Here is a 144,179-nt window from a genome sequence, read left to right as displayed (position 1 = left end):
AATCTGGGGCAAGTCTCTGGGCTTCTCTGAGACTCAGTTTCTACATATTTAAAATGAGGTTATAGTTCCTACTCATACATCTGTAGTAAGATAGCCATCTCTGTTACATACTATTACAAACATATATGCATATATAAAAACAGTGCCTGACTTATGTATTATGAACTTACTAAGGGTTAGCCCCTTGTCTTAGATTCTGGAAATAGTCTTTGAGATAAAGATGTACCTGCTGGAAGTTTACTGGAGGTGTTCTTGGCATCGTTACTAGTGGGGGAGTAAGGGAAGCAGGAGTAGCACAGGGAGGAGTTGACCAGTGATGCAGTGATAACCAGGAGCTCTGGAGCTGGGATGGTCCTGCAGTTATCTTACCTTGAGGCTTGAGGGAGCGCCTTAAAAGGCTTCTTCACTTCCATTGACTGGTCATGTGGACATGTGCTGTCCAAAGGAAGAGGGAATGGCCCAGGGGGTGGCACCTCTTAGCTGGAGAGCCCCTGTGGAGAGGAACCCAGCTGAGAGCCTTCAGCTCAGAGTGAAGGAAAGTCTTATTCCCCTAACACTGGTTTCTTCACTTAGACCATGAGTGCCATTAACCTAAAATGCAGGTGTGGGATAAATAGTTCTAAATCTTCATGGACCAGGCTGGGAGTTAATTAACCTTAATTATATAGTAACATTGTTTTGATGGAAAATGTGATCTGAATTTCATACATCTGCTTACAAATAGGTTTTTGGAGTGCCACCTCTTCCCCATAAACATGAATTGTATTTTTCATGTATTTAGGCCACCAAACTTTTTTTTTTTTTTTTTTTTTTGCTTTTTAGGGCCACACCTGAGATATATGAAAGTTCCCAGGGTAGGGGTTGAATTGGAGCTATAGCTGCTGGCTTACACCACAGCCACAGCAGTGTGGTATCTGAGCTGTGTCTGCAACCTACACCACAGCTCATGGCGATGCTGGATCCTTAACCCACTGGACAAGGCCAGGGATTGAACCTGCAAACTCGTGGTTCCTAGTCGGATTTGTTTCTGCTGCTCCACAATGGAAACTCCTCCAAACACTTTTTATGACCCCAGGTTTGTAGTATACTATAAATAGTTTTTTTTTTTAGGTGTTTACTTGAATGCTTACTACATTTAAATTACCTATATCCATCAGAAGGAAAATGAAGAATGTTTGCCTGCTGTTTATTTTCCAAACCAAGGAATATTTATTGAGGGTCTAAGGTATGTGGAGCATTGTTGTCATCTTGTAATTTTCTTGCCATATCTAGAAGTTACTTTTGTCATGTCTTGAAAAATATCTGCTACTTTTGGATCTTGTCTTTTGAAATCCACTTTTGTAATGGGGATTGATGGAAAGTATCGCCTAGTCCATTGAAGAATCATCTTTTGTACTTTGTATATTATAGTAAGAATTATTCCAAGCTCTGCTAATGGTGTTTTATGCACAGTGCTTACTGGTCTTTTTACTTGTTATAGGACCTTTTACTTGTTAACTTCTAGAAACCAAATCTTCAATGTCAGGTTTCCCATAAGTCAGAGAATATATATCATTCCATAGCGGATTGAAAACAGGAGATAAAGTGGGAAATAGCTTACAGCTTAATCCTTCTGTGAATTTACCTCCGGCTTTTTGATATACCAATTTAAAGTGTTTGAAGGCATAAAAATGAAATTTCTAGGGGAAAAAATCTGTCATGATTGATTTTGATCACCAGCTCTTTAACATTTTTAAGGGATTGATTTAATAAGAAATTTTTGTTACTTCATTATTTTACCAATAATAAAATGGGAAATGTGAAAAAAAATTTAAAGTAGGTAGGCAGAGTTCTCTTTGACATTCTAGTTAAGCACATAATTCTGCCACTTAGATCACCATTGTTAACTTTTTTTTTTTTCTTTTTATGGCCGCACCTGTGGCATATGGAAGTTCCCAAGCTAGGTGTCTAATTGGAGCTGCAACTGCAGGCCTACACCACAGCCACAACAATGCCAAATCTGAGCCAAATCTGCAGCCTACGTTGCAGCTTGTGGCAACGCAAGATCCTAACCCACTGAGTGAGGCCAAGGATTGAACCTGGATCCTCACGGACACTATGTTGAGTTCTTAACCCACAGAGCCATAATGGGAACTCCACCATTATTAATATTTTGATGTATATTCTTATAGCCTTTTAAGTTTTTTTCTTACAGACTTTTAAAAGTATATATACAGTTTTTGGAAAAAAGGGGGGATCAGATTATATATTTTATAATCTGCTTTTTACATGTATAATGTTTTGATGACATTTTAGTAGAGCAGTAGATACAGGTGCATCACTTTTTTATTAAAGTATAGTTGATTTACAGTGTTGTTCATCACTGTTTTTTGTTTTTTTGTTTTTTGCTTTTTAGGGCATATGGAGGTTCTCGGACTAGGGGTCTAATTGGAGCTACAGCTGACAGCCTATACCACAGCCATAGCAATCGGGATCCGAGCCACTTCTGTGACCTACATCATAGCTCACGGCAACGCCAGATCTTTAAGCCACTGAGTGAGGGCAAGGATTGAACCTGCAACCTCATGGTTCCTAGTCAGATTCATTTCTGCTGCACCACAACGGGAACTCCTTCATCACTGTTTTTTTTTTTTTTTGCATCCCCCCACCCCCCAAACTGTCTCCTTTTGGAAACCATACGTTTTTCAAAGTCTGTGAGTCAATATCTATGCTGCAAAGAAGTTCATTGTGTCCTTTTTTCAGATTCCACATGTCAGTGAAAGCATTTGATGTTGGTGTCTCATTGCATGGCTGACTTCACTTAGCATGAGAATTTCTAGGTGCATCCATGTTGCTAAAAATGCTGGTATTTCGTTCCTTTTAATGGCTGAGTAATATTCCTTTGTGTATATATACCACATCTTTTGATCCACTCCTCTGTCGATGGACATTTAGGTTGTTTCCATGTCTTGGCCATTGAAAAGAGTGTGGCAGTGAACATCGGAGTACATGTGTCTTTGTGAGTCATGGTTTTCTCTGGATAGATGCTTGGGAGTGGGATTGCTGGATCAAAATGTAATCCTACTTTTAGTTTTCTGAGGAATCTCCATACTGTTTTTCAGAGTGGTTGCACCAATTTACAATCCCACCAACAGTGTACTAGGGTTCCTTTTTCTCCACACCCTCTCCAGCACTTACTGTTTATAGATTTTTTGGATGGTGGCCATTCTGGCTGGTGTAAGGTGGTACCTCATAGTGGTTTTGATTTGCATTTCTCTAATGATGACTGATGTTGAACATCTCTTCATGTGTTTTTTGGCCATCTGTATTTTTTTTCCCTTCATCACTGTTTTTAATGATTGCATAATATGCCATCATACATCTGCATTTTGGATAAGTTCATCATTCTGCAGTTGTTTGATTTTTAGGTTCTTATTTGTACATCTCTGGGCGTTACTCATTTACTTCCTTAGGATAAATTCTTACTTGTGGACTTGCTATGTCAAAGGATGTGACTTTGAATACATGATGACAGGTTGCCCTATGGAAAGGTTATACCATTTTGACTTCACTGTGGTCAGTGCATTTTACCCACAGCTTCTCCAGTCCCTAGTTCTTGTTATTTTAAAGATATGCTGGAGAATTGTTGATACCCCCAAATGCATCTACAGTAGGAGGGCCCATTTGGATCAAGAGCCCAGAGTAGTTGCTGCCACTCTTAGGGTGATTTTCTAAGGCAGCATTTATTTCTCCTAGGGACTTCTGTGCTCTTTAGTGATTTAGTGGTTAGCAAGGGTTAAACAAAATACTTAATAGTGGTGAATGATATTTTTGCAGCTGGTGATAGTGAAGATGAAGGCACAGGCCTTTGGAATTCTGTCTGTGCCATTATTCTAATCTTCAGAAGTAAGTCCTGGAATGTTTAAAGTTTTGGTTAAAGACCAAACTTATTAGTAAAGTGATTTTGGGGCAAGTAATTTAAACTCTCTCAGACTCCGTTTTCTAAATGCAACTCTTGGAGTGTTTTTGAAGATTAACAAAAACAGGGAGTTCCCATTGTGACTCAGTGGTAATGAACTTGACTTGTATCCCTAAGAACATGCGTTCAATCCCTGGTCTTGTTCAGTGAGTTAAGGATCTGGCACTTCTGTAAGCTGTGGTGTAGGTCGCAGACATGGCTCGGATCTGGCATTTTGCTGTGGCATAGGCCAGTGGCTACAGCTCACATTCAACCCCTAGACTGGGAACTTCCATATGCCTCAGGTGTGGTCCTATGGGGGGGAAAAAAAAAGACAAAAGATTAAGAAAAACAATATATGTGAAAGATCTTGGCATGGGCCTGGCAGATATGGGCACTGTCAACAATATCTTTTATAAGTTTTGTGATTTGCTCAATTGTATCCAGTAACAAAACTTGTTAAATTATTATGCTGTTGAGAACAGACACTGAGAGACAGTATGATGATGGTGAAGGGTCTGTAGATAAGAATATCAAAAAAGACTGTGGTATCATACAATGTTTTATTCAAGCATTGATTTAACTAAACATGACTTCCTATTCTTCCCGCATCATCCCTCTCTGTTCATAATTTACCTAGAAAATGCTGATGATTTAACCAAAAGAAAAAAGAAAAAAGTGAAGTGTGAAAATGGTTTCCTCTTCCTTTCTTCATTGATTTATTTATCCCTTGCACATGTATTGAGCTCCTGCTATTTGTCAGGCACTGTCTTGGACTCTGGGATTACAAGGACAGAAGAATTAGGCCCAGGAAGCGTATGGTCTAGTTGGGAGTCTTTATAGAAATAAATGCAAGTACGTTATTACTACACAAGGACGGCTATGGAATAAAGAGGAGCTTGTGAAGTGGTCAAATGCTGGGTTAGATAGATGAGGATTGTATCTGAGGAGATGGGGAAATGAACTGAACACATGGAAGTGAGGAATAGCTGAAAAGGACGGTGGACACTCAGGGTGTTCTTGAGAGATCAGCCAGGATTTAATATTATTGAGAATTAAATGAAAGACCTGTCCTCTCTCCAGGCAACAACTAGAAATTTAATTCATTAGCTTTGTGTTCATTTGTTTGTTCTTTCACTCCTTTGTCCATCTATGTACTCATGCATTTACTAAACATTTATTATGTGCCTACTGTCTTCTGTGACTAGAAGTGTGACACTGAATTATGTGTGGAGGCCTCCGAATCCACATCCCTGCACACTGAGGTGCAGCTGGGACAGAGACCTGTAAACACTGGGAACCCTGGTAATGTGCTGTGGGTGCCCAGCGGGGAAGAAAAAAACAGTTTGTTTCCTGGAAGAGGGGACATTTGAGCTGAGTCTTGGCAGGAAGAGAAGCAGTTAGCTCTGAAAGCAGAGGCAGGATGTGTCAAACAGAAGGAGGTGGGAAAGTGCCTTGAGTTGGGGTTGCTGCCAGGAGTTTGTGGCTGGTTTGAGGTATGGTGGTAGGACATGAGACTGGAAAGGGAGTGGGCCCAGACAGTCAAATCTAGATGCATTGTAGCCAGTGTAGAACATCTCTAAGATTTGTAAGCAAAGACATGGTCAGCTGAGCCTGCAGAGGGGGAGAGTCATAGGTTGTGGGCAAGCTTGAGAAGTTAGTTATTGTATACTTTAGCAGAATGGGTATCTTCTGGCAATCTTGATACAGCTATTCAAGGTTTGGTGGTCCAACCTGCCACAGACCACTGAGTGTATTTTTTCAGTAAAACAGTGGGCACACTGTACACACTGCTTTCCTGCACAGCAGGATGAGAGTGTCACAGCACCCAAGGATGCTGTATAGAAAGTCTGTCTTAATTGTGGGCACTAGCCTCTTGGTGCTTTGCGAGCCACAGGAGGTTAGCTAAGTGTCAAGGGAGGGCTTGGGGCCATCTGAGTAGGACTTTCTCTGGAGGGAGAGACCCTATAATTTCTTTTTCGTATCTTAGTAGAAAGTATATATATATCTGTGTCACATTGGACTAATCATCTTGGTTTGTCATTTTATTTTTATCATCATCGAATCAGTTTTAAGACAATGAACTCTAGTGAAGGAGGGATGTCATTGTTTTGTACAAAGTCACTGTGTGTGTTTTAAATCTCTGTTTCAGAAAGCTTTCAGTTCTCAGTGGTTAATGAAATAGTAACTTGCTTTATTTAATAGGATGTTTTAGCTTGATTGTACTTGAGAGGTTTTCATAAACTGGCAAAAAATGGGTGGTGTTTCTAATACTTAATAATTATATGTTCTAATTTGTCAGAAATAGAAAGGGAAAACAAATTATTTCTGCTAAATTATGCTTAGAGGATAATACTTGAAAATAATCTAAGAATTAGAAACAAGAAAGATATAAAGAGGAGGTTTAAATTGAGGGAAGAAGAAAACTTTAAAAAGAGTATTAAATTGTTAATTATATAATTGTTTAGATTGTAATTAATAAGAATGTTAGCATGGTTCTCAGATGCACTCATAATGCAGTGTATTTCTTGATTTAAATTTTCAGGGAAGAAAACTTTCCCTCTACTCTCAGGTTCATCAATTTGGGGTTTGCACATTAAACTGATAAAAGTCAGATAAGCAAGAGAAAAGACGGATTTACTCACAGAAAAAAAAAAAATGACCTAAAGGGGTGGTTAGAATTTGTGCCTTATACACTGTCTTAATAGGAGACGGGGAGAAGGAGAAAGGGCACCTATAGGGAAACAAATAACTTTTTGAAAAGATAAATGGACCCTTAGAGAATAGATGGGTGATATGACAGTTTTGTGACAATATCTGTTTAGGTATAGTTGGAGAATTATCCCTGGTGGTAAAAATCAGTCTTCCCTAGCTTGTTTTCTGGGAGGGAATTTATGACAATTGACTTTTTTTTGAGAGGCTCTGCTAAGAGATTTCAGGAACTCAAATGCTCTCAGCTGAAAATCATTTTTAGGCCACAGTGGCGTATTCTGGACCCTTCAAATTATGTTGTAGTTCAGCTTACCCCCATAATAGTACTTAACAGATAGATGGCAAAAGATAGTGTCATAATTTGATATTTCTATTTTTATTTTTCCTTTTTATTTTAATTTAATTTATTATTATCTTTTTTCTTTTTATGGCCATACCTGTGGCATATGGAGTTCCCAGGCCAGGGGCTGAATTGGAGCTGCAGCTACAGGCCTACCCCACAGCCATAGCAACTCTAGATCTGAGCTGCATCTGTGACCTATACTGCAACTTGTGGCAATGCTGGATCCTTAACCCAGAGAGTAAGGCCAGAGATTGAACCCGAATCTTCATAGAGACAACATTGGGTCTTTAACCTACTGAGCCACAATGGAATCTCCTATTTTTTGTTTTATTGGAAATTTGTTGGAAATAGATGGTCTTAAGGCATATGCGTTTATAAAACTGATAGGATGAATTCAGGCAAAAGTTTCGAGTTGCTCCTATAAGTAAGGGAGGTGTTTGTCAAATTTAAAGTGGACGTTTTTCCCAGTGGTAAGCATATATTTGATACTTTAGATCATGTCTCTTCAAATTATAAAAGCATCTTAGAGACTTTTGACACTAATACTGAAACTAAATCACAGACTCTGTTTTAAATTTCTAAACAAGTGCTCCTAAATGTGGTGATTACTTCAATATAGTATTTAGTAGAACTGTATTACAACATAACTTATTAAAGTAACACATTACCAGTTATGCCCAACAGTGTCTGAGCACAAATGGAGACTGGGGAACAGACAGAATCAAGGTCTGGCTATTTTTGATTGGCAGCAGGTGTAGTCTGTAATCTGAGAGGCTGAGCCTGGATGGTTGGTGACAGTCGGTAACGAATAGACACAGCAGAAGCCACCGAGGGAACCCGGCATTGAGAAGCGTCCTTTCGTGGTAGAGGCAGAAACGTGCACATCTAATTAATACACATGGTGGCTCCAAGAATTCTTCCAGATGGCTTCTACTTCCTCATATCTGTTCGTATTGGGCAGTACTTAAAATTTAGAGTAGCATTAACCCTGTAAGGATATGGTTCCTCCATATTAGGCCTTTAGTTTAAGAAGTGCCAATGATGTGTTGCGGTTCAGGAGCAAATTAGGTTATGATTCCTGGGTGGTAGGTGTCTTGAGGCTGCAGAACCCGTAGAATCCACAGAAAGGAGAAGCAGCCATTGCCAGTGACAGGAACAATGGATACAACTCCCTTTATGGACTGTTGATTGGCAGCCGGTGAGACACTTGCAGTCTGCAGCCCACATTGGAGGACAGGACACTATGCTCCAGGGATGGCCTCCTTCCCTTCTTGCAAAAAAGCCGCACATGTGTTGGAGAGATATCCCTGACCCTGATGCTGCAGTTGGATCCCACATGATCCTGGGTCCATCTTGACTGATAACACGCACATGGGCATGAATGAAGAACAAGTTTTTAAGTAGGGATCTTAAATTTAGTATGAAACATTAAGGAAGCACTAGGGCCATTTAAATTACCTTGAAAAGGCCTCAAGCTGATCATCCTGATGCTTGAATTGAAATTAAATTTGTTAAACAAGAAAACACTTGACCAAGGAAACACTTAGCTTACACATTGTACACTTGTGTTGGTCTGATCCTTCTCATTATGACAGAAGGACTTCCTGGTCTTGGGATTGTAGAGATGCTGAAAATTTGAACTGACAATTCCTATTCTTATTGGATCACGGATCCTAGCGAGGATGATCTTCTTTAGACTAAGGTTCTAGAAGTGGGATCACTGATCAGCAGGCATGTGATTTTCAAAGCTTTAAAATATGTTGCCAAACCACTCTGAAGAAAGAGTTTACCTATTTGCACTAACGCTGGCCCTGCATGGAGTTCTCCTTCCTACATACTTCTCCACATGGTTTTTTTTGTTTGTTTGTTTGTTCGTTTGTTTTAGGGCTGCACCCACAACATATGGAAGTTCCCAGGCTGGGGGTCAAATTGTAGCTGCAACTGTCAGCCTCCATCACAGCCACAGCAATGCCAGATCCAAGCCATGTCTGTGACCTACATCACAGCTCACGGCAATGCCGGATCCTTCACCCACTGATCAAGGCCATGATCGAACCCATGTCCTCATGAATATTACTTGGGTTTGTACTGCTGAGCCACAATGGGAACTCCTCGACTAGGATTTTGATAACTATTTTCATCTTTGCCAGTCAGATAGATGAGAAATCATATCTGACTGTAATTTTTATTTCCATTTGCTGGATTATGAGCTAAGTGAATGTCTTTTAATATGTGTACTGCGCACATGTGTTTTTTCCCTGTTTGTACTTTTTGTCCATTTTATTAATGGCATATTTGTATCCTCATTGATTTGCACAAAGTCTTTGTATATTCAGGATAGTTATTTTTGGCTGCACCTGCAGCATGTGGAAGTTCCTGGGCCACGGATTGAATCTGAGCTGCAGCTGTGACCGATGCCGCAGCTATGGCAATGCCAGATTCCTTAACCTGCTGTACCAGGCCAGGGATCAAATCCACACGGCAACAGGAACAATGCCAGATCTTAACTTGCTGTGCCACAGAGGGAACTCTGTCAGGATTCTTTTTGACAATGTTTTTCCCCTGGCTAATTGTTTATCTTTTTGCCTTATTTAAGGTGTTCTCCCCGCTTAGAAATATTACAGTTTTGTATGATCACAGAACATCCATATAGAGATAGAACTTCTGGATAAAGGTGGAGGAGAGTGGGACAAATTGTTGGTGAACTATTTGTGGGAAAAGTGGCCTGGGCTAGGCCACTAGGCTGAGTTCCTTTGGATATCTGCCCACAGTAAGGGTCTTACATTTGTGAGGTTCTGTTTCCTTTTTGTGTTTAATTTGCAAGGCTCTGTTTCACAGAATTTGTTGCAGCTCCAGCCGCCTTCCCTGACCTCCTCCTCCTGGGCACGCCTGTCCAGTTGACAGCTGAGCTCCTGTGGGCAACACCTGTCATTTCTTGTACATTCCTGAAATCCCCTGCAGTTTTTATTCCAGCCAGTTCCAAGGATTTGAAACTTGTAGATAAGGGCTTATTATTTACTTACTGCTTCTCAAGAATCAAGCTACAAACTGGGCCTCTTAAGGCTAAATTGCGCATAACTTCCTTGTGTTAATAAACTTAAATGCTGAATCATAGGAAAGTTGTCATTTTTCTCATTCTGGCACTTGCACTGAAATTACATTTATATGTTAATAAAATGAGACCGTGGTACTCAATTGAGCAGAGTTTATTTGCACCCTGTGCCACACGCTGATCAGTCGGCCCTGTGCTTCTCAAATGTCTGTGACTTAGAATAGGTTCCCAAACGCATTTGCTTGTTTTAAAGAATGTGAGATTTGAGAGACACAGGTCATAGCCTGAGGTCTACCATTTTGCGATGCCAGTGAACCATTCTGAGCTCAACTATTCTTATTTGTGGAAAGCCTGGATAGCATGATATTGTTTGTGGCTTTTTGCAAACAAACTGTAGAGTGGATTGAAAAAACAAATGGTTCTGTCATGATTTGGGGTTTTTAGTGTTTTCTAGTTGAATTTTTTGTTGATTGTCATGTGGTTGTGTGGCTACTTCCCCTAGTGATGAACTCATGCTCCAGTTTGTTGGAAGAACCCAGGGCCAACCTGGGCTTTGCTTCACAGAGTTTCTAGCTGATGTTACTCTTTGAAAATCCTTATTCTGTTTCCTTGGAGGAGCCTTTAGTTCTTCTAAGGTTCAGGTCTGGGAGCTCTTGCCGTGTGGATTTTACCCAGAGAATCTGCGGTGCTCATCTGCTGGTCTCAGGGCAAGCCCAACCTCTTGAGTGAGCTCTTCTAGAATTTCTGACCCGACAGTGAGGAAGAACTGTGGAGGCTGAAGCCTGGAGGAGGGTTCTGTCACCAGCCTGAGCATAGCTGATTTGTGGATTTTTTGTTGTGATCTCTCCCTAGGTTCCAGTAGAAGTGCAGACTAGACTGTGATTTTAACCATTTGATTAACAGAGCCTTGCTTTTGACCCGTTGTACTGCGTGATTTACACTGGTGTGCCTGTGTTTGTAATCACACCTTCTTTAGTTTGTATCTCTATTCACTTCAGACCTTTCTGCTCTCTGCTCTTTACCTGCCTCTAGGGTCCTATGGAGTGGGCGTTTGTGTTGTAAAAGCTTTTGCAATGCCTAAGTATGACTTTCAGTTGTTTCTTTACTTCCCTTTCAGATTTTTCTTTTTTTCTTTTTATGGCTGCAGCATGTGGAAATTCTGAGACCAGGGATTGAATTCAAGTCACAGCTGCGACCGGAGTCACAGCTGTGGCAATAATGCTGCATCCTTTTACCCACTGCCCTGGGCGGGAGCGAACCTCCACCTCTGTAGTTGAATTCTTCACCCACTGTGCCACAGCAGGAACTCTAGATTTTGCATTTTAAATGAAGTTAAAGAATTGTGAATGTACCAACTGTATTAGGGATTTTATCAAGATGATTTCTATAGGCATGTGATACTTGTTTTGTGTCTGTTTCTGTGTGTTTATGTAAATGCATTGATATTTTATTAAATCATTGATTTTCTTGGATTTGGTTGATTAAAGAGGCCTCTGCTTTGACATATTCAGATTAGAAAATTTTGACTTTGGAATAAATCAGTTTTCATCATAATTTATTTATTTGTTTATTTTATTAAGGTATAGTTGATTTACAATGTGCCAATTTCTGCTGATTATTTATTTTTTGTCTTTTTTGCCTTTTTTTAGGGCCGCACCTGTGGTATATGGAGGTTCTCAGGCTAGGGATCTAATTGGAGCTATAGCTGCTGGCCTGTGCCAGAGCCACAGCAATGCCAGATTTGAGCTACATCTGCAGCCTACACCACAGCTCACAGCAACACCGGATCCTTAACCCGCTGAGCGAGGCCAGGGATCGAACCTGCAACCTCATGGTTCCTAATAGATTTGTTTCTGCTACGCTATGATGGGAACTCCCTGGTAATTTATTTTTTAATGTTCCACGAGATATGTCATCTAAAGATGACTTCAGAAATATTTTAAAGAATTAATTTGAAATGTTTTTCTCTTGACAGATTTGGAGATACTGTTTAGAATTCATATGGAATATAATCATATGTACATTTGTATATATTTATATATTTTAATAGAATTATATTTAATTTGACAAATTCTCTTATGACAAAAGAGAAGTTTATAGATATTTTTACAACTGGTAACTTTTACAAATGGTATTTTTTCCTCTAGTTTAGAAATAAATACTTTTGAGTCTTTGAAAATAGTTATACTATAAAATTATATCTGTGTTCCACAAAAGTTAGTAATTGGAAAAGGAATGAATGTCTAGTTATAATGTCATCATTGGCTTGATGTATTGTTGGGGTCTAAACTTTGAGCTTCCTATGGAGTACAAGTACTGTTCTTGTAATAGTACAAGTCATATTATAGCAGCTGTGTTGAGTGTGTATATGTGGTGAACTATTGGGTTTGGACGTAGGCATGATTTATTTTTGAGTCGAGTTTTCATTTTTCCTGAAATATGTGTAAGACTTAGACACACCCTCTCCTTTGACAAGTCTTTCCTTGTTGCAACAGATTCTATAACTTGCTAGTTGGTTGCTGATGCAGCATTTCAGAAATAGGCTGAGCAGGATGGCCCCCGGGGCAAGGGCTTTGTCTTTTCTCCCTGGATTGCCTCAGAGTGGGATTGCACCACAGTGGAGGGATTGCTATAAAGCATTTTGTCAGGTTATTCTGAAGGGAAGATGGAGAGCTGAAAGAGTATATTGTTCAGGAGTTAAGGATTAGTTTGGGGTATGGACAAAGTAGAGGAGTGAATTTAACTACATTGCGCTGGGGGGGGGGTTATTGATTTAAATACAATTGTAGCATTAAAATCATCTTGGGAGTTGGCACGTTGACCCAAACATGGTTGAGGCAAGGTAGGTTGAGCTTCTGTTTCTCAGTGTCAGTGCTTTTTCTGGTACCTGATTCTATAGTCTCCATACTGATAGAAGGCTGCTGCTTTACATTCTTTGCAAGAAAATTGCTTTATTCTCATTAAATGACAAGTAAGCTTTCTCTCATGGCTTTTTTTTTTTCCTTCTCTTTTTAAGATTAACAGTTCTATTAGCTAGAGTAGATTTACCTCATTGCCTATCTTTGTTTTTAAGGAGTGCAAATATTGGAATGCTTTATGTTGTGATTGAATTTAAGAACTTGAATTTTTTTTTTTTAAGAACTTGAATTTTTTAACTTGACTTTGCGTAGACCTAGTTTTGAGTAATTCTGAGGATTAACGTGGGCATTGACCATTGTGAATAAGCTTTTGTATAACCAGATCATAGTAAGTAGTTTTATAATTCTGAATGAGACACTCTTCCAAATTATACAACTGCTTATTTACTATGATCTTAGTTACGCAAAGCATTGGTCACTACCTCTCCTTATAAACTACCTACGTGCTTGGTATTGATCGGTGTGCAGTATGTGTGGGAATGGAGCAGGAAAGGCCTCTTGCTGGCTGAATGACTTTGGGCAGTTCACTCCTGCAGGCTTAGGAAGTGTTTGTAGAATCTGAACTAAGGGATATTTGTATTCTGTTCTTTGGTATTTGTAAGAAACATTCAGGGAAAACTATGAAACCATTATTTTCATCCTGATATTCATTCTAAACTAGGTGTATTTTGGGTCCATTGTCCTTTGAGGTCTTGACCTCTGTTAGACAAGGAAAATAATGAATTTTCTACTTTATACTCATTATTGGTACAAATTTACTACTGATATCAGTGTTGGAGATAGAATGGAAATAAAAAATAGTTAAGAAAGAAGCCTGTAGCTTTGCATTTAGTTTGAACTTGAGGCTGATTAGGCTTGTGAGTTTTGATTAAAGGTATGAAAAGAGAGTCTGGGAGAGTAAACTGTGAATATATTGAGAGAATGTTAAACACCCAAGTTGTTAAATATAATTGAAGAGCACATTGTTTTTGTTTGTTTGGTTTTTCCTCTTTTGGTTGAGGGGAACATGAGGCTTCCATGTTTATTTGGATAGAGTGGTTTGCCTGAGTAAAAGCCTTGAGTTTAAACCCTACTTAAAGCATTAAAAAACATGTTTAACTGAGTGTAATCTCTTTGTAGTCACCTTGCTGCCTTCTTTGGAACAGTCTCACACACTAAAATAACAAAAGGGAGGGTAAACAAAACAGAGATTAAGACAGATATGCTTATGTGAGCTTTACTATAGCTCCTAGATTAATTAAAACAAGTTGACAAAATATTTTTTAAGTATTAGCTTCCCTTTATGAACAGACTTAGTGTCTTTTAAAATTTTTTAGTGGAGAAATTTCTCAAAATATTTGAGAAACTTTATTTAAAAACCTTTTAAGTTTTCACTTAAAAATACCAGTCAAGAAATTTTTTTTAAATGATTTTATTTTTTCCATTATAGTTGGTTTACAGTGTTCTGTCAGTTTTCTGCTGTACATTAAAGTGACCCAGTCATACATATATATATATATATATATATATATGTTATTTTTCTCACATTATCCTCCATCAAGCTTCATCATAAGTGACTAGATATAATTCCCAGTAAAGAAATGGTTTTAAACCCCTAGTGAGTTTGAGGTCTGGTATGAGCATCAGTGGTCCACATTCACTCCTTTCTTTCTTTCTTTTGTTTTATTTTTTTCTTTTTACGGCCGCACCTGTGACATATGGAAGTTCCCAGGTTAGGGGTTGAATCAGAGCTGCAGCTGCCAGCCTACACCACAGCCACACCGGATCCAAGCTACATCTATGACCTATACCGCAGCTTGTGGCAACATCAAATCCTTAACCCACTGAACAAGGACAGGGATCGAACGCGCATCCTCACAGAAACTATGTCAGGTTCTTAACCTGCTGAGCCCCAATGGGAACTCCCACTCCTTCTCTTCTAATCTACTCTCTGTGCTGCCCCACAGGGAGGGATCACGGGTAAAGCAGAGGCTTCGCACACGCACACGGGCCGGTGGGTGATCAAGTGGATGATCCAGCCTGGGGCCTAATTGTGGAGCTCCTTGAACATGTACAAAGGACTTAGAGCCTCACTTTGGGAGTTTCTGAGATTCCTAAATGTGTGTATGATGTCATCATAGTGTAATTTTCAGAAGGCCGATTTGAAGGTGGTGATAAAACTTTTTGACTTGTTTATCCCCTAAAAGAATATGAAAATACTAAGTCCCTCTTGTAGATTAATGTAGTCACACCCAGTTTTTTTAAAAAAAGGTTTAAATAAATGCAGAGAATACAGTTTCCAGTTTATTTTAAATGTCGTCTAGGTGTATTTAAACAGAATCTAGGAGTTCCCTTGTGGCACAGTGGGTTAAGGATCTGGCACTGTCACTGCAGTGGCTCTGGTTGTTGCTGTGGCACAGTTCAGTCCCTACCCTGGGAATTTCCACATGCTGAGGGCATAGTCAAAAACAAACAAACAAAACAAAACCAGAATCCAAATATCATGTCAACTTGATAACTATTATCAGCCATTTAAAAGATAACAGTCAGAAATCTTACATTTTTTTATTTTTAAAATCTTACCCAGAAGCTGTATGAGCTGATGATATCGTCCTGTTTGAAAGTCTCTTATTGATTATGCTATCATTTTTCTATAAAAAAATATGTATATATACTTACATTTATATTAAGCATTTCTGGAATTTCAGAAGAAGACCCTCTAGAAGTCTCCTTCTCCATGAAAGCAGTGAGAACACTGGCCAAAATTATCAAAATCAGGTTTTCAGAATTCTAGAAATTAGCCAAAGTCTTGCAATAATTCAAGGAAAATGAATTAAAATAAGAACAGTGAATTTTGTCATTTTTAACTCGCTCTATTCGCACTCCCCCTCTGTAGCTCTCTGGTAACTTTAAAACATGCAGCCTAATAATCACTTGGGTGGGGGTGGGGGGAACAGGTTTGGAGTTTCCTCAAAGCCCTGGCCTCTGAGAATTGTCACCATTTGACCTGTCTGGAAGGTCCCTGGTAAAGGCTCACTGACAGGACTGGTCTTTATCTGACCTGGCTCAGAGATAACCCAGTATTAAAAGCCTCTTCTTAGGATGTTTGCTGAAAACACTCAGTAGCAATTGTTTACCACTGCAGCTGCCTGTAGCAGTGATACCAGTCTGAGCAAACAAGGAATGGGCCAAAAAACTTTAAAAGACTGTGTTGGAAGTGGCATATCCATAAGGGGCTTTGAGAAGCTGTGATACATTCCTGGTGCTCTAGAAGACTGAGCACATGGGCATGGCTCTGAGCATACCTGCAAAAGACCTTGGGAGGCCCTCATTCTCCCCTTTGGCTGACCGGGAGGCTCTACACAAGCAGAAAGTAAAGGCTAAGTAGAGTCATAAACTGTTGAAGCATAGAAGCCTTGCCTAACACACACACACAGAGTCCCTTGACAAAGGATGGAACATTTACTGGTTCAGGGCATTTAAGGAAGTCTCTGTCCAGTTATTAGCTCATCACTAAGCTATGTGAGTAGAAACTTTAGTGGCTATACATGATGAAAAAATAGAGACTTTACAGAATTAGTCCAGGAGAGTCAGTAAATAAACATCCAGCAGCAACAATAACAGCAGCATATCCTGCAAGGAGAAAGAATCTGATTATCAGAATTGTTGCTCTATGTTATTTAAAGTGTCCAGTTTTCAACAGCGAAAAGCATAAGATACTCAAAGACCTAGAAAAATGTGGTTTATGATCTTATTCACCACTTGTAGCTCCTGGGCATGTACTGGGCATGTTAACAGGTGTTTAAACACATTTGAATTGACCATAATTAGCTGATTTTTTTCAGAGACCCCATCTATTTTTTTTCTCTCCCGTAGTGAGTGTTTGATCCCAAGACAAATGCTGATATCTTTATTATGTCTCCTAGGAGAGGGTCTTTATTAAAAGAAGCCACATATTTGCCCAAATGAGTTAGTGTCTTGGAAAATTTGAAGGATTTTTCTTTAGGCAGCTATTTATAATAAACCTGCTAAGAAAACTGCCTTATTTGAAGACCAGATTACTTTGAAATGTTTCCTATATGAAGTTTATATCTATAGTTTGTGTTTTAGGGAAGTTAGTGCTACAGTTTGAGTTATATTTGAGACTATAACTATTGTACCATTTAGCAGATATCCAGATATCTAATAAACTGTAGTCAGATACTCACATTATCCTATATTTGACTTATTTATTTATTTATTTATATTTATTTATTTATTTAGTCTTTTTGTCTTTTTCTAGGGCCGCACCCACGGCATATGGAGGTTCCCAGGCTAGGGGTTCAATCTGAGCTGTAGCCGCCAGCCTACGCCAGAGCCACAGCAATGCCAGATCTGAGCCTCGTCTGCGACCTACACTGCAGCTCACGGCAACACTGGATCCTTAACCCACTGAGTAAGGCCAGGGATCAAACCCGCAACCTCATGGTTCCTAGTCAGATTCGTTAACCACTGAGCCACGACGAGAACTCCCTATATTTGACTTCTTTATTGTAGATTCAGAAGATTTTAGTGTGTCAGACCTAGTCACCTGGGGTTAAGTCTGCTTAACAGGACATGCTGATTAAAAAAAATCTGTCCTCAAAACCATAATATTTGCAGATGACAGACTTTTACTGTTTTCATGATCAGTTGTGGTGATGGAAGAAATTCAGAGTTGCTGTGTACTGTATTGATGTTCCCTGATTCATTCTAGGAGCAGGAGTAAACTGGAAATGCTGATGTCATCACATCTGCGCACAGAGTGTTATCAGTATATCCTGGTTCCAAATACTCATTTGTGTCTATTTTTCCTCATTATTTTTTACCACAGTATCTATAAAAGAGATGAAGCAGACCTGCTGGACCCGCAAGCTTCAAAACCTCGTGTCACTGCAAGGAAAGGATTCTAACAGAGTTTGCATTGATGCCAAGCAGGGAGGCAAGGGCTGATTAGTATCTTAGAGAATGTGGTCAGAATTCCAGAAGCTGATGACAGATTCCTGCCATGGCTGATGCTGAGCTGGCCAGTATTCAGAGTGACACAAGATAGGGCAACCCATAAAGCAAACAGTTGTTTGCTGGCAATTGTAATTGTCGAAATGACTGGTGTTCACAATGGATACTAAGGTTGTAATTTAACTGTTAAAGGACTTGGTTAGCAAAAGCTTAATTCCCTTTTAAGGTCTAGGTTGGGTTTATAATAAATTGAAGGCCCTTGTTTTCTACTTTTTGTTTCATAGTTTTCTGTTTGCAAATCTATAAGAACATAAAAAGCAGTTTTCCTGTAAAAGAGCAATGTGGGTTTTCTGTACTAGAGCAAGTGAAAGTAAAATGTAAGGGTCTTTTGCTGTTGTTCACTGTGGAAATATTATTGCATCTAGAGTAGACATATGTGTATATACGTGTGCATGTGTATGAAATTGTATTGATAAGGTGACATCTCTTTATTCATAGATATGCTCAGTGCACGTGTATATGAGTATATGTGTTATTTCAATTGGCACCAGTTATGTACTTATTTTCTTATAATTCCTATATGAGTACATGATTGCTTTACCAATGAATATGACTTTTTCTCATTATTAAAATGAGTTGTGATAATTGATAATGCTAGGTGACTACAATACTCTGTTATTCTTGTTATTAAGTTTTCACGTTGGCATTTTTAAGTAGCCATCCTAAGAAGACGGAATTGGTTGGATTCTTGTAGCTGTCAGTAGTGATGTGATCCTGCAGCAGGTTCAGATTGTGTGGCCACACCTGTAACACTTGCCATTTGTCAGTTCATTGCTCTTTTCCTCTGCCTCTCCCCTTAGAGCTTGTCTCTGCAGTGAACATGGGACTGTCCTTTTCATATTTGTCAGAAATGAATTCCTGGCTTTGCTAAGTGAGGGAAGAGAAGGGGAGGGGAGGTAAAGAGGTTGCTGTTGAGTAGAACTAAGTGGAGATAAGACTGGGCCCACATGAGGACGTGGGCGCCTGGAGGAGTCTAGGCTTTGTTGGGTTAGAGCCTGGAAGAGTGGACCGACCCCTCAAGCCCTGGAAGAAGACAAGGCAGGATGGAGCTGGAAGGAGTCTGAGCCCACTTACACTGTGCCTCAGTTTCACCAGTGAGGTTGGGAGCGGGTAATGGGGGGGGGGCACCTATGTGGACCAGGTGGGACAAAGAGGACGGAGGGGTGGGGTTGGTTTGCAGAGCTTTGAGTGGCAGGAGCCAACCCCAGGTGTGCCTGAGAGAAGAGCTGAGAGAGAAGCCAGGAGGGATGGGAGCATGTAGAGGCCTGGGCATAAATAGCAGAGGGTGAAGCTGAGGGCACTGAGCCCAGAGGAACTGGGTGAGAGGCATGGGCTGAATGAGCAGAGTGGCCCCAGGACTGAGCGCTTGTGCTGTGTGTGCTTCCCAGGAGTGGGGCACAGGCAGGGTGGAGAGGGCAGCCTTCCTGAAGGTGCTGTGCTTGTGGGGCTCCTCAGGCCAGTGGGTGAGAGGCCTCCCCTCTCACTTTGCACCCTTCTCTGGCCGACTTTAGAAAGTAAAGAAGGAGGGGAGTACCTGTGACCCCTGTCAAGTCCAACTTTGATATAGGTTAGTCAAAACTTTTTTGAACATTATGAGACAAGGTGGTGAATGGGTTTTTGTTTTAATCATTTATAGCCTCCTTTTTCCAAAAATAAAGTGGCTTTTACAAATATGTGCAATACTGTAAGAAGTAATAAATGAAAATATTAGTAATAGGGATGATGCTTTAGGAAAAATAGTGAACATCTTGAGACATTATAAGAGGTAGGTCACAGACGTGGCTCTCAGATTTCTAGCACACAGAGGGAAGAGGCAAGAAGCAGTGGTCTCCCCTACAGTGTCCATCAGATTAAAAAATAAAACCAGCTACTTAGAAGATATTATAAAGTACTGAGCAAGGTCCATGACAATATCCTTTCATAAAATTAGAGTTCCCATTGTGGCTCAGCAGTAAGAAACCCAGTAGTATCCATGAGGATGCAGGTTCGATCCCTGGCCCTGCTCAGTTGGTTAAGGATCTGGCGTTGCCATGAGCTGTGGTGTAGGTTGAAGATGTGGCTCGGATCTAGTGTTGTGCTGGCTGTGGCGTAAGCCAGCGGCTGCAGCTCCAATTCCACCCCTAGCCTGGGAACTTCCACATGCCGCACATGCAGCCCTACAAGTAAATAAATAGAAAATGATAGAATAGGGTATTTATTAGGCTTGCTCATGTCATTAAATGCAGTCTGTCTAGGGGATGAAACAGTGGGGTCCAGGTAACCAGCTCAGTGACGCCTGGCTTAACTAAGGGATCACTTTTATCTAGCACAGGGATCACCATCCAAAGGTCTCCCGGGTCCTGGCATGTGGATTAGTATACGAGTGGGGCTGGAGTGGAGGCCTGGATGACCTAAAAGGTATTTACACTTCATAACAAAACCCCTTGTACTGGTTTGATAAGACACTGCAGTCCAGACCACCTCACTGAAGCTCTGATCCAGAGGAATGTGTGGACATCATCTGTGAAATCTTTCTTCTTCTTATTGATTTATTTTTTATTAAAGTTTAATTGATTTACAATGTTGTGCCAATTTCTGCTGTGCAGCAAAGTGACTCGGTCATAAGTATATAAACATTCTTTTTTTGTTAAGATTTTTATTTTTTCTGTTATAGTTGATTTATGTTCTGTCAATTTCTTCTGTGCAGCAAAGTGACCCAGTCATTCATATATATATGTATATATATGCATATATATACATGCATTCTTTTTTATATTATTTTCCATCATGATCTATCCCAGGAGTATCATCTATGAAATTTTTTCTTAAAAATTGTTTCTCTCAGCTTCGTTTTTGGAAGATGTTGAGCAGCGGTGAGCTGTGGATTATATTCTCTGACAGGTCCCTGGTCTGCAGATGTCCCTTGTTGCCAGTCACCATGCAGCCATGTGTTTTACCTGTTGGACAGACTAGTGGGGACATGAAGGCATTGTCTTTTCACCTGAGGCCACTGGGGACCCACAGGCAAGGGGAGAGGCCAAGTTCACTGTGGCCTTTGGTCTCTAGGTACTGTTGTAGGTGCCCCAAGAGAGAAGTAGGACAACATTTTGGGGATGCTGTACTTATGACTTAGATGGTAAATGGCAATTACATATAAAAATATCATTTAGGAGTTTTGATCCTGGCCTTATTTTGAATATTTGTTCAGTCAGAGGGGAAGCCATTGGTAAAGATAGTCAAATCAGATCCTGTAGTGTTTCAGGGAAGCAAGGAAAATGCTTTAAAATTGGATTATAGTGCTGGATGATGGCATGAGTCTTTTCTGGGGTCTAACTGTGGGAGATTTTAATAGCTGGGTGGGGAGTTCCCGTCGTGGCGCAGTGGTTAACGAATCGACTAGGAACCATGAGGTTGCGGGTTTGGTCCCTGCCCTTGCTAAGTGGGTTAAGGATCCGGTGTTGCCGTGAGCTGTGGTGTAGGTCGCAGACACGGCTCGGATCCCGCGTGCTGTGGCTCTGGCGTAGGCTGGCAGCTACAGCTCCGATTAGACCCCTATCCTGGGAAACTCCATATGCCTCGAGAGCGGCCCAAGAAATGGCAAAAAGACAAAAAAAAAAAAAAAAAGCTGGGTGGTTTCTATGTAGTTATACGTATGCACGCATGCACACACATGCACTTGTGCATGTACTTTACCTGATATTCTCATCCTATGGTATTGTGGTTTGGTTCCAAGAGCTCCTGGACCAACCTTTCCTTCAGGGTGAGTACTCACAGCACATGAAATGCTTGGGTGCTGGGTAGTTTTCTGCGATCTAGCACTCCCAAGATCCAAATCTCCAAGTAGGAGGAAAGGCAGCCTGCTAATTTATTTCCTGGTACAGTGTGATCCCATTATATGCAAATTGAATTATGCAAATTTCAACTAATGACACATAAATAATAATAAAATCTTCATATTATGTGCAGAATTTCAACGGACACATTCGCCCAGATTATGCATCAAGCGTTCTCATATTTTCAAAGCCAGCAGATCAGCTGAATTATAAAAATGCTTTGTTACCCAATGTCATTATCTCTTTTTCGAAAGAGAAATACCTGCTAACCTTTGGCAATATTATGTGAACTCTTGTTTGTTATAGAACTTATTCACAGATTTTGGTGACACTTGTGTTATTATTTTAAAATCAACTTTTTTTTTTTTGTCTTTTTGCCATTTCTTGGGCCGCTCCCGCAGCATATGGAGGATCCCAGGCTAGGGGTCGAATCGGAGCTGTAGCTGCCAGCCTACGCCAGAGCCACAGCAACGCAGGATCCGAGCCGCGTCTGCGACCTACACCACCGCTCACGGCAATGCTGGATCGTTAACCCACTGAGCAAGGGCAGGGATCGAACCCGCAACCTCATGGTTCCTAGTCGGATTTGTTAACCACTGCGCCACGACGGGAACTCCTAAAATCAACTTTTAATTTAAATCTTTATTATAGCTTTCACCAATGCTAATGCTGGTGCTGGAAAAACATCCTGAAAATCTGTAGCTTTGGAACAGAAATGTGATAAAACACTGATATGCTGTACTGTCAATTTATGAGGTACAGCTGAGAAATATTAGAGATAATACTGATAGTAAAAGGCATCGGTAAAGCAAAAATATGGCACAACTACTGCAGATTTATGTGTTCTGAGGATGTTTTCTCCATACTGTACCCCTAGACTGTGGGGTAATCAGTCTTGAATTATGTAAGTTCTTCAGGAACACATCCCATGAATCAAATGCAGCCATGGTTTCTAAATCCCTGTTACCTAGGCTTGGAAAAGCTCACTTAGGTTAAAAAATATATATAGCAAGGTACTTATTTATCTGACACTGAGTAGAAGTTTTTTGTTGTTGTTCATTTTGTTTTGTTTTGTCTTTTTAGGGCTACACCCGTGGTATAGGGAGATTCCCAGGCTAGGGGTTGAATTAGAGCTATAGCTGTTGGCCTACACCACAGCCACAGCAACATCAGACCCGAGCCTCATCTGTGACCTGCACCACAGCTCACAGCAATGCCGGATCCTTAACCCACTGAGCAAGGCCAGGGATTAAACCCGTGTCCTCATGGATACCAGTCAGGCTCATTAGCCACTGAGCCACAACGGGAACTCCCTGAGTAGAAGATCTTTAAGGGATTAGAAGAAGTACATTTTCCTGCTATTTCTTTAAAGTTTGTCTGTAAATATTCAGTGAAGTATTTTATTCATTCTACCCTACTTGTTTGCTCTGGGGAAATAGTACATTTCTTGCCCTTATTTACATGTAGAGAAAGAAGGATGGCACTTCCTGGTTGCAGCTTTGCTCAAACGCATTCAAGGTCCTTTGATTTTTACATCAAGTAACATAAAGTGATAGGGCTTTTAATAATAATTGCTTATATTTAAATGGTGCTCATTATATGCCAGGCACTGTTCAAACACCTTAATGTCTCCTTTGATTCTCATGGGAACGCTTTGAGGGTAGGTACTTTCTCTTATTTTTCCATTTTGCACGTAAGAAGATAGAAGTACAGGCAGTTTACGTGTCTAGTCACAGATCTTAAAACTAGTGAGTTTTTGAGCTGAGAGTCAATCCAGGCTGGCTGGCTAACTTGCGTCCAAATCCTCAACCCCATGCTCTGTGGCCTCAGAAAGCTTGGAGATGAGGATCCTCTGGTCAGAAGGGTTTAAGCTAAGGGGAACTTGCTCAGTAAACAAGGGGATGTGTTCCCATGTATGAGGAATTACTGTGTGGAACAGATCCATATCACATAATAGTTGTTCAGAAACCCTAAAGTTTGCATTTGGTACCTGGAGAGTGAAGGAGGGTGGAATAGATTATGGTTGGAGGAAGTGAGGGTGAGGGCCAGGCTCTGCCCCAGGAGAGAACCCTGGGCTGAGTCTAGAACGGCTGTGGAGGCTCAGTGGAGCTGAGTCCTCCCCTTTCCCTCCTCCAGAAGGCAGTCACTGCAGAGTCCTAAATCGGATTGGGCCATCCTTGCCTTCAACCAGACATTTATTAGAAATACGATACGATTTTCCCAGCAGTGGGTTTATAAGGATGACTGTGACAAAGTCCCCACCTTAGTCTCTGCTAGAAAGCATCGGATAACTTCAAAATACCCTCCTCACTTGTCCGCCCCACCAATCTCCCCACGTGCTTGTGGTACTTGAATCTATTTTAAGAGCAATGAAAACATTAAATTTAACAGTTAAGGGAGTTCCCGTCGTGGCGCAGTGGTTAACGAATCCGACTAGGAACCATGAGGTTGCGGGTTTGGTCCCTGCCCTTGCTCAGTGGGTTAACGATCCGGCGTTGCCGTGAGCTGTGGCGTAGGTCGCAGACGCGGCTCGGATCCAGCGTTGCTGTGGCTCTGGCGTGGGCTGGCAGCTACAGCTCCGATTCGACCCCTATCCTGGGAACCTCCATATGCCGCGGGAGCGGCCCAAGAAATAGCTAAAAAAAAAAAAAAAAAAAATTTAACAGTTAAGAAGATGAAAATGCCTGTGTTGGGTTTGAGGGGTTCAGGAGCTTTCGGTTTGTTGGGCAGCGGGTGTAAATGATGACTGTCAGATCCTTCCCTTTTAATAGGTGAGGGAGCACTAAGGCCTGAGGGGAAGGAGGGTCATGGGATGAGAAGGCGGGGCAGAGTATAGGCTGCCCAAACGACATCACTCAACCTCATTATCTCATTGTCCAGACTTGAAACTACTTAAGATTTTTGCCCAGAATGAGGTGAGCCCTGGTTATTTTCGCTTGGGCAGGGAGAAATAGAAGCTGAGTACTGAATATTTGATGATGAAGCTATAGAAACAGGTACTGGAGGATTCATAGACATTTTTTTTTTTAAACCATGCTGATTTTGTATTTTCTCATTTTGCTTGCTAGTCAAGCTATTACAGCTCAGACTAATGTCCCAAGGTGTGTGTATAACACACACCCTCACTGAAAGTAGGATTCCCTACTCCCCACTTCCCTGTAAAGCTTCAGTTGTATCAGATCAGTCTGTATGCCATTTATACCTTTGTGGAACTGTTTTGTTTTGTCTTTTTGCCATTTCTGGGCCGCTCCCGTGGCATATGGGAGGTTCCCAGGCTAGGGGTCCAATCGGAGCTGCAGCCACCAGCCTACGCCAGAGCCACAGCAACGCGGGATCCAAGCCGCGTCTGCGACCTACACCACAACTCACGGCAACGGTGGATCATTAACCCACTGAGCAAGGCCAGGGATTGAACCCCCAACCTCATGGTTCCTAGTCAGATTCGTTAACCACTGCGCCACTACGGGAACTCCTTGTTTTTGTTTTTGTTTGCTTTTTAGGGCTATATCCACTTCATATGGACATTCCCAGGCTAGGGGTCGAATCAGAGCTATAGTTGCCGGCCTACGCCACAGCCGCAGCAACAGTAACGCCAGATCCAAGCCGTGCCTGCTACCTATACCACAGCTCATGGCAACGCTGGATCCTTAACACCCTGAGCAAGGCCAGGGATCAAACCGGAAACCTCATGGTTCCTAGTTGGATTCGTTTCCACTGCACCACAATGGGAACCCTGGGATGGTTATTCTTAAGAACTAGGAATTTTATAATAAATAGAGGCAGTTTTCAGGAAACAATCAAATACATTTCTGTAATATGGCTAATTTGTTGTGTGTGTGATTTTGAGTTGCCACCAGCACTGTTTCTTAGAGTTAAAAAACCACTTCCTGTTCGTTTTAGTTAATTGTGAAACCTAGGAAATTGAAAAAGAGGTGTGACACTATTCATTTCTTTACTTTCTAAATACCTGTCATACATCAAAAAACATTAGAAAAAGTAGGAAGTATACTGAAGCAGTTTGCATTTAGTTGGGAAGCCAGATACACAGGTATAAAGTATGGTAGAGGCAGCATAAAAGAGTTTCTGTGGAACTTTACAGTTTACAAAGTGCTTCCACATATATTTGAGGTGAGTGAGTGCAAGCATTTTTATCTTCACTTTACAGAAAAGGAAACTGCTGCATGTCAAACAGCTAGTAGCAGAACTTGCACCCAAACCCCTCTCAGCTGCCTTTCCAATCAGATCTTGAAGGAAATCATGTCTTTGGGTGTAGAGGCATACCCTCCACAGCTGGAGGCCTCAGGCTGGAGGCCTGTAACAGAGTGAGATGTCTTTTGCACATGGTATTTGGTATTAAACAAGCCCTCGACTTTGTGTTTGTCTTTGAGGCCTAACCACAAGGCTGCATCAAAGTGGCTGCCATGTGAACTAGCAGGGCTGGCAGGTTGGACTGCAGACTCTTGTCTTGCAGGGGAGCAGGTGGGAACGGTTGTGATGATGATGGGCAGTGTTAAAGGGACAGGGGCTTGGAGCTCTGCTACCTCCTCTGCATGTGTGATCCAGGCATATGCTTCTGTTAGTGCTCTTAGCAATACTTGCCAGTCTTCCAGCTCCAAAGACCTGATACGTAGGAATGATACATTGGAGGTTTTGTGAAAAGCTAAAGATAGGATTTTTTTCCTTCTTAGTCTACCTTTCTTTAATGTGAAAATACTTTTAAAAGAAGTGTGATGTCAATCTCAGCATTTAAAACTTAAATTTTTGGCTATTATGAATGCCAAGGTACTGCTAGGTCATTTTTAAAATTTGATTTCCTTAGACTTGGGTTAATACCACTTTGGTTATTGCCATTCATTACATTTCAGAGTTCAAGGCTGTCCTCGGAGGGACTGAAGATAAAAGCAACTGAACTTTGTTTAATTGACTAATTAACATTTTAAAGGCATTAAAGGTCACAGCCCAGGTGGTTGCAGTTAATTTACCGAGTTTCCAGGCTACTCTTCTACTTTTCAGAGTGCATCCCTACATTTAGGTCTTTCTGCCTAGCATTACAGCCCTCTCTCTTTTCCTTCTGCTCTGCTTGTCCTGTGTGGGTTTCATGTGCTAGCGTTATTTTTTAATGCAACTTGATTCACCACTGGATGTGTGCAAGGCCTGAGCCCAGTGGTGCCAGGAATACAAAGATGAGTAATGGGCATCCTCTCCTGAGTCGTCACCTGGTGGGGACCCCAGTGGGGATGCAGGTAAGGTTCAGAACCTTCCTGGGGGTGGGGAGGCCAGGATGCAAGGGAAGAGGAGAGTCCTAGGGAAACTGGTGTCTAGAGGTGGGCCTTGGAGAATGGGAGGAAGGGGAGGAGGTTTACTATGTACTCGCAGGCCCTGCTCTAAGCACCTTCTGTGTATTAGTATATTTCATCCTTATAAGAACCAAGTAAGGGAGTCCCGTCGTGGCGCAGTGGTTAACGAATCCGACTAGGAACCATGAGGTTGCGGGTTCGATCCCTGCCCTTGCTCAGTGGGTTAAGGATCCGGCATTGCCGCGAGCTGTGGTGTAGGTTGGTGGCTACAGCTCCGATTCGACCCCTAGCCTGGGAACCTCCATATGCCGCGGGAGCGGCCCAAGAAATAGCAAAAAGACAAAAAAAAAAAAAAGAACCAAGTAAGGAACATTCAGTTGTTATCTGCATTTTATACAGAAGAGGCTGACACAAAGAGAAGTGGAGCAACTTGTCCAAGAGCACACGGCTTACCAGTGGTATTGCTGGGATTCTAACTCGGCCAGTCTGGTTGCAGAGTCCATGCTGTGAATTGCTTTACTGGGCGGTTGGGGTTTGGACAAATGAAGATGAAGGGTCGTTGCTCCCAGGAGGTAGATGGGGAAGCCATGATCACGGAGGTGGACGAGTTGGTTCAGGCTGCTGCGGGGCTCAGGCCCTGGGTCTCTCTCCCCTGCATCACTGCAGCTTCCCTCCCACCCCCAGTCTCCTTGCTGCCAGCTGGGGCCTGGGGCGGGGGGCAGGGGCGTGTGTGTGAGGGTGGCGATTCTAAAACACAACTCCGACTGAGGGGCTCTGTGGCTCACAGTCTTCATCTAGCTTCTCAGCTATGACAGTTCAAGTCTGACGTGAGCTTGGGGTGTGGAACCTTCATGATCAAGCCCAGTGTTTTTCACTGGGAGTAATACTGCCCTCCAAAGGGGCCTTCTGAAAATGGTCTAGATGTCAAAGTAACCAGAATCCAGTGGAATCCCAAATCTTCATACCTCCTATTCTTAAGAAATGGTTCTTTCCTGTGTCACCAAGTTTTACTTCCTTCTGAGAACTTGTGTGGCCTCTTAGATGCCCTATGGGGCATGTGGTTAAATAGCGTGGAGATATCTTGGTGTTCCTGCTTTCTGTCCTCATAGCTTAAGGAGAATTGTTCCTTCATTTTTCTTCATGGCCTGGCAGTGTAATTCTGTGGGTATCAACAATTAGTTTGAGCAAATACCTCACCCTTAGGTATCAGACTGTTCTAGAAGAGCACTAGGGATGGGGAAAGTGTGTTTTCTCTGTGGTATTCAGGATAACCTAAGCCCTGTGATAAAGAGTTTTGAGGGCCCTTTTGGAGCTACCACCTGAACTGGTTGGTTAAGTAACTCCATCATAGTTCCTAGCTCACTGGAGTGATTCATTTTTAAGAGTCTTGAAACCGCCTGTCGTTACACCCATGGCTCAGGAAGACCTCATACTACACTGAAGTACAGCTAATTGTACTGTGAAGGATTTGGACTTTTTGAAGCTTATCGGTATTTTTTTGTTTAGCAGATTAAAAAAAATAATAATAATAAATAAATTTCCTTGTCCCAACGTTGCACCAGAAGAAAACCATAAATTTTTTTAAATCCTGTCTGGGGTTATTCCAGTAGTGGAAATCTCCACACCAGAAAAGTCCTTCTTTTGGTGTGCATGAGCTAAGATGGGATGGTAGCTTTGACCTCACACTTGGTGTGGGCTGGAATCACACATCCTGCCTGCTGAATCCTCTCTCTCTCTGTGCTTCTCCCCAGAAGCCCCTTGTGCCACGCCCCTGATCTGCAGCTTTGGGAGGCCGGTTGACCTGGAGAAGGACGACTACCAGAAGGTGGTGTGCAACAACGAGCATTGCCCCTACAGCACCTGGATGCACCTGCAGTGTTTCTATGAGTGGGAGAGCAGCATCCTGGTGCAGTTCAACTGCATCGGCCGGGCCCGCAGCTGGAATGAGAAGCAGTGCCGCCAGAACATGTGGACCAAGAAGGGCTATGACCTGGCCTTCCGCTTCTGCTCCTGCCGCTGCGGCCAGGGCCACTTGAAGAAGGACACGGACTGGTACCAGGTGAAGCGGATGCAGGATGAGAAAAAGAAGAAGTCGGGCTCAGAGAAGAACACGGGGAGGCCCCCTGGCGAGCCAGTGGAGGAGGCCAAAAAGTGCCGGCCACCCGCCAAGCCTCAGAAGGGCTTGACCCACGACCTCCCGCGCCGGCACTCCATGGACCGGCAGAACTCGCAGGAGAAGGGCGGCGGGGCGGCCTACGGGGCGCGCTCCCCCTGTGGCTCCCCGGGCCAGTCCCCACCCACCGGCTACTCCATCCTCTCCCCTGCGCACTTCAGCGGCCCCCGATCGTCCAGGTACCTTGGGGAGTTCCTGAAGAACGCCATCCACCTGGAGCCTCACAAAAAGGCCCTGGCGGGCGGCCACGTGTTCAGAAACGCGCACTTTGATTACAGTCCAGCAGGGTTGTCAGTGCACAGGGGGGGCCACTTCGACGCGCCCGTGCAGTTCCTGCGGCGCCTGGACCTGTCCGAGCTCCTCACTCACATCCCCCGCCATAAGCTAAACACTTTCCACGTGCGGATGGAGGACGATGCCCAGATGGGCCAGGGCGAGGATCTGCGGAAGTTCATCCTCGCAGCCCTCAGCGCCAGCCACAGAAACATGGTGAACTGTGCCCTGTGCCACCGGGCGCTCCCGGTGTTCGAGCAGTTCCCGCTGGTGGATGGAACTCTGTTCTTAAGCCCCTCGAGACACGATGAGATCGAATACGATGTTCCCTGTCACCTTCAAGGTACAGGTGTTCATTCACCTTGCCTGTTTTCTGTTTGTGAGAAGTGAGAAGCGAACAAGAAGGGATGGCTCTGTTGGGGCTTAATTGTAACTGGCGGTGTGTTTTTGTCCTAGTTAAGAGTAGCTAACATTTGAATATTTCAGCTGTGGCCAGTAAGGTGGTGGAGGTGGTGGCCTTTACTCTGATGTCACTGTATCAAGTACAGTTGTTCTGGTGGGTAATTTTATGTTTTTGTCTTGATGTAATTTGAAGAGAGAATTCCTGATGTATAGTTTTTCATGATTGGGAGGAAATTTAGAGAAGGAATTGCCTTGAAATGTTTTACTTGGTGTAAAATATTTGCCTTTGAAACCTGTGTTAATGTGCCCAGCCAGCTGTGTATTCTCTGATCTTTGTAAATATAATACAGTGAGGAAAAGGAGGGTTAGTGGTGGTTTAAGATTAGTCGAATTAATCTTGAAATTTCTGAAAGAGGAGCCTTTCTTGATAGCAGCAAAAAGAAAATGAAGGGTTATCGAAAGCTCAGATATTACCCTGGTGATGAGGGGTGTGAAGCTTATTAATGCTGTGAATGACACACAAAGACTTGGGCATTTCAGCCATAAATTGAGTAACAGGGAAATCTGTCAGTTCATGTAAAGCTTTTGAATTTATGCAAAGATGGGATGCATGACATGTAACTTGTTTATAACTTTGAAAGTGTGCTAAAGAAGCCTGTAGTAAAAGTGATACATCCCATATATCTCCTTCCCACCAACCTCTGCTGGCTCATTTCCCGGGCACTTTATTCTCCAATTTTAGATATTCCTATTGATTTAAAGTGGTTGACTATGCTTTGTTTCATCTTCCCCTTTCCCTCAGGATAATATATCACAATTCTTAGTTAAATCCTTAATGATTTTGCTATGATGATTATGTAAATATTGTTGAGCCAAGAACTATAGATATATTCCCTAGACAGAGTACCATATAGTCTAGGACACCTTTTGTTTTTATCAAAGTTAATAATTGCTTCACATTTTCATTTGCATAGCCTTTTTTGAAGCTTTGGCTGATGGTTCTAACACTTCAGCAGCTCTACAAACCACCTTTCAAAAATATTTCCATATGCCTATCAGATGTTTTATGAACTTTTCTTTTTGAAATTTCTCTCATGGAGCCTTTCATCTTCCTGTTCCTTTGCATCCTGGTGCACTCAGTACCTCCTGTGCCTACATATTGGTTTTTCTAGGAATTCCTGTATCTCTTTCCTATTTTTACCTTCTGTTTCTGGATACCATACTTCCTTTTTTCTTGGTTGATTTTCTTAATTTATTAAGAAGCATCCCCTAGGAGCTTTCTGAGAAAGGGAACATGGGAGTAGATGTTTTGAGATTTTGGAAGTCTGATAATATCTTGATTCTGTTTTCACACTTGATTGCTAGTTGGCTGGCTTAGTCTTCCAGGTTATAAATATTTTCCCCTTGGAATTTCGAATGCATTTTCTTCACTGTCTCCTGTCTTCCAATGTTGCTATTGGGAAATTTAATATTATTCTTATTCCTGTAGTATTATTCCCCCTTGCCGTCCTCTGAAGGGTTTTAGATTTTTCTCTCTATTGCTAGCATTGTGAAGTTTCACCATGATGTGAGTCTTTTTTTTTCCCCCACTCATCGGGCAAGGTGCTTTCTTGGCTTTTTGATTTTGTAAACTTATAGTCCTCAGTTTGGGGAAATTTTCTTTGGACTTATTTCTTTGATGATTTCCTTCCATTTTCATTTTCAATTTTTTTTAATTCTGTAGAACTTCTAATCAGATGTTGGACCTCTTAGATTGATCTTTCTCTTATTTTTGAGGTAGGGGGAGATCCTTTATTATATTTTTGGCCCTGTTGTTTGTTTGTTTGTTTGTTTCCTTTTTTGGTTTTTTTTGGCAGGAGGAAGTTTCAGGGCCAGGGATTGAACCCAAGCCACAGCAGTGACAGGCTGGATCCTTTAACCACTAGGCTACCAGGGAAACTCCTCATCCCTGTATCTTTATTCTGCTTTCTGGAAGATTTCCTAGACTTTACATTCCAATATTTTATTTTTATTTTTCTGCTATCATATTTATAATTTCTGAAAGCTCTTTGTAATAGTGTCCTATTCTTGTTTCCTGGACGCAATTTTTTTTCTGTTTTATCTTTCTCAGCAGGGAAAGGGAGCTGAATTTGCAAGGAGTAGTCTCATTCATTTTTGAGAATTTCACCTAATCCCTGGTATCTTTTAGCTCTTGTTATATAGAGCAGCCACTCTAAAACTTAGTGGTTTGAAACAGTAATGATTTATAACGTCTCGGAATTCTCTGGGTTGGTTTGGTTAGGATGGCCTCTCACATACGTCTAGCACTTTGCAGATTGGTTGGCACTGGGAATCTTCAGCTAGAATGGCTTATCCCTGCTTCTATATTCTTTCATCTGCCAGTAGACTAGGCTGAGCTTTCCACATGGTGTTCTCAGGGTGACATTAAAGACGGTGCGAACAGGAGCTGCATGGCCTCTCTATCAAGGCTAAAGCTCGGGACTGAGTAACATCACTTCTGTCACATTCTGTTCTTCAAAGTAAGTTGTTAGACTAGCCCAGATTCAGGGGATAATTTGACAGACTCTCGATGGAAAAAGTTGCATAGAATGTATGGTTATTAAGTAATTTCTTATACTCCACTCTTTCTCTTTCAGCACCTCATCTCACCCTCCCCTGTTCTTTTGTCTAGTTTCAGAGTTAAACCATTTACTATTTCTCTGTCTAATTTCTGACCTTATAGTTTGGTGCAGGGTTGCAGGTACCTCATAGTTTCATGGAAGATGGAATTTGTGTGTTTTATTACTTACCATTTATATTGTATGGGGATAATTCTAGAGGGAGGTAGATGGAAACATCTTTACTTCACCATTTTAAGACTGGAAATATTCTTTATGAAGATGAATGGGGGTACAAGGGTATTGGTGCATGAGAGTAGAGCTGTTCCTTTCCTATTCATATCAAACAAATTCTTTCCATTTAATCCTATCACCAGCCAGTCAAACATATAAATCGTGTGCTTGTCCTGGGTACTGTCACTTTTTACCACTCATCAATTTATGTTAGGGTGTAAGATACTTTTACAAAAATGTAGCTAGCTTTACTAGGTCTAAGGCACTGGTACCACTTGTAGAGCTGGTGTCACCTGGACGGAATGTTCATGAAGCATCCTAAAATTTCCAGGGAGGAAGGGGCCACTTTGGCCTCGGCAGTTAAAGGAGGTAATGTGAGGCAGATGTCAAGCGACAGACTGGATTTGGGTAAGTAGACGGTCTGACTCCGTCAGGGGGTTGTTGATGGGACTAATGTGAGCAAAGGAGTGGTGGTTCAAAGAAAAAGGTCAGGAGACAGCGAGAGAACCGAAGAGAACCATCTGGTCAGAGCAGAGGTTCTAGAGTAGAAAATGAGTAATGTGGGTGGAGAACAGATTGTAGGTGTCCTTTCAAGCCATGGCAAAGAACTTTGCCATGTTTATGAATTGAAGGGTTTAACTTTTTTAAAGCCAGTGATTGCTTGGGGGAAATGTTTGAAAGGGGCAGAACTTGTACAGTTGTAATTTAAATCTCTATTCCAGGAGTTCCCGTCGTGGCGCAGTGGTTAACGAACCGACTAGGAACCATGAGGTTGTGGGTTCGGTCCCTGCCCTTGCTCAGTGGGTTAACGTTCCGGTGTTGCTGTGAGCTGTGCTGTAGGTTGCAGACGCGGCTCGGATCCTGCGTTGCTGTGGCTCTGGCGTAGGCTGGCGGCCACAGCTCCGATTAGACCCCTAGCCTGGGACCCTCCATATGCTGCAGGAGCGGCCCAAGAAATAGCAAAAAGACAAAAAAAAAATCTCTATTCCAGATACAAGGAGAAAAGAGACAGCTGGGTTGTGATGGTGGGAATTGAAAGGTGGGAATATCTGTAAGAGATTATTTTAAAGGAAAAATTACACCTTTGGAGTCTGCTTGACTGGAGGGGATGAAGATGTGTTCTTAATTGGCTCACTTTGGCTCTGGACCAGGTAAATAGCATTGTTACAAACAGGAGTGAGAAAGTTGCGGGAAGGACCTGATCTTAGAGGAAAAAGGATGAGATGCTGGGGCTTGAAGGGATATATTGGGTTTCCAGAGACGCTGGGACTTTTGTGTGGAAATGTCTCTTACAAGAGCTTTTAGAAATAAACATTAGGATGAACACTGGAGCTGATTTTATAATGCTAGTGGTTAGTAGAATGGAAGAGCTCTTGAATGGAGAGAAAAGAGAAAGAAAACAAGAGTATATGACAGAGCCCAGGACCAGATCTTGAGGGTACCCATCAGTGAGTGGATGGAGAAAGGTGAAAATCAGGTTGGCCTGAGAACCATGTGTGTATATGCGTGTGTACTTGTGTACATCTAAGTGCATGCACAGCCACAGATAAAATAATAGATGTGTTAGGAGTGCATTACAAAGGTCTTGAGAAGTTTAACTGTTGATGATAACATCTGAGGATCTGAGTGTTTTATCAGTACTAGACCAGTCAGTGTCACAAGTGGGGCCTTGACATGTGTCCTGTGTTTTTATTACTACATCTTGAAGAACTCCATGCAGCTTTTTTTTTTTTTTTTTTTTAAATAGCAAGCCAGTGTCAATCATTTCTTCCATCACAGAGTTTCAACCATGTGTTCCTTAAGGTATTTTAAAGTACAGTAGTAAGGCCGTGTTCCAGGCCACAGGATTCCAGGGTGTTGATTACACGCTGCTGAAATAATATGTTATTTCCAGTGGTGGACTATGTGGATTGTCACTCCCTTGCCCTGCCCTTTCCCCTCACTGACTTCTCCAGCCTCCAGCTCTAGCCTCTTCTCTTCCTCTCTTTTCCATAAGATGTGTTTGGTTTTAATAACTTTTTAAGATTGATCAAATTAGGAATTTGTTTTGGTGCTTCTTTACCACTTAGAACCACAGGTGACTGTTCTCTCAGGAGTCTACTCTTTGTTTAAATCCACAACCCTAGAATTTTTAATTCTCTGTATTTAGGACAATATATAACGATAACAGAAACAAATCTAGAGATTCAATCCAGGCCAGGAATTCCCAGGATATAGCCTAGAGGTTAAGAGTCAGACATATAAATTTAAGTCTGGACTTTGATACTTATTATCTTTTTTAACTTGGGCAAGCTACTCCAGCTGTCTGAGTTTCAGTTCCTTCTATCTGAAGTGGGAAAAGCAATAATGCCTATGTTACAGGGTTGTTGTGAGGGATTCACCTAGCCTCCCAGCACACTGCCAGACCCTTGGTAAGCACTCAGTAAAAGCTCCCTGTCAGCTTCATCATCATGGTCATTACTACTAACCTTTTTTGACTTCTTTGTCTGTCCCTGACCCCACCCTTCCTAGCAGCCACCTGGGTGTCTTTGATTGTTTGGGAATTGCTGTAAGTAAGTCTGGGAGTGAAATTGAAAATGAAGCATTTTCCAGTGGCTCCTATGTATTGAATTGACATCCTGAAATGCCTCAGGGCATGACGTGTGAGATCTTTTTATCTTTAGTGCCCTATAGCAGAGGTGGGCCTTAATGCAAGAAGCTCTTGTCACCCTTCTCATTTTTGGCTTAGGTCCCCAAGGTTATAATGTCTTTGGCTGTTAACATATTACATCCATTCATACAACATACAATCATGGAGTGCTTTCCACATTCCAGATACTGTGCTAGACCCTGAGCCCTCAAGGATGAATAAGACATAGTTCCTACCCTCAGGGAGGGAGAGTCTTGTAAGCACAAGGAATGAAAGTTTTCCCTTTAAGTACCATATACCCCTTTCCAATGTATAAGGAGCAGGCTGGTCCTTAACCACTGAAAAGATAAAGAGCAGGGTCTGGCTGAGGACAGTGAGCAGCACATTCTGAGTAAGAAGCCACGTAGGAGGATGTGTTCTCCGGATGGTAATTTTGAGCACAGTGGAGCACCCTGATGCCCACAAAGAGAGCAGCATTGTTGCTATTATATATTGTCCAGGCAGATCCTGGACTTTCCAATACTTTTCCAATTTGGACCTGAACTCTTCTGTATAAAGTAGGATGACATCTTTCTTTCACAAGCATTACATATTGATAAATGATGGAGGAATGGGCTTGTGACTTTTAAGAGCCCAGCAAATAACGTGACATTGAAGTCCTTTGGGAAAAAAAAAAAAAAAAAACACACACACAAGATATAATTCTGGTTCCTAAATTGGATGTGGTGATGACTGAGCAATTTTGGAGACAAGAACAGTTAACATAGTAATTTTGGCTGTGGTATAATTCTGGGCAACTGATACCAAGACAGACTTTGGATTTTTTTATGAAAGGACTTGTCAATGGACAAGAGCTCATAAGTACAGACCAACATGGCTGGTTCATATGCTGCATTAGACTTGAAAGCAGGCTGGTTTTGAGCATCTGTGGTTGGTCATTTGAGTTTGGATGTCTGTGTCATAAACCTGGCAGCACTTTTCAGAAAAGTGAATTGAAGCAAGTATTTAACAAGATTAAACTTAAAGTACCTGTCCCATTGACAGTAGTTAGTAATTCATCATTATTCTAAAAGGACAAATTGGGGACATATGATATCTATTTTGCTCTTTATGTTTATTCAGCTGATAAAGTGTTCGCTTATAACTAATAAATGAGTCATTGTGTTAATCCCCTTTAAAGACAGAAGGTGATTTCTTTGACAGCCACTCTCAGCATCGTGTCTTCTGTGCACAGGGAGGCTCATGCACCTGTATGCGGTGTGTGTGGACTGCCTGGAAGGGGTTCACAAGATCATCTGCATCAAGTGTAAGTCACGGTGGGACGGCAGCTGGCACCAGCTGGGCACCATGTACACCTATGACATCCTGGCCGCCTCTCCATGCTGTCAGGTTGGTATTGACCCCACAGAACGAGCAGCGGGTGATGTTAGGCTTCTTCCCCCCAGTGAAGATAGAGGAGTTAGAGGCACCACTGCAGTTAGGCCAGAGGAGGTGTGAGGGTGTGTGTGGAGTGAGCAGCCCCAAAGCTCCCCAAAGTGCAGCAGTGACGGTTGATTTACTATAGGTGGTATAGCTGTGGGTAATACTATGCAGTCATTAAAAGCGATATTATAGAGTAATATATAATTATATGGGAACAATTTTCAATATTTTAAGTCAAAAAAGTAGGTTTTAGGAGTTCCCGTTGTGGCTCAGTGGTTAACGAATCTGACAAGGAACCATGAGGTTGAAGGTTCAATCCCTGGCCAGTGGGTTAAGGATCCAGCGTTGCCATGAGCTGTGGTGTAAGTTGCAGACACAGATCGGATCCCTCATTGCTGTGTCTGTGGTATAGGCTGGCAGCTACAGCTCGGATTAGACCACTAGCCTGGGAACCTCCATGTGCTATGGGTATGGCCCTAGAAAAGCCAAAAAAAAAAAAGACAAAAAAGGTTTTAAATGGCAGAATAGTATCCTTCCATTTGTAAAAATAAAAAAAAAAAAAAGTGAACATGAAAAAGAATCTGCTAGCCTCGGAGTTCCTGTCATGGCTCAGTGGTTAACGAATCCGACTCGGAACCATGGGGTTGCAGGTTTGATCCCTGGCCTTGCTCAGTGGGTTAAGGAACTGGCGTTGCCATGAGCTGTGGTGTAGGTCACAGACGCAGCTCGGGTCTCGCGTTGCTGTGGCTCCTATTCGACCCCTAGCCTGGGAACCTCTAAATGCGGCAGGAGCAGCCCAAGAAATGGCAAAAAACAAAACAAAAAAAAACAAAAAAAAAACAAAAACAAAAAAAAGAATCTGCTAGCCTCTTATCAGAAGTTGTCTCTGGATGGTGGGGTATTGAATGGTTCCTTTAGTTTTCTTTTTGCTTACTTATGTTTTCTAGTGTTTTGTATGATTAGCATATAATAATTTCTAGTAAAAAAATTATTTAAAAGGAAAGAGAAAATTTCACTTTAACAGACAGGATTTTCTTTTTGTTTCCTTTCTGTGGGACAGTGCAGTTTCCCAGGAACTGCCTGTCTTGTAAGATGTTTGAGGTTGACATGAAAGATTTGTAATCCTTAAAGCTCTGCTAAGGGGAGGCATTTTCTTATGCTAAGAGAGCATCTGAAAGTTAGCTGTCATGAGGAAAACGTATTTAATAAGTTCATAGAAACACAGGGGACAAAACAAAATCCTTAGAAGTATCTTGTTTTATTTCCAGGTGCTTGGGAAAGGAAAACACTTGTCATGTAATTCTTTGATATTCATGAATAGGAGAGAGGTTTTCCTTCCTTGTTCAGTGACTAATCCTTTACTTCATTAGTTTATTACTTAGTTTTGTATCTTTAGCAATATGGTTTGATTTTTGTAATGAGAATATCCTTACTCTTAGCAGTTTATTCAGAAGATAAGCCGTGTTGGTTGAATTAAAAGGTTGGCAGAGTCAGTATTTCAGCTATGCTGTGTCTGTACTAGTAATCTTAGAAGAGAAATATGGTCACGGGAGATCTAAATAGCCATCCATAGCCTGTTGTTTGATTCCAGATAGGATTGACTCCTTTTATGCTATTCTAATACACAGACCACATTTCCATTTTAAAACTTAGTCTTGGAAATGAGATATCAGTCTTTTAGTTATTCACCATAACATTTTATAATACCTTAGCGGGTTAAGAACACGACATAGTGTCCACGAGGATGTGGGTTCGATCCCTGGCCTCACTGCAAGTTTTGGCTCAGACCCCATGTTACTATGGCTGTGGTATAGTAATTCTGATTTGAGCCCCAGCCTGGGAACCTCCATAGGCTGCAGGTGTGGCCCTAAAAAAAAAAGAAAAACAATTCACGTACTGTTACCTACCTCATAGGAGTGTTTTGAGGACAACATGAAACTATTCTTTTACCTTTTCAGAATCTAAATCGAGAGTCTGTAGTATTATAATTTCTGGTTATTCACTAAAGTCCTTCAACCTGTTGCCGGAAACCTGTGCTGTAAGAGGAAGGGCATGAAGGATGATACAGTGTGCTCCTAAAGGAGTTCAAGGAGCTGCAGGATAAACATGGCCCTTCTTCTTGGAACCTTAATTTTACTAGAATATTTCAGGGAAATTTTATTTTTACTTCAAAATAAACAGAAGTGTAGTAAGGCATAGAATGAAATATGTATATGAATTTTAAAAATAAACGCAAAAAATCTTTAAAGAAATTTCGTGCAGGTTTGGATGAGGAAAGTCAGCCTTAGCCACTTTTTAAAACGGGGTGGGCGGAGATTTCCGATTGGTAGGGGAACTTTAATGGAGAAATTCCAGCAGTACGAGCTGAGAATTTTCTTCTACCAGTAGGTGTAACTACTAGCGATGCCTCACGTTGGGAGAGAAATGAGAAGACGGTAATTTTTCAGACTGGTGGGAGAACATCTGGGTCTTTATCTCATGCTTATCTGATGCCCTGCCTACTCCGTTTGGGGTAATGAAAGAGATGCTTTACTCACCTCTCAATGGGTTTCCAGGCGTGGCAGTCCGCGATCTGTTGGTGTGACTCTGGCGGTGCTGTGGGGAGGGCGTTGCTGCTCACTGCATCTTGTGCTTCCACCCCAGGCCCGCCTGAACTGCAAGCACTGCGGGAAGCCGGTGATCGACGTGCGGATCGGGATGCAGTACTTCTCCGAGTACAGCAACGTCCAGCAGTGTCCACACTGTGGCAACCTGGACTACCATTTCGTGAAGCCATTTTCCTCCTTCAAAGTTCTTGAAGCTTATTGATGAAAGCTTTGCTTTAGTAATAATAGCTATTTTATTGATATTATTACTTTATTACATATCTTTTCTAGGGAAGCCTTCTGTGACATTAATTTCTTTTCTAATTTAAAGGAGAGTTCCTTTGTGTGTGTGTGCCACCAAAAGGGGGCTGCCCCTTGCCCCCCCTTGACTCCCAAGTGTTAGTCTGTGGTCATGACCAGAGCCCAGCTGGGTGCTCCTTGAGCTTGGGGGAGCGGTTCACTATCAGTAAGAGTTTCTCAGGCAGCTTTTAAAGTGGTGGGGAGGATGGGGCGAATTTAGGAAAGGGATTATGTGGTCATAAACTGAGAGCACTGTAGGAGTTGGGAAGAAACTCTTACTAAAATGTTAACTATCTAAAGACCCACTTTTAGATCTTCTCTGGGCCTTGGGAGAAACGTGACAAGTGAATGTATGTCTGTGCCTGGAGAGCTGATGGTGTAATAGTTTACCTTGGCTTAGCGTTCGTTCGGCAGCACACACTGACCTGCAGTTTCCCTTCACTGACAGATTACTGCAAAGTGGACATGAGCCCTGATTCTCTCCCTGTTGTATTTTAGCAGCCAGTTTTCATACTGAAAATAATATCCAAATTATAAGACATGTGAAAGCTGTTGGTATTGTGCATATTTTTAGGTAAGCTGACCTTTAACAAAAAGAATCTGCTAAATGAATTTGGAAATGATGCATACCAACTCAAGAGGGCAGAAAGGCAGAATCCTGTCATTTGAATTGTGTCTTTGAAGTTGGTCAAACAGGCTCTTAAGGGAAATCCATGAATGACATGATTTGGGTGGTACTGGTTTTTATATATAGGTCATGCTGTCTAAGTGCCACTTGATGCCAGATCCTTCTCACAGATAAATCTCACAGCTACAGACCCTGACTGGTAAGTTTCAAAACCAATCGTTGTCACACTTAATCTTCCCCCCAAAGTGCTTATGGCTGCTTTTTACCCATTTAATGCTGAGTTTCCAAAATCAAAGATTTGACCCTAAGAAGGAAACAAAAAAATTATTTTTGAGGCTATGAGGAAAATAATAATTTTGATGTTTCTTTTTAAAGTCTTTTTCTTATTTTGAAAAATCATTGATTATAATATGTAACAGTATGTTTGAAAATAGATTATTCTGAAAATCTCCATGATACCTTTCCACTGGTTTTTGAAAAAGGTGATAATTTATAGAACTTGATTAATTACAACATTGAGCTTTCCAAAGTACAGCCTCTGTTCATTAGTTCATTTTAGACGGACACCCCCATACCTTACAGATCTGAAATTGAAATATGATTTCTTAAAAATGAATTTGATAATTTCAAGTGTGACATGCATATATGCTAAAAGAATGCTAAAAATATTATCCTTTTATGGGAAGCTAAATTTGGGAGTATGTGAGCATTTTAATGTACACCATTTTTTTCCCCTCAGAAAACAGTTGTTTTTTTCCTCTCAGAAATGTGTAGGTATTATTGCAAGTGAGTTTCAGTTCTGCTACATGGAGTATTTGATGTTTTATTTGAAAGAATACAGCACTAAAGAACTGATAGATTGACCAATTATTCATCTTTTGGTTTGGATGATTATAATTCAGCTGACCACATCTAGTTTGATGTTTGATGATCTGAAAAATATTTCACAGTGGTGAGAAATGCTCAAAGGCTGTACGACGCAGAAAATTGTTATTGGTCTGACAGTACTTGATGCAACAAGAAGGGGCCTATAGTACGTAGCCCTTGAAAACCTGTCTTTAATACGCAAAGCTGTAACTGAATTAGCTGTTTCCCTATTGATTCTCTTTTGTATCCAGGTATAAAAATTGGTGAATTTCTCTTCAGAGTACCATTGGATTTTATTTCTGAGTTTAAAATGAATAGTAAAATATTTGTAATGCTGTTCTTAAACCCACCTAAATTTCTAAAGAGAAACCTGCTTATATTGTTGCTCTGAAGCTTCACATTTACGTCCAGATCACATTCCGCAAGCTCCTCAGCCTAAAACTGCTGCAAGTGTAGTGTCTGATGCATTCAATATTTTCTTCTTATGTCATTTTCTACTGAGAAATAAGTATGATGATATTTCAGTGTAATTGAGAAAAAAAATTTGCTTTTGGCTTTTATTTTGAGGATTAAGTTAGGAATCTATGGAGGTTATATAAAAGGAGAAGCATAGGTATCCTATCTGAGACTGTCTGTTGCTGTTAAGGTATTTCATTCTTGTCTAAAATGGAAAATTTGGCTGATTTGAGAATAAAATATAGTTGAGTATACAACCATGTGAAGAATAAATCTTATTTTGGAATCTGCTGGCCTTAATGTTTCTCTACACTTTCTCAAAGTACTTTGCTCTGAGTACCTGGATGGGAATTGGAATATATCAAAAAAGATGATTAGTTTTGTTGTGGGTTAGATATTAAAGGATATTTTGTTGTCCCAGAGATACATTTTCTGGTTCTGTGATAGTGCTCAAAAACATGAACCCACTCACGATGACTAATAAGTAATTTTTATCTACTTTAACTTGTTTTATCATTTATTTTTAAGAGTTATGCCTTGAACAAATAAATCACCTGCTTTAGTTTATTGGGAAGACTCTTTCTGATCATCTCATCATCTTGTCTTCAGGTCATCTCAGTTCTTCACTCTCTTCTGGTTGCAGCTGAAGCAGTTGATATACTGGACTTACACCTTAAAAGAGAGGACATTGGCTGTGAAGTTAGGGAATGGGGGGAATTAATCCTATAAAGAACTTTCCCAAACAGTCTTTAATTTCTAATTTTTGTAAAAGAAGCTCATTCATTTTCAGATGTATTTTCATACATTTTTTGGGGGGGAGGAATTAACTCATCAGAAAATAATATCATTAAGTTTTTTAATCCTAAAAGCTAACAGATAAACTGACACATAACTTATTGGATCACCCAAACTAATTTGCAGAAATCTTTTGTTTTGTCCTGTAAGACCAATGCTTAACATGCAGTCTTTCCTCCTGTGCCCAGATCAGTAACTCCACTTTGCTTTTCTCTTTAGTCTCCTGATAGCAGCTATTGGGTAATTTCATTTGGAGATTGGGGAGGAGGTGAGGAGAAAGTGCTCTTGTTCAGTGGTTTGGTTCCTATAAAAAATGCTGCCTAACCCAGCTCATCTCTATGTCCTGTTGACTTTATTATTATTCCAGGTAATTGAAAGAAAATATAATGGATGGGCATCATTAACACCAGCTCAAAAGTATATTCTTGTCTGTAAAGATTTCTTGTCAAAATGTCTTGGATTGCACTTTTGTTGAGGGAAGACTGTGTAAATAGTTAAAGAATGTTGATAAAATTGAAACATTTGGTTATGGAATTGTGTGGTGTTAGAAGGTTTCTGTTTGTGAAAATGTATGTATTAAAAATAATAAAATTTCAGAAACTAACCTTGTGTTCTCTCTTAGTGTGTCACTTCATTTTTTGTTGGGACTCCAGTATTATGAGCTTGGGATTATTCAATCAGAAAAGACATTAGAGGAAACTTTCAGAGGGTTTGATCACTATTCAGGTAGTCATTTCAAAGTTGCTATTGCAGCAAATAAAAGCTATGGACCTTTTACGCTGTTTGAAAATGATGTGTCACATGTAAATTCCCATTGCAACAAAATAAGCATTCTGTATAACAGTCCTTTCTGTGTGGCTAGTCCACCATTATTGTTTTGGTGATAAGAAAGTCTATTGACTAGATAGATAATTCTACTCTATAGTTTTTTGTGGTTGCTTTTTCTAGGCCTATAACAATTTTCATAATGATTATATAAGAGAGAGTAGCTTCTCTTTAAATATCCTTGTCCTCTTCATTTCAGATATCATTCTCCACCAATGAATTGAAATCCATAAAATCTTTAGAACACAGGATAAGATGTAGAAACGTGGGTGAGGAAAGGGTCTCCAGTGGACTCAAACCCTGTCTTACCACTATTTACTACAGACATCTGAGGCATAAGTTTTATTTAAAGCCTTAAGGACTTGGGATATTGTGATTTCTACTAGTGTAATTTGTGCCAATGAAATTCCTTTGTGGTTGTAAGGAAAATGCAGTTCTCGCTATGGTAGAAAGAAAAAAACCAAAGTTAAACAATGATTATTAAGAATTAAGTTTAATGAAAGAAAATTCTCTTTTGTTCTTAGTAGTTTCCATTTCTTTAAATCTTGCTTATACTGTTTTGACTTAAATTCAGCCGCAATTAGGTTGCTAATTACATAGGCTGTTTCTCAAGTAAAGAGTTAAATTTTGGGAGAAAAAAAGCTTTTCTTGAGCTTTTGTTATTTTCATGTTCTTCCAGCTATCTACACCAGGGATAAACCTTATGTAATGAAAGTGAAATATCTTTGAAAATAGTAAAGTGTTGTACAAATGTATTAGGAATAATGTATTTTTTTTTGGCTGCACCTGCAGCATGTGGAAGTTCCCAGGCCAGGAATAGAACCCATGCCACAGCAATGACCTGAGCCTCAGCAGTGACAATGCCAGATCCTTAACCCATTGAGCAACCAGGGAACTCTGAAATGATGTATTTTTAGAGAATACTTTTCTTCCAATGGCAACCTTTAGCATTGTGTTAATTTATATAAGCTGGATTTGGAAATAAAAATAAAGCACTATGTTTTATGGCATTCTGTAAAAACACTGATTACATTTGTCAGTGTCCAAATAGAATCTGCCCCCTTAGCACCATTTCCTGGTAATGGACACCATGCCAAGTAGTTCTCATATGCTTGTTTGAAAATTTAGATCATATCTTCAAGTTTGGAGCTGTCTAATAACATTCCTCATAAGCTTAAAAGTAGAAAACTCGTAACCTTCACAGTCATAGCGATACCAGAATTTACAGCAAGGACTGTTTTTCACTGCATTCACAATGTGTGTATGTGTGTGTGTATTTTAATTGCAATACATTTGATTTACAGAACTACATTAGTTTCAAATATACAACATGATAATTCTGTGTTTTTAATAGATTACCCTCCATTTAAAATTACTGTAAAATATGGGCTATATTCCCTGTGCTATACAATATATTCTTGTAGCTTATTTATTTTATACCATAGTGATTTGTACTTCTTAATCCCTTCCCCCATCGTGTCCCTTCCCCCTTCCCTGGTAACCACTAGTTTATGCTCTGTTTTGCTATGTTCATTCATTTGCTTAAATCATATTGACTACTGTACTCATTTTAGAGATAAACCAAGGCCCAGATAACTTAAATCTACATAAATAAGTTCATGTAGTTGATGGTTAACTTGGAATTAAGACTAGATTCCCTCCCCAGTCCTCAAAATGACCTCAATGCATGCGTACTTTATTTTCAGTTGAGAGAGAACTTTGGAATTGTTCTGACAAAGTGCAGGATTTGAAATGTACAGTAGCCCTCATTTCAGCAGCACTGGTGCTAAAACGGAAGTAATTCTGAGAGGCCTTGCTTGCTAGGCCTCCTGCATAAGGGTGACGGGCACATTTGAAAACATCCCCTGTTTTAGAAAGAAGAAAACAGAGGGTAACACTTTTGATTTCAGAAAGGAAGAAATAATGTTTGAAATCAGTAACTGTACCTTTTATCTAATTTTTTGTGCATTCATTTGTTGATGTCTGTTCCCTTTTGTTAACATCAGTCATGGCTTGAGGAGAACTGAGTCTGAGTGTAAGGTGACATTTTAACAGTCTACACTAAGAATCCATTTTATTCAGTTTGGGATTTGACTTTGAGATGCTTCTGGATTCAAAATGTCAAGCTGTTGGATTTGATAGCTTTGGTCTATCCAATGGGGGCGGAGTTTTCCTTTTTGACTGAATTTTCAAACAGTTGCTCTTGGTGGGTTTCATTTTCAATTTCTGTTTTATCTGAAGCTCTGGTATTTCAACCTTTTTGGAGTTGCTGCCTGATCACTATTTATTTGTATTCCACACGACTTTAGGGGGGAAAAGTGCCAGCTACATGTTTGAGAGAATTAACAATTATCATGTTGTAGAGATTATCTCTTGAGCTATTTCATGAGAGAGATTCCTAGTTATTGCAAAACCATGGGTTGGGAACCGGTGCCTTACACTTTCTTGTTATTTTCTCTGCATTAACAAATCACATATTTTTCTGAAGCTCTGATGACCACAGCAAGAGGCTGACGAAGAAAGTAAAGCCAGGCGAAGCCCCTAGACTAATTTGTCTGAAGCTCCAGAACTCCATGGCTTTGAGAGTGGTTTGGGCAGAGGGTAAAATGGTCGCAGTCCTGGGGGCTACTGTGAATATTTCAAATAGCTTAATGGAGATCATAATGTTGCCCACCACAGGATGGCACAGGACATCTAAAAGATCAGTTTATTTTTGGCAAGAGTTATAGCAACCTTAGTTATCTCACATTGCTCAGAAACACTGGCAGTAGCTTATGCCTTCGATGTATAATATATGAGAATATGAATTAATTAATACTTTCTAATGCTATTTATTTTACAGACATAACCTTTCAAAACAAGATAGGCTCGTATTAGGTGGGGTGCTATCTTTGGTGATGGCAGAGTTGGGAAATGCCATTTTTTTAAAAAAAGTCTGCTTTTCTTAATCCTTTTCCTTTCACCTGTTGTGATGCCTTTGATTTATTTTTTTTTATACCTGCCCATCTCTTTCCTACCTTGTCCTTTTTCCTGTTGCATCAAATTTCTTAACCATTGGAATATGGTATTAAAAAAAAAAAAAAACGGACAAACCTAGACATGAGTTGGTTGGTAAATCAAAAAAGTTATTAAAAAAAAAATGGATTCCTACAACTGGCACAGAGATAGACAAGCTGATCAATGGAAGGATAGAGCCCAGAAGTAAACCACACTTAACATGCATGATTAGTTTTTGACAAAGGTGTAAAAAGAATTCAGTGAAGAGAGGATAATATAACGAATGGAGCTGGACATTTTGATAATCATATGTGAAAAATAAAAGAGCCAACCAAACCTGGATCTATACTCATACCTTATTCAAAAAATCAATTGCAGACTGTTACCTTTGGAATGGATTAGCAATAGATCCTACTGTGTAGCACTGGGAACTATGTCTGGTCACTTACGGTGGAGCATGATAATGTGAGAAAAAAGAATGTATACATGTACGTGTGGGTCACCATGCTGTACAGTAGAAAATTGACAGAACACTGCAAACCAACTATAATGGAACAAAATAAAAATCATTATATAAAAAAAAGAAAGTGGATCATAGCTATAAGTGTAAAATCTAAAAATGGACAAATTGGATTTTATTAAAATTAAGAACTCTGCAAAAGACATTGTTAAGCAAATGAAAAGATAAGCTTTCAAAGACTAGAAGAAAAGGACTTGTATCCAGAAAATTATGAAGAACTCGTAAATGTAGTAGTAAGGAAACAAATGATCCACTTTTAAAAAGTGCAAAATACCTGAACACTTCGCCAAAAAAATAAAATAAAAATGACAAACACAAGATAACATTATTAGTCATTAGGGAAATGAAAGCTAAAACCACAATGAGATACCACTCTACACACGGAATGAATTAAAAAAAGGACTGAGAATACAATTGCTGGCAAAGATGTGAGGAAACACTCATGTTGCTGATGGGAAACAGTTTGGCACTTTCTTAAAAAGTTAAACATATGCCTGTTCTGTGTTCTAGCCATTCCACTTCTATGTGCTTGCCTGAAAGAAATGAAAGCCTTTCCACACGAAGACTTGTTTATGAATGCTTATGGCAGCTTTATTTGTAATAGCTCCAAACGTAAACAACACAACTGTCCATCAACAGCAGGAAGGATGAACAAAATGTGGGATATCTATATGATAGAATACTACACAGCCATAAAAAAGAACCAACTATTGATACATGCAGTGTGGATGAGCCTCAAAATAATTATACTAAAAAGAAAGAAGGTGGGACAGGAGTATATACTATATGATTCCATTTATGTGAAACTTTAGAAAATGCAAATGAATCTAATTAACAGATCAATTGCCTGGGGATGGGTGAAGGAATATTAATTGGGGAAGGAGAAAAAAATGATTACAAAGGAGCATGAGGAAACTTTTTGGGATGACAGATATGTTCATAATCTGGATTATGATGATGGTTTCACATATATGCCAAAATTTACTATATAATTTAAATATGTGTAGTTTATTATGTTAATTATATGTCCATAAAGCTGAAAAATCCCCATCCCATGATTTACATACCATAAACGTTTTATTTACATTTAAATAAGGAATATGCATTCATTGAACAGATTTGGTTCCTTTCTTTTTGTGTGTGATTTCTGCAGTTGTAGGACCATGCTGCCTTTTTTGCAAATTCTCCTTTTGTGATGCATTCTCTATGAGAAACAATACAAGTACACCATCTTGCTAGACTTCAGGGGTTTGTCCCCTAATCTTTCACTGTATTATTTCTTATGTTTAACTCAGCAGTGTTTTGTGTGTATATTTTGTCCTATCATTCCAAAGCATCCTACTTACTGGAATAGTATTTTCTTTATGTAATTATTTGTCATTGGTTTATGTACTAGTTTTATTAAATTACATAATGGCATTGCCAAGTATAAGGTAAAAACAAGTTTGAGAGCAAAAAGGACAAACTTTTGGTAAGCACACAGCTTTGCTGGGGGAAATTGTATGTGCCCTGCCTTACAGAAGCTACAGCCATTAGCATCCATAGTACTGAAGTCATTCATTGCAAAATTTTATTTGGCTACAACCATGCATGTGGAAGTTCCCTTGCCAGGGATTGAAACCACGGTACAGTTACACCTGTGCCACAGCTGCAGGAGTGCCAGATCCTTAACCCACTTCGCCACACAGGAATTTCCCATCAGAGTGAAGTTTTACAAGATGAATTCAGAGTCAGTGTATTTGCTGGATTGGCTTAGGAAAGGCTGTTTTAGGAAGATTCTACTGCTCAAGCTTGCAAATGCTGACTTTCCTCAGCTGCAAAAATTAAGTCTCTGCCTGAGGGGAGGGGTACTATTAGGGTTTAAGAGAAGAAATGCAAAGTGCTTAGTACAAAAAAGTGTTTTAGCACTTACCATGGCATGCAGTAAATGTTCAAAATGTGCCTTATGATCATCTATGTTATTTCGGAAATCACTCTTAGACTATTAGGGCAGGAAAGACCTTAGAGATTGACTCAACCCATTTATTTTACAGATGAAAATGGCTCAACAACACACAGCAAGTAGGACTGAAGGTCATGCACATCACCAAGTTGGTAATGCTAAGGATGCTTCCCAGGAGACTTCTTCCTAAGAGGGTCCTGAAAATCTGGAGAGTTCTCTAAAACCAGGGGAGGAATTGCAGACCTTATATCAGACTCATAAAAGAGCTGCTTTTGAGAGAAGTCTTACTTGTTCAGAGGCTGATGATCTTCAATAGCTCTGTACATTAAAAAAAAAAAAAAAGTTTGCTGAATTCTGCTTTTGAAGTGTCGGTACTCCTTCATACAGCTGAGATCAGTGGGTGTGTGAAGCGAGGTCAAACCTGGCATCAGGCAGTGGGTGAGAAGGTTGTGGGACTGATAAACAGATGAAATCTGATTTAGGAAGTGGGTTGGAAATTTTGTGAAATCCATATTGTTGTTGTTTTCCCACTTGTGGTTAGCTTCAAAATGGTTTGGGGGGCTGAGAAATGATCCATTTCTTTCTGTTCATGGTGAACACAAGCAGTAGCCAGTTTGTGTTATAGTGATTGTGTTTTACTTCTGAAGCATGCCCACGAAGGCTGCCATCCATGCTCCTGAGCACCACTTGCAAATGATAATACTTGGGATATGATAGAATCAGACCATGGTCACTCTGTGTTGGCCAGGACGATGCCCTTCAGTGTTGGTGTTTGCTTATCCTGGTCCAGTCCAGACTGAGGGATCAAGGTTGTGAGATGCACCTCCTGAAAAGCTGCATGATCCTTCACCCCTGATGATCACCAGAACTTGCTCAGCTAGCCAGGGCCAATGCCCCCGTCTCGGAGGCAGGAAGTCTGGGTTGGAATTGTGCCTTACACACTCTGACACATCATTTAACCTTTCAGATCATGCTTTTGTAACAGCAGGAAAACACAAATAGCAACTTTTCACTCTGAGATTTAATAGCTTCATCATTTTCTAAACTCTTTAATGAGAAACAGACACAAGAGGTTATTAAAGTGAGCAAATCAGTGATGATTCCATTTGTTTCTACTTAAAAAAAAAATAGCACACTTCCCAGATGCCTGTACTTTTCATGTTAAACAGCTATGACTATCTGAAACTAGCCTTTCACACATCATGCTTGACATGTTAAATGCTAGTCAATTTGGCACTTACTGAGCATGTATTACGTGCAGTAGTAGGATCCAGAAGAAGTCCTGATTATTTGTTCAGAGGATGAGCACCTTCAACAGCTATGAACATCTTTTTAAAATGGCTGAATTCTACTTTTTGAAGTGGTGGCGTTCTGTGAAAGGCGACGAGGCTCCTTGGGGTATATACACCTAAAATACTTCATGGTGAAATACTTCTGGCTGAGAATTGCTGTGTTCACCAGTGACCTACCCTTAAACTGAAATGAAATTGTAAAGTAGATCTTTTTTAAACTATTGAATTGAAGTTCTAAAAAAGCACTTATAAGTTTAGGGTTTTTCGATTAAGAAGAATTTTATTAAAATGAAAACATTCTGAAAGGGAAATTTCCCTCCTGGCATGTCTCTCGTTTATATCTTTGTCAGGTTTATTAATGCATATGTAGCACTTTGTGTGCAGGGAAGCAAGAAATTTTTGAAGAATTGTGTTGGCATCACAATCATTTTCCAGATGTCTTTAATCTGGTGTTGATGTACGTGGGATATTGGCTGTGGTACTTATTATATGTTGGCTGTGGTTCTTATTATTTTGAAGTTGGGAATTTTAACATTAAGCATTTATAAGATGTTTAGTGTAAGAAGTACTAAGGTTTTATTATAGCTTTCAGGGTAAAAACATTACAAAGAAGGTGACAGGCATATTCTATTTCTGTTAGTAAAAACTTCATGATTTCTCTTAAAGCTGATGTGCATATTTGGATTTGCATCAGTTTAAACTTTTAAGAAAATATCTCTAGCAAATGCCTAAGCAATGGAAGAAAGTGTATTTAAAATCGCTACATTCTAAAATTCAAAACATGATTTTATCTAAGAAGAATAATGTTTAAGATAGTCAGGTTGAAGTTTTCTCTTTTAGAACTGCCTCTGTTTTAAGACTGGAGCGAGTGAGTACTTTGGCACTTTTAGTTTTCTTGATTTACATATAATATTAATTAACAAGATACTAATGATGAGTGTAAAGATTTCAAAATTTATAGTTAAACCCAAAAGAAAGTAAATCAGAAAGGTCTTGAATGATCTGCCTGTGGAGATGCGCTCATTTTGAAAGCATAATACAGCCTCTGCAGCTGTTGAGGGGTGCGGGAACTGAGAGGGCAGAGCCAAATGAAAACAGTCTTATAGGATTGCAGTGTCAGCATTTAGGAAGGAGGCTGTTGTCATAAAGTTGCTCAGATGTGGGGAACAGAGAAGATGCTAGACTGTTGGGCTCTGGAAAGCATGTGATGGACTTCATGTAGGTGCCACTCTAATGATGCTGTCCTCAAGGGCAGTGCCTATGTTTTCAACATTTTGTATTCCTAATATCTAGTACAGAGCCTCACCCATTAGCAAAATGAGCAATTGAATGTGCTGGCAGCTCTGCATACCAGAGACATGAAGGAGCTGGTTGTGGGAGAATTCAGAGAGTTTTTCTTTTCACCTTTTATACCATAGTATACATTATCCTATGTTTCCTGGTTTTGTGTTTTTGCAGCCTGCTCCTTTGGGGATTCCTTTCAGAAAATCAAATATCAAAATATTAAAAGGAAATAAATACCCAGGTCATAAGAACTGACTTCTATTCTGAGCCACTGGTAAAAATCACTTCATCTCTCACATGTTTGGAATAAAGGTGATCATGTTTATGATTATTTAAGTAGTTAAGATTTAAAAAATTAGAGAATCTCAGAAATAGAAGACACCTTAAAATTCCTCATTCTCAGCCTGCTTACTGTATAGAAAGGAAAGCAGACACAATGTTGTTGACAATCTAGGCCTTCCGAGCTGTGCCATCCAGGCCAGTAGCCACTAGCCACATGTGGCCATTCAAATTAAATTTTAAAATGTTAAATTAAAAATCCACTTCCTAAGTTGCACTAGCTATTTTTCAAGTTCTAGATAGCCATGCATGGCTAATGACTATTGTATTGGGCAGTGCCACATTTGGAGAAAGTTCAATTGGACTGTGCTGCATTATAGCTTTTCATCATAACTCTTTCCTTTCAACCCTTCAAGAACAGGTTCTGGATGATTGGCCCCTAGCACTATATCATATATTTTAATAAAAACTTTAAATGCGGAAACAGCGTATGAAAGGTTTTGTTACTTATTGTGCATTTTTGATTCTCCTAGGAGGAAAGTGAACCCAGGAGACTCATGGAGTATGTGTAGTTCAGACATCAACCGTCTTAAGTGAGCAATCACAGGGCCATGTTCCCAGGATGGAATGGAAACCAGCTTTTGGCTCTTACCTGCATCCTATAGAACACCAAGGTCAGTTTCAGTGAAAATAACTGCCTAATGCTGGCCTGTTTCGCAGCCCTTCTTAATTAAGCCTCTTCTATGAGTAGCTAAGCGAACACCTACATGAGTTTTTAATTATCTATTATTAATGACTTTTTTGAGTTGATAATGTCATATGAGCCTTCCTCAGACTTAATCCAAGATGATTTTTCTTTGTTGAGTGGTTCTGATAGATCACAGTACTAATTGGATTATTCTCAGTAACAGCAAAATAAGTGAAGGCTGAATCTTGGTTTTTACTCCTGGTTTATTTATTCAACTAATTGACACTTGAGAAATCCTCTAAAGTCACAGATCTTGTAGGTATACTTGATTGTTTAATGTCAGCTGAGGGCTGAAACTGAGGGCATTGAGGCAAATAAGATCCTTGGGTACAGTCTGGGATCAGAAAGTCAGCTCTTTAAAGCTCTTAATCAAATATCACATTCTTTTTTTTGTCTTTTTTTTTTTTTTTTTTTTTTTGCCTTTTCTAGGGCTGCTCCCGCAGCGTATGGAGGTTCCCAGGCTAGGTGTCTAATTGGAGCTGTAGCTGCCGGCCTACGCCAGAGCCACAGCAATGTAGGATCCAAGCCGCGTCTGTGACCCACACACCACAGCTCTCGGCAACGCCGGATTTTTAACCCACTGAGCGAGGCCAGGGATCAAACCTGCAACCTCATGGTCTCTAGTCGGATTTGTTAACCACTGAGCCACGACAGGAACTCCAAATATCACATTCTTACGAAGCCTAGACCTCCTTATTTTAATTGCAACCCTTCTGGCATCCCAGATTTCCTTTTTCCTACACTGTTTTTCAATAGCAGCCATCACCTTTGTCTCATGCTTATTGTTTATTTTCTCTGTTTCCACTGAAATCTTAGTCCCTTAAGGGCATGTGTTTTTGGGGGGGCGGGGGCGGCGGGTGTCTATTTCACTGGTGCAGGTGCTCAGAGTAGTTATTGAATGAATGAGTGAATAGGTGACCGTGGTCACAAAGAGTGATAATTGTCATTTGATCACCACATTAAAATTATTGTGAACTCCACCAGTGACCTCCATATATTAAAGCCAGTGGTCATTTTTCAGTCCTCCCTGTACTTAAATTATGAGCATTAATAGCGTGATCACTTCCTCTCTCAGGACACCACACCACAGGTTTCAGTCTCTCCTCCTACCTTGGGCCAGTTCCTTCTCAATCTCTCCTGACCTGGCTCTTCTTCATCTCCCCCATCTCTTAACCAAGAGGTACCCAGTGCTCAGTCTTGGACCCTCTTCTCTGTTTTATCTCTACTCATTGTCTTGGTGGTCTCATCCTGATTCCTGACTTTAAATGCCCATCATATAGTGAGGACGCCTACATTTAAACATTTAGTTTAGTTTAAACTAAAACATTTAGAGTTTTAGTTTCTCTAAACTCTAGGCTGTATTAATTCAAAAACAAATGACCCCCAGATTTCAGTGGCTTACACTGACAAACATTATTTCTTGCTCATGGATTTGCAGTTTAACTGTATCTCAGCTCCCGGCTACCGGTTGGGTTGAGATTTCTTCCTTGTTCCATAGATGGATCTTCTCTGCCTGTCTTCTCATTCTAGGTACCAGGCTGAAGGTACCACCTCTGCCTGGTCTGGGCTATTCTCTTGGAACAGAGAGCAGGAACAAAGGTGTAGCTGGAGATTTTCGGTGCCTCTAAACATGGCATATATCCCATTTACTCTCATACTCTTGGCCAGAGAAAGTCATGCGGCTAAGACCAAAGTCAATAACGTAGGAAAGTATACTCCATACGTTGAAAGGGAGAGAATGATGTTGAACAGTGCAGTCAAGCAGAATGTCAGACACTTCAGGCTTCATGTGTGGCTCCCTGAGTTCCGAACCTGTTCCTCCTGCATCCTTCCCCATTTTAGTTACTGACAACTATAGTTGCTTAGACCAAGATCCTTGGGATCATGCTAGACTCTTCTTTATCATAGTCTATATCCAGTATTTTAGAAATTCCTGTCAACTCAGCCATCAGAATATGTTTAGAATCCAAACACTTCGCACAGCCTGGGGCCGCTGCTTCGTACCAGTCACCATCTCTTGCTCAGCTCATTGCAATAGACTTCCATTCCCTCTGACTGCTTTTGACTTGCCCTCTCAGTGCTTTTTCAGCATAACAGCCCTGCTTGAAACTGTGGAATGTTTCTCCTTTTCTCTCAGAGTAAAGCTCGAAATCCTGAAAATGGCCAATAGGAAACTACATGGTCTGGCTCCCAGTTACTTCTCTAAGTGCATGTGTTACTGTCCTTCCCTTACTTACTTTCAGCGATGTCTCCTTGAGATGTGTCTAAAACACCAATGTGTTTCTACTTGTATTAGTTTTCCATTATGGATTTAATAAATGACCACAAAGTTGGTGGCTTCAAGCAACACAAGTGTATTATCTTACAGTTCTGTAGGTCTGAAGTCTGACACAGGTCCCCCTGGGCGAAAATCAAGGTGTTGGCTGGGCTGCATTCCTTTCTGGGGGCTCCAGAAGAGAATCTGTTTCCTTGCCCTTACAGCTTCTATGGGCCACTCCCTCCATTTTCAAAGTCTGCAGTGGTGAATTGAGTTGTTTTAACATTGCATCACTTGGACATCATTTTCTTCCTTTCTTTCTTCCCTCCTTCCTTCCTGCCTCTTCCTTTCTTTCTTTCTATATATTTCAGTCTTTTTAAAAAAAAATTTATTGGGGTAGAGTTGATGTACAATATTGTGTTAGTTTCAGGTAGACTCAGACATCATTTTATAACTTCCTCTTCCACTTCTAAGGACCTTTGTGAGTACGTTGGGGCCACCCAATAATTCGGAATAATCTCCCTATTTTTAGGCTGGTTAGTTAGCAACCTTGATTACATCTGTACCCTTAATTCCACCTTGCTATGTAACATATTCACAGGTTCAGGGGATTAGGACATAGATACGTGTGTGTGTGTGTGTGTGTGTGTGTAGGGGAGGAGGGTTGTTATTTCCACCACCATACCCCTCAGGGAACTGCCTCTTCTACCTGTTGCTGTCCTCTGCCTGTAACACTCTCCTCTCTGTTACCCGCAGATCATGTTCTCTCCTAGGGATTTACTCATGTGTTTTCTCTCAGGGAGGTCTCCTCTGACTGTTGAAAATTACAACCATACCTAACATTCTTTCCCCTTTCTAGCTTTATTTTTCATTGAGGCACTTATGACCAACCAACATACTGTGTATTGTATTTATGTGTCTCATTTAGTGTCTGTTTTCCCTACTAGAATATAAGCCCCATAAAAAGAGATTTTTTTGTCTATTTTGTGTGCCACTATATCTCAGCATCTAGAACAGTAGCTGGCACACAGTAAGCACTCAGTAAATATTCGTTGAGTGAAGGAATGAAGAGTTTTCATCTTTCATCAGTTGGATGGGGGGTTGGTTATAATCAACTAAGGGCATCAGTCAATCACTAATTGACTCACATGCCTTGAGAATTACATGACTAGGAAGATGTGAAGCAAATGGTCTCTGTAGTCTAGGAAGGTTCTGAATCATAGGAACCTTTGGAAACTAAGCAGTGTTAGGTTATAAAATCAGTGTATGAAGTAAGAAAATTTTCCCTCAAAAGACTCATGCCATATCTCTGACTCCATCTCTGGAAGTCTTTCTTCAGTCAATGTGTGAGGAGGGCCTTTCTTTACTAGAAACGCATGGTTTTATGCTGGGCCGCAACATCCCTAAAATCCTACATACATTCTCCAGCCTGCCTGGCAAGTGATTGGGTTTAGTTTTCCTTTTCTCTGTTGACAAGGATTTATTGTGCGAGGGCTGTTCTAGTCCAGCCTAGTGTATGAGGCTTAGTGCTTCAATTCCTGTCTTGCCAGTATTCTTCTTGTAACTCCTTGGAACCAGGCTGGCAAACTCCAAGCCCAGTCCCAGACCACCTTGTCTATTGCCTCATGTGGCCTGGGCAGCAGCAGGAGAGCTCTCTCCGTGCAACTGGGGACATTTCACCTTCCTAGTCACCATCCAGGCTGGTCTACAGTCTTGTGCTCTTTTCATTAGTTTCCCTTCCCTATTTTCATGGCAGGTCTTATTTCTATTTTTTAACCCTCCTCTCTGTTCTCTCACACCTGTCCCACACCAGCCTCCACTCCTCATTCACAGGTACCAACCTTGCCTTGTCTTCAACAACTGAAAAAAACTCAACTCTTTGTCATCACATTACCAAACTTCACTACCTTTATCTTTATTCCTTTTTTTTTAATCTTTAAACAGTTGTCTTTTTCCTCTCTAATGTTAATATTCTTTATCTGTTTCCTTCTACTCTGAGAATCACAGAGATCTCATTCCCAAATCTTCCACACCTCCCCCTCTATTGACTTGTTATCTATCTATCCATCTATCCATCTATTTATCTATCATCTATCTGTCTACCTATCTACCATCTATCTATCTGTCATCTTATCTATCCATCCGAGTGAAGGAAGAAATAGAAAATGGAAAACATGACCCCCTTCTCAAATTGGCTAACTCAGATGCTTTGGGATAGATAGTACAGAGCCACCTGAGAGAGAGCCTTATGCTGGTTCAAGAGCTAAAAGCACCAGAGAAATCAAATGCTTCCTACTCAGAGCAAATTACCCTTTCTTAATTACCATGCCCCACCACCTCCTGTAGTGCCCACACCACAACCATTGCTTCCTTTCCCAACCACTGGATCATTAACCCACTGCTCCACAAGGGAACTCCTCATTATTTTCTTTTGATTGAAATGGCAATTTCCATTGGAGAGTTTCTCAATTGTGTCTAGTTGCATAGCACAGCTTAGAAACCTGTGTGAGACTGACTTTATCAGTAATATAACAGGCAAAGATCATATCCATGTGTAGTTTTTATCTGGACTAACCCAGGACCATCTTATTGATGCACATTGTGTGTCCTCTGGTTTAGTGGAAATAGTCCTAGTCTTCTCAGAAACCTTGATAAAGTCTCCCACAGTTGTACAAATTGGACATTTTAGGAATTTCAAACTTTAAACAACCATTTGCTTCCTGTTCTATTTTATTTTTATTTTGGTTAATGCAGCAGTACTTGAACAAGTGAACTTTGATCTTTCTTTTTAAAATTATACAAAATTTTATGTGTATGTACATATAGCTCTTCAAACCCATAGCTTTCACTACATTCCAGGGGATGATCTCCATGTAGAACTTATAAAACTGCAGGTTGATGTTTCTTGAGTGCTTTATATTGTTAATTTAAAATCTTAAATGTTCTTCCCTGAAATTTACATTTACCTTCAGTTCCTAGTCTTTCTCTCTCTCCCCACTTGCAGCCTAATTCAAAGAATTGTCCAGATTTTCTGTCCTTAGCACTTCAATGACTGCAAATTTCACTTCCACCTTTACCAATTCAGGGAAATTGCTCTAATTATGGAAGCCAATGTACCATTACTGCTAAATACAATAAATGCTTTCCTTCTTTAGCTTAACCTCTGGGCAGCACTTGAGGAAGCTACCCACTCCTTTTCTCCTGAAACATTTTCTTCCCTTGGTTTCCATGACAATCAAAGCACTCTCCTGATTTTCTTTCTTCCTCTCTGGATGATTTGCAGTCATTCTCTACCCATCTCTTAAGTCTTCTACTCTTTTACAGAGAAGAGAGAGAAATTGCAGGACAGTCTGACAACTCTCTACAAAGACATCCTCATCCACTAATATTTCCTTTCTTTATTGTTTTAATTTTCTCATACAGAGGCTACATCCAGTTGACAGACTACTGATGGTAGTTTGAGGCCACCGCCTAAGAAAGTTCTGCAAAGACAGTCCATCTTCACTCTTTAGGATATGGGGTTGCTTTATGCCTTATTTATGCTCTATCTTGGGACTTTAGGTGAAATTGGGGCAACAGGCAAAAACCCTCAATGTCCTATCATTTTTTAAATATTCTCATTCAAATACAAACTTTTAAATTCTAAACTATTCTTTGTTCTAATCTCTGTTTGACAAGCTAGACAGCTTGTGGAAACAAAGTTTTCTTTAATATCTTAGTTTTTACATTATTGTTGATGGACATGGGAAAGTGCCCTTGACCAAGTGAATTGCTAACCGAGGAATAAGTATTAAATATTTCCAAGAGTCAGGATGGGCTCAAAAACAAATCAGAGTAGAATGAACTCATCATATTTCTGAAAAGGTTGCTAGACAGGTAGTTGAGGGCAGTGTTTACAGACATTGCAAGTATATGTTTCAATGAGACTTGACAAAACTCTCATGAAATTCTTGTGAACATGATAAAACCAAGGACAATTGTGACTGAATGGTGGTGTCCAAAACGTAGACTATTATCTGATGTCTAAGTGGAGAAAGTTTCTAATTTGTGTTCTCTCTGTGTGTGTGTGTGTGCACATGCACACGTGTTTCCTTTGTATAGAATGCGGTCTAATCGTAGGTGAGTGTGGGCAGTGGAACCAGACATTCCTGGGTTTAGATGAGGAGATGTATGGAGTGTAGAATAGAGATTACCAGAGTGCATAGCAGAACTCCTGATCCTAAGTAAAGCCTCAGTAAATATTAGCTACACTTATTCCTGGTATATCTTTAGATGTACTTTGTAAAGATGTAGCAAGTATGCTTAGCCAAATCATTTATAAACTGGTTTCTCCCTTGCTTCTGCAGAGAAGTCCTCTCAGAGCTGCAGAGAGGCTGTCTCCCAGGCTATAGTCCTCACCGAGACTCAAAATAAAATTTAAACTCACAGCTTGTATGTTGTATGCTTTTCTTTAGGTTGACAACTAGAGTGATCATGAGGAGACATTTGTCAAAGATAAATATAAAATATGTGCAGAGGTCCCCAAAGCCAATTACATCTTGTATGATGGAGATGATATACTTATTGAGAACATTGAGTTCAATATGGATCAGGATGTGGTGCAGATGTGGAATCTGGAACTACGATCTCCACGATGTATCCATTTAACATACTGAGCTATGTAAAATAAAATTAAAATTTTAGTTCCTCAGTTTCAGGAACCATATTTCAAGCACTTACTAGCCCAGGGTGGCTGGTGGATACGGAGTAAAACAGTGCAACCGCAGAACATTTCTGTCGTGGCAGAAAGTTGTGCTGGACAATGCTGGTCTAGAGTGCAGGCCGTGGTCATGTCTTTCTACACCACACTGGCCCTGCCACATCAAGGAGGTGGTTATACTGGATGTGAGTAACACGTTTCAGAGGGACATAGACCGAATGCAGCATTTCAGATGAGAGAGCCTGGAAAATGAAGGAAATAAAAATCATGTCATGCAAGGCATGTTGAAAGACTTGGGTGATTAGCTAGGAGAAGAGACAGTGCTTCCTCTATGCTGAACTTCAAGGGCAACATGAGGAAGAGGAATTAAATGCCCTCATGGCTCAAGGCATAAACGAAAGACCAATTAGTAGACGTTAAAGAACCAGGAATTGTTATGCTGTGCATACCCAATGGTTTGGAGAGGTTCTAGAGTCAGATGGCCTATGTTCAAATCCTGCCCTGAATCTTCCTTTTGGGCAGGTAACTTACCCTCCCTAAGCCCCATTTCTCTCATCTGTCAAATAGGATCATATTACTATCTTCCTCACAGCATTATTGAGGAGAATAAAACATATACACGCAATGGAATATCTAACAAGCTAGCTGTGGTCTTTTTTTTGCGGGGGGGGGGGGCAGGCCCTTTTTGGGGCCACACCTGCCCCATATGGAGGTACCCTGGCTAAGGGTCTAGTTGGAGCTACAGCTGCCAGCCTACACCACAGCCACAGCAACGCTGCATCTGAGCCACATCTGTGACCTACACCACAGTTCAAGGTCAGATCCTTAACCCATTGAGTGAGGCCAGGGATCAAGCCTGCATCCACATGGATACTAGTCGGGTTTGTTAACCACTGAGCCATGATTGGAACGCGAAGTTTGCTGTAATTATGATGCTATATTCTGGCCAACATAAGGAATAATCATCTAGACACTGAATGAGCTGCTTTGGAGTTATACGCTCCCATTGCTGGAAGTGTTTAATGTGATGATGACTTTTTGGCATGGAGTGTAGAGGGCACTTGAAGTTCTGAGAAAGAGGTTGAATTAGCCTTCTAAGTTTCCTTCCTTCCTATATAAGCAGGAATGGTTATTTTATCTTGTTTTGTTTCATTTCATCCAAGCCTTCAGCATTTTTGACTCGGTCAGATGCCAGTTCACAGTTCCTTGCTGACCTTGAGGGAGAGAGATGGAGGGAAGGAGATGTGAAGAAGGCTGAGCCTTGCCTCTGGGTTCTGTCCAGTATCTACTGGTCTGTGTTCCTTTAAAAGGGACTGGATAGGCTATAAGGCCATGCTCATAACAGTGCAGGTGTTCTGGCAAGAATGAGGGTGAGAGTGGCCTCCGAGTTTTGTGGACAGTTCTGAGAGATGTCTAGGGTGGTGTTTTCCTGTCCTCCCAGCAACTCACCTAGTCGTTAACATGGATTTGTAGCTGCTCTAAGTGCCCGCTTTGAACTGAATTATAGGAATTAAGGAATAAGGCATATAAGAAATGTTATCAGGTCAGCAGCTGAATGACTGGAGGGAAACATGTTTTCCTTTTTTTTTTTTTTTTTCCTAGGGCCGCTTCCTGCGGCATATGGAGGATCCCAGGCTAGGGGTCTAATCGGAGCTGTAGCCGCTGGCCTACACCACAGACATAGCAATGAGGGATCTGAGCTGTGTCTGTGACTTACACCACAGCTCACGGCAACACCGGATCCTTAACCAACTGAGCGAGGCCAGGGATCGAACCCACAATCTTGTGGTTCCTAGTCAGATTCGTTAACCACTGCGCCACAACGGGAACTCCGGGAAACATGTTTTCAAAACGACTTTGGGGGAGTTCCCGTTGTGGCGCAGTGGAAACAAATCCAAATAGGAACCATGAGGTTGAGGGTTTGATCCCTGGCCTCACTCAGTGGGTTAAAGATCCGGCATTGCTGTGAGCTATGGTGTAGGTCGCAGATGCGGCTCAGATCTGCTGTTGCTGTGGCTGTGGCATAGGCCTGTGGCCACTGCTCCAATTGGACCCCTGGCCTGGGAACTTCCACATGCCGTGGGTGTGGCCCTAAAGAGACCAAAAAAAAAAAAAAAAAACCCCAGAAAACACCAAAAACAAAAAACTGCTTTGCAAAGAGACTTGCACAAAGAAATGGGTTGGGATGGATGGAAAACAAGATTGATTCCTATGGGTAATAAAATATGAGCTAATATATATATTTAATGTGCAGTACTTAAGTTATTGCCTACTTGAACTGCATTCAAAAATGAAATCAGAGGAGATGATAGGAGTTCCTACTGTGGCACAGTCAGTTAAGGATCCAGCATTGCTACAGCTCTCAGATTCAGTCCCTGGCCTGGGAACTTCATATGACACAGGTGAGGCCAAAAAAATAAATGAAGAAAATGAAATAAAATCATAGTAAAATATCAGAAACTTTAGCAGGAACTCAAATATAACTCTCACAGTAGTAGCTTAAGAAATTTTAATTTAGTTTGTGTATACTGAATTCTCCCTTAAACCTGTGTATCTTGCATCAAATGTAACACTTCTTTGCCTATTTCCTATCATTTATGTTTACCTGGTCTTTTCCTAGAGGAGGAGGTTCACCTGTCCAGCCCACTAGAATATGCTTGAATGATGGCTGTGCACAGCAGCTGAATCACCAGGATCTCTCAGTAGGGAAGAGCACGCCCCCAACCCTGCCCAGGATGCTCAGTTTCTGCTGCTCAGCTTAAAAAGTGTGACCACATCACTGCGTTGACTTCTTGACTTGATACGTTGTTTATTGATCATTGTTGGAAATGTGCTATTAGCAGATGTAGAATTTATGAGTATGGGGAAAGGATTTAGCACTTTGAGAGTTGTCCTGGCAAAATTTTCTGAGAGGCAGGCCAAGAGGATGCTTAGGGCATCTGCAAAGCAGTTATTTTGAGAACAACATTCCAAATATGTTATTTGTTATTTGGTGACTCAAAAAGCAAAGCAAAACAAAACAGTAAAGAAGTCATTATGACTTAATCTAGGCTTAGTGACAGAGGTGACGGAACCAGGGAAAGATGGAAAACCCAGATCCCCTAAATTCCTTACTTTGAGATACAGTCTCTGTGGAGTAAATGGTGTTTAGTTTCCTTGAATGTGTTTGTCAGTTGTGGCATGCAGATGTAGGTTTATCATCTTTCTGTTGTTGGTCTAATGAAGATCATTTATCTGTCCTTAATGCCTCACCCAGCATCTGGTTCAGGGTAAAGCCCTTAATAACTGTGTTCTGAAGTTCCCACTGTCGGGGAAGGGGATCGATGGCATTTCGGGAGCCCTGGGATGCAGGTTCAATCCCCCACCTGTCACAGTGTGTTAAAGATCCCGAGTTGCCTTGGCTTGGCTTGGCTTGCGACTGCAGCTCGGATCTGAACCCTAGGCTAGGAACTCCATATGCTCCGGGGAGGCCAAAGGGAAAAAAACAAAACAAAAACAAAAACCCATGTTCTATGTCAAACTCTGGAGTCGCTGACTTGTCCACATCTCACTTAAGTGGAATATAGCCCGGATCCCAACTGCAGTTTGGTTTCGTTTGCTCAGAGCAAAATAAACTTCCTTGAGATGTTTTCAGCCTGATCGTGGTAAACAGTAACGTTGGCAGAAGAGGAGGCCTCCTTAATCCCTGTACAAAGGTGGTTTTCATGCCTGTTGCTGGGTGACAAGCTGGCAGCGATGCCAGCTAGCCTGCATTGCTTCAGCAGGTGGCGCTCCTGCTCTCTGTGTGGAAGCTGGCAGCAGTGCATTGGCTCTGGGTTTGGGCAGGCAGGAATGCAGATCAACTCATAGCAGCTTCTTAGGCAAGCAGCAGCACAAACCCATTATCGGTGTGGTGGCAGCTGCTAACGACTGTCTCTCCTTGCAGTCAGCTTCAGAGTAAAGGCCTTTGGAATCTGTCTGTGAGGCTGGGGATGGCAAGAAGCAAAGCTACTGTCTAAAAAAGCAGGTTAGGAATCTGTTATCTGGTACCCCGCAGACGGTCTGGGAGCAGATTGGAGGCTAAGATTAGACTCCAGGCAGGCTCTTCCCTCCTGTAACTCTGGTCTGGATAATCTCATGAAAATGGCCAGCTTTCTAAAGCCACATCTTGGAATCAAGTTAGTGAAAAAATCAAGAATATCTTGAAACAGTGACAGGATTATATTTTTATACCTATGGGCTGGCTTCTCCTGGTCAGTCTTGATTTCCAACGTTTCGTCTTATTGCTGAAGTAAGAGCATTAGCCCTTGTCAGACAGTGCCTCCCTCTACTTGGGGTATAGAAAATATGGTCACAGTAATTTCCCTCCATTGTCTGACAGCTGAGTCTCAAGCAGTGTTATGGACTGAATGTTTGTGTTCCCCTTAAATTCCTATGTTGAAATTCTAGTCCCCAATGTGATGGTATTAAGAGGTGGGGCCCTTGAGGGGTGATTAGGTCATAAGGGTGGAGCCTCATGAATAGGATTAATGACCTTGGAAAACAGGCTCCAGAGAACTTTCTCACCCTTTATACCACAGGAGGACACAGTGCAAAGATGGCCATCTATAAGCCAGGAAGGGTGTTCTCATCAGACATCGAATCTGCCAGCACCTTGATCTTGGATTTCCCAGACTCCAGAACTGGGAGATATAAATTTCTATTGTTTCTAAGCCACTGAGTCTATGATATTTTGGTATAGGAGCCCGGATGGACCAAGGCAATCAATCTTTCTCTCTAATTCAAACTTAAACTCTTATACACATAGTGCTGGGAAACCATGAGCCATTGAGATTTGGTTTTCTCTGGTCTCTTTGTTTATGGGGTGAATATCTGCTACATTAGCAAATCCTTGTCCACTTTGAAGAGAGAGACAGTAGCTGTGTCTTTTTAAACTTTAAGTAGATATGAAGCAGCTTCTCAGAGAGATGAATCCATGTGTGGATCATCTCATTTGTGTCTGATGAATGCCTGGCAAATATTCCACCACCACTCCTCTCTAGGGTAGGCATTATTAATTTATTATGGCACACTTTCCTGCTGGACCAGTTGTGGCCAAAGACTCTTTGGCACGTGGGATAAAACTTATTTATCTGGTTTCAACCATGATTGAGCTTTAATGTTTTCATTGTATTAGGTAATGATAAAGGTCAACTCTTAGCTGAAACAACAAAACAGATCCCTGATTGTTGGTTCTCTAAGGAAACAGAAACCCTAAAGGAAGCCATAGGGAATCATTTAATTTTAGAGCTCAAAGAAAATATGATGAATGTCCAGAATCTCAAGATAATGAAGTTGTTGCTCAAAAGACAAGCTGGGTGGGAAGTCTTCTTCTTGTGAGGGTGGAATCTCTTGTTGCAGGGTAAACTTTCCTCTAAGAACAACTAGAGAAGATGCAGAAAACACATAGGGTATCTGTTTGAAGGCACTGGAGTGCTGCCCAGGTAGCAAACATTTAAAGGGATAAGGTCCTTAAGAAAAGGGAAAAAAACAGAGAAGTGAGGTCATATTCAGACTGGTTTTCTTCCTCAAGGCACTTGCAAATATCCAAGCTGTGGCTGGCAGACTGGGAAGCTAAACAAACTTCCTGTAGATTTATGGGGCATCAAGAACAAAAGTTGGCATCAGTGATTTAAGGCCTTGGCAAACACTCAGGCTTTTGAATGAGCCCCTCAAATTACTATATCATAGGAAATAGAAATCTCTTTACAAAGTCAGAAACCCAGCTTCAAATTAATTTTTAATCTGCTCCCAGTTAACTGCCTGTTGGACACAAAAATAAACTCCCTTCAGGAAGATAACACTATCTGAAGCTTCAAATTATCTTGAAAAATTTTAACAGAAGATTCCCTGCATTCAGACAAAAATCAACTAGTATACCTCAAGGCAAAAATCACTGAAAACTAAGGGGAGAAATCACTCAAGAGATTTGAATATTGCACTTATCAAGCATGGGAAGTTAAAATAATTGTGATTATTATGTTCGAGAATTGAAATGATGAGATAGAAATTGCACTGGAAACTAAAGGAAATCTGATTGGATATTTAGAGTTGAAAAATGAATATCTAAAATGAGGAATGCAATGGATTTGTTTCACAATGGCTTAGATATAGTTGAAGAAAGAGATGACAAACTGAAAGATGAATCAGGGGAAAGTAGAAAGGGATTAGATGGAGTTAAAATGGGCTGGGACCAGACACAAAAGAGTATTTTTATAAAGTAAAAAACTACCACCACCACCACCAGCACACATACACACCCAGAAGCAACACAAATCCCTGTTGTTACACATCAGGAAGGTTGTTCCCGCTGGAGAGGAGTGTGGTGGGGAGTGATGGAGAAGGGGAGTGGGAGAACTTCTAGGCTGCTTGACTATGTTTTATGTGTTGATCTAGGTGGTGGGTTACACAAAAGAATTCACATTGTGCAAGTTTATTATTTTTGCAACAAAGAGGTTTTCAAGGTATGTTGAGAAAATAGAGACATGAGACTTTAAAAACATTTTGGTATAAGTTCAATGATTATTATTATGAACTATTCTTTTTGGTGTACCCTACTTAAGCTATTTCAGCTTCTCCTTTTCCTTTCTCAGAGGTCTCTGAATACAGATGGCAGCAACCCAACTCACACCCTTCTCCCCAACAAAAAAGGAAGCATTTGATCTAAAAAGAGCAACTGGATTCAAGGGTTCAGATATGGTTATCAGGATTAGGTCTCTCTTCTCTCATCTTGCAACTCCACTCACTTCCTCTTGACTCTATTCCGCATGAAGACTATCTCCACGTGGTAGGCAGAATTCCGGCAAAAAGAACCAATAACTGGATTACACTGGACCCTTCCTGGGAGACTTAGACACATTGGATTCCAGGGGCTTTAATGCCCATAAACTCCAAGATAATGTAAGAGTAAAAGCAGTGTGATTGCTGTAAAGCAAATGCAACTTCATGGCATGTCAAATAGCCTCCTGGCCTTCTTTCAGGCAGATTGTAGTCCAGAAGCCCCTCCACTCCGTGGAAATTCTGGCGCTGCTGCTGTCTGTGAACTACTGTATGGAGTGTTACACTGCTTCAGGCTCACCCCTGAGGTCAGGAATGGATGAGGGGCCTAAGGCTGTGTGATTCGTGGCCCCATCCAGTCTCTAGGTATCAGACACCAACAGGAGGAAAGGATGTGGACAGGCAAGAGCCATGTGTCCACTCTTTGCCAAATAATTTTTATTTTTGCACATTAAAAGGGGGGTAATGCATACTGCCAAGTTGCTCTTGAAAAGAACTACAAGTGGACAAGAAAAAGACAGACACCCAATATTGTACCCATAGGCCATGAGTGTACCCATTTGCTTCATCCTTACCAATACACGATATTATCATTATTTATATTTTTGTCAGTCTAATGAACAAAAGCGATAGTATCTCATTGCTTTACTTTTCACTGGCCTCGTGTTTTGGTCATTTGCATTTCTTCTACCAACTGCACATCCTATCCTGTGCCGCTGGTGTACAAACGGGGAATGGGCACACAGTGAGGGTGATCATCTCAGTCAGAAAAGACAACTTTGCCACTGATGCTCTTCCAGATTGTTGTGTATGATGGTGATAAAAAGAAGACCGTCTTGTAATTGGTTTTTAATTCTCTATTGACAATTCCCCCTGCCCCTCATCACCAGCACCTAGGTAGGGTGTTGCAACACCTGATGTCTTTCCTTCCTTCTTCATGTCTTTTCTTATTGCTTTGTATTGTTTCTGGGCATTAATGCTTTTTTTTTTTTTTGGTCTTTCTGCAGCATATGGAAGTTTCCAGGCTAGGGGTCAAATCAAAGCTGTAGTTGCCAGCCTACGCCACAGCCACAGCTACACCAGATCCGAGCCTCATCTGTGACTTACAATGCAGCTCACACAGCAATGCTGGATCCTTAACCCACTGAGCAGGGCCGGGAGTCGAACCTGAGTCCTCATGGATACTAGTCGGGTTTGTGACTGCTGAGCCATGACGGGAATCCCATTGATGCTTTGTTTTTATTGTGGCTATCTTTCCCCGTTCTGTTCTGGTCTTTTAATTTTATTTATGGTTAGTTGTTTTGTTCCCTTTCACTTTTGAAGAGCATCAGTTAACTTGTATGGTAGGCAATTAATTTGTTATTAAAAACTCTCACTCTCCTTCTTCTGGGCATTGTTTTAAATTACTCCCAGACTGAATTGGGAGACTTCTGGATCAGTTTTCCAATAGTGGACAAGGGAGCAACCAGATGGTCCAGCTATGATGCACAGCTCGTCAATACTAGATATTTTGGGGAGATGAATTGTATCACAGCAAAAAAAATAAAAATTAAAATTAAAAAAAATCTCTGTGCAAAAGGATGAGTCATGGGCATGACTGATTGGCTGGTAGCATTTGCAGTCAACTCTGGTTTGTTACCTTCTAACTCACTGATTAAAGCATAAATGCGTTGGACACTTTCTCTTTAGCTTTTAGTTCAGAGAAACGTTCTTCCTCTTTTTTTTTTTTTTTGTCTTTTTAGGGCTACACCCATGGCATATGGAGTTTCCTAGGTTGGGGTCAAATTGGAGCTGTAGCTGCTGGCCTATGTCACAGCCACAGCAATTCCAGATCTGAGCCACATCTGTGACCTACCCCACAGCTCACAGTAATGCTGGATCCTTAACCCACTGAATGAGGCCAGGGATCAAACCAGCAGCTTCATGGATGCTAGTCAGATTTGTTTCTACCAAGCTACAACAGGAACCCCCAGAGAAACATTCTTGATATTCTGGGTGTTGGTTTCAGCTAGATGATGGTTTAGCAAAGACAGAGGAGAGCATAACTCTGCCTCCAAGGAGGCCACCTTTGTTAAAAAGAGTGACTATGTGAGAAGCTCCTTTTCACTTAGAAAGATCAGAATAAAGTTAGCCTTTTCGCTGCCACTGCTCTTGTTGCTTGCTCAAGCTGTGATTAGTCTGTATGAATTTCTCCACACATATCCATAGCCTTGCCTAAGGTTGGGAGCTGTGAGTCAGTGGTGGCTGTCACCTTGGGCTGGTGGTATGTACAGTTATTTCATGAATAGCTGCCACTACCACTTACAGCTTCACCCACCTACCTGTTTGTTCAGAAGCAGATCATCAGCCAAAAAAGAATGAGCCCTGTGACACTGCAAGCAAAAAAAGGATTAGCTATGCAAACAAAAGTCTGCAACACAATCCAATCCTGTGGAAAACAAGCTAGCCACAGGCCTAAAACTACATCTGAAGTATTTCAGCTTTTCAGTTCCTAGCCCCATCATGCACATGCCGTAAACTCATGCACAACTACATACTTAGACTCGCGTCAACTTCTTTTTTTTTTTTTTGTCTTTTTGCCATTTCTTGGGCCACTCCCACGGCATATGGAGGTTCCCGGGCTAGGAGTCGAATCAGAGCTGTAGCTGCCAGCCTACGCTAGAGCCACAGCAACGTGGGATCCGAGCCACGTCTGCAACTTATACGACAGCACACGGCAATGCCGGATCCTTAACCCACTGAGCAAGGCCAGGGATCGAACCTGAAACCTCATGGTTCCTAGTTGGATTCGATAACCACTGCGCCACGACAGGAACTCCTCATGTCAACTTCTTATGCACACTTATAGTCACATACAGTTACAAACATTCACATAGAACTACATATGTACACTACACCATCACAAAACTACACACATTCACTGGCACGTATTACACACAAATCCTCATACATGCCCTTACACACAAGTACACAGGCACACACATGAATAACCACACATTTCATATAATCCCCCTTCTCTACCACACACATACTTTCCCATCTGGAGATTTGGGTAGCATTTGTATTAAAAATGCTCTTAGAGGTCTCCCTCCTGCTCTTTGGCTGCTGAAACTTGTGGGGCAAGCAGTGGGAAGAATCCTTAGGCCTGAGTCTGATGACCAGGACCTCTGATCCTGAGCAGATAGGGTCAAGGTGTGGGTGGTCCTGAAATCCTTGGTTTAGCCTTGTGTCATTGCCAACCCGGGGCCACAGAAACTCACACATAGAAGGACTGCAATATTTATTGAAAAATTCAAAGGATATTTGATTTACCCCTTAATCCTTTCTTTGTCTAAACTTTAAAATTAAAAACAAATTTTTAAAAATATTTTTTTGTCTTTTCAGGGCCACATCCACGGCATATGGAGGTTCCTAGGCTAGGAGTCCAATTGGAGCTACAGCTGCCGGCCTATGACAGATCTGAGCCATGTCTGCAACCTATACCACAGATCACGGCAATGCCAGATCCTCAACCCACTGAGTGAGGCCAGGGATTGAACCTGCAATCTCATGGTTCCTAGTCGGATTCCTTTCTGCTGCGCCACAACAGGAACTCCAAAACCAATTTTTTATTAGAGTAATTTTTTGTCTACTTCCCCCTTCTAACTTCTAATAAACATGCACAAGATGCTTGATGCGCAGGTCTCTTAGACTAAAACATTTCCTTTAGAGTGGAAAACCCATATAACACCTTTTGAGAATTTAATCAGAAATGTTAAAAGCCTCAGATACCATCTAGTCCAAGGCTTTCATTTTATAGATGAGTGAACTGAGGCCCAGAGATCTTAAGAGATTTCTCCAAAGTCACCCAGTGGGTTGGCAGCAGAACAGGGTCACTGGACTCCTCAGCCTGATTCCTGGACTGGTGCTATCCTACACTTTTTGCTTTGGCTAGACTCGAGTGACTTTATTCCAGAGAATAACTCCTTCATCAGAGTGTTCAGAAAACAGATCGTATATGTAATATAGAGTATGTTACAGTAGTCCATGAGGAGTGACACTGCTTTGGGTAGAGCATTTGCTGTGTTCTAATAAATCTTGCCTATGATATGACACTGGTAGTACACCAATCTAACATATGTTTAACCTTGTGACTTCAGATGCGATGCGTTGTACTATTTCTAAATTTGAACTCTGACTTTCTTAGTATGTGGGATCCCTGAATACTCCGTGGATGGTTGCATCTGCCTAGTAGATACTCAGGTTCCCAGAGGTTTTTAGTCTTACTCTGTTTAGTAGGTATGACATAGCTAATGCTAGTGATCATCATTTCGTTAAAGCAAAAACAAACAAAGAAACCACTCTCTCATTAACTTTGAAGAGATTAGATTTGTTTTCAAATATTGACCTTTATTTAGCCAATGCAATGATTCATGGTATTATATGTTTGTTGTCACTTCATAAACTGGAGTTTGACTGTTTCTTATTTTGCTATTTAAGGCATTTGTATGTCTCTAGAGTTAGTTTTTGATTTATTTATTGATTTTTTTTTTTTGAGCTGTGTTAAGTTTCGACATCTCACTCTAGCCCGTGTCTAGTAGGTTGGCTTGGACACAGATGTGTCTGGTGGAATGCTAAGAGCATTACATGGCATAACTTTTTCAAACAATGTATGAGTGTGCTGTGCATTTGTATTTGCATAGTGATGCTTATTCTATAAATAATACAGTGTGTTTCCATGAAAACCTATAAAATTTGAATACACAGAGTGAACACACAAACCTGGAAGCTGTTAATAGCTATTACTCGCGCTTGAACTACGTGCCCTCCCCCAAAGACAAATGTACACAGTGTTTAATAAAAAAGATAACATAAAATACACTATGAAGCCTTCCCATCGTGGTTCCGCAGGTTAAGAACCCCACTAGTATCCATGAGGATTCTGGCTTGATCCCTGGTCCTGATCAGTGAGTTAAGGATCGGCATTGCTGCAAGCTGTGGCTCAGATCCTGTATTGGTGTGGCTGTGGTGTAGGCCGGCAACTGCAGCTCCGATTCAAACCCTAGTCTGGGAACTTTCACATGCGTCTGGTGTGGCCCTAAAAAAAAGCAAAAAAAAAAACAAAACCGAAAAAAACCCCCACTATGATACAGTGAATGCTGACAGTGGTTATTAAGGCAATGGAATTATGGGCAAAAATTCTCTTTTTCTATTTTCTAAATGTTCTATCATGTAATTTTATTATATTAATACTAAAAAGAATACATTTATTATTTTAAAAGAAAGGCAAATAAGAAAGGCAATAGCACAACACTGAGAAACACGTTTGTGAAAATTACCCCACGTTGAAGTTATGGTGTGGACGTGTGTGCATGTCATTATGGCTCTTTTTGTTTCTTATCATCCTGCTTTCACAAAAGGAGCCACCAATTTCTCTGCCGCTTCCATTATTGCTCTTAATAGTCTTAAAGTTTTATCTTTTTATTTTTTTCTTTTATACAATAGCTTTTCTCTCTCCCTCTTCCTTCCCCTCTCTTAACATATGTCTTCTTGCTTTGCTTCTTATGATGGTTTTGTGTTATTTGAGATAAGATGTCATCCATTGACTGTTGGTTATGAAATAATGATTTTTACACCTAGGCATGTTTTAATTTTGACATGAGGTACTTGAACATTATGATAGGTCACTTTAAAGAATTCAAAGTTGGAGTTCCCGTCGTGGCGCAGTGGTTAACGAATCCGACTAGGAACCATGAGGTTGCGGGTTCGGTCCCTGCCCTTGCTCAGTGGGTTAACGATCCAGCGTTGCCGTGAGCTGTGGTGTAGGTTGCAGACGCGGCTCAGATCCCGCGTTGCTGTGGCTCTGGTGTTGGCCAGTGGCTACAGCTCTGATTTGACCCCTAGCCTGGGAACCTCTATATGCCGCGAGAGCGGCCGAAGAAATAGCAACAACAACAACAAAAGGCAAAAAAAAAAAAAAAAATTCAAAGTTAAAGTATAAAATATAGCCAATATTTTATAATAACTGTAAATGGAAAGTAACCTTTAAAAATTGTATAAAATTGTATAAATTTTAGATTTAATAAAAATTAATTTTGGGTTAGATTTTAAGATATATAAACAGTCCATTCAAAAAATATTTGTCTATATTTTAAATAAATAAACAAATAAATAATAAATCAAATGGGATTGATATTGCTGCTAATAGAAAGCTGAGGCTCTAAAAATCCTGGAGGAAGGAACAGCATTCAAATTTTGCCAAGCTTAATTGTACTGTGAGGTAATTTACCTCATTTCTTATCTCCTGGTAGAGTAAAACAGCTTCTGTGAATAGTTTTTATGCCATGGAGCTATGAATTTGTAGATTTCCCTTGCCAGTTAAATGCTTCTATCAAATATCCTTATTCATACAGGAAATGAGTCCCTTTTTAAAAAATTTTTTCTTTTTTTTCTTTTTTAGGGCCTCACCCACGGCATATGGAGGTTCCCAGGCCAGGGGTCGAATCAGAGCTACAGTTGTCGGCCTATACCACAACCACAGCAACTCAGGATCCGAGCTGTGTCTCTGAACTATACCACAGTTCACGGCAAATGCTAGAGCCACTGAGTGAGGCCAGGGATCGAACCTGCAACCTCACGGTTCCTAGTTAGATTTGTTTCTTCTGTGCCGTGACAGGAACTCCAGAAACGATTCTTTTTTATACTTTGTCCTTGTCAGGAAATATAATACTAAATATTCTTTGAAAGTATAGATGTAAAGACTCACCTGTAAGAGCAGAATTAAATCTTTGTCAGATTTTATACATGTGTGTTTGTGTGTGTGTGTGTACATTCACACACAATATGCATCAGCAACTAGCATTTGTAGAACTTCTTTCAGTGGATACCACCAAAGAGACTCGACTTCACATATTGAGGATACAACTTAACAGTTTTGAGAATAACTTTCATTTACTATCCTTTATGAATGTTTCTATTCTCACAGATGCTCTAGTGGTTGATCTAAGGATAACTTTAATTTTCAGGTTCAGAAACATAAATTATTTAAACCTTGTGAAAATTTAACCCATATACTCTACCTGCCTCTTACTTCCTAAATCCTACTTGGCAGTTTATGATGGGAATGAATTTTAGAGACCAGAATCATCACTTTTATTTCATAACTTCTTTTTGTGAATTCTTTAAATTTTACTTACTTTTATTTTTTCTAAATACTGGATTTAAGTAGTGGTTAGAGAAGAGGCTAAGGTAATTTTCTTAAAATGATTTCTTTCATAATGATCTCTTGGTCTTGGTGAAAAGCAGCCTCATTTTTGCAACAAACATAGTATTTTTATTATTTCAAAAAAAAGGAAATATTTTAAAAATGTGTTATCTACAACATAGAAAAAGGAGCAAAAACAGCTTTAAGGGCAGGGTTTAATCTTTTTTTTTTTTTTCTTTTTTAGGGCCACACTGAGGCATATGGTAGTTCCCAGGCTAGGGGTCAAATCGGAGCTACAGCTGCTGGCCTAGCCCTGCACCTCAGCCACAGCAACGAGGGATCCGAGCCTCATCTGTGACCTACACCACAGCTCATGGCAATTCGGGGTCCTTAACCCACTGGGTGAGGCCAGGGGTTGAACCCGCATCCTCATGGATCCTAGTCGGGTTGGTTAACTGCTGAGCTATGAAGCTAACTCCAGGGTTTAATTTTTTTCCATTCTAGCTAAGCATGCCTCTTCTCCAAGCATATTAGGAAATGCTATGTTTAAGACTCCTCCCCCACCCCCCCATCCCCCATTGAAGATGGGTTGGGAAGGGTTGGGAAGAGGGAATAAGCAAAAGTCAGAACAGTGGGACTTTTCTGGTCCTGTTAGAATTCTTGAAGCAGTTAGAGGAACCAGGTAGAGGCAGGAAAGTGAGCTAAGACCTGCAATACTCTCTCCTTTACTCCTCAGAGTATTTCTGAGAGGACACAAGGCAGAGAAGCCTGTGGAAACATGATCTCAGGGAGACTGGCACTGAAGTGTGATAGGTCTGTGGAAGCTGACGGCCAGGCAGAGGAGTGTGGGTTCTGCTCTCTCCTTAGGCCTGTTCTCTCTCTCGATCTTCCTTCCCTTTCTTTCCCTCTCTTTGAAAATCTTACCCCAAGATTTTCAAATTGGTCATTCCATGTTCATTTTACTCAGAGACCAAAGTTCAGCCAAGAGAACATAACCATAATCTTTGTTAGGTATTGCTGAAACATAGAAGTGACAAGAGTAAAAATAAATGTAAATGAAAATTAAAAAACAAAACAAAACACTACAAGAGCATATGGGAAGAGAGATGACTTTTTAATAAATACATAAATTATAATTATTTAATTTAGAAAACACCAACAACTCCAGTGTTTCTGGAAAGTAGACTTAGCATCTCTAAAAATAGCTACATGAACTTGCTAAAGAACAGAAATTCCTTATTCTTTTGGGTCTTATGAGTTATTGTTATAACTGCTAAGGACAAATTCTAGCACAAAGGACTACAATGAAACATTCTTTGAATATTAAAATAATTCCTCCAAAACCTATATTAAGCCTTACAAATTTCAAGCAAGTTATTGTATCTGAAACTCTGCTCAAGATATACACCATAGTGAGTAATGTGTTGCTATGAAAGCTTTTTGGACCAAAAAAAAAATGACCTTTGGGTATTAGAATATTTGATTTACTGGATTTTGGCTCCTCTCCTGGCTGTTTCTCTTGCTAAGCATCCAGACTGTGATTGGACTATGATTATCTAATCTTACTCCATTCTTGGAAGTTTAGTTCCTGTAAATAATGGGAAAGGAGACCCTCCTGGTTTGTACTAGGGCATATTTGGCTGTGAATTAAATGAAGGTTTAAATCTCTAAGATTTCCAGTTAATGTTGAATTTGGCTGGATACCCTGTAGTTATAATAGCTTAAGCCTTTAAAAATACATGGGTTTTGAAATAATGATATGCATTTTTCCCTGATTTTCTTCCTGACAAGCATTTTGTTATTACCCTCACTGTCTACTTCAAACAAATTTAAACAATTTACAATTCTTATAGCACATGGTTGCTGCCCACGAGCACTTCATGTGCTTTAGCAGACAGCCACATGCAACACTGAAGAATGATTTCTTGGATGAGTACTAGAGAATCATGCTTTTATCCATTTTTCTACTTGAGCTCAACTTTTAAGGTAGGTTTGGATTAGATTTTTTCCCCCTCCCTCTTTCCCTTCCTCTATCCCTTTCCCCTCCTCCTTCTCTTCCTTCCTAAGTCTTTGTTGCAGTCTCTCTTTATTCTAGATAGAGTAATTCATGCTGTCAGTATTATTAGAGACTCAGGTATTTCTAGCTTTTGCATCTCCTGAATCCTCACCTATTTTTTCAAGTCATTTTCAGTAGGGATGAATCTGCCCTTTGCTTTGTACTTCTGGCTATACAGAATTCATCAAAACAGAAAATGTGTTGGTTTGTAAGCCTCATCACTCATATTAAAACCCTGTGTGGATTTCTGTTTTTGGAAAAATAATATCTTTTCCTTAGCTATAATTGAGATGAGGGCTGAGGGTAATTTCCTGCTGTGAAATAGAAGGTTGGAAAGAAGGAGCAGAAGCTTTGAGAATATAGGCTACGGCAGTAACAGCAAAAGGTGATGGGGAACCCTCTGATAGACAACAGGGAATCAAGGGAAGAGTTGGCAGGGCCAGGTAAATAAATATGCTATCTCGAGATCTCTGCAGCTCAAGAGGTGAGGGACCAGAGCACAGTCTTTCAGACTGAGGTCCTTAATCCTTCCATCCCCTAGCTCCCTTCCCCACTTCCAACCCCTTCCTTGCAGGAAGCCAAGAGTGAGCTGACTCACCACTTGAGGGGGTTGCAAGGCAAAGGGCTGAGTTGTGTAGGTGAAACAGCTGGAAGTGGTGAGCTATCTACTGCTGTGATTATTCCCCCCCCCCCTTTAGAGCCTCTTGTGGCCACCTTTGTGTCTATGCGCTCTGTACAGCCCTTCAATCTAACCTAACTTCTGTCCTGTCACTTAATCCATTTATTGAATTTATTGACCTACCATTGTTATTGTTACCCAATATTACATGGCCTAAATACTTGTGTTCTGAAACAAATTCACAGAGCATTAGTCTACTGTAGTCTCAAGTGCAAGTAAGAGATAATCTTTTTGATAAGCATCTAAATATTTTGCATGAGAGAAATACAAAGAGATGAGAGAAATGTATGTGTAATATATATACTTGCATATATGTGTATAAAATATACACATACATATGCAAATGGATATATTATATATGTGATGTTTAAATGGAACCTGGTCATCCATTACTTACTATGGAACTCATTAAACTATACAGAAATAAATAAAGCATTACATTTTCAGTATTTATATATTGTGTGGAAATCTTTAAATACCAAATTTTACTGATTAGGAAACTGAATTAAGTATCATCATAATGGCAAATTAATATACACTTGCCACTCGGATTTTTTTGTTGCCATTTGGGAAAATTATACCATCAACCAGTACTAAATAGAAAAACTCCAAATCAGTTACAAATTGAGAACAAATAACAAAGGCTGATTGTATTCTACCTAACATTTAAAATGTCTTGATCTGATTAAGTCTCTTCCATTAGATGTCTCTAGCTCTTAATGCCTTTTTCAGGTGAAAGATGGAAAGTCAAGAAGAGCCTCTGAAGGCAGACGAGGCTTAATCTACTCCTTCCAGATTGGTGTCGGCCACTTCTGGCCCCTGGGGCAGGGCCGTATCCCCTCCTGGCAGCCCCTCAGCGGCTGCCACTGGCGGGGGCTGCCTGCCCGGCTCGCAGGCAGGCTCCTCGGTTGGCACGTGCTCACCTGCAGCGGGTGGTGGAGCAGGATGGTCGGCCTCCATCACCTGGAGCGAGGCCTCGGCGAGCGGCTCCAGCGCCTGACCGGAAGCTGCTGCTGGCGGCTTCCGGGGCTGCAGATCCACCTGTGCTCTCGTTGGGAGCCGGAAGCTTTGGGTCTCTGCTCCTGACTCAGCTGGGGGACTCCTGGCCCTGAGGGGAGGTTCTGCTTCATGTCCTCCCGCGGTCTCAGCCTGAGGCCTTGGTGGAGGCAGGGGACTCTCTGAAAGGCCTCGAGGGCTCAGCGGGGCTTGTTCCGGCTCCTTGAGGGTCGTGCTGCCGCCCTCTGGAGGACCGCCGACTTCTGCTGGGATTTCTTTAGACCCGTCGACGGTTGACTCTGGACGATGAATGACCATGAAGGCCGCAGCCAGATTCTGCACGGCATTGTGAACCCTGTTGGCTTCCTCTGCAGCGGCATCAACCTCTTCACTCACAAAGGTATTTGACTCTAGCTCCTCGTCTGAGGTGTGCTGACTTTGGTCGTCTTTTTCAGGCATTTTCGCTTCTCTGATTTTTTTGTAGAGTTCATTTCTCTCTTCTTGTAAAGCTCGGCAGAGGTTTTCTAGCCTTCCGATTTTCATCACGAAGCACTCGTATTCTTTAGCTCTCAATGCTTTCTGTGATTTAAACACGCACACGCACATTAAATGACACAAAAAGCAAAATGGCAAGGATGCCCTCTGCAATTTATCAGGCTCTGACCACAAGGGGTTGGCTGGACGGGGACTTGGTCAGGGACATCACTCTTGCCCTGTGTTGGAGTCTTTGGGTAGAATTTTAATTCACATATGCTTTAGGAAAGAAAGATAGTTTCATTCTGGGGCTTCTAAAATCTTAAAATGTATTTTCTGCTTTTAAGACTTAGAAGGCATAAGCAGAAGCTTGTGGCAAAATGATTGAGATGGACTGGGACTTGGCCGTCAGCAGTGCCTTAACTGTTCAAGAGATAAATTGCTATATGCTAATCAAGCAACTGTTTGATTTATGTTTATGAATAATAAGCACATCTCTTTGGAATTGGTTGCAGTTTGGGATGAATTGTTAGAACGGTAATTATAAGTGGAGAAACTCACCATGCACTCATTCGTGATGCTGCTTAAACTGTTCATTTCTCCTTTTCTCTAGAAATGTTGGTGTGTTAGTGCATGAAATTGTTCCTAATCATCTTACTCCTTCACCCCTGCCTTTGTGCTATTATGTACCTTTTAAGACTTTTTTCCCCCACTTGTTTACTGGAGAGATCTTCACCTGTAAGCCCTGCCTCTCAGGTCAAGGGCCATGTATCTTTGCCTTCATAGTCTCAAAACCTCCAGAGCCTGAAAGAATATCAGTATTTAAATGACTGTTGGAGGAATTAAGCAATTTATCTTTGTATCTGTGTATAAAATAACATATACTTTGGGTGCTTGGGCTGGTGTTTTTCTCTCACTATGTTTGAATCAACTAATTAATTTACTCTGTGCCTGTTATGCATTAGGCACAAGGGAAATTCAAGCACAGTTAAAACATTCATCTAGCAGGTGTGGTGCTGCTTTGGAATCAACAAGTAGGCATATGACTTAGGGTTAAAATGCTCTTAATGAGTCTTTTGTGGTAATTACTTTTATTGCAATATCATATATAGCACATTCCAGAAAAATTCATCTCTTTTTCAAAGATACTCATTTGTGCTATTAGGCCATAGTTGCTTTCTGAGTATAAATATATTGACTAGTCAGAGGAAGAAGAGGAAGGGGAAAAGCTTCCTCACCTCTTCAATCATGTCCAACAGAGCTTTGTTACAGTTCTCAAACCGGGCTTTCCACGTGGCTGTTTCTTTTTCCAGCTTCTTCATTTTCTTAGTGGTCTATAGAAATTAGAATGTTTTAATGTTAATCCTGATTAGTTAATATATCAAAGAAACTGTCGGTGCCATATGTGATGTCAGGAAAAGTTCTTTTGTTACCAGCTACTGAAGGAAACAAAAATTCAATACCAAGGAATGAAGAACGAGTGGAGAGAGTCATGATTTATTTCTGAATCATCTGGGTCAGTGGTGAACAAATTTATTTGCACCAGAGCCAATTCAGGAGAAAGGGAACTACTTAGGGCCTTCCTGTTTTGTCATGCTTTTTCTTTTGTTTAAAATAAAAATAGCTTTATTGAGTCCCAAGAATAAACTTGAAATTTAAATTATTTACTTTATTGAATAGAAGACTATTAGTGAGAAAGTTGGCCTGGCTTTTTAGCCATTAAAATGTTGATAATATCTGGGCATATCTGAGAAGTGTCCACACAAAGGCAGCTTTCTATTTTCTCAGCCTTTACATTTGTAGAATGCAGTAGGATTTACAGAAAGTGATTACATGCGTTATTCATTTCGTTCTTTTTTTTTTTTTTTTTGTCTTTTGAGGGCCGCACCTGTGGCATATGGAGGTTCCCAGGCTAGGGGTCTAATTGGAGCTGTAGCCGCTGGCTTACACCACAGCCACAGCAACACCACATCCGAGCCGTGTCTGTGAGCTGCACTACAGCTCACCACAACGCTGGATCCTTAACCCACTGAGCGAGGCCAGGGATCGAACCCGCAACCTCATGGTTCCTAGTCGATTCATTTCTGCTGTGCCACAATGGGAACTCTCATTTCATTCTTGAAACAGTTCCCTAAGGAAAGTTCTGTTTTCACCTCTATAAATGGGGAAACTAAGGCTCAGGAAGGTGGAATAATATTCAGGTGACTTAGCAGAAGAGGGGGCCTGGAGTCCTTTCATTTAAAGCAACATGTACGGAGTGCCTGCTTGTCACCAGGCAAGGGCTGGGTGTAGGGCATACAGAAGTGAATAAAAGGCAGCCTGGCTTTTTCGTACCTGAAACTGTTCCTAGTTAGAGGATCTCCTCTTTTTTTGGATAAAGTGAAGGATAAGGCATGTGATTATTTAGGTGCATTTACCCTGGATGAGCCACACTTGGGCACTTGCTACTTTGGGCCAGACTGCCAGAGGCTGGGTCTCTCCACTTGGAGGCCAGAGGCTGGCCTCAGGCTGTTGGCCCCTGGGCTCTGTAGAGAAGCTATGTGAGCCTTGGATACTTTTTTATTTTGGTAATTTTTAAAATGAAGTTAGTAGTTTATAAACCATTAAAAGTTATCACCTCCTTTAGGAATTTGATGAAATCTATGGGACTACACTTAAACCTAAAGAAATATGCATATCAAATTTTTTTGTGTGCTAATTCTAAGGTCTTACTGCTAAAAGTCTATGAAGCCTCAGATTAAAAACTCCTGCTGTAATATCTATTTCAGTCTTAAAACTATCTTGGAATAAATAGCATTTTTCCTACCTTAGTATTTATTTCAAATTAAAACTATGATTAAAATTTTTAAAATGGAATTGGAAAGCTGTAACTTTTTAAAAAAAAATCTTGACTTTCTTGATTTTTTTGATGGTAGAAACAGCTTTAAAAAAATGATTTTTTTTTTTTTTTTGTCTTTTAGGGCTGCACCTGTGGCATATGGAGGTTCCCAGTGTAGGGGGTCCAAACCAAGCTGTAGCTGCCGGCCTATGCCACAGCCACAGAAATGCAGGATCTTTAACCTGCTGAGTAAGGCCAGGGATCAAACCCAAGTCCTCATGGATACTAGTCGGGTTCGTTAACTCCTGAGCCACAACTGGAACTCCTAAAAACAAAAACTTTAAGAAATTAAGAGGTTCCTTTAATATTGTATCAACTTCTAAATTTATTTTTATTAAAATTTTTATTAAAGTATAGTTGATTTACGGTGTTGTGCCAATATCTGTCTAAAGCAAAGTGACTCAGTTACACACGCATACACATATATACATGTTATTTTTTATATTCTTTTCCATCATGGTCTATCCCAGGAGATTGGATATAGTTCCCCGTATTATATAGTAGGACCTTGTTTATCCATTCTAAATGCAATAATTTGCATCAACTAGCCCCAAACTCCGAGTCCATTCCTTTTCCCCACCCCCTACCCTTTGCAACCACAAGTCTGTTCTGTATGTCCATGGTTCTGGGAAAGCTGTAGCTGTTAAAAAAGTGTTCGCCTATTAAGTTTGCTCATGAGTTGTGAAATTTATCATATTGTTTTTGAAAATATTTTAAAAGGTATGCTTTCTACCCTTAAAAGGGTTAATGTCAATGACTTTCAGAAACACTGATGCTGATTTTGTTTTGGAAAACACTAAATTGAACAAAATTTAAAATAAACATTGTGTCTAATAATATTAGCATCTTATATTAGTAAAATACTTTTAAAAAGTTTAAAACCCTTAAAATACATTAACTTATTTGAACTTCACAATCTTGTGACATAGGCAAGGGAAATAGTGTCTTAATATATAGATGAGAGAAATTAACTTGGGGAAAGTGAATTGTCCTCTGATACTTGATGAGTAAGAACATACAAAGAATTTGAATTCAAACTCCCATCTTCTCTTTCAAAGCTCTGTCAATTATATCATATTCCATATCTTCTGAGAAGGATCCTTTGAAATGGTATTTTCTGCTTTAACATTCTACTCCTGCATATTTATATGAAAGTTGTTTTTGTTAATCTTTAGAAGATTGCTTTTTTATTTTAGCATAAAGAATGTAATGTTAAATTGCTAGCTCTTATTTATTTTATTTTTTTTAAATTTAAAACACCCTTCATGGATTAGAAAAAGAAAATATTTTTCCTCCGAGTGAAAATGTATCCTAGTGTTTTTGGACTCTTCCTAAGATTAATTCACCACATACTTAACCAATTAAAAAATACAGCCCAAATCTCATTTGCTTGTATAAACATTTCATTACTTCACAGACTCTCCTGAGATATCTTAGCAAGACAAAAATGAACTCAAAGGAAAATTCCTTTCAAAATAGAAAATGTTGGAGTTCCCGTCGTGGCTCAGCGGTTAACAAATCCAACTAGGAACCAGGAGGTTTCGGGTTTGATCCCTGGCCTTGCTCAGTGGGTTAAAGATCCGACCTTTCTGTGAGCTGTGGTGTAGGTCACAGATGTGGCTTGGATACCACATTGCTGTGGCTCTGGCCTAGGGATCTGTTTAGATCCCTAGCCTGGGAACCTCCATATGCCACGGGTGTGGCCCTAGAAAAGACAAAAAGGCAAAAAGGCAAAAAAACCCCCCTAAACCCCCCCCCCCCCAAAATGAAAAATGTCAGTATTTCATGGGGGATTAGCAATACTCACTTTATCCATTTCCTGTTTGAAAGTGGCAAACACCTCATTGCTTTTTGTCAGTGTGCTCTGAAACTCTTCAAACCTTCCAGAGTAGAGAGTAAGCTGTAAATAGGGAAAGAGTAGATCTATTTTAGAGCTTCTTTCAGAATGCTTCCACAACAAAACATGTCATTGTTTATTATTTGAGAAGAAAATGATTTAAGGGAATTCTCAATACCATATTAGTGATATGTTCAATTATTTTATTTACTGTGAGATCAGCCTCAGTCAGTGAGTATGATTGAAATACTTTTTTTTTTTTTTTTGTCTTTTTGCCATTTCTAGGGCAGCTTCGTTAACCACTGAGCCACGATGAGAACTCCTGAAATACTTCTTTATGGAGTTCCTGTCATGGTGCAGTGGAAACAATCCGACTAGGACCCATGAGGTTGCGGGTTTGATCCCTGGCCTTGCTCAGTGGGTTAAGGATCCGGCATTGCTGTGAGCTTTGGTGTAGGTCACAGACGAGGCTTGGATCCAGTGTTGCTGTGGCGTAGGCTGGCAGCTATAGCTCTGATTCTACTCTTAGCCTGGGAAGCTCCATGTGCCCTGGGTGTGGCCCCACAAAAAACAAACAAAACTTCTCTAAAGAAAAATGAAATAATAAAATGACAGTATATTTTCATATTTTCACCATTTCATTATATCATAACTTTCATTATATCATAACATTTTTTGAACACTGAACATATGCATTGACATTATGTACATTTAACCTGTAGCTCCTGTTTTTGAGAGGCCTGCACTCCTGATAAGAAGACCATCCTAAAGACAGTTTGATTATAGGACAGTGAATACAAAGTACCAAGTCAGTTAAATACTGATCAAAGAAGGAGGTGAGCATGGCAGGTGATCATATGAGCCGCATTTTTGTGAAGAAGGTGAGCCTTGAACTTGGTCTTAAAGGAGGTGAGAATGTAGACAAATGAAAACAAGTGATAACGGAAATATGGGCCAGACATGGACTCGGTGGCTGTCATTATGCAGGTTGTGCCATTATAAGCAATTGACATTTCCCTTTTCGACATTGTGGTTTTGTATATTTATGAATACAGCATTTTAGTTGATAGCAGTTAAATGTCTCTTTTCATAAAAATCAGTTTACCAATTTTTAATAGATGGAAATAATGAGCTTGAGGAAGAAATGCCTTTTTCTAATTTGCACAAGAAAGACATCCTGTGGGTTAGCATGGGAGTATAGAGAAGAGCCTTTGTATCTCTATATTCTTAATTTTAAGGCTTGTATTTGGAGTAGGACTAGGGCAGGATAGGGAAGGAGAGCTGTATTAATACTTTATTGTTAGTGACAGTGATATAATAATAAAATCTTGCATTTAAGAATTTTAGGATAGCATGTTTTGAGTGAATGGAGATTTAATATGGATGATTCATGTTTATTCATGTGGAAAGTTCCATTTTCAAATATGACTTTGATATTCTTGAGTGTCTGGAACAGCCTCAAGCCTCAAGTCCACCAGTTGGCTGGTGGTACCTGTGAGACTGTCCTTTCAAAAGCAGAAAAGATTGAGCAACTCAAAGTCAGTAGGTTGGAGAGGTCCCTGTCTTGGTAATGGGAGTTGGGAATCCCACAACCCCTAGAACCCAGAAAATGTGCTTATCTAGAATGGCTCCCTCTCAAATGATTCAGAACAGCTGAGGTTTTACAACAAAATAGCATGAAACCTTTTCAATAGGAAACAGGTTTTCCAGTGGAGAGTTAAACAACAGCTGACCATCACTTTGAAATCAATCATTAGCACCACGAGTATGTGTTAAAACTTAGGGTGCCTCTAGTGGCCTAAAATTTGTTTCTCATGATTCCTTGGCAAACAGGTTAAAGAAGACTGAATAAAGTGGTATCAGGGAATTTATGGCTAGGAACGTATCCTAGGGTTTTACACACATGGTGCGTAAGACAGTACAGCTGACTCGACCAGTCAGGGGGTTGGGGTGCTGATCCTCTATGAAGTAGAAAATCTGTGTATAATTTATAGCTGGCCCTCTGTACTTCTGGTTCCTCGTATCTGCAGTTCCCAATCTGCACATTTAGCCTCAGATACTGCAGGAATATAGTATTTACTTACTTTATTTTTATTTCTTTTTAGGACCACACCTGGGGCATATACAAGTTTGCAAGCTAGGGGTTGAATTGGAGCTGCCATTGTAGGCCTATGCCACAGCCATAGCAATGTCAGATCTGAGCTGCATCTGTGACCTTGTGGCATTTCTGGATTCTTAACCTACTAAGTGAGGCCACGTATCAAACCTGAATCCTCACGGACATTATGTCCGATTCTTAACATGCTGAACCACAATGGGAACTCTATTTACTATGAACTCCATGTATAATTAGATAAGTACAGTTCATATTGTTTGAGGGTCAGCTGTACTTATTATGTGTGATGTACTCTTGACATATTCTATTTAATTGTTTCATCTTCTCCCAAAGTACTGGCTGGGATCCACTGACTTGGTTTGAGGGTGCATGAATAAGTCAAGTCCCACAGTTTGAGAGTAAGTCCCTGTGGGACTGGTTAGCTATACTGCATGTGGTCTAGTGGTCTAGGGTGGGAATCACTACCTCCAGCTGGTTCTATTCTCCATTCATTTGCATTTTTGGCTAAGCCTCCTGTGAACTTCTTACTTTCTTCCCTCTCTTTTTCTGACTTTTCAGTAATTCCTGCAGAGTTACAGGGGATTTGTAGATATGGTCTCCTGAGCTGGTCCTCCCAAGCCCTCCCTTGCAGCCCTGTCGTTGCAGGCTACCAACAGGAGGGGAAGGAATGGGCATATATGTGGCCCATTTCACTGGTGCAGCCTTGACAGTATCAGTGGGAACAACCACACCCACTCCACCAGCTCTCTCCCCATTCTTTGGCCAAAATGTTCTTTGGTGTATACATTGGGCCAGTTTTCTTTCCCTTCGCCATGTTTTCTTGTGGCATGGAGAAGACAGATACACCGCAGTCCCAAGGAGTAGAGTCTCACTTCATTACCACGTCTAGCCTTTGTCTAGTGACTGTCAACTTTTTCTTCTTTAATTTTAAACTGAGTAAAATACGCATAACATAAAATTTCCATCTTAACCATTTCAAGTGTATAGTTCAGTATTAAATGTATTCACATTGTTGTGCACCAACTTTCAGAATTTTTCATTGTGCAAAACTGAAATTGTGCCTGTTAAACCATAGCTCTCCATGTCTTCCTTCTAGTCATCATTTTTAATATTCTACTTTTCTTTCTATTTGACCTCTTCGTCATAGGTGGCAAAACCTGTATGGACTGTACTTTTCTCAGGTAACCAACATTGACACTCTGTTTACACTAACTAAAAATGTTTACTTTATGGATATTTGTTTAGTCATATTTTCCCTTTCACTTTTATGCTGACATTACGTGTCTTTGATGTGTCATATTCCCTCTTTCACTTTGGTATTTCAGAGAAACATGGAAGGGATATCCAGATGTCGCTCTCAGTACTCCTACCAGAGGCAGAAATAGAAACGCACTATTCCAGGGTTGGTAACAACAACAGTTGCCCCAACATTTCACTTTTAAAGGGCCGAGTGGTACATACATTCTTGTAACTTGAGCACAAATTTTAATTACAAACATTTGTAGCATCTATGAAATGGAACTGTGTCCGGAATTGTTTTAACCAACTTGTGAGATTTGGACTGGGAACAAGTCCAATTATAGTAGTAGTTGCAGAGGAATCTCCTCTCATTCTATATAGATAAGGTGAGGTCCTCTGAGATTGAAGGCTATGATTACTTGTCTTTAGCAGTTGACTTACTGATCTTTCCCCTTGGGTAGGATTTTGTGTCTGCACTGCTGTGTTGTGTTGGTATTGCTGACTTTCCACATCTACTACCATCTTCATCCTTATCGATCCAGTGAACACTCAATTTGTAGCCACAGTTGTATCCCATTGATCATCTCTGACATTTACTCTATTGCCTTGGTTTGTATAATTGAAAACCAGACATCTCTTCCCTAAGTGACAATCATGCCCCAGATTGGCATGCTGTTGTCTTATGACTGAAAATGAAATGACCATCTAGGAAAATGCAATCTGTCCTTGATATTTCCTTTGCTCAGACATAGAAGTGGGGACTAAGACCTCCCTCTCCTACTATCCTACTCTTTTAATTGTTGAACCAAAGGAAGTGTTTGAGTGCTTTGCAAAATCAACTGTGATAGACTTTGTTTTTCAGTATTCAAAGGTTTTAAGAAAAAAAACACTGGTATTTGTCAAGGGGAACTTGTTTAAACCTTACTACATGTGGAAATTCAGGGCCTCTATATTCTTCTTGAAGATTAAGTAATTACTGAAATTTTGAAAATGCCTTGAAGACGAAAGAGATACAAGGGAAGGTCTTTGCAGAGAGAGCTGTGCCATGGAAAACAAGATGATAGAGGAAGCAGTGTTAACTCAATTTAGGGTCACACTTCTTTAGCTCTAGAAATTATCTAAATTTGTGAACCAGAGCTGCACAGGGTCTTGAGATCATCTTTCCCATGGTTCTTAAACTTTTTGGCAACAAAAGACTCCTTTTGTCTCATATGTCATTATGTGGACCTTTACGTATGAAATAATACTAATATTAGCTCATATACTAATTAATTATTAGCATTTTAATTAATATTATTGTTATTACTAGGTTGTGGCTTTAATTAGGCTGAGATTTTTGATTCTCTAATTGATTACTATAAAACCTAGAATGATGCCTAGTACTTAGTAGAAGTTCAATAAGTATTAGTTGAATTAATTATACTACTTTGAGTCAGGCACCAAGTTAAGTGCTTTGCATGCATAACTTGAAAACAAACTGCATATATTGTATATTCATTAACTCATTTTCCTTTTATAAATTTAAACATATGAATAACTGCCATCCCTGCCTCTGAGCAAAAGCTGATATAATTTCAAAAACAACTACATTTTAGACAATAGCCACTGCCTTATGTATTGTTATGTTTTGGAAATACTGAAAAGTATGTAAAGGCCTCCAGAGTTTGGAGGACTCCAGCTTGGAATCACTGATCTCTTCATTTAGCATAGAGGAGATTGCTTGTAATAGATGATGTGAACAATGGATGGCTTCAAGTACTGTCTGTTGTACTGCTCAAGGCTCTGTGCTGGAAATGGGGCAGACATACAGCCAGAAGCCCTGATTATCTGGACTCCTCTCCAGATAGTGAGATCACACCTCCTTCCCCTGCTGTGTGCTTCTGGTTAGAGAACTGCCACTGCCTGCCTCCCACCCCACACCATGATATGACGGGTTCTATGGCTGCCTTAAGGATGATCTTGAGTTGGTAACCTTAGAGTTTAGTCTTTTAACCGAGTCCTTCGATTCTGTTAATAGTGAAAAAATTATTTTAAATTTCTCTATAATTAACATTTTAAAACTATTTTGATATATTTAGTGGAGGAAAGAATTCATCATTGCATTTGGTACACACATTGGAAAAGTATGCTTTAGAAAGGTTAGATATCAGAATGTTATCTATGTTTTTGTCAATGCAGTAAGTTAATTTGTGATTTTAAGTTTGTCGTTTTTCTTATTTCCTTTTTAAAAAATGACCAAGTATTCACTGAAGTTGTTCATTCATACAGTGAATAATTGTTTTTAGTGAACAAATATTTAGCAGTCAGCACATAAACGTTTACAAGTGAATTATTCAAATCTTACAGTGATGCTGCCCAGTTTGGAAGGCTTCTGATTCTCTCACCTTCTGTGAATTTGCTCTGTGTGATTTTACAGTCCATTTTGCAATTGGGCATTTCTCCTGGCAGGAGAGCTAGAGCCCCTCTGTGGCCCAGCCCTTGGCAGGGTGGCTCTCCTGGAACCTGACAGGGAATATTTGCCAAAAGGGACAGAGCCCCAAGGGCAATGGAAAGATGGATATGTCTGGCTTTCCTCCAGAGCCAGCTGTTCCTTGAGGTTTTATTTTTGAGCCCGTATAATAAATTCCCATAGTCTAATCAAATATACACACAACATCTCAAAGCCAGATCAAAATGGTTTCTGAGTTGTCTGCCATTTCTAATCCTTCTCCATTGTCAAGGCCAACTTTCTGATAACCACAAAAACTTGAGTGCTGACTTTATTTTTCTAATTTCCTTTTATTATAAATAATATCAAACAAATAATGACATTTTCAATAATGACAATTACAGATGGTCCAGCTGGACAGTTTACATTTCATCCTTACCTTGATAGGCTAATGGGGGAGGAGAGAGAGGAGACATGTAAACAGACAGGTGAGGACCCAGCCATCAGCTTATTCTGGTTGACCCTTATCTATATGTCAACAAGCCTTTTGACTAGAAGTTGTTGGTACAGAGCATTTATTTTTCTTAGATATAATGTTGTGGTTTTATTTGTGCTTAAAGATAGTAAGTATGAAGTTATTCTTCATTTCCAACTCCTGTCACCTTTTTCCCCTGCCACATAGAAGGCCTTGTGCAGACTACCTTTGGTTCACAGCAATGAGGGCATACCCATGCATTGTTGCCCCCCTTTTGCTCCCCGCACTTCACCTGAGCCTGCAGGACTGTCTCTTGTTCCTTCAGCACTTTGGCCTGAAGTTTCCACTCTGCTGCCTGGTTCAGCAACTGTGAGAAAAGAGAATGCATGGAAAGACTGTCAGATTGTCTTTTAAGCTATCATTTGTAGTAATTTGTGTCTAAACATAATAACTTGCTAATTAATCCTCTTAAGTAATTTTGGGGGAACGTTGTAAGGAATCTAAGAAGGATAAGATAACAACTATCTTTAGATAATAGCAATCTAAAAAATTGCATTCTCGGAGTTCCTGTCGTGGCGCAGTGGTTAACGAATCCGACTAGGAACCATGAGGTTGAGGGTTTGATCCCTGGCCTTGCTCAGTAGGTTAAGGATCCAGCGTTGCCGTGAGCTGTGGTGTAGGTTGCAGACACGGCTCGGATGCCGTGTTACTGTGGCTCTGGTGTAGGCTGTGGCTCTGGTGTACAGCTCTGATTCGACCCCTAGCCTGGGAACCTCCATATGCCGTGGGAGTGGCCTAAGAAATGGCAAAAAGACAAAAAAGAAAAAAAAAGTTGGATTCTCAACAAAAAATCAGTGATTCTAAAGGAAAAAGAAAAAAAGTCTCCAACTCAAGCATGAATCACCTAAAATTCAACCTCCCACCAAATTCTGGAACCTTAGCAATCCTGCCCAACCATCATTCAGCCTCTGCTTGAACATTTCTAGAATATCCCCACCTGGGCCATGGCTGTGAGCAACTATTCCTTTATATTAAACCCAATAATTCTTTCATATTAGAGCCTTGTTCTCCACCATAGCATGCATCAGAATCTCCTTGGGGGCATGTTAAAATGCAGATTCTTCTCAGATAATATAATGAGTATACAGAATGAGTATAAAGGATGTAGGAAATATATAATGTGATTAGAATCTATACCTAAAGCAAATACCCAAGCTGGTTTAGATGTTGGTGGTCCATGGATTATGTTGTGAGAAACAGCTGGTTAGAAATTTGACCTGTTATTCTAAGTCCTGTATAAAGTTTACAAAAGAAGTCTCATCCCTCTTCTATAGAAGGCAACCCTTCAGATATAGCCAAGGTCCTCATATCAAACATGATTAGGGGAGTTCCCATCGTGGCGCAGTGGTTAACGAATCCGACTAGGAACCATGAGGTTGCGGGTTCAGTCCCTGCCCTTGCTCAGTGGGTTAACGATCCGGCGTTGCCGTGTGCTGTGGTGTAGGTCGCAGACGCGGCTTGGATCCTGCGTTGCTGTGGCTCTGGTGTAGGCCGGTGGCTACAGCTCCGATTAGACCCCTAGCCTGGGAACCTCCATATGCCGCAGGAGCGGCCCAAGAAATAGCAAAAAAAAAAAAAAAAGAAAAAGACAAAAAAAAAACAACAACAAAAAAAACATGATTAGAACTGGAACTGATGGGTTAAACTGAAAATTTTATTTATGTGTAAAAGTGACACACACATTTAAAACGTTATTTTAACTTAAGATGTATGTTCATTTATTTATACATTTTGATGTTGGGTTAACAATCTTTAGATGTTTTGGATATGGATCTTCTGATTGGAATTTAGAGGGTTTTTGCCAGTTTTTGTTTTTATAAAAATTATATCTATAAAATGTCATATATAAGATTTATAATTTTTTTATTTTTTATTTTTTATTGTCTTTTTGCCATTTCTAGGGCCGCTCCTGTGGCATATGGAGGTTCCCAGGCTAGGGGTCTAATCAGAGCTATAGCCACCGGCCTATGCCAGAGCCACAGCAATGTTGGATCTGAGCTTCGTCTGCGACCTACACCACAGCTCACGGCAACACTGGATCCTTAACCCGCTGAGCAAGGCCAGGGATCGAACCCACAACCTCATGGTTCCTAGTCGGATTCATTAACCACTGAGCCACGATGGGAACTCCCAGATTTATAATTTTTTTTTTAAACAGTAGTGCTGGACCCTAAAGACCTAAGATATTTGGAAAGCAGCTTGATTGGATAATTCTCTAGAGTTTTACAATTTTCTTTAGGTCTTGTTTTACAATTTTCTTTAGGTCTTGTATAGCTTCTCACATCTAACTTGACAGTTGTTCTTTTGCTGTTTGCCTACATCTAGTCTTTCAAAGCATCAAGCATGGTTTTCATAGAGATAACTCTTTCTTTTCACATTTGTATTTCATCAGTTTATGTATCATTCTCTTGATTTATATGATGCAAAACCAAGGATGACTGGAAAGAAAAGGTTTGGGAGCAAAGACACCATTCTTGGTAAGCACCATCTTACTTAAGTTGGACAACCATGTGTGACTTTTCCAGAGTGGTTAACTAGCTACAGGAGTTAACCTGCTATGGAACTGTCAGCGTGGTTACACAGAATGGTGAACATCATGGATAGCCTGGTTTGTCATATGGTCATCAGTTAAGTTTCTATTTTATTTCAAGACAGGCTGATATAATTTTTTTTTCCTTTTTATTTATCCCTATTGTTAAAAAAAAGGTCAGTTTTTGGAACCAGAATGAAAAACAATGAAATCATTATTTTAAAAAACTTGAAGGCTTCTTTTTTCTTATCCAATTTAGTCTTGACCTTTCCATTTATAAGAGGGGGTTATACATGTTCCTCTATGCCTCCTAGCGAGCAGTGAAGATCAGTTATTATTGAAGTGCAACTAACTCATTGTATGAGAGGGCTGAAGCAGCTGTGGATTAGATCTGCAGAGCCCCCTCTGGCCATCTGAGCTGTGTGGCAGCAAAGTACATGGCCAGCCGCTGCTTTACACTCAGGGGCCCTGTTGTGATGGGTGGTCCCTGACAAAGAGGGAGGAAGGAGGCTGCTTGTTCTGCTTGGGATGAAGGAACCACCCAGTACCCTCAGCCCTGATTTGATATTTCATCACTTTCAAAAGGAAGTGTCAGAGTTGGAACCCAGGTAAGTGACCACCTTTGAAGAGCTGAGGGTGACTATCTTTCTTTGATTCATATCTGCTGTTTTGCTAAATCAGGGTAGAAAAGAGAGTAGCATGCTAGCAATTTGGTAAGGTTGAGTCACTCTGTGTTTGCCCCCCAGTCTCTTTCACATGAATCTTTGCCTAGCTGTTCCTCTGTCAGGTCTCATATATTAAATATCAATGGTACTGATACTCTGTAGGAATATATTCTGTAGGATGCCAAGCTGGTTTCAGCATCAGGACCTTTGTCTCTGCTACAGATACTGCTTCTGGAGACCTTCTCTCTGACTTCTTCTCATCAGGCAGGGCACAGCAGTCTAAAGTAAGTCCCCTCGATTCCTCTTTATTTTTGTAGTAGCACTTATTATTATCTGAAATTATCCTTCCTTATTCCTTTGCTTGTTTATTGTGCATCTCTTCCCAGTTAGACTCTAGTCTCCATGCTAGGATGTGGCCTTCTATATTGTTCACTGCTACACCCCAGGACCAGGAATGGTGCTTTGCTTATAACAGGTGCTGGAAAAAGGTTTGTTGAATGTATGCATAAATATTTTATGCAAAAAACAGCATGGGGGAGTTCCTGTTATGGCTCAGTGGGTTACAAACCTGACTAGTATCCATGAGGATGCGGATTCGATCCTTGGCCTCGCTCAGTGGGTTAAAGATCTGGTGTTGCTGTAAGCTGTGGTATAGGTCACAGATGTGGCTCAGATCCTGCATTGGTGTGGCTGTGGTGTAGGTCAGCAGCTATAGCTCAGATTCAACCCCTAGTCGGGGAACTTCCACATGCCCCTGAGTGTGGCCCTAAAAAGGAAACAAACAGTGTGGGTACAGGGCCTCCTACCGGGCTGGCCAGTTTCATTCTCCAGGGAAGCTCAGGCTCTTTCTCCATCAGCCTAGTGCTCTATGACCTTTGTCAAAAACCATATTCTCAGGGGTTCTCTGACCCTGAGGCAGACCAGACATGCACATAGACGCAGGTGATAAGTACATATTCCTTCTCGCGTTTGTGCCGTTCCTCTGCTTCCTTCATCATTTCCTGTGCCTGCTCAAGTTTTGCATCCACCAGCTTCTGCTGCAGTTCTCTGTGTTTAAATATTTTGTCCAGATGCTAAGGAAAAATAAAGTGTACATATCAAGCTTGACTTTTTATTGGTACTGAAAAATGTAAAATAAAAAAAGTAATGTTGACATAAACACATATTCTCTGGATTTTAAGATTATAAAAAAGAGGGGAATAAATGCACTGGCATCACTTATGATTTTATATAAAAGCCATTAATTGGCAGAGTCCCCTGCATTTTGCATTACACAATAGTGAATGCAAAAGGTGAAGGTTCAGCAATGCTAACTCCAAAAGCTCCCAAAGTATTTTCCTAAATTTGGTAACTGTTAGATATGATGCTAGTTATTACGCTAGACAGCACAGACAGTGATGTGTATTGCAAGGACTATAGCACTGTCACTCGGTATTTTGGCTCTTTCTCTGAATATAAAACCACTTTTAATCACAACATCAATTCAGTTTACTGTGGTGAATTCTCCTCTGGTGTTGGCCTCAAAGCTTGTGAGGAAGCCCTGAGGTGATAGCCTGTGGCCCTGGATCTGGGACTGAAGAAGGAGAGCCCTGATTTCACCCCTGTTACTCTGGTAGGCAAGACAAGGCCAAGGGTCACAGATGAATTAATATGCAAGTGTGCTACTGCTTCCTCCACACCTTTTGACCTCTTGACTACCTTGGTGAAGAAAAGCTTCCACCTCTACCTCAGTGAGAATTTCTTGGTCATTAGGAGGTCCCCTTGGTGAGGACTTGTGGAATTCTATCCTTGGGTCTTACCTGGAACCAGTCCTCAGGAATATATAACTAGTCCACTAGGCCATTCCCACCTGAGGTTTCTCTGAAGAGTATGGACATTTTATTTTTAGCTCCTTCCCTTTTGTTTTCTCCTGAACCTCCATTCTGGAGCAGGATCAATCTTCATGTCAAGATAAAATGGTAGCATGGCATTATAGTTCACCCTGAGGAATTTCTTAATTTACCTAGCTGCTACTGCCACCTACTATCAGCTCAGATTATTTTCTTGATAAAATCTTAGCGTATTGTCAACAGAGCTACTTTGATGACAGTGTATTGAATTTTAAGGCAGAGATTTAAAATTTGGGTGGGATGAAAAAAGGATATGAAATATCTAAATCTGTAGTCTTAAAATCTATTAAATATAAAAATATAATTTTGGAATAATAAAAATTATTATTATAGTTCCCCTGATGTAAACTACTGATAGCAAAACTCTTTTGGCTTTTGTGACTATGGATAAAGGCTTTAACCTCGTAGCCTCTGCTTCCCATTTATCAAATGTGTATAAGTGCATAAGATTGTTGAGACAATTAAATGACATGTTGTATGTATAGTACTTAGCACATTGTCTGGCACAAATGAAGCATAAATAATAATACCATCCTTACTGTAATTATATTTAATAGTATATGTATATATGTACTATTGTGGGCTATATACGATTCAGGCTTTTAATTTAGATGACATGGTAATTTTTAAGAGGGATGTTGAGGTATTTCCTGGCTCTGTAGCAAGGGTTTTAAAAATGCTGAAAAATACTGTTTTCAAGGATAACTGTGCACATGGCCCCCCACTTTCTACTTACTGCCTTTGCTTTGCAGTGATTCCAGTTTTGAAGAAATTCTGTATGACTTTGAGCCAGGTATTTGTAATACCATCTGTTTTAGTTTTGGCTAGTAAAAGAAATCCAATCCTAATCAATCTAGAGGGTTGTCTATAACTTTGTTGTTAACCAAGTTCCCCACCTTCACAACCCAGATCCAGATCAATATGTAATTCTTCCAAGTTGTTTGATATGGTTCTCACCTCCTCTCTGAGCTCATACTGATCAATGATGCTTTTCAGTTTCTCTGCGAGCTCTGTGTTTTCCTGACAGAGCTTCATATTTCGCTCACTCTGTTGCTCAATCTGGGCCTGGATATCTGTCAGGGTGCTTTGGAAATGACTTGTGATCTCTTTCCTTTTCTCTTCTTCCTCACGTGCTCGCTGAAGTGTTTCCTCCTGTGGATAGAAAGAAATCTCCTATGTTATGCTGGTTCATAAGTACCCCAGGGTTACAGAACTCAGTATTTGGTCAATGAAAGGAGATTAGTATGCAGGGAGATTAGTATGTAGAATGTTTTCCCTCAGTTCTCTAGAGGTAACATTGCTCAGATCCCAGGTAAATATTTGAGTAGAGGTTTCAGTTGTGAATACATGGTCACTCAGCAGGTGCAGCAAGGGGTTTGAATTTGACAGTTGGTGATGAATAGCCTTGATTTAAAGATGAGGAGTCTACTGTTCAGTGAATAAACTACAGCGATTTCTAACAAATCTGCAGTCCTTAGGTTTTGATCTCTTGGTGTGAACTAGAAAAAGGGCCACTGAGTTTTACTGATTGATGGGACAGATCATGTGTTCCCTTGGTTTGGTACAGAAAGAAGAACAGTAGATCTTAGGTTCCTCTGTAAAATGATGGCATATTAATCATGTGATTGTATTCTCAAGTTTTGTAAATATAAGCAAACACAACATAAACTTTTTCTTGGTTAAAAAAAAAAAGACTTTCGGGAGTTCCCGTCGTGGCGCAGTGGTTAACGAATCCGACTAGGAACCATGAGGTTGCGGGTTCGGTCCCTGCCCTTGCTCAGTGGGTTAACGATCCAGCGTTGCCGTGAGCTGTGGTGTAGGTTGCAGACGCGGCTCGGATCCCGCGTTGCTGTGGCTCTGGCGTAGGCCGGTGGCTACAGCTCCAATTCAACCCCTAGCCTGGGAACCTCCATATGCCGCGGGAGCGGCCCAAGAAATAGCAACAACAAAAAGACCAAAAAAAAAAAAAAAAAGACTTTCATCAAAATGCTTGAAAAGGAAACTAAGATAACCATAGATGAAATACAGCAGTTCAAGAATGTAAAAGGAAATCTTAGAAGATATGCTGGATGTTTTATTTCTTAAGAAACAGTCATCCCACATGTCACATAGGGTAAGTGAAGTGTTCAAGGTAAGTTTTGAATTTGAAAGCATTATTACATTTCAGATCTTCTTTAAATGAAACATCTGATTTTCCCCCTTCTGCTTTATTAATATTTAGGAATTGAGAATTAACTTTTATATCATTTCTGTTCTCTTTTGTCTAAAAACTCCCCCTTCATTGCTAACTAACAATGTACCCAAATTTCCCCCATATCTATATTGAGAATTATTTGCTTTGTGCTTATTCCTCTCATTGTTTTAGAAGAAAAGGGTTTAATCTTGCTACATCATACCAAAGATAGAGACACTGCTGGCAAGTGATACAGACATTTCAGAATTCCTTTCAGTTCTGATTAATTGTTATTATGAAAGCTTGCTTCATTGTTGGCAAGTAAAATTATACTGCATTTAGTTGCCTCCCAAGATCAAATTATGTAACGGGATTTTTAAAAAGAAGTACCAATTGAAACAGAAGTAATTGTGCAGAGCTTTATTATGGTAGTAGAATAATGTGATCAAAATAAAAACTGATGCTGAAAATACATGCTCTGAAAATATTTTAATTTATCATTAGGTGTCCCCTTTTTTCTACAATATTAACATATTTTCTGACTCTAATATGACTCCTGATATCAGAATCATAATTTACTTCTAGTATAAACATTTATTAAATATAAATTTCTTAGGGATATTGTAGAAGAAATATGCACTATCTAATACGAAGAAATTAACTATCAGAGATATTATTTCCCTGAATTTAGTATGTTAACACTTACTATATGTATTTCATTAAAAGTGATTATGGCCACCTATTAAGAGGAATTGAATATACATATGATAGTGATTGTCTCTTTATTGCTCCTGATTAGCTTATAACCTTCTAGTTATAGTCTATGGTATGAAGGCCATTTGCAGTTATAGCTATTCTATTCATGAATGAATGAGTAAATAAAAGGACTGTTCCATTGCTACCAGAACATTGGCTAGAGAAAGAAGGTATGGCTGATAGGTATGGCATTAAACACAAACATGGTACCCAATCCTGACCCACAGAATGGAATCTTGCATTTTATATTACATAGTTTTTCTATGAGAGAAAAACATATCTACTGTAATCTTACAAAATTTGAGTCCTTTGATAAAGAAAATGCAATCATTTGGACAATGTCTGAGATAAAATTTTATCATTCAAAAGTCAAAGTGAAAATTAATAATGCAAAGAGATTAAGGGACAAAAACTGAAATTCCTAAGAGAACAGCTTTGTGACATCATTGTGCATCTTAGAACCAGTACTATTCCTGGCACATAATCCATAGGTATTCAGGAAATGTTTATATAATGAATCAGTAAATTATTAATTTACATATAGACATACGAACAGTTTGGACTGGATGATTTCTATAGTATTTTCCACTGTAAAATTTTTTGATATTCTGATAACAAATTCTACTTATTTCATTACTAAAATCATGTGCCTGAGACACCAGTTTCTTACAGGGCACTTCTTTTTCAGTATAATTTGAGGCTCAGATTTGTTGTTTCAAATATATGTAGTACTTTGTGAAGTAAACTCAGACTTTTATTGGTATTTTTCTAAATTATCTTAAATTGTAAGGTTTTAATGGAGTTTTTTTGACTCATTGAATAAGCAGTTTTAAGAAGGAATAGTAAAAATTAAAATTTATGGTGGTGGAAAGAAGCTGGTGTATATTCTTTTTCTATATCTTCTCAAGCTCTTAGCATGTGAATTTTTGTTGTAGGCATACTTGGGTAATTCACTAGTATGGCCAAGAAGCTCATACTTCACTGACCCTTTTGCAAATAACAACTATAAACTCTGGACAAAATGCAAGAAACAACTACCTAAAGACACTGGAGAGAAATTATTTCAAGTGTCTTCTCTGAGGAAGTCAAAAGGGAAATTAAAAAATAGCTCGAAGCAAATGACGGGAGTTCCTGTCTTGGCTCAGGGGTAACAAACCCAGCTAGGATCCATGAGGATGTGGGTTTGATCCCTGGCCTCACTCAGTGGGTTAAGGATCCGGCATTACCAGGAGCTGTGGTGTAGGTCCCAGATGCAGCTCGAATCTTGCGTTGCTGTGCCTGTGGTGTAGGCTGGCAGCTGTAGCTCTGATTCAGCATTTAATCTGGGAACTTCCATATGCTTTGGTTGTGGCCCTAAACAAAGAAAAAAAAAAAAAGAAAGAAAAACCTTGAGACAGAGGATAATGAAAACACAACTATTCAAAATCTATTGGGATGCTGCAGAAGCAGTGCTTAGAGGGAAGTTCATAGCAATACAGGCTGTCCTCAAAAAAGAAGAAAACTGTCAAATTGACAACCAACCACATAAAAGAATTAGAAAAAGAGGAACAAACAAAACCTAAAGTCAGCAGAAGGAAGGAAATCATAAACATCAGGAAGAAAAATCAATAAAACAGAGACAAAAAACAACAATAAAACCAAGAGCAGATTCTTTGAAAGGGTAAGCAAATTGACAAACCTTTGGCCAGACTTGCCAAGAAGAGGAGAGAACTCAGATACACAAAATAAGAAATGAAAAAGGAAAAATCTCAATGGATACTGCAGAAATACAAAAAAACCCTAAGAGAATACTATGAACAATTATATGGCAAGAAATTTGACAACCTGAAAGAAACGGACAACTTTATAGACAGCCTGCCAAAACTGAATCAAGAAAAAAAATAGATCATTTGAACTGACCCATCACTAGAAATAAAGTTGAGTATGTAATAGAAATACTCCCTACAAACAAAAATCCAGGACCAGATGGCTTCACAGGCAAATTTTACCAAACATACAAAGAAGAACTTATACCCACCCTTCTTAAATTTTTCAAAAAGGTTGTAGAAGAGGGAACACTCTCAAAGACATTCTGTGAAGCCACCGTCACCCTAATACCAAAACCAGACAAGGATACTACCAAAAAAGAAAATTGTAGGCCAATATCTTTGTTGAATATAGATGCAAAAATTCTCAACAAAATTTTAGCAAACCAAATCCAACAACATATAAAAATGATCATATACCATGACCAAGTAGGATTCATCCCAGGTTCACAAAGATGGTTCAACATACGCAAATTGATCAGTGTCATACACCACATTAACAAAAGAAAAATCAAAAATCACATGATCGGAGTTCCCGTCATGGTGCAGTGATTAACGAATCTGACTAGGAACCATGAGGTTGCGGGTTCGGTCCTTGCCCTTGCTCAGTGGGTTAACGATCCGGCGTTGCCGTGTGCTGTGGTGTAGGTTGCAGACGCGGCTTGGATCTTGCATTGCTGTGGCTCTGGTGTAGGCCTGTGGCTACAGCTCTGATTCGACCCCTAGCCTGGGAACCTCCATATGCCGTGGAAACGGCCCAAGAAATAGCAAAAAGACAGAAAAAAAAAAATCACATGATCATCTCAATAGAAGCAGAAAAAGCATTTGACAAAATCCAACATCCATTCATGATAAAAACTCTTACTCAAGTGGGTTTAGAGGGAACATACCTTAACATTATCAAAGCCATTTGTAACAAACCCACAGCCAATATAATACTCAATGGAGAGAAGCTGAAAGCCTTCCCACTAAAATCTGGAACAAGACAAGGATGCCCACTCTCACTACTTTTATTCAGCATAGTATTGGAAGGCCTGGCCACAGCATTCAGACAAACAAAGGAAAAAAAAAAGTATCAAAATTGGAAGAGAAGATGTAAAATTGTAACTCTATCCAGACGACATGGTACTATGCATAGAAAACCCTGAGGACTCCACATACTGCTCGAACTGATCAATGAATTCAGCAAAGCAGTAGGGTACAGGATTAACATTCAGAAATCAGTTGCATTTTTGCATACCAATAATGAAATATTAGAAAAAGAATATGCAAATACAATAATTTTAACATTGCACCCCCCAAAATTAAATATCTAGGAATAAACCTGACCAAAGAGGAGAAAGACTAATATGCTGAGAACTATAAAACCTTAATCAAGGAAATTAAAGAGGATGCAAAGAAATGGAAAGATATTCCATGCTCCTGGGTTGGAAAAATTAATATTGTAAAAATGGCCAAAGAAATCTACAGATTGAATGCAATCCCTATCAAATTACCCATGACATTTTTCACAGAATTGGAACAAACAATTCAAAAATTTCTATGGAACCATAAAAGACACAGAAATGCCAAAGCAATCCTGAGGAACGAAAACCAAGCAGGACTCTCCCAGACCTCAGACAGTATTACAAAGCTACAATAATCAAGACAGTGTGGTACTGGTACAAAAACAGACATACGGACCAATGGAACAGAGTAGAGAACCCAGAAATAAACCCAGACACCTCTGGTCAGATAATCTTCAACACAGGAGGCAAGAATATAAAATTGGAAAAAAGACAGTCTTTTCAGTAAGTGGTGCTAGGAAAATTGGACACCTGCATGTAAATCAGTGAAACTAGAACCACCCTTACACCATGCACAAAAATAAACTCAAAATGGCTTAAAGACATTAAACATAAGACACCATAAAACTTCTAGAAGAGAACATAGGCAAAACATCCTCTGAAATCAACTGTACAAATGTTTTCGTTTTTATTATTCAATGAATTTATTACATTTATGGTTGTACAATGATCATCACAATCCAATTTTATAGGATTTCCATCCCACACCACCAGCACATCCCCCACCCTCCAAACTGTCTCCTTTAGAGACCATAACTTTTTTAAAGTCTGTGAGTCAGTATCTATGCTGCAAAGAAGTTCAGTCTGTCCTTTTATCAGATTCCACATGTCAGTGAAAACATTTGATGGTGTCTCATTGCATGGCTGACTTCACTTAGCATGATAATTTCTAGGTCCATTCACGTTGCTAAAAATTCTGACATTTCGTTCCTTTGAATGGCTGAGTAATATTCCATTGTGTATATATACCACATCTCTTGATCCACTCCTCTGTTGGTGGACATTTAGATTGCTTCCATGTCTTGGCTATTGAAAAGAGTGTGGCAATGAACATTGGAGTACATGTGTCTTTGCGAGTTATGCTTTTCTCTAGATAGATGCCCAGGAGTGGGATTGCTGGATCAAATGGTAGTTCTATGTTTAGTTTTCTGAGGAATCGCCATACTGCTTTCCACAGTAGTTGCACCAATTTATAATCCCACCAACAGTGTCCTAGGGTTCCTTTTTCTCCACACCCTGTCCAGCACTTCTTGTTTGTAGTCTTTTGGATGATGGCCATTCTGGCTGGTGTAAGGTGGTACCTCATAGTGGTTTTGATTTGCATTTCTCTAATGATGAGTGATGTGGAACATCTTTTCATGTGTTTTTTTGGCCATCTGTATAACTTTGGAGAGTTGTCTGTTTATATCTTCTGCCCATTTTTTGATTTTTTTTTTGTTTTTTTGGTATGGGGCTGCAGAAGGTATTTATAAATTTTGGAGATGAATCCCTTGTCAGTCGATTCATTTGCAAATATTTTCTCTGATTCTGTGGGTTGTCTTTTCGTTTTGTTTAGGGTTTCCTTTGCTGTGCAGAAATGTTTGTTTGATTAGGTCCCATTTGTTTATTTTTGTTTTTATTGTCAATACTCTAAGAGGTGGATCTGAGATGTTGCTGTTGTTTATGTCAGAGATTGTTTGGCCTATGTTTTCCTCTAAGAGTTTTGTAGTGTCTGGTCTTATATCTAGGTCTTTCATCCATTTGGAGTTTATTTTTGTGTATGGTGTTAGGAAGTGTTCTCATTTCATTCTTTTCCATGTGGCTGTCCAGTTTTCCCAGCACCACTTATTGAACAGGCTGTCTTTCCTCCATTGTATATTCTTGCCTCCTTTGTCATAGATTAGTTGGCTGTAGGTGCATGGGTTTAATTCTGGGCTTTCCATCCTGTTCCACTGATCTATATTTCTGTCTTTGTGCCAGTACCATACGGTTTTGATGGCTTCGTAGTATAGTGTGAAGTCCGGGCGCCTGATTCCTCCAGCTCCATTTTTCTTTTTAAGGATGTCTTTGGCTATTCTGGGTCTTTTGTGCTTCCAAACAAACTTTAAAATATTTTGTCTGAGTTCTGTGAAAAATGTCCTTGGTAGTTTGATAGGGATTGCATTGAATCTGTAGATTGCTTTAGGTAGTGTAGTCATTTTGATAATGTTAACTCTTCCAATCCACGAGCATGGTATATCTTTCCATCTATTTGTGTCATCTTTGATTTCTTTCATCAGTGTCTTATAGCTTTCAGAGTACAGGTCTTTTATCGCTTTAGGTAGGTTTACTCCTAGGTATTTTATTCTTTTGGATGCGACGGTAAACGTGATTGCTTCCCTAATTTTTCTTTCTTTCTTTCTTTTTTTTTTTTTTTTTTTTTTTTTGTTGTTGTTGTTGTTGCTATTTCTTGGGCCACCCCTGCGGCATGTGGAGGTTTCCCAGGCTAGGGGTCGAATCGGAGCCATAGTCACCGGCCTACGCCAGAGTCACAGCAACGTGGGATCCGAGCTGCGTCTGCAACCTACACCACAGCTCACGGCAACGCCGGATCGTTAACCCACTGAGCAAGGGCAGGGACCGAACCCGCAACCTCATGGTTCCCAGTCTGATTCGTTAACCACTGCACCACGATGGGAACTCCTAATTTTTCTTTCTGATCTTTAATTGTTAGTGTATAGAAATGCCATCGATTTCTGTGTATTAATTTTGTATTCTGCGACTTTGCCAAATTCATGGATGAGCCCTAACAGTTTTCTGGTAGAATCTTTAGGATTCTCTAGGTATGGTATCATGTCATCTGCAAATAGTGATAGTTTTACTTCTTCCTTTCCAATTTGGATTACTTTTTATCTCTTTTACTTCTCTGATTGCTGTGGCTAGGACTTCCAGAACTATGTTGAAGAGTAGGGGCGAGAACAGACATCCTTGTCTTGTTTGTGATCTCAGCGGGAATTTTTTCAGCTTTTCACCATTGAGAATGATGTTGGCTGTGGGTTTGTCATATATGGCCTTTATTATGTTGAGGTAGGTTCCCTGTATGCCCACCTTCAGAAGGGTTTTTATCAGAAATGGGTGTTGGATTTTGTCAAAGGCTTTTTCTGCGTCTATTGAGAGGATCATATGGTTTTTATTCTTCAGTTTGTTAATGTGGTGAATCACACTGATGAATTTGTGGATATTGAAGAACACTTGCATCCCTGGGATAAATCCCACTTGATCATGGTGTACAATCCTTTTAATATATTGTTGGATGCGGTTTGCTAGTATTTTGTTGAGGATTTTTGCATCTATGTTCATCAGTGAAGTTGGCCTGTAGTTTTCTTTTTTTGTGTTATCTTTGCCTGGTTTTGGTATCAGGGTGATGGTGGCCTCATAAAATGAGTTTGGGAGTACCCCTTCCTCTGCAATTTTTTGAAATAGTTTCAGAAGGAGAGGTGTTAGCTCTTCTCTAAATGTTTGATAGAATTCGCCTTTGAAGCCATCTGGTCCTGGACTTTTGTTTGTTGGAAGTTTTTAAATCACAGTTTCAGTTCTTGTGATTAGTCTGTTCATCCTTTCCGTTTCATCCTAGTTTAGTTTTGGAAGATTGTACTTTTCTAAGAATTTGTCCATTTCTTCTAGGTTTTCTGTTCTATTGGCATATAGTTGCATATAGTAGTCTCTTATGATCCTTTGTATTTCTGTGATGTCCATTGTTACTTCCTCTTTTTCATTTCTAATTTTATTAATTTGAGTCCTCTTTTTTTCTTGATAAGTCTGGCTAGAGGTTTATCAATTTTGTTGATCTTTTCAAAGAACCAGCTTTTTGTTTCATTTATCTTTTCTATGGTTTTCTTCATTTCTATTTCATTGATTTCTGCTCTGATCTTTATGATTTCTTTCCTTCTACTGACTTTAGGTCTTGTCTGTTCTTCTCTCTCAAGCTGCTTTAGATGTCAAATTAGGTTGTTAATTTGAGCTTTTTCTTGTTTCCTGAGGTGGGCTTTTATTGCTGTAAACTTTCCTCTTAGAACGGCTTTTGCTACATCCCATAGGTTTTGGAGTGTCATATCTTTGCTGTCATTTGCTTCTAGGTATTTTTTAATTTCATCTTTGATTTCTTCAGTGATCCATTGGTTGTTTAGTAGCATGTTGTTGAGTCCCCACCTGTCTGTGTTTTTTTGCAGTTTTTTTCCTGTTGACTTCCAGTCGTTCAGTGTTGTGGTCAGAAAAGATGCTCGATATGATTTCAGTTTTCTCAAAGTTACCAAGGTGGGATTTGTAGCCCAGGATGTGATCAATCTTAGAGAATGTTCCATGTGCACTTGAGAAGAATGTGTATTCTGTTGTTTTTGGATGGAATGTCCTATAAATATCTATTCAGTCCATCTGGTTTAATGCATCATTCAGGGCCTGTGTTTCCTTATTGATTTTTCTGTCTGGTTGATCTGTCCATTGCTGTGAGTGGGGTGTTAAAGTCCCCCACTATGATTGTGTTATTGTCAATTTCTCCTTTTATGGTTTTTAGCAGTTGTCTTATATATTGTGGTGAACCTATGTTGGGTGTGTAGATATTTAAAATTGTTGTATCTTCTTCTTGGATTGATCCTTTGATCATTAAAATATTCTTCATTTTAAAGTCTCTTTTGTCTGATACGAGTATTGCTACTCCAGCTTTCTTTTGATTCCTGTTTGCATGAAATATTTTCTTCCATCCTCTCACTTTCAATTTGTATGTGTCCCTAGAAGTGAAATGGGTCTCTTGAAGACAGCATATATATGGGTCTTGTTTTTGTATCCATTCGGCCAGTGTATGTCTTTTGGTTGGGGCATTTAGTCCATTAACATTTAAGGTAATTATTGATATGTATATTCTTATTGCCATTTTATTAACTGTTTTGGATTTTTGTTGCTCTTTTTTCTTCCCTTCTTCTCTTGTTCTCTCCTCTTGTGGTTTGATGACTATCTTTAGTGTTGTATTTGATTTGATTTTTCTTATTTGTTTGTGTATCAATTGTAGATTTTTGGTTTGCAGTTATTCTGAAGTTTTCTTATAAGTATCTATATATATATGAGATTGTTTTACGTTGTTGGTCTCTTAATTGCAAGTTCATGTCCAGTGTCCTGCATTTGTACTCACCTCTTCTCATGACTTCTGATTTTGGTAGCATAATTGTGCATGGATGATTTCATATCTTTACTGTATATATACCTTTACTGGTGAGCCTTGTCATTTGTGGAATTTTTGTTTCCTATTGCTGTCTTTTCTTTTCTGCCTAGAGAAGTTCCTTTAGTAGTTGTTGTAAGGCTGGTTTAGTGTTGCTGAATTCTCTTAGCTTTTGCTTATCTATGGAGCTTTTGATTTCTCCTTCAAATCAGAAGGAGAGCCTTGCTGGGTAAAGTAATCTTGGTTGGAGGTTTTTCCCTTTCATCACGTTAAATATGTCATGCCATTCCCTTCTGGCTTGCAGAGTTTCTGCTGAAAAATCTGCTGATAACCTTATTGGGGATCCCTTGTATGTTACTTGTTTCTTTTCCCTAGCTGCTTTCAAGATTTTCTCTTTGTCTTTAATTTTGGTCAGGTTGATTAGTATGTGTCTCGGTGTGTTCCTCCTTGGGTTTATTTTATATGATACTCGTTGTGCTTGCTGGATTTGAGTGAGTGGTTCCTTTCCCATGTTAGGGAAGTTTTCGGCTATTATCTCTTGGAATATTTTTTCTGTCCCCTTCTCTCTCTCTTCTCCTTCTGGCACCGCTATAACATGGATGTTGGTGCATTTGATGTTGTCCCAGAGTTCTCTGAGACTCTCTTCATTTGTTTTCATTGTGTTTCAATCTTTTTTCTCTTTTCTGTTCTGCATCTGTGATTTCCACTAATCTGTCCTCTACCACCTTGCTTATTCGTTCTTCTGCCTCCTGATTCTGCTGTTAGCTGCTTCTAGTGAATTTTTTATTTCAGTTATTGTATTTTGCATCTCTTCTTGTTTAAGTTTTATATCTTGTATCTCTTTGCTCAGTGTTTCCTGTAAGTTATCCATCTTTGTCTCCAGTTTATTTCCAATGTCTTGCATCAACTTCAGCATCAACAGTCTAAAGTCTTTTTCCTGGAGGCTGAGAATCTCCTGATTACTTAGCTGATTTTCTGGAGTTTTTCCTTTCTCCCTCATCTGAGTTATAGTTCTCTGTCTTTTCATTTTTATAGGTTTTTGGTGTGGTGACCTTTTTACAGATACAAGACTTGTAGCCTCTCTTACTTCTGGTGTCTACCCCCCTTGTGGCTGAAGTCTGTGTGGGGGCTTGCTCTAGGCTTCCTGATGGGAGGGGCTGATGCCTGCCCACTGGTAGGTGGAGCTGATTCCTATCCCTCTGGTGGGTGGGGCTTGTCTCTAGATGGGATTAGAGGTGGCTCTGTGCCTGGGGGGGCTTTAGGCAGCCTGTTTACTGAGGGGGGGGGGCTGTGATCCCACTTGTATTGTTTTTTGCCCTGAGGCTTCTCAGCACTGCAAGTGGGGCCAGATTTTGCCAAAATGGCCACCTCCACAGAAAGGCATGCTGCTGGGGAATATGCCCGAGAGCTTTACTTCCAACATCCTTCCCTCACAACAAGCCACATTCACCCCTGTTTCCCCAGGAGGTCCTCCAAGAATTGCAGTCAGGTTTGACCCAGATTCCTATGGAGACTTTGCTTTGCCCTGAGACCCAGTGCATGTGAAAGTTTGTGTGTGCCTTTTAAGACTTGGGTCTCCATTTTCCCCAGTCCTGTGGAGCTCCTGCACACAAGCCCCACTGGCTTTCAATGCCAGATGCTCCAGGGGCTCTTTCTCCCAGTGCCAGATCCCCACACATGGGAGTTGATGTGGGGCTCAGAACTCTCACTCCTGTAGGTGAACCTCTATGAAACCATTACTTTCCAGTCTGTGGAGCTTCCCACCTGGGAGGTATGGGGTTGTTTATATCATGAAATCGCCCCTCCTACCTCTTGATGTGGCCTCCTCTTTGTCTTCTGGGGTAGGATATCTTTTTGAAGGTTTCCGGTCCATTCGGTTGAAGATTGCTCAGCCTTTAGTTGCGAATTTTGTTGTTTTTAGGAGAGAAGTTGAGCTCTAATCCTTTTATTCCGCCATCTTAATCCCATCTCCAAGATAAACTCTCAAGATGCATTCATATAAGCATTTTTCCCCCTGAGGAATCTTCTACTAGGCATTGGTCCAGAAATGGCTGGAGTTTCTGTGTGTCAGGAATGCAGGAGTGGCTTAGTTGGGTGCTTCTGGCTCAGGGGATCTCAAGAGACTGCAGCTAAGAGGTCTTCCAGGATTCTGTCACCCGAAGGCTGACTAAGCTAGAGAATCTACATCCATGCTCATTCATGTACAGAGGGCTGGAAGCCTCATTTTCTCACCACCTGGGCCTCTCCTTAGGGCTGCTTATGACATGGCCACCTGTGTCTGGACTCACTGAGGTTTGGGTTCTTCATGTCTCCACACAAAAGGAATTTAGTGAGAGACAAAGTGATAGGCAAGAAATAGATTTATTAAGATAGGACACTTATGAGAGATGCAAGTGGGCAGGCATGGAAGCTCTGTAGAAATGTTTTCTTAGGTCAGTCTCCCAAAGCAGTAGAAATAAAAACAAAAATAAACCAATGGGACCAATCAAACTTATGAGCTTTAGCACAGCAAAGGAAACCATAAACAAAACAAAAAGACAACTCATGGAATGGGAGAAGATAGTTTCAAATGATACAACTGACAAGGGCTTAATCTTTAAAATATACAAACAACAACTATAACTCAACAGCAAAAAAACCCAACAATCTAATTGAAAAATGGGCAGAAGATCTGAATAGACATTTCTCCAAAGAAGCCATACACATGGCCAACAGACACATGAAAAAAATTGCTCAACTGCGCTAATTATCAGAGAAATGCAAATCAGAATCGCAGTGAGGTACCACCTCACACTGGTCAGAATGGCCAGCATTAGTAAGTATGCAAATAACAAATGCTGGAGAGGTTGTGGAGAAAATGGTACCCCCCTTCACTGTTGGTGGGAATGTAAATTGGTGCATCCACTATGGGAAATAGTATGTAGGGACCTTAGAAAAGTAAATATAGAGCTACTGTGTGATCCAACAATCCCATTCCTGGGCATATATCCAGACAAAACTTTCATTGAAAAAGATACACGCACCTGTATGTTTATTGCAGCACTATTTGCAATAGCCAAGACATGGAAGCAACTTAAATGTCCATTGACAGATGAATGGATAAAGAAGATGTGGTGCATATACACAATGGAATATTACTCAGCCATAAAAAAGAACAAAATAATACCATTTGCAACATCATGGATGGATCCAGAGACTCTCATACTAAGTGAGGTAAGTCAGAAAGAGAAAGACAATGCCATATGATATCACTTATATCTGTAACCCAATTAACAGCATAAATGAAATGTATCTACAGAAAAGGAACAAACTCATGGACATGGAGAACAGACTTGTGGTTTCCAAGTGGGAGGAGGAGAGAGTGGGATGGACTTGGAGTTTGCAGTTAGTAGATACAAACTATTGTATTTGGAATGGATAAGCAATGAGATCCTGCTGTATAGCACAGGGAACTGTATCTAATTATTTGTGATAGAACCTGGTGGAGGATAATGTGAAAAAAAAGAATATATAAATGTATAACTGGTCACCTTGCTATATAGCAGAAATTGACAGAATATTATAAATCAACTATAATAAAAATAGTAAAAAAATGTAGACACTGGAGAGTTAAACCACATCAGGCAAATTTTAGAGGGAAGTCGAAACCTGAGGAATGGTATATTTTAAGTTTCCCATTTTTAGCTTGAGAGAAAACTGCAATTGACAGCTTCATGGAGTGGGCAAAACTGTCATAGAAAACCTACCATCTTTCTGATCTGAAGAATAAAATTACAGAATTTTGGGCACCTATAGCTAGCTACTGGAAGGTGAGGGGAAATTCCCAGGAAAGATAGAATCAGAGAAAGAGAGCCCTAAACTCTGTAAATAAACTCTGCCCAAATCTTTGGCTAATCCTGAACCGTACATGTGCATGTCAGACTCAAAGCAATGTACTTAAGGAAAAAAAGAATGAACTAAAATTAGAGCTGCTACACAAGAGAGAGTTTGTAGTTTGATTCTAACCAAGTTAATTGTCTGCCTTAAAAAAATTATATTTCTTCAAGGAGTATAGTAGGATCCATATTCTCTACAACATAACAGCCACAGCATCCAGGATATACTCTACATGACTTGACATTTGAAGAACCAAGAAAATGTGACCCATTCTCAGAAGAAAAAATAACCAGACGAGACCTATTCCATAACCACACGATGTGGAATTAATAGACGAGAATTTTAAGAAGTTTCCATGTGGCTCAGAAGTTAATGAACCCAACTAACATCTATGAGGACGCAAGTTTGATCTGTGGCCTCACTCAGTGGGTTAAGGATCTGGCATTGCTGTGAGCTGTGGTGTGGGTCACAGACAAGGCTTGGATCTGGCATTGCTGTGACTGTGGCATAGGTTTGTGGCTACAGCTCCAATTGGACCCCTAGCCTGAGAACCTCCATATGCCACGGGTGTGGCCTTAAAAAGACAAAAAAAAAAAAAAAAAGACAAGAATTTTAAAACAGGTATTATTGACTATGCTCATTGATGCAAAGGAAAATATCTTAATAAATGAAAAGATAGAAACTCTCAGAAGAGAAAAATAATATAAGAACAAAATGGAAATTCTAGAGTTAAATATTACAAAATATAAAATTTATCAATCACTGGGTGGACTTAGGGCAGGATAGAGATGACAGAGGAAAGAGAAAAATAGAAAATGTATTGCTGAGGAACATGAAGAGAGACTCGACTTGTGGGACAATACCAAAAAGTCTAACCTAACCTACATGGAATTAGAATTTTTGAAGGAGAAGAGAGAAGGGGGTGGAGAAAATATTTGAAGAAATAATTGCTGAAACTTCCCCAAATCTGATGAAAGACCTAAATATATATGGAGCTCAGCAAATCAGAAGTAGGATAAACATGAAGAAAAGCACACCAAGGCATAAAGCAGTCAAAGTTCTGAAAGCCAAAAATCCATAGAAAATCCTTAGAAGTAGCCAGATATAAATGACATATCACATACAGTGGAATAACAATTCAAATTGTTGTTGATTTTCTCCAGAAATTATGGAGGCTAGAATACAGAATCTATAAAAGACTGAGTAAGGAAAAAAAGGGGGAGTTCCCATTGTGGCACAGTGGAAACAAATCTAACTAGTATCCATGAGGATGTGGGTTCCATCCATGGCTTTGCTCGGTGGGTCAGGGAATCCAGCATTTCCATGAGCTGCAGTGTAAGTTGCAGGCGCAGTTCAGATCCTGCATTGCTGTGGCTGTGGTGTAGACCGGCAGCTGTAGCTGCAATTTGACCCCTAGCCTGGGAACTTCTATATGCCATGGATGTATCCCTAAAAAGCAAAAAAAAAAAAAAAAAAGGAAACAGATCTTGTCAACCCTAAATTCTATATCCAGTGAATATAGCCTTAAATCATAAAAACAAAATAAAGACATTTTAATAATAAAAAGCAGATAAGAGTATTGACCTGTGCTATAAGAAATACTAAAGCTCTTCAGGCTGGAGAAAATGACACCAGACAGAAATGTAAAGTTTCAGAAGGAATAAAAATCATCAGTCATGATAAATAGCTGGGTGAAAATAAAAGCAACTAAGGAAGGTCCAGGGATCAACCCACATCTTCATGGATACTGGTTGTGTTCCTAACCCACTGAGCCACAAAGGGAATTCCTTTAAGTTAAATATTTGTTTAAAGTAAAAATTATAATGTCTCAGGGGTTTTATAAATGTATGTAAATGTTGAGATGGGGGGACAGTAAATGGACCTATTTATTTGTAATTTTTTTTTGTCTTTTTTTTTTTTTTGCTATTTCTTTGGGCCGCTCCTGCGGCATATGGAGGTTCCCAGGCTAGGGGTCTAATCGGAGCTGTAGCCACTGGCCTACACCTCAGCCACAGCAGCGCAGGATCCGAGCCGCGTCTGCGACCTACACCACAGCTCACGGCAACGCTGGATCGTTAACCCACTGAGCAGGGGCAGGGACCGAACCCGCAACCTCATGGTTCCTGGTCGGATTCGTTAACCACTGTGCCACGACGGGAACTCCTATTTGTAATATTTTTATATACTATATGAAGTGATACAGTATTCCAGGTAGACTGAAAAGTTAAGAATATATATAGTAATCACAGAGCAACCTAAAAATAGGAAGAAATATAATTAAAAATCCAAGAGATAAAATTTTTAAAATACTCAAACAGTCCAAAGGAAGGCAGGAAAAGAACAGAAGAAAAGAAAACAGAGGTGACCAATAGTAAATAAAAATAAAATGGAAGACTGTATTCACCCACTCAATTACGTTATATGTTGATGGACTGTTACTCCAATTAAGTGGCAGACATCGTAAGAATTAAAAGCAAGGTCCAACTATATACTGTCTATAAGAGATGCACTTTAAATATAAAAACCCAGGTTGAAAATAAGTAAATGGAAAGAGCTATACCATGCAAGCAATAAGAGTAAGAAAACTAGAGTGATTATATTGCTATTAGGTAATGTAGATATTCACAGTGATGAAATTGTCAATTTATCAAGGAGACAAAATTATGTATATGTTGTATGTATATGTTGTATTTGTACATTATACTAATGCTTCAAAATATATGAAGCAAAAATTGACATAATTAAAAGATGTAGCCAGTTTCACAATTACAGTAGGAGATTTTTAACACCCATCCTTCAGTGATTGATAGAACAAGACAAAAATTTAGTAAAGACCCAAATGATCTAGAGCTATTCATTGCTTATGCAACATTATACCTGATTTCTGAAAAACATTCTTTCCAAGTGCATTTAGTATATTCACCAAGGTAGACCATATAAAGTTGGCTATAAAAATTAAACACTTGTAAATAACCCATGAGTCAAAGAAGCAATCAGAAGGGAAATTAGAAAATATTTTGAATTCGAATCCTGATTTTGACACTTAAAATATGCATGACCTTAGACAAGTGATTTGGATTGCTGAGTCTCAGTTTGTTGGAGTGGATAAGCAATGAGATCCTGCTGTATATACAGGGAACTGTTTCTAGTCACTTGTGATGGAACATGATGGAGGCTAATGTGAGAAAAAGAATGTATGTATATGTATGACTGGGTCACTTTGCTGTATAGCAGAAATTGACAGAACACTATAAATCAAATATAAAAAATCAAAAAAAAAGCTAAAAATTTAAAAAATAAAAGGGAGATGCTTCCCTGATAAGGTTGTAGTAAGGATTGGATAAAATGACCTAGGTAATGCACTTAATGCAAGTCCTGGCATAATCTGCTTAATTCCATTATCCAAAACAGGAAGCCATTACTGAGGGTGTGTGGGTATACCTACAGGGTCTCCTGCCACTTCCATCATTTCATCTTTGAATGTCATCCAAGGAGACGAAGCTACCTCATTTCATCCACATCATTAAAAGAGATTTAATTTTTATCTCCTTACTATACAACACTACAGAAAGCCAGGAGATTTATATAGAGCGCTATTACTTGATTACGTGTCTTAAGTTGAGGGCGATGCTCCCATGCCCATCTCACCCGGGTTTCAGTTGTCTCAGTGAATTGATTAAAGAGATGCCACCAGAAGCCCATCTCCAACAACTCCTGAGAGTTTAGGTTTCATCACATTGGCTACTCGTTTCCCAGGTATCAAAAAACAATTCTGAAATATGAAGAGCTATTATCCTATTCTATTTGTCTTCCTAACTCCATTGTACAAACTCAGTAATGATCTTAATCTTTGTGTTTCTTAAAGTATCTCCTTATAAGTACATGTAATGAAAACTGTCTCATGGGAATATTACTATCTAATTAATTCTTATTTGTCAAAAGCTTTAAGATCTTCAGCTGAAAAGGGGATTTTGAATGCATGTAGTATTATCTTGGAGAGCCCTGCATCCTGCTTCATTGAATGTAGCTAGTGTCTGTGTGTAATCAAATTAACCACACTGCTAGAGGCTTACGCTGTAATTAATGAAACTCATGCAGACTGAATGAAGTGATCAGTCTATTATTTTTAGATTGAATAATTAAACTCGAAGAGCTTCAGTGTTTTTTCAAGTAGCTCTTTTTTTCAGATGACTTACTGACATTTTAGCTCTCAATTTTGCCTTATCCTATCAATTAACTTTGTGTCAATTTATTTCATGCATGTTTCTTATACAAAAACGCTGAATTTTTATCAATTTGTATTTTAAAGAGTAGAACTAAGGCCTATCTTAAAAAAAAAACCAAACACACTCAACATAAGGAAGGTAAGAGGAATGGCACGCATTTTAACTAAAGGTCTGCTCACATCAGTTACTACGGGGGCATCTTACATATGTGACCTCATTTAATTTTTCCATGACCTCATAGCAGAGTTGGTATAATCCACATTTTAAGGATGAGGTAACAAGCTCAGGAGGTAAAATAATTTCTCGAAGGTCACTGGTAAGCAAATGGCAGGGCTAGTATTTCAACCCATGTCTCTTTGATTCTAAAACTCTCACTCTTACCTTGAAGAGCAGAAGCCTGTGCCTACAAAAGCATGCAGGAAAGGGTGTTATGCAGGGCCTTGGTGGCACATACCTTCAGTGTCTTGTTGTGTCTCTGCAGCTCCCGGCACAGGCTCTCCAGTTTGCTTCGAGCAAGGATAGCTCTGCTGTGTTCACTTTGTAACTGGTCCTTTTCTTTTTGGATCTGTACTTGTTTCTTTTGTAGAAGTTTTAACTTCTTTTGCTCAGTTCGATGTTCATCCAGCTAGACATCAGGGCACACATATGAGAGAAAATGGCAGGGATCTCTTGAGTTGATAGAAGTGGAGCAAAAGAGGAAATGTTTAAAGACCACTCTATAGTTGTTCGGAAAATTTTTTGCTATTATCATTGTTCCTCTGGAATCAAATGAACTTCATAAATATTACCTTCTTAGTACTTGTAAGTATGATTTTAAGAGCATAACATGCAAAGGTTTTCCTTCATCATAATTATTGATTTATTTTACTCTGATCTTCTTTTTGGTGGTCTAGAAATAGTTTTAGTTTTCTTGAGTCCTATCTAATGATGCCAGTCAATATAGAAAGGCACGTCTCAGAATTCATGATAATGCTTTGCATTAGGAAATTGGTCAATGGTGTGTCTGCTTGATTTACATTTAGTTCTCACAATTCTTTCCCAAAACGAGCTTTAGTAACACTTTTTAAAAATAGGAAAGTGAAAAGCCAGTTCCTGGTAAACAGCAGTTGAAGTCTCTGGTTTATAAGGAAGGGGGAGAGGAGAATGTACCCCTTGACTGCTTAAGCATTGATGATTTCAGAAATAGCCACTGCACAGCTCAACAGCATCCACCTCAAGTATCTGTATCAAGCCTTGCTCCCCGCCCACCCCCACCTGCACCCTCCATGCTTATGCCAAATAAATCATGACACTTGTTTCTGCTGAGCACAGGTGGGCCTCTTCTCATGCTCCTGCAGCAGCCACAGGCACAGTACAAGGGTGGCGTGGAAAATGAAGCCGAGGGACCCCTGGCCTTTCTATCTCAGGATGCTGAAGTTCTGGGATAAGGCTGCCAGGTTAAATGTTGTGAATTAAATTTGAATTTCAGATAAGTAAGGAATATGTTTTTACACAAAGTACACAAAGTATACACAAAGTACTGCATGGGATGTAAATTTGACTAAAAAATTTTTGCTGGTTTACCTGAAATGCAGTTAATTGGGCATTCTGTATTTTTATCTGGTAAATTTGGAAACAGATTTTTATGAAATTCTCATTGGAGTTGGGGTAGTTTGGGGTTGAACCTCCAGAGACTAGTATACTAGGAGTGTGGATCTCAGAGTGACCATGAGTAAGCAGGAGCCCTTTTTTCCAGAGCCATTTCTTCTGCTGGACTTAGTTCCCTTAGAGCCTGAATGGTGTGTAAGTCAGGTGCGTATTCATCCTAATAATGATCTTGTTGGCTAACGAAGAGAAAAAGACCTGGGAACCCCTGGGTATTTATGGACCCCAGGTTCTCCTGGTGCCTCACAGAGCCAGATACAAATGCATACGCACAACATGGGTCCTGACAGGTGTCTCAGTTACCCTGTCTTGAAAAAGCATTTGCTTTTTCTGAACTAGATGAACAGAACTGTCACACTTTCTTCAGTTCACATCTTATTTTAATCCTTTCCTCTTTCCCTTGTACCACTGTGAAATGTCCATGATAAGCCTTTGCCAGATTAAGCTGGGAATAGTCATATGCTATATTCTATCTTCATACTTAAGGACGATTTTTAATTATTGGTGCAAATTAGCATCAAGGAAAACTAGGCCCATGTTACAATAAATGTTGATTGAAATTGGTTATCCTTCTTGAGATTCAAATGGAAAATCAGTGATATTTTATTGTTCATTTCTCATGCTAACCTCATTTTGCACCATAATTATCAGATGGGGGTGAAACATCTCATGCTTGTGTTTGGACTTTAAGTGATCTCTTGTCCTTTCTTGAAATTTATATATTGTTTTTATTGTTTTTGCATTTTGGTTTAGACTTTACCTTTGAAAGACTAAATCATCTGTCAGAGTTTCTCAGTCTTAGCACTGATGGCATTTGGGGCCAGATAATTCTTTGTTACGGGGGCTGTCCTGTGCATTATAGACTGTTTAGCAGTATCTCTTGCCCCTACCCACTAGATGCAACCAGTACCTCCAAATGTCACATCCAAAATATCTCCGGACAGACATTGCCTATTGTTCCATGGTTGACAAAACTACCCCTGTTTGGGGGGACACTGCCCTTTGTGGACTTATTTGAGCATCAAGAGGATGATAGCATACATGTGTTTCATAAGTTGGAAGAGATGATTTAGTCTTACTTATTGATCATTTAACATTCTAGTTTTATTGCAAGATCATGCACATTTGAAATATTTCTAGGTCTATCTTGCTTTGCTCTAAATAAAGCCCTTTAACTTTCTGACAGTTTTTTTAAGATGTGGTAGTTTTTTTCAAATACTTCACATTTGTGTAAATGTATGTGGGGTTTCCTAATGAAAGCAAACGTATTGCAACTGAGTCAACATCAGTTAAATGCTGGTTTTGTGGTTTAATAATGCATTCAGACATGGATCTCCTGTACAATTCTAATAGGCATATAGGATTTTTATCTGAAATTTTTCTTGTTCTTTCTTTTTTTCTTATTAAGTTAAAAAGGTAAAATTAATGCCAAGCACTAAATTAGAATAGTATTAGTAATATTGTCATAAGTACTTTAAAATGAGGGAATTTGCAAAAAATACTTCTTCTAGGTCATTTCTTAGTTTAATCATGAGGTATCTTTATTAATGAATTTATCTTTTAATGATGCAATGATTGATGATATAGGACTTTGAATCTGTAAGGATGAGTGAGCTGGAGTGGCAGTTTGATTCACAGCTTTGAATTTAATGATTTTTTCTATGTTAACACTTACATTTCAGATACTCCTTGTATTAATATCCAAACCAGTGGCAGGGAAATAGGTTTTAGTCTCCAAGTAAAAAATTAAAATTATTTGTAATTTTTCCTTTCTAAAAAGGGTATGTAGGGGTTTTGGGGTCAGTTGTTTCGGATTCATTTTTTCTAGAACAATCTTTGTTTAAAAGTTCATTGTAGGAGATGATATAAATGCCAAAGTATAGTAGGGCATACTATACTTGAGTAGGGTCTCTGGAAAAATAACCTCTTGACTGCTTGGCTAGGAATGAACAACCTTGTCTCATGAAGAAAATTTTGGGGAGTTCCCATCTTGGCACAGCGGAAGCAAATCTGACTAGGAACCATGGGGTTGCGGTTTGATCCCTGGCCTCTCTTGGTGGGTTAAGGCTCTGGTGTTGCCGTGAGCTGTGGTGTAGGTCACAGACGAGGCTCGGATCTCGTGTTGCTGTAGCTCTGGTGTAGGCTGGCAGCTGCAGTTCTGATTAGACCCCTAGCCTAGAAACCTCCATATGCTGCAGGTGTGGCCCTAAAAAGACAAAAGACAAAAAAAAAAAAATTGGAGGTAGACCGAGTGATTGATTCTTTTCTGATATACTGTTGAGGGACTACAGGACTGTAAATAGCTCTCTGTACTAGTCTAGAATCTTCCCAGTTCATCAAACTATGGAACATGGCACTAGAAACTAAAAATGAATGGCCTTGGTGTGCGTAAGTAAATGGAAGGGGAAAGGGAAATCAATGTAATAATTACTAGAAAGAGCAAAAATGGATTTGTGAGAATGGGGGCCAGATTTGGGGGAAAAATATTATTTTTGACACCTACCTTCTTATGACGCTGAAATTGTTTATGAGTAGTTAACTGTCAATGTTAAACAAGTTGCAGTAAAATTGGTATACTAATACTTTATAAATTTCTTTTATTCTTTTGGAGAGCAATATGGCCATTTAAAGAAAAAAGCATTTATACTGCTTGATTTAGTAATTCCAATTCTGGAACTTTTCCCCAGGATCATAAAAGAGAAGGTACAAATCTCATGCATGATGATGTTCACTGCAGCAACATTTGGCAAAACAAACAGTAGAAGGAGTCTAAATGTCCCAAAGTTAAGGAACCAATACATAAAGCCAATTAATGGAAAAATGATGTAGCTTTGACGAAATAAAATTATCAGTCATATGAGCCAAAAAACCAGATACTAAATTTTATGTACTTAATTGATGGTAGTGATACAAAAGGTATCTCTGCATGTATAGAAGAACTGGAAAAGAAGACAGCTAAATCAAAGTTTGTGTTTTAGATTATAGGATTAGAGATTTTTTTACTTGTGTATTCAGCATTTCCCTTCCATCATTGAAATGTGGATTGTGTGATTTAAAAATAATTTAAAAGAATTGTTGCAGAGTTGAGCAATCACCAGTCATCCAGAGTTTCAGAATTCTGAACCAGAACTCTGGTACTATTGCATGACAATTCAACATAACAGGATGCATCAAGGTACAAGAAAGGAAAAACAAATAGGGATCATGGGACTAACATCAGAGTGAAAAAGAAAGAAAACAAGTCACTTATTAAAGTTTACTCCATCATTGGGGATAAGATGCAATTAGAGACCTGAAGGGGTTGTGGGCCTGAATCTTACTCAGTTTTGGAGACCTTCTTTTATTTATCTATTTATTTGTTTGTCTTTTTGCCATTTCTTGGGCCGTTCCCATGGAATATGGAGGTTCCCAGGCTAGGGGTCGAATCGAGCTGTAGCTGCCAGCCTACACCAGAGCCACAGCAACGTGGGATCCGAGCCGAGTCTGTGATCTACACCACAGCTCATGGCAATGCTGGATCGTTAACCCACTGAGCAAGGGCAGGGATCGAACCCGCAACCTCATGGTTCCTAGTTGGATTGGTTAACCACTGCACCACGATGGGAACTCCCTGGAGACCTTCTTTTAAAAAGAAAAAAAGAAAAAGAAAAAAAGATAATTATGCAGACTGTTGCCTTTGGAATGGATTAGCAATGGGATCCTGCTGTATGGCACTGGAAACCATAGTCACTTATGATGGAGCATGATAATGTGAGAAAAAAGAATGCATACATGTCTGTGTAACTGGGTCACCATGCTGTACAGTAGAAAGTCAACAGAACACTGTAAACTAGCTATAATGAAAAAAATAAAAATCACTATATATATTTATAAAAGATAATTATGTCCAGGGCCTCAGAGGGGCCCATGCAGGTGAGATGCTCTGCCTTTAGGGGCAGTTCAGCCTACTGCCTAGAGGAATTGTTTTGTGTGGATGTGGGCTTGAGTTTCATTCTGCCGTTACTGCTGTCACTGCTTTTGTAAGTTAGTAAAAAAAAAAAAAAAAAAATTAGGAAAAGAAAGAACTGAGAGAGAGGAGCATTGCCTAGCTTCATTGAAAGGACATCACCTCTTTGCAGCAGGCCTTGCTCATGCCTGGTAGTGCACAAGCCTCAGGTGTAACTCCTTTAGCCAGTTTTTTTTTTTTTTTTTTGTGAGGGTTCATTGAAACCTGGGTGCTGCCTTCACTGAACCTTCCTGGTTCTTCCACCTGGTCCACTGTAAGTGTACTGGTGAGGAGATAATCCACTTCGTGATTCTCTGATGTCTGGAAGGGGCTTCCCTTCCTGCGAGTGGCCCTGACTTACTGAGAGAGATTGCATGGGGAGGACCTATACCCGGAAACAAAACAGCGGAAACAAAACAGTCCACTTCAGATACTTTGCCGTTGTGGGGGACCAGGAGAAGAACGCAGATCAAAGAGAATGAATGAATGAATGAATGAATGAGCATGCATCACAAACTGAGGGGTGGGATTAACTCAACCCTCTACCTTCCTGAGGGGACCACCCTCAAAAAACTTGCACACAAGAACCTGATAAAAATTTGCCTTTATGTTGAGTGTATTTCTGTTATTGCAAAACCAAAAAGAACTTTAAAATATTGACCAATTTTAATTATAATTAACTTGAAATTTGTGGAATTTCAATTCTCTCTTCCATCCCCCAAATGATGCACGTAATTGAAGGTAGAGTGGACTCTAGCTCCATCCTTTTTCTTCCTTTTGCTCTTGTTCCTCAGTTTTTCTGCTTTATTTTCCTTTCATTTAAAAAATTCTGCCTTATACTTTCTGACATTGGCTTGTTTGAGGTAACCAGCCATGATCTATAATGATATACCTGAAAAACTAACAGCCTCCTTTTCTCAGCTCTAACCAGAGCTTGAATCTGACAAAAAGGCCTAATTAAAGAACTTACCAATTCAGCATACTTCTTGAATAAAAAATCAAGCTTTTCCTCAGATGTTGGCAACTTGTTTAGATTTTGCATTAGTAGGTTGGCTTCTTTCCCTTAAAAGAAAACAAAACCATGAAATCATTTTTAAAAAGTGTTGAATTTGAAGTCAGATGAAAAGGGCTGTAATCTTAGGTTGACCATTTGTTAGCTACTATCCAGCCTTGGCCAAGCCACTTAACCTATCTGAGCCGCAGATATTATTATTGTTTTTTCCTGTAAGAAGGGGTGATACCTACCTTGCAGAATAAGTGAGGATTAGCTGAGAAGTTTGTGAAAATGTGTGGTACAGTGTCAGGCTCATGGCAGATTTTCAGTAAATGTCTGATATAAGAATAGTCCTCAAACTTTCATCCAAAGAATCTGTTCTTGTTACTAAACATTTCAAGGAATTTGTTATTTTCTAAGGAATATTTTGTAAATATTCAAAAGGATCAAAAACATGACTTTATGAAGGGATAAATCATCCATATCCTCGTGTTAATTAATTGAAAAAAGAAGCAAAGCAGCTCATCCAAATATCCAATTACCATGAAACAGCCACAGGAGTACATGGAGCTGTTAAAATACCAGCCCAAAGCAGACAAACCTTTAGATAGTTTAGTCTGACCTTTTTGTTTGTTTATTTACTTTTGTACTCTTAGCATCTCTTTCCTCTGTTTTGTAGGGGAACCCATTCCATGACTTTTGGGTGGGAATGACTCTGATCATATTTCCTAACAAGTAGGAATAAAGTCAATATAGAGAGAAAATGGACCCAAGACGTTCAGGGCCTTTTCCATAGGCCTTTTTGTGTCTCTCTGGTTACAGGTTTATCTTCCCAGGGTCTTCTCTTCTCCCACTTAGGCCTTAATCTCTGCTGGCAGTTTCATTTTCTGTTCCCAGTTGGAGTTTACACTACATTTAAAAACTCATCTGTTCATGATTTTTTGACGATGAGCCTCAGATTCTTTCTTTTCTTTCTCCATTGTTCTTCCTTTTGTCTTCTTCAGCTCAAATGCCTAGTTAGCCTTTCTCTGGCACTTGGAAATCTTGTCTTTCAATATCCACTGGGCTGAGGATTGGGAGGCAGAAGCGGGACCCTGAGACCTCTATGTACCACCAGATATATCTTTGCAGACAGTTAGTAAAGGTAGAGCAGTTTCCCTATCCTCACCTACCTGTGACAGCCACCCTGTCTAATCAGAATAGGAAGTCACACCATACGCTAGAGCCATGTTTCCTGCTTAAGAATATTAGCAACTTTGGAGTTCCTGCTGTGGTGCAGTGGGTTAATGATTCAGCTTGTAGCTGCTCTGTGGCATTGCTGGTTCCATCCCCATCCTAGTGCAGTGGGTTAAGGATCCAGCTTGTCTCTGTGGCATTGCTGGTTCCATCCCCAGCCTGGTGCAGTGGGTTAAGGATCTGGCATTGCTGCAGCCTGTGGTGTAGGTCACAGAAGCAGCTCCTATTTGATCCCTGGCCTGGGAATTTCCATATGCTGTGGGTGCAGCCAAAAAAAAAAAAAAAATTAACAATTTTAATAGTCTCCCCCAAGAACAGGCGTTTCTCCTTTGCTGGAATTTTTGCTTTCATTCTGGAGAAGCAGATATATCATGGAATTAGGTTGCCAGATGAAATACAAGACATTAGACACACTTGTACTAAAAAATTACCCTTTGTTTATCTGATATTTGAAGTTCCCTGGGTACCTTGTATTTTCATTCGATATGTCTGATAACTAATGGCATCAAGTGATGTTAGATATAATAGAAAACAGACTGGTGGTTGCCAAGGGGAGGGGGTGGGATGACTAGGAGTTTTGGATTAGTAGATACAAACTATTACATTTAGAATGGATAAACAATAAGATCCTACTGTATAGCACAGGGAGCTATATCCAACCTCTAGGGATAGACCATGATTGAAAATAGTATAAAAAAAAGAATGTATATATATATGTATGACTGAGTCACTTTGCTGTATAGCAGAAATTGGTACAACATTGTAAATCAACTACACTTTAATAAAAAAAAATTTAGGTCTAAAAGTAACTTCAGAGAGCAGCCAGACTTAATTTTATAGATTAATAATCAAAAGCCCAGAGAAGTCCAGAGTTACATAATTAATACTGGCAGAGCCAAGGCTTGAATCCAGGGTTTGTCTACTTGCTCTAAATCATTCCACTCCCAAGTGAAATTTTGATGCCAGAGAAACCTAGAAAAATAAAAGGAAACTTTTTTTGAAAAAAAAAAAAAAAAAAAAAGACCTCATTCCTAACAGCTGGTTTCATCTGTCTTTGCCCAGTGAGTCAGTTCAGATTAGAGAGATGGCCTGAGATGGGGAGAAGATGGGTGTGTGTAGTGCTGCACCAGCAGTCCAGTTACAGCCTTTGCCATAACGTGCTGCCTTTACACTGATGATCTCTGCTGCCCTACCCCCACCTGGCTTGGGCTTCAGTTATTCGTGTAGCTGCAAGGACGGATTTGTGTTGGTCATTCAAGCACCTCATACTTATCTTTAGTCTGTGGAAGGTACTCATATGATCACTACTGTCCTGAGTGAAGAGTGTCATCTGTGGGAGTTGCTGTTGTGGCTCAGTGGGTTAAGGATCAGGCCTTGCCGCTGTGGCATAGGTTACAGATACAGCTCAGATCTGGTGTTGCCATGGCTGTGGTGTAGGCCTGCAGCTGCAGCTCTGACTTGACCCCTAGCCCAGGAACTTTCATATGCCACAGGTGTGGCCATTAAAAAAAAAAAAAGTGTCATCTGTTAAAGGCTAGAGACTGTACTATTGGTCAGATCAGGCCCAGGACCCCACCCAGTGTTTGGCCCAGGGCAAGTGTTTAGTAATCTTAGTGATAATGGAAAAAAAAACAAAGCCTACCCCTGCATAGTAATACCATGTAAATAAAGTAAACATTGTCTGAAAGACAACTTTGTGGTCAACTACAGGAAAGACAGGTCTTACTCTCACCTGTGACATTTAGTGTATGTTGAGCATACCTCTCTAAGTGAGTACTGACATGTTAAACCATAATGTGTCTTGTTTGTAGAAGACAGAAACACTTGAGTGAGTCCATTGGGTCTCTCTTTCTCTCCACATTCATTGTCTTCTCTCCTTTTTGTTTTATTTATGAAATGTTTGTTTGCTTTTAACTGTTATACTCACTGAGGTCTCTTTTTGCTCTCATTTTCGGTTATTTTGTATAGAAGTTTAGCATTCAGATGTATCATTATACCCTTCAAAAAGGATTTCTCTCAACAACAACAACAAAAAAATCCAAGAAATTGGAGACAGGCATTTGCAGAATCCATAGCTTCGTAACATCAGAGAGCTTAGTTTTTAAACTTCCATTGGTTTTTTTTTTTTAGACTAGACTGCTGTGTGGGATTATCGTGGAGGAAGGGAATAGGCAGAGACTTGCTCATCTTTTAAGAAAGGCTGTAATTACAATTCTACAGAAATGGGGTCATTTGGTGACAGTGTCAGACACAAGAGGAAAAATAAACTCTGTGTTTAAACTGTTAGTAACTTCTTGGCTATAACTATAAAGAAAGCTTTCTTTAAAAGAAAAAACTTTAAGAGCTTAATAGTGAGGAGATTATTCCAGAGAAACAAAATAAAGCAAAACCTTGTAATAAAAAAAGAAACCTGTCAGAAAGAGCAATAAGAATTAAATATATCCATTCTCAACTTGGGTCAGAAGAGAGTATTAATCATTTTGCTTAAGACATGTTTTTCTCTCCCATTCCATTTGTCTAAATCCTCCTCTCCTTTCAGGATCTGGCCTAAGTTTTAGTTTACCTATGAATCTACTCAGGAATCTTTAAGTCTCTGCAGATTCCTTTTTCTTCTAAATTCTTCTGGTCTCCTACCATCTCTTACAGAAAATTTAGCATTTGTTTCAAAGCAACAGTTTTTCCTCTCAGAGTAAAACTAGAAATCAAGCTAAATGGATAAAACAGACCATTTAGGAGGGTGACTGTTTTAAAGCAGAGTAAGTAAATGAGCTAAAAGATTCTAGAAAACCAATGTGCAGTCAAGGTACCCCTCAGAAGGTAGAACTCAAATTCACCTGTAACTGGAAAGATGAAGCTCACTAACTGAGATATGGCTAAGTTAAATGCTCCTCAACCAACATACTGATTATTTTTATATATCTTTGGTCTTGTAATATTAGTGACTTAAGGTCTGTCCCTTTCTTTATGACTAATCTCGCAAACATCAATTAGTTGAGTAACTCCCCCCGCCCCCAGACTTTAAAACTGTCTAGGCTTTAATTTCTCTGCCTATAAAATTAGTGGGTTGACCAGATGGATTCTGAGCTCAGACTGGACCTGCAGCTCCCCTTTGTTTTTATTCTTGGTTTATACTTCAAATGTATGATTTCCTACTCAATCAGTTATCAGCCATATCGGAAGGCATACTATATTTTATCATTGTCATGTGCTTATTACTATGTGCAGCCCACATAATATTGGCAGAGAAGAGATTAATAAGACGCCTGTGAGCTGGAGGATGGGTTGGGGAAGCAAGGGGGATACTTGGGTTTTAACAGGATGTGTCATGGTCTGTTTTTGTTTCTTTCAGTTCAGTGTCAAGGTGAAAATGATTCTGCCAACTGAAGAGATTTAAAATATTCCTCCAACTGCTGTGGTATACAGTGTGTTGATTGTGGGAGGATATGCAGCACATAAAGGAAATATAAATCCTGAGTTCTTGGGTTGTAGAGACATTTTCCGGATATTCAAAGATGTTCTGAGAAAGAAAGGTGTTTTTGTTTCAATAGGTTTAGAAAATGTTGTAAACTATTCCTATCACTGTTAGAGATTTTCATTGTTGTATTTATTAAAGGTCAGGGAGTTCTGGCAGTTAGGAAACTTAGTTGTTCTGAAATTTCAAATATCCCAGAGTATACACTTTGGAAAATTTGGGGTTAGAGAGTCAGAACATTTCAGATTCTCAAAAATATCAATAAAGCAAATGTCTGATAAACATACAATAATTAAAGACTCATCTTTGATCAAATACCTAAGTAAAGACTAAGTAAAGGTATATCTGCAGGTATGGATTGAAAGACATACTAAAATTCTATAAAAGCTCCAAATAGATTCTAAAAGAAGACCATAGCTGACACTGTATATTTTCTCCAAAAGGGTGAAAGAAGCACTTTCTGAAAGGTCAGATCCACTGCTTCCACACTCTGTATCAAAATTACTCAGGGTGCCTTGGCCCCAGTCCAGACCTACCAACTCTGAATCTCTGTGCTCAGGAACAGCATTTTTGACAAATTCTCTATTTGATTCCAATGCATAGTTAGGTTTGAAATCATTGGTCTAGATGATAGTATAGCACCATTTAATTGATAAATACCCAAGAAGCCTGTTAAAGCCACTTGCAGATAATTGAAATGATGTTTAAAATGGTGGTAACGTTTAAATTAGCCTAAAAATGTGTTTTAACTCATAATGTAGCTAAAATAGTACAACACTTAGTAGAATATATGGATGGTGTTTGGAGAAACGGCATGAAAGAGCCAGCAGCTTATACACATGTAATTAGAGTGGACTCATCTGGGCACTCTGATCATAAACACTGGTTCTGATAAATAACATTCAGATGAACTTTGGTAATTTATAGGTAGTGGCAGAATTAGTTGTGAAATTTTTTTCTCTAATTTTTTTGATTATATATTTTTTGCTAAGTATGAGGTTAATACAGATTTTGAAATAACTCACGGAAGACAGAGTAGAAATCAAAATTGGTCACCTTTAACTTTTCCCCTGTTTTCTTCATACCCATTTCTCCATTATGACACACAAATTGCTATACAGAAATAGTTTTAGACTGATAAAGCTAAATGACTTTTCTGATTAGGAACACTTGAAATCATTCACCTCTGGAGTGTAATTTTGTATCTTTTTTTTTTTTTTTTGGTCTTTTTAGGGCTGCACCTGCAGCATATGGAGGTTCCCAAGCTAGGGGTTAGATCGAGCTATAGCGGCTGACCTATGTCACAGCCACAGCATCATGGGATCCAAGCCTCGTCTGTGACCTACACCACAGCTCATGGCAAACCGGTTCCTTAGCCCACTCAGCGAGGTCAGGGATCAAACCTGCGTCCTCATGGATGCTAGTCATATTCATTTCCACTGAGCCATGAGCCTAATTTTGTATCACTTTATGGACAGTTTAACAATGACTAGTACAAAAGAATATTGCTGAAATGCCTTGGATAGAGAAGGAAGAATAGCTCTGTAACATGGAGCAATTTTATTCTTTCTCAAAGTTGCAAAACACTAGAGTGATCTCAGTCTTTGGGACTTGGTATTATCTTGGGTAGTCTTTAATTCTAGATGGGTCAGGTAGCTTTTTGAATGTGTCTTTTAGCCCTTCTTCAAAGCACTGCCAGCAGTGGTTTCAGGCATCATAGTGAGGTCCTATGCCAGTATAGACATACTTTTGGGTTTATACATGACCTTACTGGAGTGTGAAAGCAGTTCTGACTCTGATGCCCATGGTCTTTCACTCTGCCACACTGTCTTCCAGAAATGAGTAGGATGTGATCACAGCCTCAGTAGATTCTCCCTCCAGCTTGGAGGCAGGTTTATGAACACATGATTGCTGCTGAAAATTTAATGGAGAACTATAGAAGGTGATGCTAACTCTACCTGGGCAGGTCAGGGAATGTATCACATAGGCACATAGGAGGTGATGTTTGTAGTCAGTGTTCCGGTGAAATTCACCAGGAAAGAGAGGCAGAGGGATGCTCATATGTGCAGTAACATGCTTTCACTCATAGCTGAAAAATGAAATCTCATACCCCTCTTTCACAGACATTTTTTGATCTAACCAGTCTCCCATGCTCTCCTAACAATTTTTCTGTGCCTGTTCTAGCACTTACCCTATATAAGAATTAGTGTACATGCTTGTTTTTCTCTCCAGACCTAGAGCCCCTTAACCAAAGACTTTTTTTATCTTTGCGCATCTCATAAAAACTAGGCATAAGTAAATGTTTGTTGAACCTATGAACTAACGAGAGTAAAAGTATCTTATGTAATTTTCAACATTCTATAATTAATACATTTCTGAAGTTTTGTTAAAAAATGTTTTATGTATGTAGTAATGGAACATACTACTAAGTGATCTAATGGACAATCATTTTATATACAAAACTATCCATGTATTTGTATTTTGTTTAAATCTAAATTCTACTAGCTTTGCTTTAAACATTTTCCCTTTCATTCATTAATTCTCTCATTCATCCTTACAACAAATATTCATTGAGCACCTAGTATATGCTTACCACTGTTCTAGACACTAGGCATCCAGTGATATCCAAATGTGCACACAGTCCCTGCCTGTGAGATAGTGAGGTAGTGTGGAAGAGGTGCTTTAACCAAATAAATGTAAAAATAAATGTGTGCCCTCAAATGCTGATAAATGCCAGGAAGGAAAGATACGTGGTACAATAGAAATAGAAGAGAGGGAGACTTTAGGGTGGGACTAGGAAAATGCCATTTCACTTGTGAGCTAAATGATGAGTTAAGTGCCCAAATGGAGAATGGGGAGGGATTTCTAGGTAGAGAAAATAGGATGGATGTGGGCCCTGTGAGGGGTGGAGCATGGCATGTTCAAAGAACTGAAAGAGAAGATTAGAATGACTAGCTACTAGACAGTAGTTGTGATGGTGGTGATAGAGGCAGAGTGTTCAGGAAGGAGATGTTGTGGGGTGAATTGATGGGAGATAAAACTGGAGAGAAGGTTTGAGTTAGACCATTCAGGCCTGGAAGTCCATGTTAGGAAATCTGGTCTTTATCCTAAGAGCAATGGGAAGCCACAGGCAACAGAGGGTAGGTGGATATTGTGCTGAAAAGTTCACTTTGGTTCTTTTGAATGGAAAGTGGCTGGGAGAAAGTACAATAAGAGATGTAGGGAGATCCTGAAGGAATTGTAGTAAAATCCCAGTATGAGATATGGGTCTTAGCAAAGATTGGAGGAGGTGTCCCTTTTTAGGAATAATTTAAAGAAAAGTCATGCATTAGAATGTAACTACTTGCCTAATCCTTTTAGAATTTTCTTTTCCAATTTTTGCTCTTTATTGCTGACAGGCTCTTTGGCTGTGAGGGGCTCTCCAGAAGCTACAGGTTCTCTCTCCATCTCGTCAGTGGCCTCCTCATAGTCCCTGTCCTCATTGTCAGGTGGTTCTGTATTCTCAGGCTGCTCTGTGGCTGTGGTGGCACCCCCTTTCCCTGCCGTGCCAGCAGCAGATCCATACATGCTGATGATGTCTTCCAGTTGTCGGTTCAGCTCTTCAGAGATATCATGGGCTCCCTGTTCAGGCTGCATACCTGCCTTCTCCTCTGGAGGTGGGAGTGGAGTTGAGGAATCCTGATCATCTTGTTTCTCCAGGCCATTTTGACTGGTTAATGCTGAGGTGTTCCCTGGAGGTGTTGACTCTGGGTCCCCAGACAGCTGTGCAGACTGACTAGTCTCCATACTGGGAGTGGTATCTGGTGGTAAGCACAGCCAGGTTGAGGTAATTAACGCGGTTATAGATAAACGGTAAGGCTATCCCCACAAAGGCACCTACTAAGTACAGTTTCTAATAGAGAATGAATGTACTTCTACAGACCATTGATACTGCATTGAGTTGGATAAGGAACAGTGAGAAGCATCTTTCCAAAATGAGTTTTTGTCTTTAAATTCCAATAGTATCTCCTATTACTGACATTAATGGTGTAATTCAAGATACGGTTTTTCATGATCATGTTTGTCATTTTGCTTAGAATAGCCAATTTATGTTATCTTTCTCTTGTATAATTCTATGTAGACCTATAGTTATTGGAAATACATGGATATATACATTTAATGTTTTTTTGCCTTTTTTTTTTAAGGGCCACACCCACCACATATGGAAGTTCCCAGGCTAGGGGTTGAATTAGAGCTGTAGCTGCCGGCCTGCACCACAGCCACAGCAACACGGGATCCGAGCTGTGTCTGTGACCTATACCATAGCTGATGGCAACGCCAGATTCTTAACCCACTGAGTGAGGCCTCATGGATACTAGTCAGGTTCTTTACCACTGAGCCACAATGGGAACTCACATTTAATGTTTAAATTTAAATTGGTGCTTTTTTCCCCAAAGTTAAAACATTTGATACAAGAGCCACTGACCTTACTACAATCATTCATAATAATAACATTACAAATTCTACTTTAATTCATATTGATTAATATGAATACATTAATATAAATGAATTATACTAGATACAGAAGATATTTGCTTTTCTGGTATTTTCCTTTTACCAGATGAGGAACATGTAGTTATCAATCAGAAAAACACTTTTTTTTTTTTAAGGTTCAAACTGGCACCATTTTTGGAGTAAGACAGAATGAGGAAAGCTATGAATTAACAAATGAGCTTGTGTGGAAACATGGTGATGCTCATAATAATAATTTCTTGACTTTCTATACTTTTTTCCAATATAAAAACTGGCTTTCTTTTAGGAAAAATAACCCAAACAGATTACAACTTTCTCTTCTCAGTCAAGAAGCTCTAGGATAACAATAATTTTTAAGAAGCAGAAATATCTAAAGTACAAGGAAGGAGTGAACTAGGGGCATTTATCCAGGAATAATATGGGCTCTTTGGAAATAGGGGGTGAGAGATGGGCTGAGTCAAGCATTCGAGGGTTTCTGGCTGTCACCATTTCTAGGATTGCAAGACATTTGGCTTAGGCCTAAATTATGGTGCATTTTATTTGTAAATAGTATTTAATGGTGATCCCGCTAATTAGCAGCATAAAATTATGACAGAGTCCTCGAATTCCCATTGTGGCGCAGCAGAAACAATCTAAGAACCATGAGGTTGCAGGTTCGATCCCTGGCCTCGCTCAGTGGGTTAAGGATCTGGCGTTGCTGTGAGCTGTGGTGTAGGTTGCAGACGTAGCTCGGATCTTGTGTTGCTGTGGCTGTGGCATAGGCTGGTAGCTGTAGCTCCAATTCGACCTCTAGCCTGGGAGCCTCCATGTGCCATGGGTGCAGCCCTAAAAAAAAGACAAAAGGCAAAAAAAACATTATGACAGAGTCTTAATAATGCACAGGTTTTGCTGTTGTGGTGGGATGAACATAAAAACAAAAATATATTGCTCCATGCATTGCACAGCTTCTTCCTTGCCTTCTCAGGGTAGGCACTATCAAATGTTTGAGCATTTTCAAGAACGGCAAATTCAGTGTACAGACATTGCCATCCACTTGTGGCCCTCACCAAGTTATCATTAACTTCGAAAGAAGTATTTTTTTCTCTCCTCCATTTTAATTCACCACCTTTATTATGAAATGATGCAGTAAACAGCTTCCTTGTCCTCATCACTGGATTCTCTATCCTGACCCCTGCTTGTTGGGCACACTCATCTATATATAACTTGTGTTTCCCCTGAACTTGGAGAAAGACACGGCACCTGCTGTCCAGCCAGAAGTTATTTTAAGCTCTTCTAAAAGGAGCCATGGCCTTTAGCACTTCGTCTTTGAAAGTCAAGGGAAGAGAATACTTTCTAAATCAAATTGAAAACAGTAAACATTTACTGGTTTAGATCCATGTGTGAGTTTTAAAGTGTTAGGGAGGCTTCTGAGAGATAAAATAAAATCCGAAGTAAACCAAACTTCATAGCAATAAATTTAAAACCAACTGTCCATAGAAGTTTTAATGTGGTTAGTCTAAATGCAAGTGTTCTGTCTGTAGATTTGATTTAGTCTTCATCAGAGGCCATAATCAGTGATTTTTTTTTTTTTTGTATTAAGTTCATGGATCTCCTTTAAACTCATACTCCTCATTTACTTTAAAACAGAATAACTGAATCATTGTAAACCATAGGATGACTCAATTCCTAAAAGTAGCCTCAAGACAAATCCACAGGGGTAAAAAACAAGTCAGAGAACTGTTATTTTAAATTGTCTCTTTCTTAATTAATTTTACAGCAAGAAATTACTTCTAAATTTTATCTTCTATAAAGTTTACTGGCCATCTTTGTCTCCCTTGAGAGAAAGTTTTTCACTTGTCCTGGCAGTCCTAGCAGATTACCACACACTTAGCCCTTCCTGAGCAACACATTTAAATGGTAAATAAAACAATGGAAAGTTCTTCAACAGTTCACTAGCAGTCTCAAAGTTGCAAGTTTCAAACACCACAAACCGCACCCTACATCTTACAGGGCTTGTGGGAGTGTTTGTCATACTTACCAGAAGGCCAGGCACTAAGCAGAAAGAGAAAGAAGAGGCAAGAGGCAGCAAAAGCCAGTCAGAGCAGCAGCAACAGCAGGAGACAGGCGCGCTGGCTGTGTTCTTAAAAGGGAGAGAGAAACTAAACACACACACACACACACACACATATCAAGGCAGGAGGGGGAAGGGAAGGAACACCCTGTGACACAGCAAAAGAGAAATATACCCAAGCCTCCGTAGCAGTCTTCTGGGCAAATGTCTTAGAAAAGAGAAGCACCTGGGAGATCTTATCAGGTTCCATGCTTTGTCGTTTAAAAAACGTAAACTCTCAGTACATAGCCCCTTTGCGAACAAAAATTTTCAGCATTGTTCTTCAGGGCAGAGATCGTTTTTTCTTATTTCTTGGTTTATTTCCAGTATAGCCTATGATTCATCATCTTTTTCCCACCTTCTTATGCTAACTTAATTAGTGTCAAATTTCTTATAGGAATCACGGAAAAAGAAAAACAATGGCATAACAAAAAGGAGGTGTTAGAAACACTTTAATTTTGATGTTATTGTTTGGTTTGCTTGTAAAATTTGAAATAAAAATTTAGATGGCTCTTTGGAACTGGGTTTAATTCCATCTTTGTGTTTGTGCTAGTTGGTGTGACTTCAGACCCTAGCTCTTACTCAGGTAACTGCCTTCACATCTCAGATATGCCCTGGGGAAAGCAGTTGCTTTTTCTTCTTTAGTTGCAGGCTTTCTAACCTTCCACAGTGGCTTTTCCAAGTCTTTCCCACCTTCTCAAGTCCTCAACCTCTTTCTTAATCCTCCTCAGAAAAATAACTTCTTCTTCATTTACTATAAAATGCCTTTTTCTCTTAACCTACATCCATTCCATTTTCTTCTGTTTCTGGAGATTGCGTTCCCACGCTATTCCAAAGTGGATTCCTCCATCAGAGTTTCTGCTCTTGGGACTGGCTGGGCATATTGATGTCCTTGTGGTAGGCAGATCATGCACCAGAAAGACTTCCACACCTGATCCCAGGGACCTGTGAATACATTACCTGTGAAAGAGACTTGGCAGATCTTGAGATAGGGAGATTATTCAGAATTATTGGGTGGGTCCCATGTAATCACAAGGGTCCTTACAATTGAAAGAAGGAAGCGGGAGGGTCAGAATCAGAAAAGAAGAGTTGATGATCCAAGCAGAGGTCAGAGTGATGGAGGGCCACAAGCCAAGGGATGTGGGGAATCTTTAGAAGCTAGGAAAGGAAGGTGAGGAAGCAGATTGTTCTTAAGATCCTACAGAAGCAATGCAGTTCTGCTGATACCTGATTTTGGCCCAGTGAAACTCATTGTGGATTTCTGAGCTCCAGAACTGTAAAATAATAAATCTGTGTTGCTTTTAAGCCACAAGATTTGTGGTAAATTGTAGTAGTAGCAAAAGGTAACTAAAATATCTCTTTCCCAAACTTTTTCCCACCCTTTTCTCTGAGGTCAGGGGAGGCATAAGCTGAATAGATGGATAGATGATTACCCAGTAAGTGGAGGTTGAGATAAAGAAATTCTGGAGAAGGCAGTGAAGCTGTTTACTGCATCATTTGATAACAGAGTGGCGAATTAAAATGGGTGAGAGAAAAAAGTACTTCCTTTATTTTGTTTTTTTTTTGGAGGGGGTCTTTTTTTTTTAGGGCCACACCCACAGCATACGGAGGTTCCCAGGCTAGGGGTCCAATTGGAGCTACAGCTGCTGGCCTATGCCACAGCCACAGCAATGTGGGATGAGAAACACATCTTCGACCAACACCACAACTCATGGCAATGCCCTATCCTTAACCCACTGAGTGAGGCCAGGGATCGAATCTTTGACGACTTCATGGTTCCCAGCCAGATTCGTTTCTGCTGCACCATGACAGGAACTCCAAAAAAGTACTTCCTTTAAAGTTAGTGAGTACTTGATAAGGGCCATAGTGAATGATATTCTGTTTCGGATTGTAGCAAACCAACCCAGAGAGATCTGTCTGTAAATACAAATAATAAGTCAGTTCTTCTCAAGTTTAAGTAATGTACAGTTTCTTTTAACAGAAAAACTTTTTTTTTTTTTTTTGCTGCACCCATGGCATGCAGAAGTTCCCAGGCCAGGGATTGAACTTGAGCTACAGCAGTAACCTGAGCCACAGCAGTAGTAACCTGAGCCACAGCAGTAACCCAAGCCACAGCAGTCATAATGCTGAGTCCTTAACCGCTAGGCCACCAGGGAACTCCCAGGGTAACTTAATGTTGAAATTAAAGGAAGAAAAAGAGCTCACCATGATTGAAACAAATTATTTTATTATTATTTGTACCAATATGTACTAATATAAAAATAGGTATAGGAGTTCCCACCATGGCATAGTAGGTTAAGAATCTGACTGCGGTGGCTTGGGTCACTGTAGAGGTTTGGGTTCAATCCCCAACCTGGTGCAATGGATTAAAGGGTCTGGTGTTGCCACAGCTGTGGCATAGGTTACAGCTGCAACTTAGATTCAATCCCTGGCCCAGGCATTTGCATATGCCACAGGTTGTGGCCATTAAAAAAAAAGGTATAAACTTCTGATACTTAGCTATTATATCATACATTTAATATATTTTAAAAATACATTATTTAAAAAACACTACAAAACCAATAAATACAATTCAAACTAAGATTACTTTTGTGTGACAGATAGGATTTTGCTGAACCCAAATTGCTACTTGCAACATGAATATGGTACTGACTACTGGGACGTTTGAGTTTACGGCATTTTTCTACAGTGTACTTTGTGAAATGACTCAATTTCTTAAACATTTTGTCCATTCACACTACTACATAAGTTTCATTCATATGAAACTAATTGCAATTGGACTTTCTTTGATATTAACGCATTATTTACTGCTCTTTCTTACTTCTCTGCATTTATTGAAATAGTGCTGCTTGAAGCTAACTCGACTAGAAGCTGCTGCAAGCAGATTCTTAACCCCTGTACCACAGCAGGAACTCCCAGACTCTGCATCTAATTCCATTTCAGTTATTTCCTCCACTGAAATCTTGAACTCCTCAAAGTCATATATGAGGATTGGAATCAACTTCTAAATTCCCATGAATATTGATATTTTGACCTCTTTCCATGAATCATGAATGTTCTTAAAGGCATCTAGAATGGTGAATCCTTTCCAGAAAGTTTTCAGTTTACTTTGCCCAGATCCATCAGAGGATCATTATCTACAGCAGCTTTAGTCTTATAAAATTTATTTCTTAAAATTTGAAAAAACTCCTTGACCTATGGACTGCAGAATGGATGTTGTGTTAGCAGGCATGAAAACAACACTAATCTCATAGTACATCTCCATTAGGGCTCTTTGATAACTGGATGCATTGTCAGTGAACAGTAATGTTTTGAAAAGAATCTTCTTTTTCCTGGGTAGTAGGTTTCAACAGTTGGCTTAAAATGTTCAGTAAACTATGTTGTAAACAGATGTGCTGTCATCCAGGCTTTGTTATTCCACTGATAGAGCATAGACAGAGTAGAATTAGCATAATTCTTAAGGGTCCTAGGATTTTTGGAATGGTAAATGAGCATTGGCTTCAGCTTCTCCTCCTAGCCAGAGAGTCAGCTTCTCCTTTGAAGCTTTGAAGCTAGGCGTTGACTCTTCTCTAGCTGTGAAAGTTCTAGATGGCATCTTCTTCCAAAATAAGGCTGTTTTGTACACACTGAAAATCTATTTAGTTTAGCCACCTTCATTAATGATCTTAGCTAGCCTTCTAGATAACTTGCTGTAGCTTCTACATTAGCACTTGCTGCTTCATCTTGCCCTGTTATGTTATAGAGATGGCTTCTTCTGAACCAACCTCTGATAGATTCAGACATTTCTTCTGTAGCTTTCTTACGTCTCTCAGTCTTCATGGAATCAAAGGGAGTTAGGACCTTGCTCTGGGCTAGTCTTTGGCTTAGGGGGATGTTGTGGCTGGTTTGATCTTTTATTCAGACCACTAAAATTTTCTCCATATCAGCAATAATGATGTTTTGCTTTCTTATCATTCATATGTTTGCTGGAGTAGCACTTTTAATTTCCATTGAGAACTTTACATTCATATCTTGGCTAGGTTGTATATGCGGCTTAGCTTTTGGACTGTCCTGGCTTTCAACATGACTTCCTCACTAAGCTTACTCATTTCTAACTTTTGATATAAAATGAGGAATATATGACTCTTCCTTTCACTTGGACACTTTAGGCCATTGCAGAGTTATTAATTGACCTGATTTTAGTATTGTGATGTTTCAGGGAATAGAGAGGCCTGAGGAGAGGGAAAAATACAGGAAATCAGCTGCTCAGTAGAGCAGTCAGAACACACACAACGTTTATTGATTAGGTTCCCCATCTTATAATGGGCTTGGTTTGTGGTATGCCAACAAATTTCAGTAATAACATTGAAGATCACTAGTCACATGACACCATAAGAAATATAACAGAAATGAAAAAGTTTGAAATATTTTGAGAATTACAAAACTGTGACACAGAGACATAAAGTGAGCAAATGCTTTGGAAAAAATGGCACCAAGAGACTCGCTAGATGCAGGGTTACTGCAGACCTTTAATTTGTTAAAAAAAAAAAAAAAAAAAGGCATTATCTATGAAGCACAGTAAAGCAAAGCTCAGTAAAACGAGCTATGCCTGTATCTATTTAATTACAATTAAAATGAATACAACACACTAACTAGTGGCTCCAAAGAATCTACCTATAACCTGCTAAAGGCCCAGAGAGCTAGAGTAGGTAACTAAAAAGACAAATTAATAAATTTGTCTTTAATATATTTGTCTATAATTTATTTAATAAATTTTTCTTTAATAATTAAAAACAAATTAATAAAGCTCAGTGCTTTATTTTATTTTATTTTTTTAGGCCGCACCTGTGGCATATGGAGGTTCCCAGGCTAGGGGTCTAATTGGAGCTGTAGCCACTGGCCTACACCACAGCCACAGCAACTCAGGGTCTGAGACTCATCTGCGACCTACAATGCTGGATCCTTAACCTACTGAGCAAGGCCAGGGATTGAACCTGCGTCCTCATGGATCCTAGTCAGATTCCTTTCCACTGAGCCACAATAGGAACTCTGTCAGTACCTTATTTTAAAATCAACCTTTGAGCTGCTATATGTAAATATTATAAGAAAATAGTTAAGTCGAATGATGCTAAAAAGCTTATCAGAAGAAACAGTATTCCTTTGTTCTCCTACTACCCCTTCCTCCGACTTTGTTGTGCTCCCCAAATTTCCCCAGGTAAAAACAAACAAATGGAGTTCCCGTCGTGGTACAGGGGTTAACGAATCCGACTAGGAACCATGAGGTTGCGGGTTCCATCCCTGCCCTTGCTCAGTGGGTTAAGGATCTGGCGTTGCTGTGAGCTGTGTGTAGATTGCAGACGTGGCTCGGATCCCGCGTTGCTGTGGCTCTGGTGTAGGCCGGTGGCTACAGCTCCGATTAGACCCCTAGCCTGGGAACCTCCATATGCTGTGGGAGCGGCCCAAGAAATGGCAAAAAGACAAAAACAAAACAAAACAAACAAACCCCCCAAATTATTGCAGACCTTGTTTCTGTGATTTATTTTCTCATTGGTGAATAAGATGTCGATAGTGCTTTCTGTCAGCTTGTCGATTTTTGACATTACCTATTTTCCCTCATAATGACAGATGAAGATTTAAATTACTTATACTCCTTTTCCTTTCCTTATTTCTCAAGAAAATTACATCTCAATTTTTAATTCCTATTCTGTCTTTTCAGTTTTGATATAAAGTTCACTGCTAAGTCGGGTAGAACACTATAATTACAGTTTCCATTCTTTTACAACTGGAGTTAATGGTTAACTTTTCTTTTTACTTAGTATTGAGAACACTGTCTTCCCAACCTGTGTAAGAAACTCTGTAAAATACCTCTTTATGCAGTTTCCCCCAAGATCGAATCCGTCAGAATACATTCTGGTATTTCCTTGGAGCTATCATTTCTGCATATAGATACCCTCAGAACCTTGACTTCCTGCTCTGGTCTGTTTGGTGACTTTCTTTGTCTGTTGCCCAGCTGTGGTCCTAGCACTTCCCCAGCTGTCATCCTGGGAATTCCCTTTACCTCTCTCTGGTTTCCTGATTTCCATTCTTCCTCTTTCTTGGTTTACTTCCTTGTTTAGTGAAACATGTTTTCTGTTGGCTTCCTGAGAAAACATGTTTGGGAGACTTTGTAAGTCTCAAATGCCTTTTTGTTACCCTTGTACTTACTTAATTGATAGTTTGGCTAGATGTAAACCTTTTTACAAAATTAAAAAAAATAATTTTGATAAAACTTTTTACATCTGTATCAAAGTTTTTAAGGCATTATTCTCTTGTCTTTTGGTTTTCTTTTTTTTTTTTTTCTTAAAATTTTATTCCTGGTCCTTTGTATGACCAATTTCTTTTTTTCCTCTTTGGAACCTTTCAGAATCTTCTCTTTGTCTCTACTTTTCTGAAGTTTCCCAATAAAACTTGATGTAGGCTTTTTTTCATTTTTTGTGTTGGGTGCTTTAACAGCTTTTTAAATCTGGAGACTCATGTTTTTAACCTCCTTCCTACTTTATAATTTGTTTCTCACCTTCTCCTCCTCTGGGCCTCATATTCCTGAGTCTGGAACTTTTTTGGTTAAGTTTCTCCAGGAAACAATTCTCGGGTATCTTGAAAAGGTGGAGAAAGGTTACTCGACTTTGTGGAGTTGGGGACTCTAGGGTTTAATTGTTCTCCTAAGTAAAAAACCAAATATAAAACCCAACCAAAAAAAAAAAAAAACAAAACGAGCCATGAAATAATCCTGCTATAGGCCCCTGCCTTACTACTACTTTTGATAGTATTACCACTTGCTGAATATTAACTTTAAATTCTTTAGTCTTTTGAGAATTTACCAGCCAAATTATCTTGCTTTTCACTTTCTCACTACCTTTCCTGTGGACACAGAGTCCCATTTCTGTCAAGCACACTTTTTCTGTTGGATCATTTACTGTTAAGTCTTGTGTTCTAGTCCTCATTCACTATGGTTTGGACTTTATGGATTCAATTCTTATGGTTTCATTGATGTTAGAGTTTCTATTTATGTTTCTTATTCTTGTTTGATAGTGAATTTTAAAGGAGAAAACATTCATTAAAAAATCTTTAAAATGTAATCTTGGATTCGGGAAGATTTGTTTAACCATTTTAATGGTCCAGCAATGAAATGAACTATCTTCCAAAATAAGAAGCTTCAGTTTTGGAAATACCCAATACAGCCTAGTTGTTCTTTCTTTTAACGACACTGAAAAAGAAATTTCTGCATGGTGGGGGCAGAGGGGGAGGATTAGATTAAATGCCTCACTGAAGAGCTCTTTCAAATATAAGAATTTATGAATTCTATTATTTTTCTACCATAGGCTTAGGGAAAGCAGAAATCATATAATAATTAAGGTTATAAGCCTGAAAATCAGGCAGCTTCCATATGAATTCCAGTTCTGACTTTTACTTAGGCTATATTTTAATTTCTTCAGCTTCAATTGCCTACTCTGTAAAATGGGACTACCTATTTTATATGATCGATTTGAGACTAACACAGTAAATATGATCTATATAATGAACACTAATCTTAACTAATTCCAATAATGATATGTTAAAGTCAAGCCTATGAAATGGGAATTAATATTTTCTACACTAATAACATTTTGAAATTATTACTATTTAGAACCAAGTTTAAATGTGAGAATCTGTTGTATGATCTCTTGGTCATGGTATGTATACACTTGAGCTGGGTTAGATTTGGCTTGGGGTAAGGAGCACGTCTTTGTACACTCTGTTCTTACTCAGTAGGCATCAGCTTTGTGTTTTTAGAATAGGGGAAAGTGTGGGCTTGTGGTCAAGCAAAGATTATTTTCAATTAGTCTAAATGCAAAAACCATGTAGCAGGTTACAACATTTGATTCCTATGGTGCTACCTCTTTAATTTGTATGAGTTGTGTATAGTTGGTCTCTAGAAGTGAAATGTGTGACTCACATGCTATGAAAAGAAATTAGTTTTATTACTTCTAAGCAAGAATTAATTAAACAAGGGTTGTCTCTAGTAAAGGGCAATGTGAACTAGCTTTCATGACTAAAATGAATCATTTGAAATTTGCATAAATATTGGGTGCTACACTTGGAAAGAAGAGCTCCTTTTCTTAAGCGGCCTCATTTAATTACACTTAAATATTTTTTCATGATAACAATGTAATCATGAATTTCTTCTTATAACCAGTGCAGATAAATTTTAGGGCAAGCTCCTCTGCACAGGTTTTCTGATTAATCTCAAAAAGATTTTTCTGTATGCATTCTACAAGGGAGATTTGGCTCATATCAATATTTTGCTCAAGGTCAGAATGAAGTCTGTCATATTACAGTAATATTAGATTCATCTTTGAAAAATCCCTCCCTACTGCATTGCTGAGTGTTATAGAGATCCAGGAGCATTGCCTTGTTCACACAGAATGTGTCCACTGAGAGTAGAGCTGAATTTTAATGGCTACCAAAAGCAGCAGTGATGGCATTCCCCTGAAACAGGCCTCACTGTTCTAACCTGCCAGCAAGGGGGCTGGAAGGCCTGTGGCGGCAGCACAGAGATGTTTCTTTCCTTGGTCCTGTCTTAACATAAGTCACCAGCAGTTTGCTGGCAGAGTTCTGGGTAATGTTCTGTAGTGGTCTGCTTGTTACTGAAGAACAGCAGGAAAATCTGGCTGGCATTTGAATACTCTCACATAACCCTGGGGGCAGAATTCCCAATCCCCAGGATCACAGTTACTTTGTGGTGACCCACTTCCTCTGGCTCATGTTTCCCACAGGAGACTTGGGAAATGTATCTTTTTGGAAGACCTGTGGTCACAAGATACCAAAATTAATGACAACAAGAAGGCAATAATGCAAATTGACTGGAATGTCAGTTGCAGATGGTCCCACCTTTGAGTTGCCAAGCCACCCTTTGTTCATTCTTCTCATTCCTCCTCCTTCTGGGGTTTGAAGGCTTTCATGGCATCTTCAGAATCTTGGTGAGAGAAAGATTCCACAGATTATCTTCCCTCTTCTCTTGGACTCAGAGGTGCTGTCCAGAGCCACCCTAACCTATCCTCAGGTAGATGACATTCGATAAAAAAAAAAATCAATCCTTCCTAATAAGAGAGCAATTTAACTTCTTGCCAATAGTTAAATAAAGGAATCAAGTCTCCAGAAATGATAGATTCGTGGTGTTTTACCACACAAGCTTTGTGAGCTTTGGTAACTAACAGTATTTATCAGTTCTTTGATTCTCTTGGGGTCATGAGTTCTTTGCACTACCCGAGACCCATGAGACCCATTTTCCATGCTGATCCCAAAGCAGTTCTCAGAGAGGTCTAAGGTTGAAATTATGTTGAAAAGGTAAGCCTGTCATTTTGATATGTTAAAAAAAACAGGGGCATGGTGGTCACCTAGTTATGATCTAGTGAGTACTCTTTTCCTTCCTTCTTACGGTACAGTTCTTATCAAAGAGTATGGACCTATTTTAAAATTCTAAGTGTGTGGTCTTTTTCTCCACAATAGTTGGATGTGGTTTTGATGGAGTTTGGAACAACATGAACCCTGGGAAGGCACTGGGATAGGAGCGAGTGAGCAAATGATTAGACCTTTGATCCCTTACTTTATATCCTCTTTATTTTGTCTCCTCCTTACTCCCTTCTGTGGTACTTAGATGCATAGGCTTTGTTGTTTTGGAAATGTACCATTGTCTCTCAGTCTAACTTGTCTTTCAGAGCTCTTTCCTGCTCCAAATATCTCTTATGTGACTGAGTGTTCCTAGACTAAATTAATTCACTGTGTGTAGGTGCTTGGTCCTTGATTCAAGTTCCAAACTGGAAAGGAAACACTTAACCTCTTGCATTCACCGTTAAACCACATGGCTAAAGAAGATGTGGTACGTATACACAATGGAATATTACTCAGCCATTAAAAGCAACGAAATACTGGCATTTTTGGACCTAGAAATTATGCTAAGTGAAGTCAGCCATACAATGAGACACCAAGATCAAATGCTTTCACTGACATGTGGAATCTGAAAAAAGGACAGACCGAACTTCTTTGCAGAACAGATATTGCAAAGACTCACAGACTTTGAAAAACTTATGGTCTCCAAAGGAGACAGTTTGGGGGCTGGGGGGATGTGCTTGGATTGTGGGACGGAAATCCTATAAAATTGGATTGTTATGATCATTGTACAACTATAAATGTAATAAATTCATTGAGTAAAAAAATTCTGTATCAATTTGGAATTGTACAAAATTAATCTTGTTAATCAGTTGTGATCCCAAATTGTAGCTGAATTCTGACAGAGCTGTTGCCTAATTCCAAGGGTCACCATTCAAACAAATAAACCTGAGACTCCCTGGCTTTATGCAGCATGATGGTCCAAGGCTCAACCTGGAACTATGGCCATATGGAGTCATGGTATCTGTGGGAAGGACAAATTCCTAATTACCTTCCTCATAGATACCCAAGACGGATTGCAAAATCATTAAAAACATGAAGGAAAAAAGCAGGGTAATCTGCTCAGGTCATCAGAAGATAACTTCTTCAAAGGCTTTCTTGTGGGAAAAAGTAACTGTTATCAAAAAGTAATGAGAGGAGTTCCCGTCGTGGTGCAGTGGTTAACGAATCTGACTAGGAACCATGAGGTTGCAGGTTCGATCCCTGCCCTTGCTCAGTGGGTTAATGATCCAGCGTTGCCGTGAGCTGTGGTGTAGGTCATAGACGCAGCTTGGATCCCGTGTTGCTGTGGCTCTGGCGTAGGCCGGCGGCTACAGCTCCGATTCGACCCCTAGCCTGGGAACCTCCATATGCCGCAGGAGCGGCCCAATAAATAGCAAAAAGACAAAAAAAAAAAAAAAAGTAATGAGAGCCCAGCTGTTGGGGACATGAGTGCCTCGGCAAACCTCCACTCTTAGCCCCAAATTTGCCTTCCTCTTAGGTCTCCATGAACTACCATATCTTCCTCCTCTAGGGGTGAAAAGAAGTCTTCTATAGATTGCCTGGAAATAAGATTAAGTCCATGAGATGTGATCACTATATCCCCATGGGTTAGGAGAACATAGCCTAGAAGAAATGGGTTTGGGTCCTCACCCAAGGAAGTACAGTCCTTCAATGTCCCACAGCGAAGGGGATAAGGGCCCTCACCAGGAGGAGTCTGTGCACAGAAATTAATGCTGCCACTGCCTGAACCTTACTTTCAGAGTCATAGGATGTAGATAAAAATGAACCAACTGGTCTCCAAAGTACATATTCAAATATGTATAATCATAAACAACTCTGGGTGCACTAACAAAACAAAACAAAAAAACAAGAAACTGAAAAGCAAGACAAAACAAACAACACTTGGCAGGTTACAGACACATTTAATCTAATAAAAAGCCATGATTCCCCATTGATGAACAAAAGGTAAAAAAAATTACATAAAGTATTTAAAAAGAAGATGAAGGGACTAGAATTTATTACTACTAAGCCTTGCTATTTATTTGCTATTCTTGGCTCACTTATTCTGTCTATAATGAATACAGAAATTAGCTAATGCTAAATATATCAGTTAGGAGGCATTTTCTGATACATGGTGGAACTGTTAGTAGAAATACTCCAATAACCTGTGACTGCAAGTTAGACAGACACCACAGAAAATATCCAAAATTTGTATCGGTTTCTAAGTGATCCAAAGAATGGGAAAGAATGCAGCATATGCAGATATCGCTCAAGGTAAATGGAAAGGGCAAACACCATCACAAGACATAAAAGGAGCTCAGTTCAACCAAAGGAGCAAGAAGAGTTAAAGAGGTGACTGCAAGGCTGTCGGCCAAGCCTGCTTGTGCATGTTGAAACAAAGCCACAAAAGGCCCAGGAGAGGACACATCTTCAGACAAAAATAAAAGCAAACACAAGAGAAGAGGCTGAGGTGGTTAAGCAAGAAACTCTTCTACAGAAACAAAAGACACTAAAAATGAAGGGAGTCTGGTCTCTGATGAAACAAGTGAAAAAGAAACCAACTCCATTTAGTATATAAACAAAGTCTCACCAGTGGTCTTCACTTGAATCTTCTTGTTAATATCGAGGTACTTGTGTCAATTCATTTATGAATGTGAAAATTTAGTAGCTCTTGGAAGACATTTTAAAGGGAAAAATCTTACCCAAGTTGCTGTGTATGTAGATTTTTTGTTTTTGTTTTGGATATATGTGTGTGTGTATAACAAATGCTTTTTTTTTTTTTTTTTTGGTCTTTTTTCCTTTTTTTTTAGGGCCGCTCCTGTGGCATATGGAGGTTCCCAGGCTAGGGGTCTAATCGGAGCTGTAGCCACTGGCCTATGCCACAGCCACAGCAACGGGATCCGAGCTGTGTCTGCAATCTACACCACAGCTCACAGCAACGCCGAATCCTTAACCCACGGAGCAAGGCCAGGGATCGAACCCGAAACCTCAGGATTCCTAGTCGGATTTGTTAACCACTGTGCCACAACGGGAATGCCCTACAAATGCTTTTTAAAAAAGTAAATACCATCTTGTTTTTCAGCTTTGCTTTCCATAGGCTGCAGAAGTACAGTTTTAATAGCCTGCAATATGAAATGTTAATAGCGATTTGAAGTCATCATCATGTATTTGACCTAACAAATATTTTAGATGGCTTACCTCTTTTACCCACTTTTAAAGTAGAATTGTTTCCACAAATGCCTGCTTCCATCCTTAGCTCTTTCATTAGAACTGTGACATCTTTGGTAGTGGCAGTCCAGCTTTCCTTATTATTTTAATAAAGTGTTGTGAAAGATTGGAAATTTTTGAGCATGTGGCATATATGTATTAAATTACAAGTTGGAGGGAAATTAGGTCTAACAGCTTATCAGTATTTTAAAATACTGGTATTTGAGATCATCTATTTAAAAACAAATTAAATTTTAAAAATTATTAAAAATTTTCAGTATTAAGAATTATTTACAAATAGTTTCATAACATCTGTGGACTTGATCATGAAACAAAAATTTCATTTATAAAAAGATGGCATCCCATATGTTTTATCATGTTATCAGTTTATAAGTCTTTAGAGTCAAAGATATATTTGTATCATTAAAGAATCCCTGGAATTCCCATTGTAGCTCAGAGGAAATGAATCTGACTAGGAACCATGAGGTTTTGGGTTTGATCCCTGTCCTTGCTCAGTGGGTTAAGGATCCGGCGTTGCCGTGAGCTGTGGTGTAAGGTTGCAGACGAGGCTCGGATCCCAAGTTGCTGTGGCTGTGGTGTAGGCCAGCAGCTATGCTCCAATTCAACCCCTAGCCCAGAAACCTCCGTATGCCATGGGTGCAGCCCTAAAAAGA

The 144,179-nt window shown here is 39.8% G+C and overlaps 2 protein-coding genes across 5 annotated transcripts in view; one reads left to right on the top strand and one right to left on the bottom strand.

Moving 5' to 3' along the window:
- HECA (hdc homolog, cell cycle regulator) overlaps nt 1-43,052 on the top strand; it is a 47,999-nt gene extending 4,947 nt beyond the window's left edge. The window contains exons 2-5 of one of the 3 annotated variants that reach the window (XR_007133509.1): nt 28,839-29,876; nt 36,630-36,784; nt 39,461-40,529; nt 42,263-43,052. Coding sequence is in view for 1 of the 3 variants with exons in the window: in XM_047770079.1 (XP_047626035.1) it covers nt 28,839-29,876; nt 36,630-36,784; nt 39,461-39,625 (1,358 nt within the window). In the remaining 2 variants the exon portion in view is untranslated. Of the gene's footprint in view, nt 1-28,838; nt 29,877-36,598; nt 36,785-39,460; nt 41,940-42,262 lie in introns of those variants that run through there. The other 2 variants (XR_007133510.1, XM_047770079.1) reach the window with 2 other exon arrangements.
- Nucleotides 43,053-74,364: 31,312 nt separating this feature from the next.
- Nucleotides 74,365-130,920, bottom strand: TXLNB (taxilin beta). 2 transcript variants are annotated; one of them, XM_047770077.1, is made up of 10 exons: nt 130,801-130,920; nt 127,619-128,071; nt 119,540-119,631; nt 113,395-113,565; nt 94,549-94,743; nt 92,656-92,775; nt 88,740-88,814; nt 82,160-82,252; nt 78,713-78,808; nt 74,365-77,579 (listed from the first exon to the last, which is right to left on the bottom strand). In XM_047770077.1, the coding sequence occupies exons 2-10, from the start codon at nt 128,055-128,057 to the stop codon at nt 76,782-76,784; spliced, it is 2,079 nt and encodes a 692-aa protein (XP_047626033.1). In that variant the 5' UTR covers nt 128,058-128,071; nt 130,801-130,920; the 3' UTR covers nt 74,365-76,781. The 2 variants fall into 2 exon arrangements, with proteins under 2 accessions (XP_047626033.1, XP_047626034.1); XM_047770078.1 differs by having other exon boundaries at nt 127,910-128,071.
- Nucleotides 130,921-144,179: the final 13,259 nt, after the last annotated feature.

Source organism: Phacochoerus africanus, chromosome 2, assembly GCF_016906955.1.
Source record: "Phacochoerus africanus isolate WHEZ1 chromosome 2, ROS_Pafr_v1, whole genome shotgun sequence".
NCBI classification, from domain to species: domain Eukaryota; kingdom Metazoa; phylum Chordata; class Mammalia; order Artiodactyla; family Suidae; genus Phacochoerus; species Phacochoerus africanus.
Note: the sequence above shows the minus strand (reverse complement) of the source record. Positions and strands in the feature narration are given on the sequence as shown.

What these genes read in the sequence shown, in the direction of transcription:
- TXLNB (XM_047770077.1), bottom strand. Translation starts at nt 128,057, where the DNA reads ATGGAGACTAGTCAGTCTGCACAGCTGTCTGGGGACCCAGAGTCAACA. An exon ending in TCAAACAGGAAATGGATAAA is followed by an intron (nt 78,809 to 82,159) that starts GTGAGTATTGCT and finishes TAATTTCTATAG; the next exon opens with ACCACTAAGAAAATGAAGAA. An exon ending in TGTTGGACATGATTGAAGAG is followed by an intron (nt 77,580 to 78,712) that starts GTGAGGAAGCTT and finishes TTTAAATCACAG; the next exon opens with AAAGCATTGAGAGCTAAAGA.